Here is a 131,338-nt window from a genome sequence, read left to right as displayed (position 1 = left end):
AACACTGAAATCTTTGTGTAAAGAATGAAAGAGCCATCAATCATAGGAGTGTTTGCTTTCTCTGGAAGTAAGCAGTGATAATAAGCATGACCGCGCCACCAAGATAACTGAAATTTTTACTTTCTACCCAAATGTTTTGGCATTATATAGACATAGCCTGAATATAAAAAGAATTTAATACAAATGTTAGGTCAAAATAATTGTAAGCCAGGCCAATAGCTAGCAACGCAAAAGGTCCGTCTGTCCGAAAAGCCAGGGATCACTGGGTTAATCAGTCACAAAACACCATTACCTAAGCTTATCGGCTTATCAGGCATTCAGTTTCCCTATTTGTAAAAAGAGACTGGAAATTATTTATGCCCTGGTTCATGTGCTACATTTTACATAAATACAAAAGATACAACTGAATTTTTGAGATAACTGTTTGATAGGAAATAAGGGTAAGAAAACTCAATTAATAAAGCAAGAGATGAGATTAGCACACACAAGCTTGTTTACCTTCTCACCTTGAAGAGGTGCTGGAGAAGAGGAGCAAATCTGGCTTTATGTTTCTGAGGAACAAAGCAAAGAGGAAACCTGCTTAATTATAAGATTTATCCATAAGATTAAAGGCAAACTGTAAATCAAATACTTTTTGATCCTAAAACCTGTGAACTATTTCTCCTATAGATTCTCATAAAGAGGACATGGTATGATATAGTGAAAAATGTCCTTGGCAACATTGCTACAATAGACACAAAAAAAGCTTTCATGTCTGTGGCTCTTTGATATCTTTCAGTAAAGGCCAATGGCATAACACTAAGGCACATTCTGTAAGGGGTCACTGAGAATCTGTTCTGAAGTCCTAATTTCACACGTGGGAAAAAAATAATGGAAATACAATACAATTTGAGCTCAAACTCTATTTCAAAACATGTCTAAAATGCTTAAAACTTTCATTATCAAATCCCAAGTGTATGTAGGCTAAATACTGAGGGGTAGGAGAAATAGTGGGCAATGGAGGAAGAGGTGTTAACCTTTCCACTAACATAATGGGTGGGCTGTTCCTGTGGCCAGGTGTAGCCTGAGGCAGATATAGTCTAGGGAAAAAGGTAATAATGGGTTGGATGGCAGTAGAATTTGTTGGATAACTTAGCAGATAAAATATTAATGTCACTAGATGATGAATTGATATCAAAGTAGAGGGAGATTTTTAATGTCCTTTCTCAGGGCTCTGACCAGGACTCATTAATCCCTTTATGAAATCAAGACTTGTTTGAAGGTACAGAATTTGTGATTGGTGGCTCTATCACATTAGATCTAAGTGTTAACAAAGAATTCTAGACAGATTGGAGTGATGAGCTAATTCTAGTGAGATCAAAATCAACAGGGGTGAAAGGTTGTGTGTTTTTGAAATAGCAGGAGGGGAAACACTGTCTTGATGTTTTTCCCAGCCTTGCTATGTCATGTTTCCAACTAAGCAAACACTGAGTGCCTGTTGTGTGCCAGGCACTAGAAATGCAGTGGTAAATCAGGCACAGAGCCTGGTATGGAAGACGTGTGCAGGAAGTGCCAGACAGTGTTACAATGAAGACGTGATTTCAGTACAGTGGTGGCATGGAGCGTGGGGAGTGTTCAGTTCCTCGAAGGTTGAAGATTAGGGAAGGTTCCAATGGGAAGAACTCAAGTTAGAGAATAGACCTTCACTCAGCGTGGGACTGGAGGAGTGGGAAGGGGAATCCACACAGGGAACAACAGAGGATAGGTGTATCCAGGCAGCTGTGAGTGATTTCATATGAACGGAGATGTTTATGTGTGGGGAGGAGAAACGGTAGGCAGTGACGGCAGGGTAGGTACATAAGATCAGATCATAGGGGAAACTGAGGTTGCACTCTGGCAGTGGAAGTCACCATCAGTAAATTTTTATTTTATTGTTTTAGACACAGGGTCTTGTTTTGTCACCCAGGCTCGAGGGCAGTGGCAGGATCATAGCTCACTGCAACCTTGAACTCCTGGGCTCAAGTGATCATCCTGCCTCAGCCTCCCAAATAGCTAGGAAAACAGGCTTGTACCACCACACCTGGCTCATTTTTTATTTTTCTGTAGAGACAGGGTCTCACTATGTTGCCCAGGCTGGTCTCAAACTTCTGGCTTCAAGTTATCCTCCCACAATGACCTTCCAAAGTGCTGTAATTATAGGTGTGAGCCATCATGCCTGACATTCTTTTCTTAAGGACAAAAATGTGATCAAAGCGGCATTTTTATAAAAGTCACTCTGGAATAGTGCTTAAATAGTGCATCCCCACATGGCACTAGGGTGATGACGGAGGAGGAGGAGACCAGTTTGGAGATTGTATTACTCTGCGGTGGGCTGCCATAACAAAATGTTACAGTCTGGGGAGCTTAAACAATAGAACATTTATTTTCTCACAATTCCGGAGGCTAGAAGTCCAAGATCAAGGTCTGGCAGAGTCAGCTTGTGGTGAGGACTCTCTTGCAGATGGCCACCTTCTCCCTGTGTCCTCAAGTGGCCTTTCCTCTGTGCGTGCTCATGGGGGGAGGAAGGCGGGAAAGAGAGAGAGAGAGGAGGGGAGAGCACAAGCTCTCTGATGCCTCTTGTCTCTTCTTATACAGGTGCTAATCCTATGGGAGAGGGGTTCCACCCTTCTGACCCCATTCAACTTTAATTACTTCCTTAGAGATCCCATCTCCAAATATAGCCACACTGGGGCTTAGGGCTTCAACACATGAATTTGGAGGGGACACTGGCATTCAGTCCACAACTATTACAATTGTTGAGGTGAAAGGTGATGAGGGCCTGAAATGAGTGGTAGTCATGGGATAGGAGGGGAAGGATGTCAGAGATGCTAAGGAAATGAAATGGATAATTCTCTGTGACCGGGTAGGAAATGGGGGCAGGGGACAAGCGTAGGGGAACTCCCATGTGTGTTGTCGTTGTCTTTTATGGGTTCAATGTAGTATCTCCAATAAGAATACGGATTGTGGGGGAGAGTTTCTGATTTCAAGAAGAAGCTGGCAAGATCAGTTTAGGATACGATAAGTTAAGGTATCTGTGGAGCACGTGGCAGGAAAGGTCCAGTGAGTGGGTGGATTTATAGGTGTTTGGTTCAAGAAAGAATAATCCGGGCTGGAGGTACAGGGATGGGGAGTCGTTGGCACTCAGGGCCTGAGTGGGGACAATTGCTGGAATATGCAGGTGCAGAGTTAGAAGAGAGAAAAGGACCAAGGGTTGATTCTTGGGGAGAAACTGGGCATGGAGGCATCAACGACCCTTGTTAAACTTCATTTTAAAGTGAGGAGAAAAACAGGCCGGGCGCGGTGGCTCATGCCTGTAATCCTAGCACTCTGGGAGGCCGAGGCGGGTGGATCGCTCAAGGTCAGGAGTTCCAGACCAGCCTGAGCAAGAGTGAGACCCCGTCTCTACTAAAAATAGAAAGAAATTATCCGGCCAACTAAAATATATGTAGAAAAAATTAGCCGGGCATGGTGGCGCATGCTTGTAGTCCCAGCTACCCGGGAGGCCGAGGCAGGAGGATTGCTTAAGCCCAGGAGTTTGAGGTTGCTGTGAGCTAGGCTGATGCCACGGCACTCACTGTAGCCCAGGCAACAGAGTGAGACTCTGTCTCAAATAAATAAATAAATAAATAAAGTGAGGAGAAAAACATATTAAAATACTTTGAGTTTAATAATTTATATTTTTCACACTCAGGCTCTCACCCTCATTCTGAATCATTTTGTCTGGGCACATCCTCACTTTTATGGCTGACTCAAAGTGATATTTTTGCTAATAAATGAGAGAATCTTCTGGAAGCTGCTGTAACAAGTAAAGGATTATACTTAGCTGCAAATTTAACCTCTGTAACTCCAGCTGCAGAGTGAAGTCATTTATTACAAGGAAAAATTGCTGGCTCTGAAGTAGAAGACGAATGGTCGCCTCTCTGCCTTAGTTTAAATAGTATCATGGCCTTAGCACAGTCCCCTAAGACATGAGGGACTGGACACCTGTGATCCAGGCTGGGAAGGTCGTGCTCCGGATCAAGGGATCCTTCTCCAGCTCTTTTTCTGAGGGGTAAGCTTGCCAGCAAGTAAAAAACAAACTAAACAAATAATGAGAGAAGAAAATACTACAAAACTGAAGGAAATTTCTTATGAGATTAACATATACCAACGGGAAAAGTGAATATTGAAACTGAATGTATGGAACCCGCTGTCTGAGAGCAGGTGATGACCCCTGCAAAGGTAGAAGATTGCCTGTTCCAAATCATGGTAGAGAAGTGGAATCAGTGCTACTATTGATACACAGGGCGATATATTAGAAAGCATGGGATAGAAAGCAGGTGGCTGGGAAAAAAGCCACCTTGTTTAACCTTTATGCTTCTGTGATTTTTTTTTTTTTTTTGTTGTTGTTGTTGTTTTTGTTTTTAGAGACAGGGTCTTGCTCTGTTGCCCAGGCAGTGGTGTGATCATGGCTCTCTGCACCCTTGAACTCCTGGGCTCAAGAGATGCCCCCGAGTAACTGGAACTACAAGTGTGTGTCACTACACCCAGCTAATTCTTTTTATTTTTTGTGGAGGGGGGATGTCTCACTCTGTTGCCCAGGCTGGTCTCAAACTCCTGGGCTCAAGCCGTCCTCCTGCCTTGGCCTCCCAAAGTGCTGGGATTACAGATGCGAGCAACTGTGCCCAGACCTTATCTTCTTAATTGTGTCTCTTGGAGGTAGCCTTCCTGGATTGAGTAAGTCAAAACTATAATAAAAATGCCTCTGAGAAACTGCTGTGACTAGGATGACCTTGAGCTTTTTGTGCTTTGTTTTGTTTTTAGCCTAGAGGAGAGAGTCTAATAATATCTTTCACCACAAAACAAAATATTCATCAGGTCTAAGGCTGTTATCATCTCAAATAAGTATTTCCACAGGAAATAAAAAGCCATGGCAAAGTTACATGAATTTTGGAGCACAAAAATATTACAAAATTGAAAAACACCAGGTAAGGCCATTTCTGTTCACTTGTACTGCTTTTGGGTTAAAGATTTTTATCTAAGATAGAAGGGATAAATAAATGTTCTAAAACAGAAAACCAGGTCTTAAATCCCAAAATTATGCCATTTAACTTAGAACAGGATCAGGTTTTCTTCTTCCCCCAGGATGTTAAAGATATTGCTGCTACATAATCATGTTAGCCTGAAGGACTGCTCTATATATACACAGGCTGATCATCCAAGAATGTAAGTTGCAGTCAGAAGTTGTGATGTCCATTTTACTATAAAAGATACTGCCCATTCATCTAATTAATGCAGAAGTTTCAGAGAAAGCTCTATAGTAGATGGAAACCTGATTCCACAGGAAGTGTATATTATAACAGCACAAATGGAGGGAGAGTTATCTGGTAGGAACTAGCAGAGCAAAAGCAGAACGTGCAAAAGTGCTGGGGAGAAAAGGAAATAAACGTCTACTGAGGGAAATATCTAAATTTGTACTTAAAAGATATGTTGTTTTAGGGTCTTTGAGGATAATGACATGGGATTCAGATGGGAATCTGAACTGAATCTTGATTCAGTAAGGGTTGCATCAGGAAATGCTGGCAGAGGCTGATGGATTGTCTTGGAGAGACGGGGGTGGAATTTGTCAGGCAGGACCTGTCTTGCACTACTATGGAAAAGTGCTAGATGTGACCCATGTGGGAATTCAGTGACAAGACGGAGTTCATCAATGTATTCCTAAATGTAAAGTATTCCCCCCAAAATTATCCTTCAGAAAAGGAATTTACCTTACATAAAAGTCTTTATGGTATAACCTCTTAATGACTTTATTTCAAACAACAAATTAAACTTGGGGAAGCCATATTAGCCTCAATCTTTGTACCTCAAGCTACTTTTTGATGTTTATAAAGGGCACCTAACTGAACTAGAAATAAAGGAGGCTAAAATATTTTTTATAGGCTTTTGAAAAAAATTTGTTCCTAGGGATATGATCTCATAATCATCAAGTTTTGCTGTCTTTGTAAACAAATCTCTTAAAGTAAAGCAAGTGTTACCTTTGATTATCTCAGCTATATACCTGTAAGAGGAATGAATGATATTGCTAATGTTATGTGAACGGTTATCTGTGTGTTGGGATAAACTTTCCAATGTTAGTATAGTGTGCTCAAAAAGAGCAGGGTTTTAGACAATTTAAATGGAAATAAATATGATGGGCTCTGATAAAGGAAGATAAATGAATCATAGATGGCAAAGATGTGTGTGAAGAGAAAATAAAATTGTGCAATAAACTGGGAGTGGCCAAAAAAAAGAGAATTATTTCTAAATTATTATATAATAGTATTTGTAAATTTATTAGTGTGATTAAAATATGTGACCATAGTGAATATATAGACATATGATCTACAGGTGTGTATATTTGAGTTGGCCAAAAAACTTTTTAAACAATCTTCTTATTGGGAAAATGAGGAATCACCTTATATTATTCAGTCACATGCAGTGCATAGAACAGAGAGAATTCCTCAAACTCCACTGTACCCTGGATGAGATACTCTTCAGTTTAATACATTGGATGGAATACATTTGATTTCTTGGCTTTTTGAACCTTCTCATGGTCTACTGTTGCCTGTATATTTTGATATAAAATACTGAACAGGAAATCGAGTTTCTGGTATAACTTTTATAGAACAGCAGTGTCTTGAGAGTTTGGGCAGCTTTGGTTTTCAATGCTTATCATCCTTAAGGAAGATTATTTACTGAAGTTCCAGACCTTTATAGCCGAGAAGAAAAGCTGTGAATCAAAATGAAATTTACCGTCTACTATTTTACTACTTTAACTTTCTTTTCATGTGCTAGAAATAATACGACTCAATGAATGACAGCTGTTTTTATTTGTCAGGCTTGCATGCTGAACGCTTTACATTTTGGATGACATTTTATCTTTACAATCCAATGATGCAGGTAGCGTTATGTCATTTCACACATGCTAACAGAGGTTAGAAAAGGTGAAGTAATCTGATCACAGACACGCAGCTACTTAGTGGCAGAGCCAGGTGCTACACAACAAGCTGGTGGTGCTACACAACAAGCTGACCAGTCCAAAATTCACGTTCTTAATAAAAAATTCTACTACCTCCTGAAAGGACAGAGACATGCAATGGGACCACTGAGGAGGGACACTTAGTCCAGGCTAGGGGTTCTGGAAAGACTTCCCACAGGAGATGATGGCTTAAAGGATCTGAAAGGTGAGTGAGAATTAGAAATAGGAAAAAGGTTGGATAAATGCCTTCAGGGAGAATAATGTGAGTAAAAGCACATAGACCTGCTATAGCATTACTGCAGGCAGCGTAGCATTAGCAGAGTGTAGTGTGAATCAGAGATTGATGGAAAACAAAGACAGAGAAGAAGAGAGGGAGGGCTTTATGTGGGGGGCCCCTTATGCTACAGAGCTTGGATTTTACCCTAGGAAATGGGAATAATTAGAAACAATACATTTATTTTTTTATTTATTTTTTTTTTGAGACAGAGTCTCACTCTGTTGCCCAGGCTAGAGTGAGTGCCGTGGCGTCAGCCTAGCTCACAGCAACCTCAAACTCCTGAGCTCAAGCGATCCTCCTGTCTCAGCCTCCTGAGTAGCTGGGACTACAGGCATGCGCCACCATGCCTGGCTAATTTTTTCTATATGTATTTTTAGCTGTCCATATAATTTCTTTCTATTTTTAGTAGAGGTGGGGTCTCGCTCTTGCTCAGGCTGGTCTCGAACTCCTGAGCTGAAACGATCCGCCCACCTCGGCCTCCCAGAGTGCTAGGATTACAGGCGTGAGCCACCGCACCCGGCCTACAATACATTTATTTATTTTTGTTGCTACTGTGATTGCTTTGGGGGTCTTCATAAATTCTTTGCCTAGGCTGATGTCTATAAGAGTTTTCCCAACATTTTCTCCTAGAATTCTTAAAGTTTCACGCCTTAGGTTTAAGTCTGTTTGTACCCCCATAATATTCTGAAATAAAAAAAATAAAATAAAATGCATGCCTGTGTAATATAAAAAAATACAGTGATAAGAGGAAAAGTAAAAACCAACAATCTGTAGGGCTTAGAAATAAAACAGAATTTCAGTCTTCTGGATAACTTTTGGGAAAGGAAAAAGATGTATTGTTCATTCTTCTGAAAAATATTTTTTGCAATAGAGTGATTGTTGCTTGGAGCTAAGAAAATTAAGAACATTTCAGAACGGGCAACTCTCCTTTGTAATGTTTCCGACTGCAGGGAAATTGCTAGTCAGGCCATGGAGTATTGAAATCAAATGGTAGCTATTTTTAAATGTAGCCCCTAGATTAAGCACTTTAATTTAGTATCTTATTTAATCCTTACAACAACCCCATGAAGTAGGTAATGACTTCTCAGTTTTATGAGGTAAATAAAACCAAAGACTGTCTAAAGAAATCTAGTTTGAAATATGGTGAGATAAAGCCTCACTGAGCTCACAGTATTGGTCAAAAAGGCCCTGAAAGTTGGTAAGCCAACAACAAAGATTGAGGAGAGTTGACTATTTCTGTGGACAGGTGCAAAAATGAACTGTATGAGACTGCAAAATCCTACTCCTTTGTTAGTAATTGGTTGGTAGTCTTTTTTTTTTTCAACGAGATAAACTAATATTTCATAAAGAAAACAATTTGCCCAGCACAGTACCATTAAACTTGAAGTCCAGCTAGAATATACCATGGGAAGTTCACATGAGCTTCTATATAGACTTTCCAAGATCTAAAACCCATAAGGAAACCATAGGTATAACTTGGCAAAGATCGATGACTGAGAGTATCTGAACAAGTAAGAATCAACTAGGTTATGCTGTGATTACGAACATCCCTAAAATTTCAGTTGCTTATGACAAGAAAGGTTTATTTTTTGTTCACACTAAATAACCGGTGAAGGTTGGCTTGAGGATGGGGGCTCACTTTGGCACCCAGGCTAAGTCAGGGTCTCCATTCAGCACTGTAGCAGATGGAAAACTAGCATGTAAAAATCACAAACTAGCTCTTAAAGCTCCTACCTGGAAGAGACACACACAAATGCTCACATTTCACTGACCAGAACAAATCACATGGCCACAGCTGACTCAAGTAGGGTAGGGAATTGCATCCCTACAGTGTACCTGGAAAGAGAGCAAGGGAAATCTGGGGAATAGCAGTAATGCCTACCACAGTGAGAACTTCAGAAAAATAGAAGTGAAAGCAACCTAAGAAAGAGAAAAATTCTGGAACTAGGGATGGCAGTAGGGACCTATAATTGTGTGGACAATTGATGACTTATTCATAATGGTGGCTAAGAGGATAATAAGATTTAATACATCATTTCATTAAAAAAAAGTTGTGGTAGTTGGCCAATTTATGCTGTGAGAAGTTTGCAGAAAGACACCTTAGGATCTCTTCCTGGTCACATAGCATGGGACGTATGTATCATCCTCCTTCACTCCCATCGGAGGTTCAATCAAAAGTCCTCTACATTACTTATAACTAATTTTTCAAAACAGGCTATTCTAACAGTATTTCTTGTTGAATCGCTGGTCGCTGGCATTAGACTTACAGAACTCCTTTATGTTTATATTGTGACTCTATCTACAAAACTTTCACGCATGACATACGATTCTACTTATTGCTACTTCTGTGTTTTTCATTCAGTACGATATCTAATTTTAAACTATTACACAGAAAATGAACTAGATAACTCAAAACATTTCTCATTACTGAAATAACCTCTTTTCCAGGGAAGATCTGATCTTGTAACTTCATTCTCCAAATAGAATGGAGAAAGGCTATATATAAGAGATTTCTTAGGTTCTGTTACCCCAGAAGCTGATCCTGAGAGTAGATTTGAAGGCAAATACTATAGTCTATTTGGGATGTGATCCCAGAAAACACTCGCAGGGAAGAGAGAGAGGGAGGGGGGAAGGAAGGGAGGGAGGGAGGCAACAGTGTTCCCTAAAGAGCAGGTTACTGCTGTGGGTCACTGAAACTCAAACTTGGGGACCTCTGGGAGACTAGAATACAACTTAATCCAACCTCCTCAGGATGGGGAAGCTGAACTTTTTTTTTATAGGAAACTCCTGTCCTTAATTGGTTGAGAGCTGCTCTGAGGGGCATTGACTGCCCAGCATTTCTGGCCTGCCCCTCTGCACTGGCAAAGTGGGGTCTGGCAGCCAGAGGAAGCCCTGGAAGAGAAGCAGAGAGGAGAGAGACTAGCAGTAAGACGCTATGGGCCTTACATATGGGTGGAGCCCCAACACTGTTGTACAGAGGGGATACCTGGGTTTATAAGCTCATCTGCTCTGCTATATCCATCTTTGAGCCTAGATGATGTCAATTAACTTTAATATATATATATCTTAAAACTGTGGTGGCATCTGAGAAAAGATGGCATATTTTTAAAAGGCAGCAGAGAATAAGGTCATGCATTGGTCCAGGCGTGGGCTTTATTATAGAGACGGGGAGCTCTGGCCAGCTAAGGCCCACCATTCCGGGAAGAAATCACTTCCTTCACAAGCAGGTTGGGAAAGGCAGATACTTCAAACAGCGCTGGCAGGAGTATTTCATGAAGACAGGCAGCGGGGAGAAAGTCTTCTTAAGGCCATATTGACTTTTTGAACTAGCAAGTGATCCTTACTCTTCATTCCTTGAAAAAAGAGAGAAACAAACAGTAAACATTTTCAAAGGATCGGTAATGTTTTAATAGATTCGATTATCGCCCGGTAACACTAAGTGGAGTATTGGGTGTTATTTAGAAGTCAGAAACTCTTAGTTGATTTGCCCTATAAACCCCAAGTGTTTTCGAGAGGCAGCAGAATAGAATTGTCTCGAAGTACTGACTTTTCATTATTTTCCACGCAGATCCCTGAGGATAGCAGAAGGGAAGGTTTTTGTCTGGGGGAGGGTAGACTTCTAAAAAGAGAATTCTGGAAGTCAACATAATTAAACAAAGAGGAAAGTGTGCCAGACAGGAGTGGGTGGGGGCTGTGTTCTCTTTGTGGTTGGCTGTGGTGCGTTCAAGATTCCCAGCCCAAGATGAGGCTTCCGAGCTTCCAGTAGGCGAGTGGCTGCCCAAGAGACCCGGGGCCCCGCGAGGAGACCGCGCAGGTGTCCCGGCTCCCCGCAGGTGAGGAGGTGGATGCTCCAGGAGGCCCGCCCGGGCGGCTGCCTCGTCCTGACTCCGTGGCCCTGCGGCTCCTCGCTGTGATCCGAGGGACGCGCAGGAACTCGGCCCGACGGGCGCGGCTCACACTCGTGCTCCTCCTGCGCCCTCGGCCTCACGCAGTGGCCGCAGCCGCCGCCCTCCGCCTTCCCGGCGGCCACTTTTTTTTTTTTCTTTTTATCTCTTGGCCACCTCTTCCCTCCGACCCCACAGCCCAGCCCTGCAGGCGTCCAAACTAAAGAAACTGGTTCTCTTAAGGGAGCCGGGAAAAGCGCTAGGTCCTCTCGCCCTTGCACTGTGGGTCGCCCCGCTCGCGGGCTGGGACCCGCGGCGCGGGAGGTGGTGCTCCTGATCCGGGAGGGGACGGGGAAGAGGGCATCTCTGGTGTTGGGATGCGATTGTCCGCGTTCCTTCTTCTGGCCCCCGCGCCGCGCGCGCTAACTCCGGGGGAAGTTGCTTGTAAAGTTTCCGAGAGCGTCGTGGGCTCGTGTGAGCGCGGCGCAGGGCGGGGTGCGGACGCGAGGAGGCGAGGGCAGAAGCGCCGCTCGCGGCGTCTTTGTTCTGCTCCGGGGGAGAGACCTTGGCTAGGAGTCGTAGGGCGAGTTCAGGGACCTGCAGCCACGACATTCCGGACCCAGCAGGGGCCCTTTGCCCCCCCGCCCCCCGCCTTCCACCCCCAGCTCAACCTAGGATGCAGCTTCCAAGTTCCCAAGCTTCCTTCCACCCCATCCCTCTACCCCCAAACTTCACCAACCCGCCAAGATCCCAAATCTGGGATGCGAAAAGGAAAGAGGGTGGAGGCAAAGGTGCGCGTCGGGCAGGATACCAACTGGAGGGTGGGTGTTCACTTTGGACTGTTTTTTCCCTTTGCCTAGGAACTGCTTCCCCACGCGGGCCCCCACTCTCTCCCATTTCCCCTACCTCCCTGCTTTCCTTTTCTTCAATTCTAGTGAGTTCTAGAGGGAAAATTAGCGCTGTTCTGAGTCACTCAGCGAGCCAACGCTGTGGCCCGAAGCTGGGACCAGGGTCGAGGGGTGGAGGATGATGAGGATGGGGTCCCCCGTTCTAGAAGTAGGGGACGACTGGTAAAGGACCCGAGGAAGGGTCAGGAGCTGTTCCAGGTCCCAGGCACCTGATTTGCCCAGGGCAAGGCAGTGGGGGAGGGGACAAAGAGGGGATGCTCGGCTGGGACGTGCCGCGCCAGGGGGTAGAGGATGAGGAGGCGGCTGGGGACCCCGAGCCAGATCTCTGGGACGACACAAGGCTGTGGTGTAGAGAAGGGAACCAGCGAGGAGCGCTTGGCTCCAGGGTCAGAGGAAGCGCGGGCATCCTAAGAGCCTTGCCTTGGTAGTTTGAGATTAGGGGGAGTTCGGGGTCTGAGAAGGTGGGCGCGACGCTGGAGCTGGGAGTCCGCCCTCGGAGCCCCGGGACGGAGTTGCGCAGCGCCTGCTGCAACAGGTAGCCCCGAGGGGTGGGTGGAGGCCCTGGCGGAGCCCCGAGCTGGCCTTTGTCCTGCTGATTAGAGGGCTCTTCTAAGGGACTGCGTAGGTGGAGGTGGGTGGGGGACGGCGGGGGAGGGGAGTTTTCTGACACTTGGAGCCCCTTTGAGTTGTTCGGGTGTGTCGGGTGCAGGAGGGTGAATCCGAGTGGAGGAACAAGGATGGAGAGCCTAGAGTGCGCCCTAACCTCTGATTGTGTAAGCGCCTTTATCTCGGGTTGACCCCTTACCCTTCGCATTTTGTCTCTTGGGATGATGAAAAACTGACAGAAACTCGATGCCAAAGTGGAGTGTTCACACTGATTGGCAGGGAAAGTACAAACAAAGAGGTGCATCTCCCGGAAACAATGATTTTGGAGATTTCCCCCCGGCGGACTGTAGCGCTTAGGGGAGGGGGGCGGTAAAAGGGTGGGTGGGTGGGTGGGGAGGACGCCAGGACAGGCATCTCCCGGGGAAAGTTCCGAGCGAGGTAGTGGGAGGGAGGAGGGGGTCGGGGCAGAGTGGAGATGAACTGGGGACTGCGCAGCCCGGGCTCGCCACGGAGGTTCCCGAGCCGGGCGGGAGATGCGGGGAGAGGGAGGGGGCGGGGAGGGAGGGGAGGGAGAGAGGAAGAAGGGGTGAGAGGGAGAAACCTGCCGCCGCTCGCCGCCTCTTTGTCTGCTCCGGGACTTGGAACAAAAGGGGGAACTCTGATGAACTCTCTTCCCTCCCTTCTCCCCCGGACGCTCGGGTATCTCCCTCTCGCAACTTTGCTGCCGCGACTTTCTCTGCTGTCAGGCCACGAAAAAGTGTCCCAGCGCCTCGCGGACTGCAACAAGGGAAATGTCTCTTAAAAGTGCGACGAAGTGGGGAAGAAGGTGAGTGGGGATTGTTGCCCTGTTTCCCTCTCTGCCCCGTAACTCTCCCTGCTCCCCGCCCTTCGGAGGGCAGAGGAGAAGCCCAATGGCAAAGTTTGGCTGGTAAATTGCCTCTCCTTTCCCTGGTTCCCTTCTCTTTTGTTCTTTAAAGAACTTGCGCACATTGTTTTATTCTTTTATTTTTAATAGACAGAAGCCAAGCAGGCATTTCTCTCATGTGCCTCTTTATATTAGGGGCTGGGGGGATGGGGAGGAGGGTATCAAAGTTGGGGGGGAGGTTGCCTCACTTTCTCCCAGCAGGGCGCAGATGAGATGAAAATATGCTGAAACTGATGGGACAGATCTAGTCTCACCCCCATCCCAGCCCTGACTTTGGTCATGTAAAAGAAAGAGATGTAGAGGTGGGGGTCGTTTCGTCGCTGTTTTATAACTTAACCGTCTACAGAGCGCTTTGTAGATCCAACACACAATACAAAAAGCTGCAACAATAGAATGCAGAAGAGGTTTGGGTTGTAGGGGACTGGACCCTGGTGTTTGTGGTCAGGGGGGTTACAGCTAACAGATAAGAAGTGTTCAGAAAGTTTTCTTTGGGGCTGAGGTGGGGTGCAGGAAGCCACAGGTTCCAGACTGTCAGAGATGCAAGGATGGAGGGAATGGGGCCTGGACCACTAGTCAGAGCCATCCCGTCCGCCCCTTTCAGTTTCCGAACCAACCGGGAATAACCTATACTGTCCTTGGGGTCCGTCCTCGCCTCCCTCACTTTGCATCGCCCCCTCCTATTTCAGTGTGTCTGAATAGAAAGGGGAACGTGAGCCCCAGAAGCTCCGCTGACCTAGCCGTCCGCCCCGCCTTTTGTGTTTTAACCTTTTGTTTCTGTCTGCCACGCCCGCCCCAAAGAGGGATGGCTGCTACTGCTTGTGCGGGGTGGAGAGGCAGCGCAGTTCTCTCCGTGTTTATAGGCTAAAGGAGACTCCCCAACTTTGTTTCCTAAGAAGCTTAACTTTGGAATGTTTCTAGATTGGTTCATGCTCACATGAAGGGAACACTCAACAACTAGTACACCTCTCCACTTTATCTAAAATTCTTCCCCGCGCTTTTCCACTTTACTACAAAGTTGTTCATCCCGTCCTGTCACTTGGTTAATAGAAACGACGTTTTGGAGACCGATGTTGGGGGCATGTTGCAAGTGAGCAAATGTACGGTCTACCTGTTATGATGTTTTTAAATATTAGGAGTGTGTGGAATAGGATTCTTGAATTCTACATGCAAAGTCAGGTCATTATCTTCTGCTAAGTTGTGTGGAATCATTCCAAATACCAAGGTAATTTATCACCTCTCCACTTTTTCTTGTATTCCCAAGTGCTAGAGGCTTTCCTCACCCCCTTCTACCTATTCACTATTCACAGGACAAATGAAACAGCAAAGTGAATGCACTGCTCATAACTCCAGGAAACACTCAAACACAGTCTTTTAACTTTTTAAACTTTTGCTTTTGTATAGTGGTATCTATTATTTAAAACTTGCATCTAGAAATGATTCAGGTGCTAGGACTATGGAGTTTTGAATTTTCATGTCAAAGACTGAACTGTATTAATGTGACAGTTACTTTCTTTCAGAAAGTGAGTGTGTAGAGTGACTTGGAAGCTAACTTTAATTAGTTTCAATTGTATAAGTGTAATTATTATTGTCAGCATCTAAAAAGTACCATGTAGTTGCTGGAGTATTCCCTAGCACTGACCTTCCTCTTTCTGCATTGTTCTTACTAGATCTTTTATCGGCCAACAATATGGAAGTCCCAGTATAACATCAAATCATTCCTGGGTGGAAAGCCATCAAACTTCTTCATTTGGAGTTACTTAAAAGTTAAATTGTTGGGATTTTTGATGATGCCTCCCCTATGTGGATTACTATAATTTGATCTCTGGGAATTCTCCACCTTAAAGAAGGTACGTTTCTTTTTAGATACTATACTCTTTAAGGACTTCATTTTGGGGCTGGTGCTTATGCCATTAGAGATTTGTCTAGTTATTTTGAGCAATTACCTGATCAAAGTAATTTATGACTTCGGATTTCCTTGATTTGAACTGTTTTTTGTAGATCCTTTCTCATTTGGAATGATGATTTGAGTACTTCTGATGGAATTCTATTAATTTCACAATGGTTCTTCAACATCAGCACACATAATGAATGTAGATTATGTGGCCACTAAGGAAATTTTGGAACAATGATAAGTCCAGTAGGCAAATGTCCTATTTTATTTATGATTGATTTTCTTCTTAAGTATCGCAGGTGTTTCTATGTTAGCAGGACTTACATGGTTTACATTCTTCTTCTTCATTTTGCTAGGGAAAATCCAAAAGTGGCCCAAAAGAAATAAATTTCTAATGACTGGGAACTTTTTGATATAAAATACAATAAATTCTATCCAAATGAAAACCTTGACTATGTAATAACAGAGCCTATAAATTTGTTTAGTCTTTATGGTATACATAAAGTTTTTATAGTGGTCATAAGAGTCTTATACTCCTTTTAAGTCTTACAATTCATTTGTGTTCATCTCTGTGAAAAAGCAGTTAAAAATTCACTTAACTACTGTTGGTAATATAGAAAGTTAATTTTGTTACGGTATTTACTGTTGTTGTTTAGCAGTTGTTTGCCATGGAAAGTAAGAGCTTTCTGTGGTCTGGTCAAAAAAGTTAATTGGGAATTGGAAATATTTTTATCCTGTTATAAGTAAAAAAAGTAGTATTACTATTATCTTTTTTCTAGTTGTGTAAACGTAAACAAGCTATTTAACTTTCCTGGGCTTCAGTTTTTTACCTATAAAATGAAGATTAAGTTAAACAAACTTTGAAAAATCTTTTGGCTTTGAGATTCTATGATTTGTTCGTTGCTCCTATAAATAAAATAATCCTCTCTTGTGACGTTCATTTTTAAATTGTCGAACACTGAACGATAGCATTACCAACATGGAAAACTTAATATTGCTTAGCTCAGGTAATATTAGTTCAGGAAATATGCTTTAAATTTTCTGTAAAGTATACTTTTAGCAAAGTGTACTGTATGGAAATTTCAGATTTTTAAAAATATTCTCAATAAAAGAGCATTGAGAGGTGAAGAGTGCAATATTATTTCCTAGTAAGTGTTTTACCTACAAATGTCTAAAGTGAATATGTTTGAACTTGTTCTAATGGCCACCCAGAGATTTAGAAACAGACTTTGAAGTGAAACAGACCTGAGTTTGAATCCCAGCCCAGGCAATTACTAACCACTGTGCCCTGGCCAGGTTACTTTATTTCCTTGGGTCCCAGTTTCCTCATTTGTAATGTGGGGACCCTGACACTTATAGGATTGTTGTAGAGAATATTTTTTAAAAAGCTTATATGTAAGAAAAAAACAGAGGTATAAACATTTGTAAATATATAACAAAAGGTATTATTATTAGCTTTCACAATGACTTAGTGATGTTTTAATACTTCAGACTTTCTTTGTTGACTGCCTTATAAGTTTCAAGCCATAATAACCAAAAATATTCATTGAAATATTCTAAGTCAATTTATACAGAAGTTTGTACCTCTTTAAATATGTTTTGCTCTAAAAATATATTCTATTCAATTTTTTTTTATCCAGCCAAATGCATTCAATAAGCAATTATTAAGTCTTACTATGCATAAGCATATTGCTGAAGGTCATGGCTTCACCTTGGAATATGTGGCCCTTCCATTTTCTTACAGAGATAACTGTAGGTTGAGATAATAGTGACTTTCTATAATTGACTTAATCAGATTCTCTATTTTCAATGCTATCAATGATGAATGGACTTAGATATGTTTTTAAGCATTTTGTTTATTCACTTTACAACTAAAATATAGTGATGACTAAGTGGTTTCTTGATGAGGAAATCAAGAACTGTAGCACATTTTCTGATATTGATTTTATAGAATGGTCTTTATTTAAATAAAAAACTTACAGTTAATATAAATAGCACTTAGAAGAATAGCATTTCATTTTGTTCTTTTTTTGTTTTTAAAAAAATTTAAATAGATTTAGGGGTTACAAGTGGTTTTTTGTTACATGGTTGAATTGCATAGTGGAGAAGTCTAGGCTTTTAATATCCATGTCACCTGAATAGTGTACATTGTACCCCACAGGTAATTTTTCATCCCACACCCACTTCCCCTTTTTGAAGCATTTCATTTTGAAATGAAGCTTCAAGTTCTGGATTTCATTTTCTAGATCTGTAATATAGTAAGAGGCATTGCCTTCTCCAAGTGATTATTTAGTTTGAGGAAGATTATATTCATTTTACATTTAGGAAGTTTCTGATAGGAATGTTAAGGTATTGCTTCTTCTTATTCGTGATTAGATGTCTAGAAATAATAATGTTTAGAAGAAAAATATGGAATTAATCAATATTAGAATAGGAAAAGATCTTTTTAAAAGGATGGATCCAAACCTTTCTGTTAGTTGAAAACATTTGTTTTAATAAGCAGATTATATATCATTAATATAGCAACTACTAATATAATTATAACAGTTAAAAATGATAAATTCATTAAAAATATCTTTATGTTGTTAATTTTGAAACTATAGCCAAATATACTTAATAACTTCTCTATACATACCAACTTTTATGGCTTTTCTTATTTAGAACTGCTCGACACGGGTTACTTTGAATTACTGAAACTAGAACAGTCTACCATGACACTCACAATAAATTCACATAGGTAGAAAATCTAAATATTCAACTTTGCCTACTAAAAATGAAGAATATAATACATGCTAACCATCTTATAAGTAAATAAAAAGCACTTGTTTAACTTTGGAGTTGATTACCTGAATATTTTGTTATATTCTGTGTACCATTTCTACTTATATATTTGCTTTGAGTTTCTTTAAGTGCTTGCTTGTGTTCCAAAACTTACTTTGATTTCTCCTTTATGGCCTCAGATTTGCTGGTTTTTAAATGCCAGCCATCTCTAGGAACTTTGGTGGTATTTCTGCCTATTGTTGTTAAAGATACAGGTATTTAGAAGTATATTTTTCAGGAATCTAGGAAGCCTACTTGGTTCATTCATTCTTTCTATTTAGTGCTTTCTATGTGCTGGGCATTGTTCTAAGCATTGAGGACACAGATGTGACCAAAATAAATAAAAATCCCTGCACTCTTGGAGAATTTTACTAGTGACATAAAATATATGATAAAATGTGACAACTACTATTGAGTAAAATAAAGCAGGAATGGGGAATAGGGAGTAAGAGGGGAGGGGGTTGCAGTTTTCAGTGGATAGCCAGGGATGACCTCATGGACAAGGTGACATTTGAGGATTCATGTGAAGGAAGTGAAGGAATGAGCTCCCTGATACTGGGGAGAAGAACATTCAGGCAGGGGGACTGACAGTGCCTGACATATCAAAGGAAAGGAAGGAGGGTGCAGTGGCTGCATGGAGTGAGCAAAGGAGACAGTGGTAGGAGATAAGGGCAGATCCTAAGGATCCTTGAAGGCCATTGTAAGGACTTAGGATTTCATGTTCAGGGAGATGGTATGTCATTGAAGGTTTTGAAGAGTGAATGCCCTCTTGCTACAAGATGATCCTGGCTGGTGAGTTGGGACAAGGCCAAAGGTGGGCCAGGGCAGAAATGGGGACAATTTAGAAGCTATTTTAGTTATCCTAATAAGAAGTGATGGTGGCTCAGACGATGGTAAAGGTAGCATGGAGGTAGTGAGGAGCTGAATTCTGAATGTATTTGGGCTTTAAAGTTGGACGGTTTTCTGGTGGATTGGATGGGAAGTATGAGAGAATGAGAAGAGTCAAGTAGGATTCTGAGACATGTATCCCAAGCTCCTGGAAGGAACGAATAGCCATTAACTGAGATGAGAATTGGACTTGGGATAGGGGAGACCAGGGGTTCAGTTGGGACACATTAAGATTAAGGTGCTTTTTAAACATCTGGACAGTTGGAAACAAGTCTGATTTTCAGGGAAGAAATCTAGAAATACAAATTTGTGATTTGTAAGAAATTAAATGCTATTTAAAACCATGAGACTGGCTGAGATCAGCAAGGGAGTAAGTATAGAAAGACAAGAGGTTTAGGTACTGAGCTTTAAGGCCCCCCAGATTTGGAAGTGGGGAGGATGAGGAGGGATGAGTCATGAATAATGAGAAGGGGATGCTATGGGGATGGGGGCCCAGTGAAGACAGTGTTTCTGGGAGGAAGGCAAGAGGTCTGTGTGAAGTGCTGCTGATGGATTCTGTAAGACGAGAAGTAAGAATAGACCTTTGGGTTTAGGCACTTTAGAGGTCAGTGCTTTCTGGGAGTCTTTGCTAGAGCAATTTTGGTGGAATAGTGAGAGATCATATCTTTTTCCTAAATTGTGTGGTCCATTACATACCTTAAAAAAACTCACCTATTCTAACTAAAATTTGTCAGTACTTTATAGTAGATAAAAATGTTTTCACATATATTATCTTAGTTAAGTCTCACAGTAGCCTAAGAGAGATGGGGTGATAATATCTATGTCTATCTTACAGAAGAAGAAACTGAAATTCAAAAGTAAAGTGATTTGTCCAAAGTCACCCAAATATAAGGTAGAGCTGTCTTTTAACTTCAAAGCCTTTGCCATTCATTGTAGGGGAGATAGTAATAAAACCAATTCCAACATTGTGTGATAGAGGTGGTAATAGTGGCATATATACAAAGTATAGAACTTTTAAAGCAGGGGAGGGAGTGATTGTCTGTTGGGTCAGGGAAGACTTTTTCCAGTTGGGACTTAAAAGATGCATAGCATTTTAAGATGTAGTCAAAGAAAGGAAGAATATTTTAAGCTTGGAAAAGTGATGTGCAAAAACATGGAGGCATGAAACAACATGGGGTGATAACTGGAATGCATTTGAGATGAGTAAGCCATTTGATTTATGCTGAATATGAAGGGGAATAGGTGGAAGATAGGCTGAGTGACACATACTAGTTCAAGCTTAGATTGAAATATGGTTTTAGCAGAAGAACTACTGGGTGCCATTTTAAATATACCTCAGATACCGTAAGAGAGTTATGCTCAACCTAATTAAAAATGCCTGAACATATGTACATTACCACAAATGCATATTTTCAAAACTCCATTTTTCCTCCAAAATTAAATGTATGTCTGAATTGTATACCACTGAAGAGGCTCTGGTAATTATATTTCTAGTCTGTAGCAATCAGAATGCATTTGGTCTCAAGTAAGAAAATATTCGAAAGCTTACAAAGTAAGGATTTTTATCTCATTTTATTTTTTGCTTTCACATTAAAGAAATTCAGAGTAGGGCTATTCTAGGACTGGCCAATTTAGCAGATCAATAATGTCATGGTTTCTGGGTCAGCTGGCAACTTAAGATAGGAAGGGCGAATCCTTGTCTTTAATAAATATTCTTAAGCATACAATTCAATGATTTTGGGGGGTGGGTGGATGTACAGAATTGTGCAAGTATCACCATTTCCAGAATTTTCTGTCACCCCATTAAGATCTCCTATGCCCATTTGTAGTTGATTTCTGTTCCAACCCACTGGTCCCAGGCAACCACTATTCTACTTTCTGTCTCTATACATTTGCCTTTTCAGGACAGTTCATGTAATTGGAATCATATAATTCGTGATCTTTTTGTCTGGCTTTATTTTTTCCCCATAAAGTTTATGAGGTCCATCCATCCTGTAGCATGTGTCAGTAGTTTATTACTTTTTATTGCTGAGTGATGTCCCATTGTGTGGACATACCACATTTTGTTTAGCTATTCACCAGATGATGGATACGTGTTGTTTCCATTTGTTTTAGCTATCGTGAGTAATACCGCTATGCACATTTGTGCATAAGTCTTTGTGTGGACATATGTTTTCATTTCTCTTGGGTAGATACCTAGGAGTTGAATTGCTGTATCATATGGCAATTTATATTCAACTTTTTAAGAAACTGCCAAACTGTTTTCCAAAGTGGCGATACCACATTACAGATTTGAGGTTTCTACCAGCAAGGTATGAAGTTTTCAGCTTCTCCCCATCCCTGCCTTTTATATATGTTTTTAAGAATGAGGAAAACTTTAACAGAAGTCCACAGGAAGACTTCCCAGGTTGACTACAGTAGTCTATGGCAAACGCTAGTCGCTGGCAAGGAGACACTCTGAGAGCTCAGGCTGATAGACTCACGCCCTGGGCTGGGGAGGGGCCCTTCGTGCCGCTCGGTGCCCTGTGTCAGCACAGAACTGAAGGGCGATGGCCTTGGCAGATACCCAGCAGAGCCATCCCCATGTCCACACGTGTCAAGGCAAGGATGTATTTTTGCTTTAAACGCACAAAACAGAGTCAAGGGCTGTGTGTACGTAACAATCATGATTTAAACAGTTAACCACAAACTTGAACAGAAACAATCCATTCCATTGGAACTCAGGTTATGAAGGTATTCTCTGCTTTTCACAGTAAGAATTTCTGAAACTTCTAACTAATGGCAGAAGAAGCACAGTGAGTCTGTGGACAGCTGCTAAGCCCCAGCATTCCTTTCCTGTGAGGCAGCATGTAACATTTTGGCATCCCAGTAATGCTTTTTCATAATCTTGGTTAAATGTGATTTAACAGCCACCCAATCCTTGGTTTAAGATATAGACAGATATTTAGTGGTTCATGCCTGTAATCCCAGGGACTCAGGAGGGTGAGGTGGGAGGATGGTTTGAGCACAAGAGTTTAAGACCAGCCTAGAAAGTATAGCAAGACCCTGCCTCTAAAAAGGGGAAAAAATTAGCCTGGCGTGATGGTGCACACCTGTTGTCCCAGCTACTCTGGAGGCTGAGGTGGGAGGATCTCTTGAGCCTAGGAGTTTGAGGCTATAGTGAGCTATGATTGCACCAGACTGCAGCACTGTACTCCAGTCTGGGTGACAGAGCAAGACTGCATCTCTAACAAAAAAAAAAAAAGAAAGAAACAAAGATATTTAGACTAGGTTAAGTGTTGGGCAACTTGGCAGCAACTTGAGAAAAATTATTTGAGCTTGGATAAAAAAGGAAGACTATTTTTCAAAGTCCTTAACTTATTCTTTTAAAAATATATTTATTGTGAGGTATAACATACATAAGGGTAGGTAAATCGACCACATGTGGAGAATATGATATGGGTGCTCCGTTGTTTGCACTGTTAGAAAATCCAGAATGTCGGTCGACACGTTTGTGATCAGTGGAATGATGTAGCCTCAAGTGATTCATGCTTGGAAGTCCCTGAAAATCCTAAGCAAAAATGTTTATAATTAGAATGCATCAATAAATAATTCTGATAATTTAGGCATAGCTTCCGATCATGGTGGCTCGAACTGATGCTTGAAATAGATTTCTGTGACATTCCTTTTAAACTTAGGGGATTACTTTCTGTTGTTTTCCTTCGAATCTTAGAATAGATACTAATACAGCCTACGAAACTTAGAATTTTGTAACTGTAGTTTTAATACTAATATTGTGATTTATACAGTGAGGTTTATTTTTTATCCAAACAACTCCAGTAGTTCTCTCTTTGTAGGTAAATTTCATTTTAGAGATGGAGAAAGCCAAGAAGAGAAATTTAAGTTACTTAACCATTGGTCTTTGTGAAAGACTTAAGATGTCTTTTATACATCTTAAAATTTACAATTCAGTGTTCTATTTTTCGGAGAAGTAATAATCATTACAGAAACCTCAGATATTTGTGCAATGTCTTATACACTGTCTTATTTAATCCTCATTCAAATCTCTTGAGTTGGTGTTAGTAACATTCTCTTTTTACAGGTGAAGAAATTGGGGTTCAGAGAAATGTCCAGTTTAAGTAATGAAACTAGTAAATAGTACAATACAAATCTATTGACTTCGTGCTAGAAATTAGGGACCAGCAGAGTAAACCAGGAAGAGAAAGAACGTCCGCTTGAGAGCTCCTACTCATCCTATTAAGTTTTCTAGTTTCACAATGTGATTTACTCTTATTCTGCAAATACTGCGAAGATATTTTGAGACCTAAACATTTAATCAGGTTTAAAAAGAGGAGGGTCTACTCTGCTGGTGTTTGTGGATTCCGGAGAGAGAGATTGTGTTGCAAGCAGTAGCTGAGAACCCAGCAAGATGGTGAAACTCGTTTATATTCAAGAGTTTTACTTGTTAGATTTTAATAGGGTGGCGCCATTGTAAGGAATTCCCAAAGGTGATACATAACAACATGCATAGAATCACCATTCTGTAGAAAAAGAAAAATGATTTTTGGATCATCCTTTCATCTCCTTTCTTCTTTAAGTCAGATGTGCAAGGAAGAGCTTTGTGCAGGGCTCACAATTCCTCAATTGAAACCCGTTGCTTAGTCCACTGGATTATGATTCTCTCTCTCCCTCTCTCTGTATATATGAGAAAAGGGACTCTGTGCAGAGATGCACTCTTTGTTCATAGCTCTAGCTCCCATTCTGGCCCATCCACTATGGTGAGCAGCTGCTCTGGACTGTGATGAGCCTCTGGAAACTCTTCTTGCCCCTTTCGACCAGCCGAGGCCAGGCCGGTGGCAGGCCTGAGTGACCTGGCTCATGCCTGCCTCCTCTCATCCCAGGATTGGTTCCAACTCCCCTTTTGGGTCTTACTACTCCAGTAGGAAGAACAGAACCTCTTTTCTAAAGGCCTACAGCAGAACCGGGCCAGCCTGTACGTGCTTTGCTTCCTTTCCCTTGGGTCTGGGCATACCCTGTTGGAACTCAGCCTACCTTCCGATGGTGTGGGTTTCTTGGCATTGGGAGACTTCTTGAGCCACTATTTTTCAATACCGGCCTGGAAGGAAGATGAGAACTTAAACCTTTCTCAATATTCCACACATCAGAAGTTCCACAGCCTATGCAGGTGCCTCATTTTGTGTCCCTGAGGTTCATGCTGGCTTGGACCTGCATCTGCATAGCTTCTGTGCAGCTTGCAGAGTGAACCCTAGATGTTACAGGGAAAGAGCGAGGCTGTTAGAATGTGTCATTGAGACCCTTTCGGAGTTTTTCGTTGGGATGCAAATAAGGGAAGAAAGAAGTATAAAAACTCAGAGCACACAAAGGTGAGCAGTTCTTTGCTTTCAGGCTTTGTGTGGTGCCCCCCAAGTGTCCACTTCCCGTTCTATTTAGTCCCCATCACAAGTTGACATTGTGGAGGGCTGTCCCTTCCTGTCTGTACCCTCCTTATGGAAAAATACTACACTGCATTAGCACGGCCAGGATGCTGGCTCCTCGTGGCTGATTGGTGCGGAATGGAGAGGCCAATAGGAGTTGGCACGATTGGTTATGTGAGAACCCTGCTGAAATACTACCTACTATATTTGGTCTCAAGAATTAGAATATTAAAATAAAAGAGATGATAATGGAACAAAAATTACCAGCATATGTTTTTAGCTTTTTTTCATTTTTGCAGATTAGCATAGTTCAAAAGAATAGACAGAATTCACGTACTGTCATTCTAACTTTAGGATAAGTCAATCTTGGTGCTATCGTAATACATTTTTAGCATTTATCTCAGTGTGGGAATTTGGGTGAAAGTTCATAGAGTGTTTTTACGTTGATTTCTGCCTGACTCCTCAGAAAATTCTCACTTGACTGTAATGATTAAACTGCTGTACTTTAATAGATTGCATAGGTTTCTAGCCAAATGGCTGTAACTGTACATTTGAGAGGTAAGGAAACCAACAAGAGCAACAAGCATCATGTTGTCATTATCCTAACGCCAAGTCTTCGCTCTGATATGGCCTGCTGAGTTCCTGGAGTTTGTTTGTGCTGAGCCTTCCGGAAGCCAAGGGTGGGTCTGGCTAACTCACCCCCCACCAAGTGACAGCTCCATCTTATTTTCTGACTCCTGTCTCTGCATCAATTTAGGTTCCTGTTTACCTACTGATTCTAATTTAGTTATGCAAATTCCCTGACTTGGTCTGCAGATTCAAATGCTTTGTCTTTGCATATCCTGGCTTTTATTTTTCCTAGGCCTCACCTCTGCCTGGTCCTACCATGGTACTGCTTCTCCTTGGTTTTCATTTTCTTCAGACCACAATCCTCAGGGCTGGCCGATTTCAGTGGGGTCTGGCCTGTCCCAGTGGTCTCAGGTTCTGCCTTCTATTCCTATGGATTAATCTTGAATCCTAACCTGTTGTTAAAAAAAAAAGGCATCCAACATATTTCCAAAACATATCTCCTCTTCTCCATTTGCAATCACTTCTCCAGGGCATTGCATCCATTCCAGTGCCATAAATAACACCCCTGAAATATGGGGAAGCAGAGCAGAGCCTCTCGATCATCTAAAAAGTAGTAAGCTACGCTGAGTACCGTTTTTGTGTCAAGTGTATTTTAGTGTAACTATTCTTTGGAAATGTGATGGATGAATAATGCATGTGGGGTTCTTTATTAAGTAAACTATTTGACGAACCACATAAGAGATCATAACAAACTAGCTGAAGCAGGTTAGCCCTGCCCAGAGACCTGGAGTGAGTGAATAATACTAGGGCATTTGGTTTTGATCTACTTAAATCCAGAATAAACACTATTTTATCAGAGCCTAATTTACAAGCAGCTGTTGATTGAAACCCTGTTGCTAGTAAAATTGGATGGGAACTGGATGCCTGGGTCCAATGGAAGGAGGGAGAATTTTCACGGTATACTCTCGTGTATCTTTTGAACTTTGTACTGTCTGACTGTATTTTATCTAGTTGATACGGGAGGATGAAAAGAAAGAAGGAAGGAAGGGGGGAGGGAAGAAGGAAAGAAATTATTAATTATGGGGAACAATACATCAATTAAGTAGTATTTCCAAGTGACATGCTCTTTGCAAAGCTCTTGGGCGATAACCATTTAGAGTAAAAGGGGCTTTTCAGAGATTCCTGTATGCTAGTCTTTAGGGCACTAATCTCTAAACTTATCAACAACCCCATAAACTAGGCATTGTTATCCTCATTTTGCAAGTGAGAAAATGGAAGCTGTTAATGATAGAACTGGGAGCTGAACTCAGATGTGTCTGATTCCAAACACTGGGCCATGCTGTGTCTCCAATGAAGATATAGTATAAAGAAAGATCTATAAATATTCTCTAGGATCAACTAACTGATTAGAATAGGCCTTGAGCCAAATTGTCACATGGGGGAAATTTGACTGCTACTATCTAGGGTTCCTAACTGCTTAATCCCATTTCCCTTTGCCTTGCTTTCTCCTTCCCTTTGTCCTCTTTTCTTTTCTTGGTTATCTGGATTAGTTGTCTCTTGAGATACTGTTCCTTCCTTCCATCCGTTCATCCGTCCATCCAGCCATCTTTCCCTCCACCATCCCTCCATTCCTTCGATATCATCTAGTACCTAATATGTGTTAGGACTGGACTAGATGCTGGGGATACAAAGTTGAGCAAAACTGGACATGGTTCCAGCCCTGACATAGCTTAAGAGGAAAAGAGGCTTTGGTGTATATAAATAAGCTTGGGGAACTCTGCAGACTATATGCATATATCCCTTTTGGAGCTTCACTGGGCCCTCTAAAGTGGGCCCTGATGTGTCTGGTGGTTAAAGTTTAACTTTTTAAAAATAACTTCTTGAATATGGAATCATGGTCCCCTCTATTTTAATTTTATTTGCTTTTGTTTTTTAAAACCCACAGAACGCTCTTTAACAAAACTCAATAGAACTAATCTTTTAACAAAGATATATTTTGGAAATAATGACTCTGAAGTTTTCTTTCCCCAAAATACAGTAACTCCATGATTTAATGTTCAAGCCACTACAAAATAATATTTGAATTTAAATTGTGGGCTTTAGTCCAAAGAAGAAAGGTGAGGATTTTAGGCACTTTGACATGTCCTGTAGTGTAATCATTTGGGGCAGCAGAAACCTTTCTGTGTCTCTCGGGTCTTATAACTTTGTTGCTTATGATAGCTGTGTAAAGTTTGGCCCTGAGATAACAACGATAACAAAAAAAAAAAAACAACAACAAAAAAACTGGACAAGAGCATAATGGAGTAGAACAGAAATGGGAAGGAGTTGTAGTAAAGTAAAGATGATATAAGAAGGATGGCTGGGCGCAGTGTCTCAGGCCTGTAATCCTAGCACTCTGGAAGGCCAAGACAGGAGGATCCCTTGAGATTGGGAGTTCGAGACCACCCTGAGCAAGAGTGAGACCCCATCTCTACTAAAAATAGAAATATTTGCCAGGCATGGTGGCTCAAGCCTGTAGTCCCAGTTACTCAGGAGGCTGAAGCAAGGGGATCGCTTGAGCCCAGCAGTTTGAGGTTGCAGTGAGCTATGATCACTGCACTCTAGCTGGGGTGACAAAGCGAGACTCTATCTCAAAAAAAAAAAAAAAAAAAGATGATGGAAACAGGAGATTGTTAAAAGCAGCTGGGATGATAAATGCTGTAGGGCTGAGAAGGACCTTTCAGAAGCTCACACAGTCATTTGAGAACATCTGAGAGAAGGTAAGCAGAGCCTCATCCAGTCCCAGGAGGGCCTGTCCTGCTTGGACCACATTCTCTAAGGTCAGGCAGAAGGATTTTTGATACGGTACAGTTTAGCACCTACTTATGTGCTGCTTTGCTTGGCTCTTAGTCATTTCAGTTTCATGGCTGGGAGCCTTGATTCCCCATAGAGGCTGGGGAGCTGTGGGCTGGTTAATTCCCCTCCAAAAGATCAGGTCCTAATATCTGGAACCTATATATGTTACCGTAAAGGAAAATAGTCTTGGCAGTTGTGATTAAGTTAAGGATATTGATGTGGAGGGATTATCCTAGGTTTTCTGCGTGGACCCTAAATCCAATCACAAGTGTCCTTAGATCGTCCCCACAGAGCAGATATGAAGACAGAGGCACAGATTGGAGTGATGTGGCCAAAAACCAAGGAATGCCAAGGAATGCTTGTGGCCACGACAAGCTCAAAGAGGCAAGGGACAGATTCCCCCTCTGAGCCTTCGAAGGGATGGCCGTGTAGACAGCATGACAGAATAAATTTGTTGTTTTAAACCACAGAGTCTGTGATAATTTGTCACAGAAGCCCTGAGAAACTAATACAGTTGTAAACTTTATAAGGGATCGAGCCATGTCTTCTCTGTACTTGGCTTCTACATAGTACGCGAGCTTTTGCACATAATAGGCCCGTCAGATAGCCGAGTGCTTGAATTGACTTCTTCACTGGTTCAGAGATATTGGAAGAGAAGTGAGACCAGCAAGATCTGAGCATTCATTTGCAAAAGAAGAAATTAATTCCCCTAAGGCTTTGTCCCTTATGAGTTTATTGCATTTTGAAGCTTGGATTTACACCACGTTTTAATGTAGCAATTCCTTTGCTATGCTGGAATATTAATATTAATAATACCACCAAGAAAACTTCATCTAGCAGAACCAGAAAAGCAAGTCATTTGAGGCAGTGGTTTGATGTCTTAATTAGATACTACCTTGGTGCTTACTTTCTCTTCTTTTGCACTGACAGTTTCTAAATGACAGTGTTCTGGGATTTCTGGATCAAACACAAAATGTCTTCTGCTCAAATCTTCCATGAAATGTAATTTTGAAACTATGAACTTAGTTCTTAACTCTAGCAGAACCCTTAGTGTATTTACTGGAACTTCAGCTGAATGGGAACTATGGGATCATGTTCTTTGGGAAATATGAACAGTTTTTTTTTTTTTTTTTACGTATAAGGAAGCCACAGAAAAGTATCTGGAATTTTGGCTCAGTAGTCTGGTGGTGAACATTATTCTTTCCAATATTATGGCATTTCTTATAAGCATTTTGCTTTTCTCCTGTAGGGAGACAAGTTCTCCTCTAGACCATTCATCTAGGAAGCTCAGTTACATTGCAAAGCCAAGTAGGAATTAAAATAAATTGCTAGAACATTTTACCAATATTGTTAAACTAACAGCAAAGGAAAGGGAAGTTACACACCATGCAGCTCTGTGGTTAATGTACTGATGATTTTGGTTTTGTTGTTATAGAGAGCATAGGTGGGGGTTTCTTTGTAGGTCTACTGCAAGGTTTATTTTTTAAGCACTTACATTATTGCCTCATGCCCCATAGAAATATCAATATACTACTAGAGTTTGCAAGATTTAGTCACTTTCACTGTTTTTAGTGAGAAACTCTGGCCAGTATTTACAATACTATGGCTAAAATAAAATCACTGTTAATATCCACTTTGGCTTGTTAGGTGAGTGTGGATTTGATTTGAAAGAACCCCACCCCCTGCCATTGAATTGAACGCCTATGTGACCTTATAGTCTGATTAAGGCTGAAATTGACATTAGGTAGTGGGTTTAAGTCAATCCACCTCAATGCCCAATTCATGAAATCCTTGGACCGCGTTAGCACCATTGCCTTCTCTCTCTACCATATTTAAAATATGCCCCAATGCCATTTAGTTTTTACTACCAATAGCTACCAGAATATTGAGTGGTATGATCGGAGCATTGTTTAAAAGATTGCTTATGAAATTCTCTAGAGACAGGCCCATGTACCAGACATTTTTGCCTGGAACATAGCAGTTGCTCAATAAATAATTATGTATTGACTGAATGAATTCATGATCTAATGATTAAAATACAGGTTTTGATGTCAGCAGAGTCTTAACTAGTAATTTTGGGGTCCTGAGTGATTATCAGCCTAATAACTCATCTTCAGGTACACGGGAGAGTGTTCTTAAACAGTTTATTTAGTGGTGTCCAAGAGAGCTATAATATGAACCACAGATGTGAGCCACATATGTAATTTTAAGTTTTCTAGTAGCTACATTAAAAAAAGGAAAAAGAAACAGGTGAAATTATTTTTAGTAATGTACTTTAACTCAATATATTGAAAATATAATTACAATATGTAATCAAAATAAATGTATATTTATCAAAATAAATGTATATTTACATATGTACTTTATACTGTGTACATTTTATACTTATAATACATCTCAATTTGGCCTGGCCTTATTTCAAATGCTCAAAAGCCACATATGGCTAGTGGCTACTGTATCAGACGGCCCACATTTATACCATCTGGAGGCTCCTATTTTAAGTAACTATTTTTGCTAACTAGATGTAAAACTCAGATTTTTATAAGCTATTGAGTGTGATACATGTGTTGTCCTATTAACCAAAACAAAAATTGCACAATTTAAAAAATTTATCATCTTGAGATTGTGTAAAAAATACAATGTCCTCTAAATTTTACAGGCTGTGGCAAAACTTCCATTGCGCTCAGATTAAGATTTTCTTTTGTGTTATTGTGGGGGAAGTTACTTATCCTCTCTTAAGGCTCAGCTTCCTCTTCTGTCACATGGGGATTATGTTTGTCTCAGGGAGTAGAGATAACCGGTCTTAACTCTGAAACACTGAATATTCATTGTTAGCTGTAATTAGTTCCTAGTTAATATTTTCTTTTGCACACAAAACTCCAAAAAAAAAAGGGGTGATTTTTTTCCCCCTATAGATGCTAGTCTTATTTTCATAATATTTTTTTCCCAAAGGCAGCTTCCCATTGTGGCAAGAACTTGCTGTGATTATTTGATGGAAGTAAGATAATTGACATTTTGTTTAAACCAGTTCACCATGGGCTGCTTCAGGAAGCTTCTGCCCAATGGGGTTGTGTATGATGCCAAGGAAATAGAAGAAGGAAAACTTGGTGGCCCATAGTTAACTTTTGTGAGATTTCGAACTGAATTTGGAGACTCCATTAATGCATTTCCATGAAACATATGTTACTATTAAGCCACAATCTGTTATCTAGCTGGGAAAGGTGATCATCTTTGAGAAATACTTACAGATTTATCTAGACTGTTTTTTCTGTATAAGGTCTATCCTGCTCTCTGCTCTTTTTTGATTTCATAAATTTTGGGAACATGAAATTTATGGTAGCAATATATTTTTAGCCAATGTTTGTTTACCTTGCTTTGAATAAGGGTGAGACAAATAAGAAATCACTGGAGATATTTAGCTAAAACTTCTCACAGTATTCCACCAAAGCTCACCTAGGCGAGGGCAAAGACTTGTTTTTTTGTTTTTAGATGATGCTAATATGTTTGAGTATAGGATTTCCTCTGGTGCTTCCTAAGAATTTTTGCATAACTAGAAAGACCTTTTCTTTTACTAGTAAGTTGTTGATTCTAATTCTAAGTAAGATGATCTTCATGACAAAGAGCAGGTGACGTGAGAGGTCAGTTCTTGGAAACTTAGAATCAGTTTTCTGTTGTTTTTTTTCTCCTTTAATTGCTTGTGGAAAAACACTTATCAAGGGAAGAATTAATAATTCCAACAATACTTGACAAACTCCTGACTGACTCAGGGAGAAAATTTTGATTATTTGAGGTTGGTGCTGATTAAATCTCTTTTATTGTTAATTTTTTTAAAAAACCTTCATCTGGTAGTATTGACCCATACACAATTGGATTTTGGAAAACAATTGTTAACTCCTTGGTTGAAAACAGAGCTCTAAAATGTTTTTGTAAAAGCAAAGTACCTTTTGCTGAATATTGTATTTTCCAATAAATTAAGCATAATGCCTTTTTGCTTTTCATTTTTATATGAATTGGAAAAAACACTCCTAAAATGCGCAAAACTGGCCCTTATATGTTTTATGTTGCACAATGTGGATAACTGTTTAGTTGAAATAGACATTCATTTAAATGGAGAAAATGGAGAAACTTAGTCTTTTTTTAGAAAAATGTTGCCGTTAAAATATTTGGATACTTGACGGTGAGTCAAGACCACTCTGCATGGAGATGGTTCCCCTTTCTCTTAATCATTGGTTGTACAAATCAAACATGTGGCTTGTTTTTGAATAGGGGGAAGTTGGCAAGCCTAGTGTGTTTTCTTTGGGGAAGATTCGTCTGAGGGGGGCTCTCTTTTGCTGTGATGTCGAGAGCGTTTGACATCTTTTCCAATCTTTTCTTGGCATAGCTCACCTTAATGGAAATGTTTGAAACTTTTCCCTGAGAAAGAATACATTCTGGGTCTGATTTTGCTTTGCGTTTCGTCCTGTGTAGAATGCTCATGGGAAGGGAACCATCTCTCTAGAACTTCTAGAACAAGTTTATCCTGTGGTACCGAAGGGGATGGATTGGATGGGTGCATATTTTTCCGTCTGTGGAAAATAAGATAATCAGTCTGCAGGGTTTTTGTGAGTCCGGAAGGTGTTATAGCCCGCTTAAAAGGGATGAGGTACCTGTAGTTTATTTGGGGGAAGAAGAAGGAAAAGAAAAGAGCTGGTGACTTGAAAATAGAAAGATTTGCTTTTTGTGTATCTACATACAAATCTGTGTTTTCCTTTATTTTGTTTGTAAAGAAACCTAATAGATAGGAACCATTTCTTCATCTTGTGGTTGTGCTTTTTAAACCTTTGTTTTAGCTTTGTTGTGACAATGGTTAGGAATAGAATACTTTCCCTCCTTGGGACTGGAGCCCTGTTAAGCATTTGGTAAAAAAAGTCTCATCTCAAAGAATCCAAGAGGCAGGTCTAGTTGATATTTGTGAGCCTAGGAAATGTTCATTATGCGAAATACTGTTCGTAGGATGGTTAGCAGGAAATCCTGGGATCAGATAATTTCCTTCATGACAAATGAGGAGCTGTATCTTAATTACTTTTCTAGAGGGTTTTTTTGTTTTTGTTTTCTGATTTCTTATCATGGATTTGAGATTCATTTTTTTAAACTAGATGATGATGATGATGCTTAATACCAATGTTTTCTTTTTAGGTTGGAGATACTTGGTTTATTTAATACGTTAACAGGGTTCCATTCTCAATAACAGCTGTGAGTATAGAGCACGGGGCAGCAGCCTTTATCAAGCCAATAAAGCTTTATTTGCCTGCTCTTAAAAGCTTGATTCGAAAGCCCTGACAGTGGGATGGACAAAGATATTTAACACAGAATTTCAAATATCTTTCTTTGAAATGATGCAAAGCCCAGTTTACTTATTGGCTATGAGCTGTAAAAGCATTTCTGTTGATGTTCACGTTGCTTGACACTCTCAGAGATGTTCATTCCAGAACAGGTTCTTGAATTGTGAGAGAGGAGAGGGTGGTTCTTTCCACCAAATCTGAATGACTTTCCCTATGGGTAAATAAATTACAGGGCCTGGTAAATTACAGGGCCTGTATAGAGCCTTACCCTAGTATACAGACAGTGGCCCTTTACTTGCCTTTCTGATTTGGGTGGCCATTCAAGGGAAAGTGAGATCAGTTTTAAGGAATATTTCAATTGAGTAAAATTGAAATGTTCCTGAAAGGCTTGGTTCTTCTACATTTTATCATGAAGAACTGGTCAGGTATCTACATTTTTGAGCACCAGAAACTTGCAATAGGATGTCTTACAAATGTTGAATACTCTATAAATATTATATGTATTCTGATATGCTAAGGATTTTGTAGTTACCACTGCATGCAGTGTAAGTGTGCAAACTCCATGAATTATTAGGTTTTACTGGACACGTAGAAGAGATGCCACAAGGCACACTATTGCCTTCAGGAAGATCCTGGCTTCCTGAAGACAACTCTGCACAGTAATGCTGCTGTCATCTGGCTTAGACAGTCTGTGTTCCCGGAATAGAAATTCCGTAGCAGGAGCACTGCATTAATTTTGATTAATGTTTGCTTATACATAATGGAACTTACAAAACACATTGGTGAAGTTAAGTCTATGCAAATTTTTAGAATAACATTTTTTAAAATTTTGTTTTGTTTTGTTTTGTTTTACCCCACTCCTCTGTTTCAAGAAAGGACAGCATGGGTGTGGGCTCTTGGCCAGTGTTTGAAGTAATGGAGTGTGCATTAACTGCTTCCAACATTGAAAGCTTTTTATCTTGGAGGCAATTTGGATTCTTCTGTGTTGTACTGGATGGTGTCTGGGAATGTCTGATGCCCTCTAATTCTGCACTGTTGAATATTAAAAACATATGTCTGCAAACATTTTAAAATGCTGCTGCATAGACTCCTCCTTTGTCATCCCAGTACAGGGTGTGTGGACCTGTGAGGGTCTCTGGTTAGTTACAGGGCCTGCCATTTCTGGGACTAACCAAGGAAGATGCAGTTGGCTGTGAATCACTTCTCCCCATGCAGAAAGGGCAAGCTTCTGTTTTATAGCACTGAAGACTCAGTCCCGCAGAGCAGTCGCTGTTCTCCGCATCAGTATTTTTGGCCTCCATCAACTTGCTGATACAGCATTTGTGTAATAAAAATGGACCTCTGTACCTCTTTAAAGTGCTTTAGATTTAGACAAATTTATGTTTTATCGAAAGGTTAATCCTGACAAATTATTGTAAATGATTTCTGGAAGATCTGCTACAGGTGCCGTTGAATTAATTCTATACAGTGCCTAGGTGGATGTATATTTTAGGAGAGATTTACTGCACTTTCTGTGGTTAAAGGTAGAACTAGATGACTAGGCATGCTCAGTAAAACCACAGTGGGACCAGGATCTTGGCCCTACTATGCAGATAAATGATACTCATAAAAGGTTAAGTTAGAGCTTTAATATTCCTCATTGCAGCACTCTACCTCTAGCAAAGAGAGACAATGAAAGGGAGAGAAAAGTCACAAAGACAGAAAAAAAAAAGGTAACACTAGAGTAGTATCTTGTGGCTCCCTCTCCCGCCCCTTTTTCATTTTCTCTTTTTGATGGGAAGGTGAAACCTCTATTCATTTATCTTCTGGAAAGAAATATTCTTTGTGTTTCATGACAGGCACTTCTACCCATTGTTTCTAGAAGCAGGAGGACCTTTCCATTTCTCTAGTTCCTGGGTCACATAGATGCAAAAAGAGTATGAAACAAAGAGGTCCTTGAGAGAGAAATATAAATTAGTGTTTCAGATGAACCCCCCAAAATATTAAGCATATACCTGCAAGAGATGGCTTGATAAATGCAACAGATAAATTAGCAGATGCACCCCACAGCAAATCGTGATCAAGTGCACTGAAGTTTCCTATCTTTCCACAGCCAATACTGCCTTAGTTTGCTAGGGCTGCCATAACAAAAAACCACAGCTTGGAGGGCTTAAACAACATAAATTAATTTTCTCACAGTTCTAGGAGCTGGAAGTCCAAGATCAAGGTGTCATCAGGGTTGGTTTCTTCTGAGGGCCACGAGGGCTCTCTCCTTGGTGTGTGGATGGCCATCTCTGTCTTCACATTGTCTTTATTCCATACGTCTGCGTCCACATGTCCTCTTCTTATAAAGATACCTGTCATATGGTGTTAGCAACTACCCCGAAGACCTCATTTTAACTTAATTACCTCTTTAAAGTCTCTCCAGATACAGTCACATTCTGAGGTATTGGGAATTAAGACTTCAACACATGAACTTGGAGGGATGGGCGGACACAGTTCAGCCCAAATAACAAATGGCTGCACTTGTCCCTTGATACAAACATTCATATCTCTTTTTTCATTTCCTTGAACTGTTCTAACTATCCAAGAAGCCAGAATTTTCAATGTTTTGATGTTTATCTTAGATGTTCTATGCTAATGATCTGGAAATTGTTTTTAGGGTTTCACAAATTTTGAAGTTCTATGATAGCTCTCACCAATGGGTCAAATTTGGCCACATCACTTCTTGTTTTCTGGTAGTTTTTATTGGTTTGATATGGAACAGAACAGTGAGTAAAAACAGGAAAAAGAAAATATTGAAGTAGGAAATGTTGGATCAGTCCTTATAAAGAGCATCATCATCCTCAAACATTTACGGATTACTTGCCATGTCAGCTGTTGCAGATGGTTCTGAGGGATCAATGGAGTGAGTTTTTTCAGTGTGTCTGCTGAGCTAATAATTCCTGGGTGAAAAAGAAAGCATGAGAATATCATCTCTTGGGTATATTTTCTCATAAACTTTTTATTAGGTATCATATACATAAAGAAAAGTGTATTAATCTTAAGCGTACAATTCAGTGAATTATCACAGAGTGAACTCTTTAGATCTAGAATGTTGATAGCTCCCCCTCTACTCCTTTCATTTACTGTTCCTCCCAAGGGTAACTCCTATCAAGACTTTTATCATCATAGATAGAAGTTTTATACTGTTTTCAATTTATATAAATGGAATCATACACTATGGACTTCATTGTGTTTGGCTTCTTTTGCTCAACATTTTGTTTGTGAGATTCAGGGATGTAGCTAAGTGTAGCAATAGTTTATTCTCATTGCTGTATGGTTTTCAACTGTTTGACTATGCCACACTGTGTTTATTCATTCTACCATTGGCGGACGTTTGGATTGTTTCCCGTTTTTGACTGTTAGAAAGAGTGCAGCTAGGAACATTATTTTTTTCTCAAACTTTAAAATAGTTAATTGACAAATAAAAATTGCATATATTTAAAGTGTTCAGTGTGATCATTTGATATATGTATGCATTGTGTAATGATTATGAACATTCTTATAAATATTTCTCATTGAACATGTGTATACATTTCTATTGTGGGATAGGACTGGTGAGTCACAGGACATATGTTCAGCTTTAGTAGATATTTCCAAAGAATCTTGCAAAAGTACCTGAAGCAATTTACATTTCTATTGGCAATGTATGAGTGTTCTCTGGTTGTTACCACAGTTGTGCTAATACTTGATAGTATCAATTTTTAAATGGGGTAAGTAGTGGAATCTCATTGTGATTGTATTTTATATTTCTCTGAAGACAAATGAATTCGAGTATCTTATCTGTTTTGATCATTCAAATGTCCTCATTTGTGAAGTTGTTTAAAGTCATCAGGGCCACCGACTCATCCCTTATGTCCTTCAAACGTCTTCTAAGTCTTAAGCAAATAAATAATATATTGATCTTTATGCACCTTAATGCTAGGATGAAGGGTTGGTTTGTTTTGGACAGTCTAGGTTTATGCTTATTAATAGAATGCTTGTTCACTCTCAGAAGTGTCCCAGTTTGGATGATTAATTTATGGTCACTCTATTTATTAATATATCCATCATCTTTTCTGCATTATTTAAAGCTTCTCTATTTGAAATCACTCATTCATTTGTTCTATCATTGCTGAGTTCTTATTCTGTGCCAGGTAGTGGGATAAGCACTATGGATATAAAGGTATATAAGGCATCCCTACCCTTAACATTTTAAGTATTGTGGAAGAAACAGATTATAGAAGAACTGTTTTACCTGATTTAATCATAGCTCTACAATCATAATTCTGAATCCCAGTGGAGCTGGATTTCTGCAAGAAGAACATCTATGTTAATAAAATGATTTGTTTTACCCAATAGCTTATGTTGATGATTTACGATATGTTTTATGCTACTAATAGTTACTTAGCAATTCTGTTTGGTCTGAATCACTGAGAGAGTTTGTTGAATGTTTTCCTCTAGCTTTGTGAAGGCAGTAGCTTAAAATATATCCCTTTTGGCACTCTATTTGTCTCAAGATCTTAATCTGTGTTTTATATATATGGCTCAAGAATTCAGTCATCAACAGGTTTTCAGAACTCACATTTTGGGCACAAGTTTTAAACCTTTGAATTATGGGATGGGAAACTTGCCTTGAGTTGAACTGAATGTCTTTTTAAAAAATATCTCTCTGGTCTTTATGACTTCATTCAGTTGAATCCAGCTGTGTTAAAAAGGCCATCTAATACTGTCTCTTACCCAGCAGAGAATATTGCTTTAATTTAAATGTGCCCTGTTGTCACATCTGTCCAGGTGGTTAGGTATCACTGTGCTCTGTTGTGTGATGGAACCATAAGCATTGTCTTGGAATTGTCTGTTGACTTGTTCAACAACGAGATCAGATTGTCATCAACTCAAAATCTTCAGCCCCTGGCATGATGCCCAACAGAGGTTAGCTGTTCTAGTCAGTCAATGCCTTTCTATTACCATTCAAAAGAATTGTATGTTATTTTATTGTAAAGAGTTATATGCTGGAGGTAAATTCTCATTGTGGCATATAGAATTAAAATATTCCATTACCTATAAAGAATTATACAGAGTTAAATATCTTCTAAGAAAATAAATGTTTATACCATGTTGTAGTTGGCTTCTACTAAAAAAAGAAAAAAAAAAGAAAAAAAAAGTGTGTGATATTTTGATAAATGGAGTCTTAATTCTCACCCTAAATTTTGCAGAGGTTTTCTTAAATAATGTCATAGAGTGTTTTGTAGAGTCGTTTAAAGCGTTATTAGAAAATAAAGTGCAGAGCATCACATATGTGTTTGTTGTTATTTGAATTTTAAGTTGACTTTACATGTGAACTTCATTATTTAAGTATTTTCAGCAAAGAGAGTGAGAATAAGCACGTGTTAGAACCCAAACACACTCTCGCTCATTCATTCTTTCTTTCCACGTGTAATTTCCAAGAAACTATAATGTGCCTGGCCCAGAGCTCGCTGCTGGGGCTGGGTCAGTGTAGTCCAAAGCAAACACGGCAGCTGCTCCAACAGGCGTCCACGTGGGGAGTGAGGAACAGATGATAATTAAGGCATCACACAAAGTAGTGTTCAGTTACAGACTGAGACAAGTGCTTTGAAGCAAAAGGGCACAGGACAACTAAGCCTGACCAAGATTTGGGGGACTGGGAAGGCTTCACAAAGAAAGTGCCATTTAAGATAGGACCTGCAGGATGAACAGGAATTAACTAGAGGCAGGAGGTGGGGGATCTGGGAAATCATATCAGGCTGAAGGAGCTGCCGTGCAAAGGCTCTGTGGTGGCAGAGAGCATGGGGTGCTGGACCACGGAGATTTTTAGAAAAGAAACCTTGGGAGACAGGCCAGGGGCAGACTAGTTGTGGCCTGGTAAAGCTCACTGAAAATGCTGTGCTTTATCTGAAGAGCAATGGCTTGCCTTGTAAAGGTTGTAGAGGAAAGTATATGAGTGTGAGGATCAGATTTGCACTTTGTAAGGATTACCCTGTACTAGGAACCAGCTTATTATCTTGCAAATGTAAATAAAGAGAAAGAATCACACATTTATTCTTACTTTGCTGTCTAACTTATATTGTAAAGTAACCAAATGTCACATGAAAAGAAGTTTCTCTAAAGAAGCTAATACGTGAAAAGGAGTGACAGGATCCCACCATTTTTTCAATCCTTAATAAGTTATATATCTAGGCAATAATTATCAATAGATATTAACTGTTCAAAAAGAGACAAGCAGACAAGACTCCTGGAAGTAGATAATATCACTATTTGGTAGACTTGTCAAAAAAAAAAAAAAAATCAAACCTGATTCTGACGAAGCTTCTAGACCTGACTAGCATATTTTCAGGAAATAAGAGGTGAGAGGAAAGTGTACCCACAATCAAATCCATCCAGATCCTGGGAAACTCTAAGGGACAAATGACTTGGATTAGGTCAACGAAGAAATTACAAGGAGGGAAAAAAGGGATGGAGGGGAACCTATAAATTAAAAGAGATTTACATAAATGTGTGGACCCTAATTGGATTCCAATTTGGATGTATTAACTGTAAACTAAAACAGAACATTTTTGAGACACTTAGGATAATTTAAACACTGCCTGGATATTTGATGATATCAAGGGATTACATATTGTGATTTAGTCTTAAATGTGATAGTGTTATTTTGCTTATGTTTAAATAACAGCAAAAGGATTCCCTATCTTTTTAGAGATACATACTAAAATATTTATGAATACAATGATGTGATGTCTGGGGTTTGCTTCCAAGTTGGTGAATGTTGAAGCTAGATGATGGGTCAATGGAAGTTCATTTCACTTTCCTTTCTACTTTTGTTTACGATTGACATTTTCCATTATAAAGAGTTTTGAAAAGTTATGGGAGAAAAAAAGAAAAAAAAGAGCACCTTTGGTTTGACTTTTCTTCTTACCTCCAAAATCCTTAGTATGTTTCAGTTGACATTTTATCAGCTGGTCACATTTTAATGTATTAATATATTAAAGGATTTTAATTTTATTTTCTTAATATATTAGTATATTTTAATCCCATTAGACTGATTATTTTTTTTAAAAAATTAATACATGATAATTATGGAAAATGTGGATATTTAGGAGAAACCTAATGAAGACAATTAATAGCACTGATAATCCCACCATCCTGGAGAGAGATAGAGTTAATATTTCTGGGTGCTCAATATCATTAGGGATATATACAAATTAAAATATAATTTAAATTATAAACCAGCGAGTTCCCTACTTCTTTTTTTTAGCAGTTCATTGTGACCATTTTCCCAAAGCATCGGGGGTTTTTCTATAAACAAATTGTAGTTGCTGTTTAATTCCCTCTTGTTAAACATTAAGTTTTTTTTTTTTTTTAAATTTTTACTCTGTAAGTGATGCTCTAATGAATAGCCTTATAAAAATATATCTTTTGTCATCCTAATTATTTCTTTAGGGTAAATTCCTATAGTTAAATTGGTGGGTCAATGAGCATGTATTTTTATAGCAATTTTACAGCCCTTCAAAAGGTTGACACTGATTTGCACTTCCATCAGCTGTTTATGAGCATGCTTATTTACTCTGTGCCCTCACCAATTCTGGATATGATCTGTAAAAATTTTTTGGCCAGTTCATTGATAACAATGTTATTAAATTGTTTTAATTAGCATTTTTCTGATTACCACTGCACTTGAACATTTTTTCCTATTTATTGCTCATTAGTCTTTCAATTACCAGACATATTCTTTGTACATTTTTCTATTTGTACGTTCTTTTTATTCTTAATTATACATAGTCTTTGTATACTAAGGACTGTACCATTTTGTTAGTCATGTTGCAACAATTTATTACACAACTACATTCAGGGGATATGTAATTAAAAATTTTCTGACATGGATTTTTAAATTTTTGTGTAGTCAGGTTGATTAATCTTTTTGTTCGTGGATTCTCTGTTTGGTCTTATAAAGTCCTTTTCCATCAAAATTATTGTGTGCCCATTTTTCCCCCTATTGTTTTATTTCTTTTACATTTGGCTCTTTGATTTACATAGATCTTATTTTGCTACGTTGTTTAGAGTAGAGAGCTAACATTATTTTTCTAGCGGTGACCAACTGTTCCAGAAATTGAACAGCTCTTCCCTCTGTGATTTGACTGACTACCTGTCTCCTATATTAAGATTTTCTATACGTGGGGTTTCTATACTCTTTCTATGATCTGCTTCCTAATCTTGTGCTAGTACAGCAGTATTTTAAGCCTTGCAAATTCACAGATTATTTTAATATATAGTGTCAATACTTTTTTAAACATTTCTTTATTCCATAAAAAAATTTCTTGGCTTTTCCCCCTTCAATCTTCCACATGGCTTTCTCACTCTTGTTAATATCATTGATGTTAAGGTTCAAAAAGAATTTTCTTGTGATTTTGAATGAGATGACATTAGACCTATTTGGGATATTTGGTATTTTTACGTTATTCATTCTTATCATCCATTAATGAATAATGTCATTCTTTAGTGATGTTCTTTTGTGTTCTTCAGATAAAGTTTTGTATATAGGCTTTGCATCTATCTTGTTAATTACTAGATATTTTGTACTCGGTGATGTTATTGTGAGTGGGATCGCAAACATGTTATACTTTTATTGAGATATAATTTACATACCATTTTGGGGGCTTATTTTCAAAGCTAATGTCTAGGCACAAAGCATACATCCTACCTTAACACCACATTTAATTTTTTTCTTTTTCTTTTTCTTTTTCTTTTTCTTTTTCTTTTTCTTTGAGACAGGGTTTCACTGTGTCACCCAGGCTGGGGTGTAGTGGGTGATCATAGTTCACTGCAGCCTTGAACTCCTGGGCTCAAGTGATCCTCCCACCTCAGCCTCCCCAGTAGCTGGGACTATATGTGTGCCACCACACCCAGCTAGATTTTCTTATTTTTTGTAGAGACAAGGGATCCTCCAGCCTTGGTCTCTCAAACTGCTGGGATTATAGATGTGAACCACTGCGCCTGGGCTGGCACCACATTTAGTTTTCTATTTCTTCTTTTTAAGGGTGATTCTGACCTCCTGTTGTTGCATATTGTTTTTTAAGACAGAAAGCGGGGTTATATAATGTGGAGATCTCTTAACCAGGCAAATGGAAACATATATTCTGGTCTCTACTTTGTCATTAACTGGCTGTGTGATCTTAGGCAAATCATTTAACTTTGCTGGACTTTGGTTTTCTCTAAGGTTCTTTCCAGCTGTTTATTTCTAAATATATAATAGGCCCTCAAAATATATGAGCCTCTTAAGTTATGTTCTAGAGAGAGGGGAATCAGAATTTAAATGGTAGCCTAGCAAATAAAATGTTACAGAAGTGAAATTCTGCAATACGTTTTGTGTTTCCTTCTCTTTCTATTAATGTTTACCTGGTGTAGGCTCAACCTGGCATCTTAATTGTTCAGAACATTGGCTTTGTATTCTAAGTCTGTCAAGCATGATTAAGAATAAAGCATGACCTCAGCCTGTAAGGATGTGTCACCCTCTATTTTAGATGTTAGTTTTAACACTTCTGAGGGGGAAAGCACATTTTTATTTTAAGGCTTATTTTTATAACAGATGACCTAACTGTAGTATTTTGAACCTGGAGCACTTTCATATGTGCTGTCTCCTTTGTACTGGTATAAGAAGAGAGTTCACTTCAATCTGAAATGAGATCTGAAACATAATTTGAGATCTGAAATGCTTATTGATTATGGGACAGAATGGAAAATTGATAACTTTGAGAATCTATGCCAGAGTCAGATTGAGCAGAGAATATGCTCCTGGTGGGGTACTTGGGACTCTGAACTTCTATTAGTTGGTTTTCATTTCTACCACTGAATGTCTGACAACACTGTTCAGAAGTAACTGAACTTGCAGAAATAGCTCATGAAGTCATTTTCTATTTAAATGGTTTGCACTTTTTAGAATAAATACTCTTTAACTAGGATGATATTAATATATGTCTTTGACAGCAACTGCATTGAGAAGACAGCCTTTGCAAAACACTTTTGTCCCCCGTCCAAGCGTGGGTCTTTTATGACAGATTGTTGTGTATCTGAAGGACTATTGTGTCAACAATGAGCACCATAATGAGTCTAAAAATCTGACTCAATGGAACAAATGCATTTTAATGGCATGCATTTTACTTTAAAAGGATGTACCAAAATAGAGCAAGAGTCTGAAAGCAGGGCATTATTTTATAATGAAAGACTAATATATGGGTAGTTCTGGCTAAAGTAAGATTGTAACTGGGAATGAAAATTGACTTAGGGTGGATAAAATCACTCCCATCAGCAAACCACAAATGCTGTAGGAGCGTTATCTGAAGTTGTACGGGAGGGGAAACTAAAATGGGTACAGACACCCGGGAATGTCCCTTACAGCAATAAGAGATGCAACAATAAGTAAGCTTAAGACTTACTTCCTATGACACTCAACATAGCTTGTTCTGGCATTGCAAGATCACATTTACTAACTTTACTAAAATGTCACAGAAGGAATTCCGGAATAACCTGTTTTGTTCAATGTTTAAATACTACTTTATCTAGTGTGCTGTAATATTGAGGGAGAAAGGAGTAAGTTTGGAGAGTGAGATAAATTTCTAACGTGTTTAAAATAGTGCTTACAGGGCATATTTTTAGAACTAGGGACCCAACTTTTCATATAAAAGGTGGAAGTTGTATAATATTTAATAATAATTTTGTTTGGTATTGACATCATTGTACTTCTGGAATTGATTTTTAAGGACTGTATATTAGTTGTATTTTTTGTAAGAGAAATTGTAATTTGTGGAAATACTGTAGAGTAATATGTTTTCTGCATTTATATTATTCTATTTATTAGAATGCCTATTTCACTGTATTGGAAACCTTGCACATGTACACTGATATACTAAAAAAATTAGGCATGTGATGTCAACCTGGGTATTATTTTTTTTATTACTGTCTGTGGTGATCCATATAGTTTTTTGTATTAAATCTGCTGGCTAATACCAGCAACAGCTCTATTCCATCAAAGGCCTCTTAGGAGGCTGAACCCCTTGGGCAAGATAGAATAGAGAAAATCGTAAGAGAATATGAGTACTTGATTGTCACATAAAATATTTTATTTTCTGGGCAGGGTTTCCTGTTGACCCCAAGTCACCATTATGTCTCTTTACTATCTCCTCTTTCCTGCTTCTTCGATGGCTACAGTGTTGCAGGTTTCTTTTATTTTTTATTTTTTTTTTTGAGACAACGTTTCCTTCTGTCCACCAGGCTAGAGTGCAACGGTGTGATCATAGTTCACTGTAACCTCGAACTCCTGGGTTGAAGGGATCCTCCCACCTCAGCCTCCTGAGTAGCTAAGACTACAGGTGTGCACCATTATATCTGGCTAATTTTTAAAAATTTTTTGTAGAGATTGCAACGGGCCGGGGGGTGGGGCAGGGGTGGTCTCTGTATGTTGCTGAGGCTGGTCTCGAACTCCTGGCCTCAAGTGATCCTCCTACATAGGCCTCTCAAAGTGCTGGGATTACAGATGGCAGCTGCCACACTAGGCTTGTTTCAGGATTCTTTTGCAAATTGCATACTTCATAAATGCATGGTGCAGTTCTTTCCTCTTTCCCTCAGATGCCTCCTTTTGGCTATTGGCAGTCTTGCGCAAGGCAGGGACACTTTTTAGAAATACCATGTGATTTGCAACTTTTTGAGATGGACGTCTGAGAAGAGATATGTAAGCACAAGAATTAGAAGAAGCACTGCTAATTGAGCACAGCCAAGGTGGATAGGTAGATTTGTATGTATAGTGGTCTCCTGAGCAAGGAGTCTTACCCTGAAATTGCAGGATGCACTTTGGTGTGAAGCATGTGCACGGTTTGCACATTTAATGTAGAACAGGAGCACTATGATCTGGAGCTGAAGAGTGGTAAAGCTGTGTATACATTTCCCAGTCTTCTAGGCTGAGGGGAATATAACCTACCTTTGAGAAAGTAATATGCACCAGCTACTTTGGTGCAAGAGGTGCATGTTGCATGCTGTCATTCCAACCAGGTTATAAACTATTTAGGAAAATGGACTGTTTCCTGTTTCCCTCTGCATTATCTGTGAAACGGTTGCCTTCCATGGAAGCACAGATGATTGTGGCTGAATGACTCGAGCAGAGACTCAAATGCTTGTTGAATGTGAGAGAAAAAAAATTAAAGAACAATTCCCTGTCCTTTCCAAAGTTCTTGAACTCTCTGCTCGTCTGTGTTCTGTTATTTCCCCCCACTGAAAAGAACCATGGAATGGAGAATGACACAAAGAAGACATTCTTGTCAATTGGCATGCGAGAAGGAAGGGCAGAGGTCAAAGAGAGAACAGGGAAAGTCCGGCTTTGGGGCTGAGGAGGAGTCCCCAGGCTGGTAAGGTGGATGGGGAGCTCTGGGGGCTGGGGAGGTGGCGGGGGGGGGGGGGGGGGGGGAGGGGGGGCAGTGCCACCGGCAGTGTGGGGGCTGCTCTGGGAGGTCATGTCTAGTTCTATGTAAAGCCCCAGAAGCGAGCTTCTCTTCACAGCATTTCAGACTGTATTTCAGTGAAGAGAAAGGAGTCTTTTGTTCTTTGGCAAACTGCACATTCCAGAGTCTAATTTGGAGAGGCCAGATTTGTGAGTGATGGCAGGGTCCGTTTAAGGAAAAGGCAGCTTTGTTGGAAACGGAATAGGGCAAGGGTGAAAAGGTGAGGGGAGGCAGATGTCAGTTGTGTGCCTTGTGGTATCCCATTATCTAAAACAGTGCAGGCATATAGTGAGCGCTTAATACTAGCTGTTGAATGGATGCTGGCTGACAGTCTTTGACGTATCACTTGTTATATGTGTTTCGGTAAAGGAATATTAAAGAAGTCTTAAAACTTCTCTGCACTCTCTGGAGCGTCTCACTGAAGACTGTCAATTCTCTCTCAAGAGTGAAGCTTATCACCAGAAAAGTCTGTCCTATTGGAAACGCACCAGAGTCCGTTTGCATAGTTTGTGTTTCCCTTTTGTGTGTAAAGGAGATTTCAGAGTGCCCTTCCAATATGCTGGTGAAGAGGAACTCTTGCAAGGTGACCAGAATGGCAGGGCTGCCCATGTCTAGGGTAGATAAAGATAGAAAAGTGCTTCTGGCCATAGCCACTCCCTCCTAGGCTAAAAGTACTCATTGGCACCGGAGAGCTTTTCCTGTATTTTAAAATATATGGTAGCCTATAATTTTGCATACTAAATTTGCCTGTGTTGACATTGGCAGCAACCAACTTAATGCTTTTGCCAAAGCATTGTGCACCCACCCATGTGTCATCCAGGATGGTGGCACCGGAAATATTTCCAGCTCAAAGACACGATAAAGAGAGGATGTGCTTCTTCAGGAAGACAAGTGGAAACGCCTGTTGTAGCAGTTCCTTAGTGCTCTTCTGGACCTTCAGTTGAGCTGTTCAACCTTAAGTGCATTTGCTCAGCAAGAGACATCTGCGCACCTTACTGGGCACATTGTGGGAAAATTGGTGCGGGACGGGGGGTGGGGGGGACAGGACATTTGGGAAACATTTATTCACAATTCAGCAAATACGGATTGAACCCCAGTTGTGTGTCAGGTGCTGTCCTGGGTGTGGGGGCTGTGAGTATGAATAAGATACCCCCCTAGGATGCTCACAGAATTGACTTACTCTTCTCCAAGGGAAGTAAGCTCACAATAAGAAACTAAATTTACGAATTGCTTATTTTTTTGCTAGGCTCTGTGCAAAGGTTCTTTACATACCTTATTTCACTTACTACTGAGGAAAACCCCGTGAGAAAAATTTTATAGATGTGGAAAGTCAGCCTTTGAGGATTTGAGTACCCTGCCCAAGGACACGACTTTGACTCTAATAGCTGCTCTTTGGGCCAATCCGAGTTGCCTCCCACTATTACGCACCCCACACTCCTAGAAGATGCTGCTGGAATCAATCACGACATGCTCTAGGAGAGAGGAAGTGCTCACCTAGAATTTTAAAATCCTCTGAACCCAAGCCCATCTCTATTATCGTTTCCTGCTGCTTACTTCAATGTTTGGTTTCATACTTGACTGGGCCGTAATGCTCTCTCTTCCCATAGGGCTTGCTTGGAAAAATCTTTGTTTTCTTGAGTCCCTGGTCAACCATCAGTCATTTTTCCTAGATATGAACGAATTAGCCTGATGTCAAGAAACGATTCTTATTTTATTCCAGAAAGAAAACCTTGGGACTTAAATCCAAATTTTCTTTAAACTATTAAACATGAATGAGATCATTTTCATACTTAAGTAAATGTATTGTTTTTCTTTTTCACAATTTGAAGTTTGATATTATCTCAATTTGTTACATTTCTCTAAAGTAAGCTCAGGCATGAATAGCTGTAAGTTTGTTAAATTGCATGTTTTGACCAACTAATAAAATGGCAAGAATTGCTAGCAGTAATTCTTACTAAGAGAGTATTTCCTACTTCCATTCTACTGTACAGGCATCTCTCTCTTTTTTAGAAACTTTATTTTATTGTGGTCAGAACACTTAACATGAGAGCTACCTTCTTAATGATTTTTTATGTGAACAATATAGTATTGTTGACTGTAGGTGCAATGTTGTATGGCAGATCCTTAGAACTTATTTATCTTGCTTAACTGAAACTTTATACCCATTGATTAGTAACTCCCAATTTCCCCTTGTCACAGCCCCTGGAAACCACCATTCTACTCTTCGATTCTATGAATTTGAGTATTTTAGATACCACATGTAAGTGGAATTATGCAGTGTTTGTCATTGTGTGATGGGCTTATTTAACTTAGCATAATGTCCTCAAGTTTTATCTATGTTTTCTCATATTACAGAATTTTGTTCTTTTTAAAGGCTCAATAATACTCCACTGTGTATAAACATACAAAATTTTTTTTAATCCATTCATCTGTCAATGGACACTTAGTTGTTTCCACATCTGGGCTGCTGTGAATAATGCTGCACTGAACATGAGAGTGCTAATATCTCTTTGAGATCCTGATTTCAGATCTTTTGGATAAATACCAGTGGGTTTGCTAGATCATATGGTAGTCCTATTTTTAATTTTTTGAGGACCTGCCATACTGTTTCCCATAGCATTTGTAACATTTTGCATTCATACTACCAGTGTGCAAGGGTTTCAATTTCTCCACATCTTTCTTAACGCTTGTCTTTTGAATTTTGGATAATAGCCATCCTAACAGGTGTGAGATGGTACCTCATTGTGATTTTGATTTGTGTTTCCTTGATGATTAGTGACTTCAAACTAGAAAGCTTCTACACTGTCAAAGAAACAATCAACAGAGTGAAAAGGCAACACCAAATTTGGAGAAAATGTTAGCAAACCACATATCTGATAAGGTGTTAATATCCAAAATTTATAAGGAACTCCCACAATGCAATAGCAAAAAACCCTAATAACCTGATATAAAAATATTTTAAGGACTTGAATAATCATTTTTCCAAACAAGACATACAAATGGCCAATAGGTATATGAAAAAATGCTTAATGTCTCTACAGGTATCATTAAAATCTTCATTTCTATTCTTTAGGTGCAAAATCACAGAATAGGGAGAAGCTTTATTCAAAATCAAGTTATACGTGCATGACTTCCTCTTGAGGGCATGGCATGCCACATTTGATATTAGTTACCCCTTTAAAATGTAAGGTCTTATTTGGGTATTTTTAAAATGGTAGCCTCATTGTTCACTTTGTTTCATTGGAAGTAAAAAGTAAATTGTCTTGCTCGCACACAATTGACAAACAGTTGTGTCTGGGTGTTATTTCCAAACAGAATGGATCCAGCACGTAAGTTTTAGCTGCGATGTACTCTACAATGTGGAATTCCCTTATGATTGAAAGGGTATGGAGTATTCTTTCGAGGACTGCCACACATATTTAATGTATATCTTGTTTTGTCTGGGGACTGCTGCTCAGAACTCTGCCATCTGTAGTGGGTGGCAACCAAATCTCAGCCTTGAAGAATTCATCTGTTAATTTTCTTTCTTTCTCTGACTTGATGACACCATTGTGGTTACTTCTCCTCCCTCTCCAATCAATAACATCTCATTTTCCATTATTACATCTTAAGTATATTGCAATGGTTGCAAGCTGTTACATTTTCATTTTGGAAATGTGATGGCTGGAAAAATCTGTCTGGAAGAAGTAGTAGGAGTTAAGTCCTGCAAAGATGGGCCGTCTCTTCCAGATGAATTAGTGCTTAGATGAAAGACCAACTCTACCTGCCTACGTTTTGCAGCACAAGCTCACCCAGCCTGTGCCACCACTTTATAGATGAAGACCCAGGAGCTTCAGGTGAAGTCTCCTGTCCACATGGGAGCTTACATCTGCCCTGTGTGGACAGGAATACAGGGGCCTGACTCCACTCTACCTACTGCTTTTTAAAGCTTTACATTTGAAAGAAGATCAGGAGATTTTAGAAGCAGTGTCTTATTTCTCTTTGGATATCAGGAAAGATGTGTTTGACCATTAATAAAAACCACCCAGAATTATCTGTGTGGCCCTTCTTTACTCACACGTTGGAGTAGAAGGCCTCACACAATTGGACTTGGATCGCAAATTGGTCTTTTGGCAAATGGAAGAAATCTCTCAAAAGAAATTTTCTGTAAGTCTCTTTGTGTTTGTGTTTTTAATGCTTTGGTTGATCTCTAATGGAAACATTTTTTTTTTTGTTGGTGGTGGTCGGGGGGAGAAGGGGGTGGTTCTTATCTTTTACCAACACATTTTAAATTTAGGAAAAATAAAATAGTCCATGTTTGAAAAGTTGTGTGGGAATATATCTTGGAAATAAGCTTAGATGTTTAGGGAATGTGTTCTAAATTGGAGGAAGAGTGTGATTTAGGATTGCTTGGCCCGGTGGAGCTGTGCAATGTTGAGACTGGGGTAGGCTAAATCTAGGTTGAGATTACTGATGGGTAAGCCCTCCATGGGGCCACTTTCTCCATCATGGTTTGGGCTCAGGGGTGTCAGTGGGAAGTTGGGGCTGGGGTGTGCTGAGCTTGCCCTTCCTCCCATCTGCACTGACTTCTGCTTTGGGGCCAGTGTAAGGCCGTGGTGGTTCAGGCTGCTGAACACAGTGGGAGGAACGGCAAAAATTCAGCACTTGGGACACTGAACCACATTCTTGTTCAGGGAAGTGTGTCTGTGCAGTTTGAGTAAAAATGCAAATGAGAGTTTATTTCCTTTTGCAAGGTGCAATATTGGACTCCTTTTCACAGCAAAGAAAAATCCTTAGGTGGAGGTTATGCTGCAAAGGAATGGACTGATCTGATTTCAGTAGTAAGAGTGGGGCCAATTTTGTAAACAGTCATTACTTTTTTCTCTCTCTCTGCCTGCCTTCTCCCCCCCACTCTCACCCTCTTCAAATCTATTCTGTTAATCCATTGATTTTGCCTTCATAATATGTGTGTATGTGTATTTGTATACATTTTAACATAAGAGGTATCATGTGTACCTGTATTAATTTCCTATGGCTGCTGTAACAAAGTGCCATGAACTTGGTGGCTTAAAACAACAGAAATGTATTGGAGGGCGGAAGTCCAGAATCAGTACCTCTGGGCTGAAAACAAGGTGTCAGCAGGGCCAAGTTCCCTCTGAAGGCTCCGTAGAAGAATCTGTTCTTGCCTTTTCCAGCCTCTGGTGGTTGCTCGCATTCCTTGGCTTGTGACGGCCTCACTCCTGTCTTCAAGTCTGGCACCTTCAGATCTCTCTCTGTTGCGTCTTCACTTTGCCTTCTCTTTTGTGTGTCTGCGTCAAATCCCCCTCTATCCTCTCTGACATTGGTACTTGTGACTATAGTTAGGGACCACCCGGATGGCCCAAGATAATCTCCCCATCTAAAAATCCTTAATTTAATCACACCTGCAAAAGATGCTTTTCCTAAATAAGGTGATATTTGCTGACCCCAAGGATCAAGACTTGGTATCTTTGGAATCATTATTCAATTTCTTATAGCACCTATGATACAACTTGCTTCTTTAAAAGTCCACGATAACTCTTAGAGACTTTTTTTTTCCATATTAGTTAACATAGACCTTTCTCATTCGAGGTCTTTATATGCCCAGGATGGGTATTTTCTATTTTGCTTTTAGGTTTCTAAATTGATGGCCAGTGTTTTTATTTTTTACCCATTATAGACATGAGACACTGATTGGCTAAGGGGCTCAGGTGACACACTGATTGATAAACTTTGTTACATCTCGGGTAGGAGATGAGTCTTAAACCATGTTTTCCTAGGGCTTTCTCCTTCTATAGCCCCAAACCACTCTCCTCGCCCTTCCAGCTCATCCTTGACAGCTGCTGCTGAAATAGCCTAAGATGCTCCCCAGCTGTTTGACCTTTGGCATTTATCTCATCTCTCAGTGCCTCAGGTGTCCCCTTTGTAAAATAGGCATAATCATAGTACCTACCTTTTGGGTTCCTAGGGGTTTTGAATGAGCTAATATATAATGAATGTACATAAAACACTCAAAACATACCAGGCACACAGTAGGCACTTTACCAGTGTCAGCTGTTTTTTGTTATTATTGTTAACTGCTCATTTCCCAACCCATTCCCAAGGAAAAACCCTCAAATAGCTGGCATTGATTATGGGGTCATGTCCAACTTGCCTTCTCCATGGGTACTGGTCCATCCCAGTAGCCTGCCTGGCTGCCTCTCTCTTTGAACTGCTTGGTCCTACTCACCTGGGCTTCTTGCCTCTCACCTTCCATCCCCTGCTGAAGTCTCTCTTCCCTGGAATTGATCCATGGACCATTTTCTGATTTTGGACAAGCCCATCTCTCCCTCTGTTGCCTCTTGTTCCTTATCTCTTTCCTCCCTCTCTCCTTCTACCTTTTTCTTTCACCTTCTCTCCCTCCCCCAAACTTCTTTTTTTAGACAGGGCTTCCCTCTGTTGGCCTAGGCTGGAGTGCAGTTGCATTATTATAGCTCACTGCTGCAACCTCAAATTCCTGACCTCAAGCAATTCTCCCGCCTCTCAGAGTTTTAGGGGATTACAGGGATGAGCCACCATGCCTGGCCATTCCTCTTATTTTTAAAGCCCCAAATAATCAATTCTTATTACTGCTTTTGGTTTTGTTGTCAATGCCTATTTACATTTCTCAAGGCAGAGCAACTGCTTTGTTTACTCTTGCTAGGTAAGCGTATTTCCTTCTTGCTAAAAGTTGGTAAACGGCAGTGTTTACTACATCTTTGTAGGTTTGTAATGTCTTTCTGCTGGCCTCATTCTTGAATGATAGTTAAACTGGGTATAGAATTCTATGTTGTTTTCCCTGAGCATGTTCGTGATGTTATTGTATCACCTTTTTGTCTGTATTGTTGCTAATGAGAAGTTTACTGCTCTTATTATCATTCCCTTTTGCGTATGTGTATATATTTCTGTCACTCCCTCTGGTTGCTTTAAAAGTTTTGTTTTGCTTTTTCCAGTTTCACTGTGTTGTGTCTGTACTTATTTTTATTTATCTTGAGGATTTGATTCTTTAATCTGTTGATTCATGTCTTCCATCAAAACTAAATTCTCAGGAATTTCTAAATATATACTTATGTATTTATTTATGTAAATGTATAATTATAAAATTATATATAAGATATATTTATAAATGTACCATATATATACACAAGGATGTAAATTGCCTCTTTCCTTTTTTCCCTGTATTTTCTTCCTGAAAATTATTTAATGTATGGTTGTCCTTCTCATTCTAGCCTGTAAATCTTTTAATTTCTGTTTCATGCATTTTACCTTTATGTCTGTTTCATTCTGGGATATTTCCTTTGGCCCCAGCCAGAACTTTTTTGTATTAAAACAGCTTGAAACAATGGTAGAAAGGTCACATTGTATTGTATGCTTAGAGGGCTGGCACCTAGCTAGATAAACGCTGGAAAGAGTGAAAATTTACTCCCCAAGAATAGCAGCCTGAGAGGATCCTCAAGGTACTTCACCCTGAAGTCTGTGTAAAGTAGAGGGTGAAAAATTCATGAAAACCAAGCTGCTTTAGTACAGTTAACTAGTGAAGAAGGCAATAGTTACGGCAAGAGCACAAACGGAGTTGTTTAGGGTGAAAATCTACAACACTTACATTTTGTTTAATGATGTCAAAGAAATTTCTTCTTTGTTTTATGAAAAAACTATATTACCAATTCTAGAAAATTCTACCCGTGCATGTATGTGTATGAGCATGCACAGAGGCACATTTGTGTTTTAAAATAATTTACTATGAACTTGCTAAATGTAGAGTGTATTTTGTTCATCTTAGGGAAATATTTTAATACCACATATTTAAATGTTCTTGTGAAACACAATATATCATTTTTTGAATAAAATCTTTCCTTTTTTTCTAATCCACTTTGCTCCCAATTTCCCTGTAAATTTTACTGCTAATAAAATGGGAGTTAAATAAGGCTCTGGCATTCTGAAATACCTGTTCAAGATCTGGTTCACAGCTTTTGTTTTCAACTTTTGTGTGATAAAGTCCTGCATGGTTAAAAAAAATTTTTTAATCATCTAATAATTGGCGAGACACTGAGGTTTTTGGAATTATGTAATATCCAGAATTGAAAATTTAAAAAATAAAGCCACAGTAGCATTCTCTTTTAAAATGACAGTTGGGTAATAATCCTTTCTTTTGGAAGCAAGTGGAGGTCTCTCCAAGAAGCGTAGGATATTTCTCTGTGAGGCCAGGAGGCTGTTGCTTGGGTCCAGAAACAAATGCTTAGAGATGAGCCTCTTGTCCTCCCAGAGCACTGGGGCAGAGTTCAGGGCAAACACTTGTCTTTCCTCTTTTCTGTCACCTCCCTTTCTCCCTACAAGGCCTATTTAATGGCAAGCTGGTGAGAGTGGATAAATAATTCATATCGTGGTATCAGCCTCCTCAGAAACTCATAAAGATTTCTATAAGGGTTTGGATCCAAAATCCTCTTTCTAAATTAAGCCCTAAAATTATTATGAATGTGAAACTAGGGTATATTTCTTGCCTGTGGTGTATGTGCCACTAATATTTTGAAGCAGGATGATTTGTGGATCTTTTCACTAGTGGTTCCTCTTTTGGGGTCTTAATGCACATGGCATGGAGGAAATGGAAAGCTCTAGGCATCTTTACAACCGCACCTAGATGTCTCTTAGGGACTGGATAAATTCAGTAGACAAAATAAGCAGTTAGTCTTTTGGACCTCAGTTTTCTAATCCGTAAAATCAGGAGATGCATTGAAGTTTCTTTCTAGCTTTAAGTTCTGGAATTCTTTCTTTGAGAACTAGGTATAATTTATAATATTTATGGGAACCAAAGTTTAAGATGCTAAAAAGAAGTAGAAATCAGGTTATCAGTCGCAGGGTGTTTTTTCAGCCTAGACTCTGCCAATCCAAACCTCGTTATAACTACAGTGTGGCAAGATATGATGTCCCATTATTATTTCTTTCACTCAGGAATGCTTCAGCTGTATAGATCTATCAAAGCAGTTGTTACACTGCTGAGTTTCCCCATATCCATCAGAAGTAGAAAATCTATCACACTTTTGACTACGTTTTCCTCTCCAAGAAAATGATCTTTGAGAGAATGACATGTAATATAGACTTTACTATTCTTAAGGCATTGGAGAAACTGCATCTGAAATAAAATCAATACATGATACAGTAGTTTATGTGCATTTAATATATTGAATGGCAAAGCACGGGGAGTAAATACACGTCCCAGACTTACATAAAGTAGGAGGATAGAATGCAATAGAAATACTGGTGTAGCTACTCTGTATAATACCCAGGTGTGCTTCAGTTACCCCATAGGTTTCAACTACTCTAACAGAATGAGGTGGACTCATAAGAGGTTCAGAAATGTAGATATTAGGGCCAGTATGTTTAGAGATTTGGGTTTTTTTGTTTTTTTTTTTAGGTTCCATCCTACAATCTCAATTTAAGTTATAATGATGGTTAGCAGGCAGTTCAGAGGAACAAAAGCACCGTCTTACCTTTCATATTTCTAGTTGATGAATGCCGACAAATAAAAGAGAATTCTGTCTCAACTATGCACTGGATGTGTGACATGTGACCTTCATTAAATCTCTTAGCTTTTCTGGGCTTTATCGCCCCTTACTCCCCAACTCTATGCAAAAGTGAGGTTTGGCTGTGCTTTCATTTTGCACTCTGGACTAGAATTCCTGGGCTCAATTGATCCTCCTGCCTTGGCTTCCCAAGTAGCTGGGACTACAGGTGTGGCCACTGTGAGCTCAGCTTACCTTACACTCTGTTTTATAGGTGTAGGCATAAATTATGTGTTGTGTTTGCATCTTTTTTAGAGATTTCCTTTTAAAAAAAAAGGTTCTTTAGCAGTTTATACAGCGTGAAAATTACTGGTCCTTGAAATTTAAAATAAATGGCCACTAAAACCAAATGGGCACTGAGTCTTTTTGTTGGTGTAAATTCCTTTATACATTTCTTAATTCCTTCTATGGTGTCAGTTTGCTTTTGAGAATTGAAACCTATACAGAAAACCATCAGTTTGATTAAGAGTTTAAAATCTTACCCTGAAATTATCTATTCATCTTAATTTACTTAATACAAGTTTAAGTACATTGTTCTTTCTAATTTTATTTGTGTTCGCTGTATTTTTAAAATTAAGACTGGGTATTCTTCCCCTACCAAATCCAGCTCTTGGATTCATTTACGTGTTCTAATACTTTTCGGTTTTCTGCTTCCTTTTCAGTGTGCTCTTTTAATCTTTTCATTCTCCTCCAGCTTTCCTTTTATATTGCAGTGGCCACCCCGCTTTCTGATGGAAGGTGGGATCACATTCACAGGTTGACCTTAAATCCACCGGCTGGCAGCCCTGCCACGGGGACAGAAGACCGTCAGGCTCCTCTGTAGTTCTTTTTCTCCTTCATTCTCCTGGGGAAGGATGTAAGAACTCACTGGCGGCTTTTATGTCTGTCAGGCTGTTTCCTGCTCATCTGCTGTCCCCTGCCTTCAATTCCAGGGCCATTGCTGCTCCTGGTCTCAGGGTTTACAGCCACAATCACTGTGTTGGCTTCAAAAGAGGCTGCTCACCCCTTATCACTATAGTCCTAGCCTGGACGTAAACCCTTCCTCAAAGATTTTTAAATTAAGAACATAACATTTAACATAACTTTATTAAAGGTATAGAGTGACAGGAGAGAATTATAGCACAGAGAAAACCTTACAACCAGCTGTGAGATATGATTGTTTTTGGACTCCATAGGCCCAGGCCATCTGCGAAGTTTCCATCCCTGGGGGTGGAAGTCAGTATCCCCCGCCATTTACGAGCACCTTTAAATTAATCTAGACTCCTTAGAGAGGCCAAAGTCTCACTAGACTCAGAGAAAAAAGGGAGTTTCTTCCTCAGTCTAACAACTTTTTTCCTTTCGGAATCTACCTCTTCCCAGGACGACTGAAGGAAAGAATACTCATTTCCATCAAAGGAAACTTTACAGCTTACCTAGAGTGCTATCAGCTTAATTTATAGCTCCAGCCAGGCACACTCACAGTGGTCCATATGTTTTTGGCTTTGAGTCTATACTCCCAAGGTATACAGACTTTGAGTAATCCATGGACCCCAAGAAGCTGTGTGCAAAATTTTGTGGGTGTATGCCTTTTTCTGGGGAGCAGATCCATAGCCTTCGTCAGATTATTAAAATGGGTTAGCATCTCCCCAGAAGGTTAAGAACCATTTCAATTGTCCAACATTGGGTCATTGCCTTAGGTCTGGATTTCTCATGTACAGCATCCGTGCTTTCATCTAGGTGGGGCTTCACTTACAGACTTTCCTCCATTCCTACATAAAAATGGGGCTTTTATGTCTCCTCACACATCTGTGTCTCTGCGTCTGATCTACAAACAATTGCTCAAATGCAGGTATCTCCGCAGAGTAGTTTGTTGGAACCATATGTTCCAAATCCATTCTTGGACAGAAAGCATTTCCCTGGAGTTGACAGTCTGCAGAGATGTAATTTGCCTAGGCTTTACGGCCATGGCCTTGTAACATCTTCATTTCATGAGGTCTTTGCATAATTAAACTGCCTGTTTGGCTAGTCTTCCTAAGACCAGGAAATAGTCTCTACCAAGGGGTATTCACCTGACTGCAGTTTTAAATCTGCTCCCATCAGTATTTTAGAGATCTTAAAGCCAAGATTTATCTAGGTCTAAATTCTTTTTGTTTGTTTGTTTGTTTGTTTTTGTTTGAGACCGAGTTTTGTTCTCTCACCCTGGATAGAGTGCAGTGGCGTTGTCATCATAGCTCACAGCAACCTCAAATTCCTGGGCTCAAGCAATCCTCCTGCCTCGGCCTCCAAGTAGCTGGGACTGTAGGCGCACATCACCATGCACACCTCATTTTTGTATTTTTAGTAGAGACGGGGTCTTGCTTCTGCTCAGGCTGGTCTCAAACTCCTGAGCTCAAGTGATCCTCCTCCCTCAGCCTCCCCAAGTGCTAGGATTACAGACATGAGGCATTGTGCCTGGCCTAGGTCTAAATTCTTATAATCACATCTACTCCTTTTTCTTAAAAGCCTTTGCTAGATGGAAACTTCCCTGAGACACCTGCCTCAGGACTTGGAGCCCAGGGGAGGGATGATGGCAGTGAAAGTTTTCCTTTCTCTTGTCACATCTTGCTCTAGACTTCTCCTCTGGTTTCCTGTTACACTTGGAACTCAGTCATCTATCCCAGCTTGATGTTGGATTTGCAATAGGATTGCAGCTTTGGAAATTGGGGACCAAGGCAAATAGTCCTGAGCCCTATTGCGATAAAAAGAATGTTCAAGGAAGGCTTTTTACTGGGCCTCTTATCCTGCCTCTGTCGTCCGCCTCTCAGTGGAATGTTTTAGTTTGAAATGGGATTGCTCTTTTGCCTTCGTCAACGGATTTTCTATCTCCTGTAGCCTTCCTTTTAAGAGGTGGGTACCGGGGCTTCGAAAAACCAACTGCTGAATGGTTTCTAATGCCACTGTTAGGCATGGAGAAAGGAAATCTGAGGGATGCCAATTTGGGTCACTGACCTGGCAGACTGTCCCATTTTCTTAGGGTGACGTAGTTTCTTGCTCAGGTGTCATCAGTGAAGGTTAGGGAAGACCTCTCACTTACATCTGTCGTGATATAACTCAGGAGGTGATTATAAAATGGGGTCTTCGAATCTAAACACAGTCCGTGCAAGGGCAGACAATGTCTCCAGATGTCTCCAACGTCTGCTTCCTCTCTGCTTCCCATGGTAATATTTCCCCTCTATTGCTGAGTTTTCATGAGTATTTTATAGGAAGCTGGGACAGAAGAGTTTCAGGCACTGTACTATTGTACCATTTCACCCCAAATTTTGAAAATTTTTTTAAATGATGATTTTACAAATTGGCAACTTTTGACCATTTAGCCATCAATAGGAAATTCCAACCAATTTAAAATAATGTCTTTCCTAATGACTTTTAGAGTTTGAAATTTCACATAAAATATAGAATTAGGAAGTGTCTAATGGGCAAGATGAAAGTGTCTTTTAGTGTAGCATCAGCTTTTAAGTGTATCAGTTAATTATTTTATCATAGAGGATTTTGATAGTCCTCTTTAGTACTATGAAATGTCCACTTTGAACAGGATTAAAATAATTATTTTACAACCTTATTAATACTTTAGTTTAAAACACAGAGTCTGTAAAGAATTGTGTTATGATAAACCGTTTTGTAATTTGGACCTTCACTAAGTTACACCATCTTCCCTAACTTGGCCACCTTGACTTGGTACCATGGTAATGTATGTTCCAACAAAGGAGACAGTTTGCAGAGTTTTCAGGGCTGGGTGACAGTTCTGGCTCAGGTTCTTCCGACTGCTGAGATCTTACATTGACTTCTGAGATCACAGGGGGTTGTGGGTAGTGGTGGTAGGACCAATGCTGTGTCCTGCTCTGTGTCCTGCCCTGCTGTCAGAAGCTGAGCTGATGTTGTCTTAGCACTTCCCTTACAGGACCTGTGCTTTGTGTCTTCATTGCAGGTGCTTTTTTCCTGGTATTTGTTTGAGTATTGGTGCCCAGCCTTGGTCATTTAGATTCTTCTCTACTCTCTCTCTCTGGCACCCTGGGGTATTTAGTTGTTTTGTTTTTCCATATTCTTTCTTTTCCTCCCAGCTGCACTTTAATGCACAGGGGACTGGTTAATACATTGTGTTATCAGACCTCCCTGATAAAACTTAGATTGGAGCAAAAGAGAGCTAGACGTGTTAGACAGGGGTCTAGAAAGTTTTGGTGATTTGCTCATGGTAACCCAGGAGGTGGTCGCAACAAGGTCCAGCACTTGTTGCAGCACATGCTGAGAGTCTGTGGAATATTTTCAAATGTAAACTATTGAATTATTTCAAGTATTTATATTAATTACTACTCGCAGTGCAAGTGCCATTCCTGTCCCTTAAAGTGTGCAAAGCATGGGAGTTTGAGTGCTTGGTAACCAACATGCGGGTACCTCTAATTTTGAAATCTGTTTTGTTTGCAATTAACAAAGGTTAACAAAAACCAGCCCTTTCTGAAAGTTTGGCTAAAGTCCTAGAATTTGTACATGCCTTTGCAGTTTGCTCATACTATGTGGCATATCTAGTACCCTCCGCTCCCTGCTCTTGGCTTCTTCAGCTGAGCAAGTTAAAAATTAAAGGAAGAGTATTTCTTTCCTGCTATCATCAGATTTTATCATGGTAAAAGACTTTTTAACATAATTTGAAAAGTTGTGGCAAAATACGCATGAAATAAAATTTATCATTGTCACCATTTTTAAGTGTATAATTCAGTGACATTATGAGCATTTACATCGCATGCAACCATCACCACCATCCATCTCTAGAACTCTTTTCATCTTGCAAAATGGAGACTCTGCAGGGTAAAATACTTTGTATGTACAAACAAATCGCTAAAGCTGAAACAGTAAAATTCTCATGGTAGAAGGTGCCATAGGGACATAGCAATAATGCAACTTCTATTCTCCATTTCTTCAACATTTCAGCTTCTTTGAGTAACATTTAGATGGTGTTTTATTATAACTATTCTCATTGAATATTCAAAACTCATGTGAGGCAGGCATTAATATTCCTACTTTATAAATGAAGAAATTGAAGTAGTAATAGAAAAAGGTAATGAACAAGTCAGGACTCCAGCTTAGTGCTGTTGACTTTAAATCCTGTTCTGTGTCTATTATATTGCGCTTCAAAAAACTAATGTTTTCTTTGTCGATCTATCTATGTACTAATCTATCTATCTATCTATCTGATCTCTTCATTTTGGGGTGTGGGGTAGGCATCAAGAGGGAGGATTTCTGGAGTTTTGTTTTAAATTACGGGTAGTGCCCTGACAGCAGACAGTCTTGTTCATAACCTTGGGCATCTCATCAGATCAGGGATTATTGTGCTTCGCCTAAACACTTAGTAGATGCAGCAGATGTCTATTCAAATATTACTTTAAAAAATGCCTGGAATTGTATTTAAATTGCTTCAATTATTCACTAATTAAATTTGCAGATTGTTTCTCTTGGGGATTTTGCACTAGGCTGAGTTTCTTCAATTATTTGTGTTGGACAATGACAAAATAAATCTTTTGCATTGTAGCTTAGAAAAAAATCCTGCTGAATAGGCTAAGTCCACAGTCATACCACAAGAGACTTATTTTTTAAAAAACAATCTTTTTTTTTTTTTTGGCAAGACCAGGCATGGAAAGATAGTGGGCTTTTGTTTGTTTTTATTTCTGTATTTTGTTTGTGGTGCTTAAAATACCTGGAGGGGTCATAGACACAGTGGAGGTCCATGTGTTCTAGTCAGTGTGTCAGTTTCCTTGGTCTGCATGGATTTTACCAAAAACAGCACAATGGGATTCAGATGTTTTAAAACCACATGTGTGTTTCTCACATGGCTGCCACACTTGAAATCTTTCATCAGTCTTTTCAAGATGAAAAGTGGCTCGGTGTAGTAACCAGTCAGCACTAAGATTTCATCTAGAGTCCTGATCAGTTGTTGTCTTGCTATAGCATTTCCAAAACTTTTCTGTACATGCTATTTTCCTTTAGAGAGAGAGGAGGAAGAAAAAAGAAAATTGAGAGAAGGAAAGAGCCAGAGGAGTTCAGTGTCCCTGCAGAGCAGGGGCTTGTCACAATATGCCCTTGATATTTTTAAACAGGAATGCTTGCTTGTTCTTAACATGTAAATTATTTCCATTCCCCTAAAAAATGCACCACAATTTCATGCTAATGTTCACCCCTATCCACAGATAATTAAGACTTTGCTCTCAGAATAAATAAGTGCTTAACACTTATGAGCACTGGTTTTGGGGCAGCCAGTGTCTGTGCTGAGCCTTTCACATGCGTGATCACATTTAATGCTCACAAGCTGGTGAGGAAGGTGGTATTCTCCCCATCTTACAGACAAGGAAAGGAGGGTTTAGGGAGGTTAAGACACTTGCTCAAATGGCATACCGATAATAAATGTCACACCTATAATATTAATAAATGGCAGATCTGGGATTGTGTCCTTTCTGTGAAAAAAGTGTTCCGCCTTTTAAAAAACAACAGTTTTTTTTTAGGGTTGTTGCTGATATTAATAATCTTTAGACATAAGAACCAGTGTGGAAGCAAGTCAGTGTGTGGATGTTATAGACAATCTCAGATAACATGGAAGAATTCGGTTCTGCTCAACAGTGTGCTAACTCTGGCAGAGCTGAAGTGGGGAGCTGGAGAGGTACCAGAAAATTGGATGGGAAACTGAACGCTTTTTCAAATCAAGTGCCTCTGAGTGACCCTAGACAGTTGGTGAGAAAGAGTTTGTCACCAACATAAATAATTGGAAAGAAGTGTGAGATACATTTGAAGCAACCCAGAGACTCCCACATGAAGCTGTTGAGAAAAGACCAGAGTGTGAAGAAATGGAGGTTGTTTGGTGTCCAAGATAAAATAAGGGATGGATCTTAGCACCACAGATGGGAACCACAGCAGCAAATAACGGAACCAGAAGAGATACATTTCCATCTGGATTCATGCAGAAGAGGATGTTGGATAACTAACAAAGCAAGCAAATAAATCACCGGTAGTTATATTGGATCAAAATGAAGGACAAATTTAAAATGGGCTTTCCATATATATAATATATTCTTGTTTTGAGACACACCCTGTACCATGTAAATTCTGTTATAGGTGAAGACCTATTTTAGCTTTATATATTTAAAGTATTTAAAACAAATAAACACTTCTTTGTACAAGATCTCACATCGTGCCTATTGTTAGACATAAATTCTTGTTAATTTTTAGTGTAGCTATTTTGTTCTTAAAATTGTTTCCCAATGTTAGTTTTAGAAGAGTATATAGCAGATGCCATCCTGTTGTTCTCTAGCTTTTGTAGCGTTTGAGAAATGCTGAGGTAGTTCGGTAACCTTTTGTAGGGGAGTGATGAAATTTCAGAACTGGAGGGTGACTTACAGGTCAGTGAGAATAAAATGTTGCTGCTTATTTCTGAATGTCAAGTCACAATGACCTTTTTTTTTGCTTATCTTTTTCATGATTTAAGTTTTCAGGCATAAATTATTTGGAGGTATGTTTTTTTTTGCTGCTTCTCCTCATAGGGTCTTCGTGTTCTGTCACTGGCCTGTTAAAGTGGATCTTTTACTCATATTTTAAGTTAAATGGTAAAAGATTTTGACCTGTTTCATTAGACAAATGGAAATTGTGTCATATTTGTGTGCAAAAGTGTTTCTTTCACTTAGGTCTTGGGGGTGTGTGTGTGTATGCGTGCGTGTGTGTGTGTCACAGGGCCTTTCGAAAATTTCTTGAAAGCAATGGAACATTGCCCCAAGAAAAAAAATCCATATATTCACATGCACATATGGTTTTTTCATACAATTCCAAATGGTGGATTCATCCTTGAACTCCTGATTATGAATCTTTTGCTTGGAAATATCAAGTCATTTTGGATATACTTGGCTTTGGGTTCTGGCTATTGGTGTGGTCCCCAGAGAAATGTGGACTCTTGAACTGTATGACTTAGTAAGAAATGTCTAGATTTCAGGTGTAAGGCAAAAGAAATCTTTTGCATATTATGGGCCACACCCTGTATAAGGGAGAGAGACAACTTGAGTTTGATGGTGTGTATCATGGGCATGTTGAACTGGTGTGAAACGGGACTAGAGAAATATTGGAAAGCATAATTAATGGCTTTAGTGTTTTTTTTTTTTTTTTTAACTTGGAAGCTGAGGATTGTTATTGTAAACCTGAGGATTTACAATAACAAATGCAAGGAAGACAAATAAAGGTAAATATTTGTAGCTACATTAGATCTTGAGATTGAAGGATGTAGATCCTTAAAGGCACGGACCACATCTTAGTGATATATGATCTGAGAGCTCATATATGTGAATAAATAATTAGCTCTGGGAGTGGAGAGGCCAGTCCTCATTAGATATCTTCTGGGAGGAATGAGCTTTGGGGCAAAGTTTCATCTTGAAGCTTATTGGATTTAAACTACCGGCCCCATCCCGCAAGGCACCTCACAGATAAACCACCTGGGAGGAAAACCTGGAAGAGTGTCAGGCCTCCTGGCCCTCTTTTGTCCATCATGATAGAGGCATCTGAACTCTCCGGCTCCCGAATTGCTTGTAATAGAACTGCAGGTAAACAAACTCTGTGCAAACCTTGGCCTAAAAGAAGTCACAATTGTCACCTTAGACTAGAGCTAGCATCCTATTAGCAATGTGTTGTAAAAGACCACCTGCCTTCATCCTCTTGTAAATCCTGATAATCCCCTGTTTCTACCACTCACATGACATCCATTAAGTAATTGCCTTCATTCCTTTACTAGGCCGAAGAGGCCCTTCAATTAAGGTTGGGGATCTTTTCTAACACAACTGGGTAGTCCTTTTACCACCAAGGCAAGCTGCACATATTGCTGGTATTCAGCAAATAGTTGCTGAGCAAATGTTTAAAAGGCCAGATAACTGATGTCCCTTGGGGGTGGGGAATCTGAGGCTTCAAGACCACATGTGGCTCTCCAGATCCTCGGTGTGGCCCTCGACCAAATGCAAACTTTACAGAACAGATCCTTTTAATAAAAGGGCTGGGAATCTGAGTAAAACTAATGGGACAATCAGTGCTCTCCTTTCTAAACTTTTTTTTTTTTTTTTTTTTGAGACAGAGTCTCACTCTGTTGCCCAGGCCAGAGTGCCGTGGCGTCAGCCTTGCTCACAGCAACCTCAAACTCCTGGGCTCAAGCGATCCTCCTGCCTCAGCCTCCCGAGTAGCTGGGACTACAGGCAGGCACCACCATGCCTGGCTAATTTTTTCTATATATTTTTAGTTGTCCAGCTAATTTCTTTCTATTTTTTTTAGTAGAGACAGGGTCTCGCTCTTGCTCAGGTTGGTCCTGAACTCCTGAGCTCAAACGATCCATCTGCCTGGGCCTCCCAAGTGCTAGGATTACAGGCGTGATCCGCCGCGCCCAACCTAAACTTTTAATAAAAGGATCTGTTCTGTAAAATTTGGATTCAGTCAAAAGTCTGTACTCAAGGATCCAGAAGGCCCTTGGCCCCCGGGATGCATGTTCCCCCTCTACTGGCGGGGGGGTTGGGGGGAGGTGGGGGAATGTTCTCTTTTGGATTGTTTTTAACTCCTGATCTAGCTGGAACAACAGTTCCCAGTTATGCTCTCAGAGGCTGAGCCATTTGCCTTTCATTATGACAGTCAGTTTTGTGACTTACCCTGTCTACACAGCAAGTAAATTATGGTACTCACATTTTTTGTTTTCTGCTGTTTCTATGATGTATAGAAGAACCATGACAAATGGAATTATAGTCAGACTCTGATAATTTTAATGGATGGCCTCAGTTGTGGGCAGGGATGAAGCAGATTCATTCATTAAATACCATGTGCTAGGTATGATTTTATGCACTGAGGACATAAATATGAATAAGATGTGTTATCTGCTTTTAAAGGAGTTCTCAGCTTGGTAGGGGAGATAGATACAAGAGAAGTAACTGCAGTCTCTAATGTGTTAAGTGAGAGGGGGGAAGGAGTGGAGGGACAAAAAAGGAACTAATTGCTTTGGCTTGGGGGAGAGCAAGGTGAGGTCTTAAGTATGAGTTAAGGGTGCTAGGCACAGGGACAGGCTGAGGCCCGAGACCGGAGGGGCAGCATTCCAAGCAGAGGCAAGAGCCTGTGCACTGCAGAGGAAGGTATGGAGGTCTCTGAGCAGAAGACCTGGGGCATAGCACACAAGGGCCAGGGTGCAACCGAGACTAAGGATGGAGAGCGGGTGGGTAGAGAATCTATAGGGGCTTTCAACCTTCACACTGAGTAGTTTGGATTTTCTCTTGTAGGTGCTGGATGCTTTTAAATGGATGAAAGCAGGTTCTGACTACTGGTTTGTTGTATGGTACATATCTAAACCCAGATCTCAGGTCTTGCTGAGGCAGGAGCCAGGGGCAAGAGTAAATGAGGACTGCAGTTGGCTACAGAAGCTGTGTCATCACCCTCGCTCTTCAAGTTATCAAGGAAGCTTAAACACACAGAATTCAGTGTGGGGCAGGGGTGACTGTTAGCGCAGATTCATTGTACAAAGTGGCAAGATCTTCTTGAATATCAGTTTATTTATTTGCTTAGAATTAAGAGAAATAAGGGTGAGCTTGAAGTTTTCCTTGTTTTAGCATTTTGACATGGGAATCTGAGTTAAACTAATGGGACAATCAGTGCTCTCCTCTCTCAACGGCTTTCTGTGGGGCCGACGTCAGGAGAGTTGTGGCTGGTAGTGTCAATAAAATAGGAGCAACAGTAAACAATTAACATACTGGATCTAGGTCGCCTTGGTGGGGTAAGAGCTACTTAGACCCAGCGCTTGTGTAACCTGTATAACTGGATTGACATGTTCCGGCCCCCTATTCAGTGTCCGACAGGTTTTTTGAATTAAAAAAAAAAAAAAAAACTCTACTTTTTTATATACCTAGTAGCATTGTGGCCCTGTTTGCTCTTTTATTCAATAACAAATTGTGTGTGTGAGTGTGTGTGAGTGTGTGTTTTGGCAGGAGATTAAAAGCCTCTTAGCCTGGCTGTGGCGTGGAGCATCAGGTGGGAGCGGAGAAATCCGGCTGGAGCATCGTGCAGAGCCTGATCATACTTTGAGCTCTGTACAGGTATTGGGAATTTGTCCCAATGCCAATGGGAGATTTGCTTCCTAGAAAGATCAGGGTAACTGCTGTGTGAAGAATGGGTGGGGTGAGGCAAACTTGAAGACAGAGCAGTTAGGAAGATTCTGCGGTAATCTGGTCGGGAGATAACAGCAGCCCTAATTAGGGGAGAGGCTGTAGGAATGCGGAAAAGTGGCCAGAGTCCAAAGCTCTTTAAGGAGGTGGATTCCAACTAGGACTTGGTGACTGACCGGAGGCAGGGGGTGGGGGAGGTCTTGGGGAACCGTGAGGCCTTGAGTAAGCACAATACTTATCTACGGAGGTGGGCATTATTTTCAGTTTAACTCGAAAACTATTAGAATGAACTATTTAAGCTAAGAAACCTTTAAATTCTCTGCTAGCTCAGCCAGTATACAGGTGCATTGGGGGTAGGAAAGAAATAGATTCAGAAGAGTGAATGCACTCCAATTTCAATTTTTTTTTCTTTCTCCTTTCAAATTTCAAGGCCAGTTGCATATGCCTCATTAGCTCCAGGGAGACTGTGATCCTATAATCTTTTCCATTTTTCAGAAAATCAGAGAGATGTTAAACTTCCTTAGAGAAGGTGATTATTTGCAGCCTTTGAATAAAAGCACTTCCAGTCTACCTTTAGTTGAAATTCCGTGGTGTCTGATGTTTATCAGAAGTCACCCAAGACTCTTGTGTCCAGGCCACCGGTACTTATATTTTATGCCTGTTACCTTGAGCCATACAATCTCCAATGGTCCTCAACTGCTAGCATCTCAAACTCCTATTCTCTTGGATTTTTAAATTTTTTAATTTAAAAAAATCTCTTTTAGAAAAGTACATGTGATTTATTGCTGAATTAACAAGTTTTTTTTTCCTTCTGAACCTGTCACCCAGGTCATTAATGGAAAAATGTAGTCTATGATGCTGCAGAGCTTTGTCCTTTTATTTTAATACATTTTCAATACAGAATGTCAAAATTATCTGTATGCTGTTAAAAGAATGTAGAGCCGGAATTTTAATTTGATTATCATTCTCAGTTTTCCCAGGCTTTCCTAGGCAAGTACTTTGTTTGAACAGCTGTACTCTGGTAAATCTCAGTAACAAATGAATCAGGAATGACTTTGTGTAGCAAGTCACACGAAAGGAACTTCCCCAGAAAGACAGGTCATTAAAAGAATAAAGAAAGAAAAAGTAGCAAAAATATGAGCAATTTAGCGTTTAAAAAAAAATAAAGCAATTTGTTCTAACAATTCTTTCCTAATCATTCTCAAATATGCTGTCATTAATAGCAGGGAAACCTCCTTGTTTCCTTTTAGATTTTAATACTGGGTGGAAATATAATTTATAATGAAAGTCAGCAGGAAAAGAAAAATGCTAAAAACCAGGAAGCATAAAAAATGGAAATAGAACAGTGCAGTCAATTTTCTACCATCTATAATTTTCTATCATCTATGTGTGCCTTATCCGTTTGCCGGGGAGGGGTGGGGGCGGGGGAGAGGGAGGAGCTGTGAATGTGTCTGCCTCCAATCACAAAAAGATCAAATTAACATGTGAAAAGATATTCCGGAGAGCTGTGGGAGAGAAAGGCTTTTGGCTTTCACCATCTTACCTACTGGATGAGTTGGAAAGCATAAAATAAAACTTAACTAAATCCAGGGAAACATTGATTCACCCAACTGAATAAACAACTTACTGCATTTGCTAATATAATTAATCAAACTCTGCTTCTCCTTTCCAAAGGAGATTCACAGGCAGTAAAATAAATTAAATCAACATTTTTTTCCCCCCCACTTACTAAAAATAAGCTTTTTTTCCCTGGGTAAATCAGTCATTTAAATTCCTAAGGCTGTAGTCCCATAGTCAGCTAGCAGGAAGCAATTTTGTATGGGTATAAAATCATTTCCATGCAGATTGCAGAGTTTGGGGTCTGAACATCATGTCTTAGCTCAACCACCTAAATTGATGAGTAAAATACATTTTAACTGAAGTTAGTTTTAGAAACAAATGGCCTATGGATGATGTTGATTTCCAGATAACAGAGCCTGTGTAAAGGTGGATCTTTCATGAAACTTAAAACTATATGGACTAGTTGGCAGGAAATAATGACTTTGGATCAAAATTCTGGAAAATTAAGGATATTTAAAATTGGGAAACAATTGTAATTGTGAAAATGGCGACACATAAGTAGTAAAAAGATTTCAGTTCAGTAGTTTGCAGATCTTGTCCTTAATGTTGAGTTTCCCCAACTTTAAACATTAGATTAAGATTCAGTTTTAGACTGCATGTATAGACATATACTATAATAATTTTATACACATGTACAATCACATAAATACAATTTACAAGGAAAAGTAAAGGACAGAGCAAACAGAAAAGAAAACATATCAAAAGATTACCAAGTGGTGAGTGACAGGCTTTGTGTACGTAAGGCAAAATATAACATAGGGATACCCTGGATAGTAAGTTAAGTATGCGTCAAGACTATATCACTAGGTTTTTCATTTTTTAAAGGGTGGATACCAGGATGTGGACATAGGAGGCCTGCGTGCGGTTCAGAACTGAGAAAGAGCTCACTGTTTATATTAAGTTCTGCTCACACTCACTGCATTGCATTTCCTTGCCTTTGCCATGAATTGTCACACTTCCAGGGAAGAGCCTAGATGGAAAGTGTTTCCAGCTGAGTTCTTAATGCTGTACCCTTCCTTCCTTCCTCATCTGTCTGCTGCCCTCACCTTGAGGGTCAAAGGATCCCCAAGAATTGCCTTTCCCTCCATTTCCTCCTCTGATGGACTTATTCTCATTCTCTTTAGTTTTGTTCACCCTAGGATATGATGCTCAAAACTCATTTACATGCTCAGCTCATCTTAATTAAAATGTAAAGGAAGATCAGGGCATGATCAAATTCAGTTCTGAATATACTCAGATAGTTGGGCATCAGTTTAATGGATTAAACAGTTCCTGGACTTGCTTCTCTTTCCTGACAGTAAGTCTTATACTGCTGTTATTTCTTAATAGTCTCTTTCATTCCACTTTCAAGCCTTGACTGAACATTCTCTTTTGACTTACAGACTGTTTTGCTATCTGGAAACTCATGCCCACCTCTGACTTCCCGCACAGTGTGACGGCGAGAGGAGAGTCAAAATTGCTTCCCCCACAGTGTGACTTCCAGAGTTGTTAGACACTGGGATGTCCTTCTGAGGTGGGCTGTGGAATGTCATGTAAGTTATTACTGTTTTTTCCGAATGTGATGGATTTTCAGGGGCAGTAGGATGGCGTAGGCAAATCAGCAAATCCTTCTAAGCCGGGTGAGTCTCAGTTGTTGTTGGGGTTTGCAGCATGGTCTGCCTCAATCAGTGGAGACATGGAGGGCAAAGAAGCAGTTTCTTTTTCTTTTTTTTTTTTTGAGACAGGGTCTTGCTCTGTCACCTGGGCTAGAGTGCAGTGGCATCATCATAGCTCACTGCAACCTCACACTCCTGGGCTCAAGTGATCCTTCTGCCTTAGCCTCCCGAGTAGCTGGGACTACAAGGGTGTGCCACCACTCCTGGCTAATTTTTCTATTTTTTGTAGAGATGGGGTCTTGCTCTTGCTCAGGCTGGTCTTGAACTCTTGTCCTCAAGTGGTCCTCCTGCCTGTGCCTCCCAGAATGCTAGGATTGCAGGCATGAGCCACTGCGCCTGGCCCCAGTTTCCTTTCAATGTTTTAAATTCACTTTTTCCACACAGTTCTGTGGTCAGATATGCTCAAAATCAAATGAAAGCTTTCAAACTTGGTTATCATGGATTTGGTTGCATGGTTGACCAAATTAGATTGATTTCTACGATTTAAGTTATCCTTAACATTCAAATTAGGGAATGATTTAACTAGTTGCAGATGAAGACAATGTCTTGCTTACTGTGGTTTAGGTGCTGGCAGATTCTAGAGATACAAAGATGAATATGACAAAGTCTCTGTCATTCTGAAAATTATGGTTTACCTGTTATTATAATTTATTAGGCTGCAATATACTTATGTCTTCTAGATTGTGAGTTCATTTGAGGTCAAAATCATGGGAGCCAAAAAAGTCACAACTTCTCCTGAAATAGTTTAGAACTAAAAAGATAAATCATCCCAAAGTAATTTGCATTTGGTCAAACTACTTCTAAAATCTTCTGTTTGGTCCTGGGCATATTTAGGAACGTTGATTGCTAGAACATACTGACATTCCCTAATAATTATCACCACAATTACTCCCTATGAATAACCTAATACATAGAGCTTGCGCATCTCTTGGCTCATTTGAGTCTTACAGTAATTCTATGAGGTATGGAGGGCAGTGGATTCTTCTGTATTTTACAGATTTGGGCAACCTGCTGAGATAATTTAAGTAATTTCTCTAGGATTACGGGTCTAGTACATTTTGTATAAGTGTTCAGATCCAGGTTTCCTCAATTCAAATCTCTTGTACTCACCAATAGACTATTAAGGCTTCTATGTTGTGTGGCCAGTCGAAGAACCTGGGAATGTTCCTGAGTGGAAAAGAACAAATATGTGGGAAACACCATCACTGTCTTTACATGTTTGAAGCCCTCCCCTGTAGTTGAGATATTAGTCTTAGTCTGAAAATTCTCAGGGCTAAACTCTGAATGTGTGTGGCTATGTCTACTTTTATTTTGGCTTAATAAAGAAATTCTCTGCCAACATGCAGGTGTAGGGGTGGAATGTGCCCGACTATACCTTGTGTGCTGGCCTCTGCCCACCTGTTTGCCTCATTTCATTACGTTCTTCCCCACCCCATTCACTACACTCATGACTGGTGGGTCTTCTTTTCTATCACAGGGTCTTTGCACTGCTCGGCCCTCTGCCTGGAATACCGTTCTCCCTTCCCCGCAGTTTTGCTCCGTTGAGTCTTAGGCATCCTTTAGGGCTCAGCCTAAACGTTGCTTGCCCAGAGAAGACTTCCCAAAGAGAATGAGCAGTATTTTGCAACAGCCTCACTAAATGTTTGAGTTAGGGTCCCAAGTTACAAGCAATGGAAACGGACTCTGATTAAGCAGAAATGGAATTTATTGAGATGATCTTGGGCAGTTTGCAGTCTCCTTGGGAGGTCTGAATGCAGAACTAGGCACATAGCTAAAATTTTCAGGAACAACGTCCAGAACCATGGCACAGAACTGGCCTGTAGAGGAAACTGCCACCACCTGTGCTGCCCCCTTGAGCACTGGAAGTGTTGGTTTGCTCTGCTGGCAGGAAATTAGCTTTATTGCAGCTGCTGCCAGCAGCCCTGCTCCTTCTGCTCCTGGAACGCAGCCTTGCACACATTGTCGGCCCTCTGAGCTGGCCGTCTTGGTTGCCGTCCCTACCAGTAAAATTAAATCAAATCCATACTCGTGTGTAGTTTGCCCAGATGAGAATCCACGTTGTGCAAGGGTGAATGTGATTGGTGGTGTCGAAGTCACCCTAGCTGCAAAGAGGCTGGGGAACTGAGTTTTCTAAGTTCTATCCTGCTAAAGTGGGCTGAAAATTACCCAACTACATCAAGGGTTTTCAAAAGGCACTAGCCAGTGGGAAGACATGACAAACACCGTCCACGCTGAGACCCAGGGTTCTCATCTACATGAGGGACCAGTCTTACCTCACAGTGTTGTCCTAAGGATTAAGTAAGATAAATTATGTGAAACTGCCTAATAAACTGTACAGAGAGATATAAGGTTTCTTCTAGTATGATTTATGTCTTTGACCAAAGCATGAAATCGAGTGCTTAATAAGTTGACAAATCTCCAACTCGCTTTATATGTTTTTAAAATATGAAGGGTATTCTACTCCCCCAAAAGGCATTTTAAATATTCTAGAGAAATTGAAAAAAGAAAAAAAAAGAAAAGTACTTCTTATGTCAAAGTGCTGCCCTCGTCCATTTCTATCGTCTCCACATTGTTATTTTGTAATGGAAATATACAAAATGATGCCAAGCATAGAAATTGAAGTTTAAAAACTTTGAGTGGGTTTTCAGCTACTTTTGACTCGATTCTGAATTTTAAGGCTTTGTTCTAATCTACTTTTTACTCTGGTTTCATCCTGAATACAGCCCGCTTGTTTGGAAACAGACAATGGGCTTATTCACCCCTCAAGGCCCTCTCCAGCGGGTTTTTCTGCCGTGGCCTATGGTGGCTCTACCGCAGAGGTTCTGCTATCTCGGAACAAAAATATAGCTGTGACAGTCGGGTTTTTAGCACAAGTCATAGCAGTTGTGTAAAAGGGTGGTAAATGGTCGCACCAGTGGCATTGAAGCTAAGACAGTGGGAATTAGTCCAATATTCAGTGAATATAATTCTGGTCTTCAGTGGTAAAGTTCCTCTAGAGAAGAGAAGTCAACACCAATGTAATTTCTGAGGAGAAACAGCCACGTGCGGAGCGATTTTTCTATTTGACAGTTATTTTCCAGTTTAACATGTTGGAATTTTGAGTCATGCTGCTTAACTGTCCTTTCTTGTAAATATTCAATTAAAATGATATATCGTTAGGAAAAGTAAAACATGACGCAGCTTTGCAAAGCTGGGTTATAATTTTCAGTGTGTTTGATTTCTGCCATCTTGGAGTTATGTTTTATTAAAGAATAGAGGGAATTCTAACTTAAGCATTTTCACACACCTTCTTACTTAAGTGATAATCCAGACTAGATTGAACTGTCCTGAATTTCCAGAGATCTCATGTTGAATTCGGAGGAATTTCCTCTCCATATCCTCTGCTTCCTCTTCAACCTCTTGTCAACCCTTTTCTCCCCCCTCTGCACACCAGGGTGCACACACAGGCACACACTCGCTCCTTTACGCCTAACCTAAATAGGACATTCATTTCAGGACATTGGAAGTCTGGAATCCTTATGTTGTGTTTTAGTAAAGGCCTGTGCCTGGAAGTACAGACTGCCTTAAAAATAGCACTGTAGTAAATAGAGCTTACTTGGAATAAACAGATCACCCTAGTAGATAGTAAATTTTGGTGATTCAAAATTTATTTCAATTATCTGCTATATGTAAGTATTTACGTGATCTGTAAATATTTTCCAGCTGTAAAATTTCTAATTTCATCTCGCAAGATACATAGCTCATGCAGGACCGTGTCTTAGGAAGCTGTTGGTTGGAGAGGGGTTGAGGTCGATGAAAGTGTCAATGGGAAAATTCAATGCAGAAGCTCTTGCTTTAATTGGTGATGTTGAAAGTAACTTGAAACCACCCCTTAGTCCTCCAGGGAGTTCTCAGGTGACTGCGTGGGTGTATTGTGATTGCCTTTTATTTTATTGACTCACTAAATTCTTAGATTACTCTCTACCATTTGATATTGACAAACCATAAAATTCTTATGGAACTTGCTCAGTAGTGACTTATAAAGAATTATCTTGTTAATAAACTCAGCATCATTTTGAATTCAAGTTTAATTAAAATGGAGAAGTAAATGATTATGTAAAGATTTTTCCTCATTTAAGCTTATATCCTTTTATTGCCTCTTTGCCTTTCCTCTAAATTCAAAGATAGATTTTATTTTAAGCCCATTTTTTGCAAGGTGAATTTTACAGAATCTGTTGTAGCGCCTGCTCTGTTATTGGCGTTTGATTTAAAGATTTCTTTTTCTTTTTTTTTAATTTGGAAGGTTGAGAAGGAGTTCTGAGGTAGAGTCTGAGGGAGGTATAAATGAAAAATCCATGTTATCCAGGGATTTTAGTTCTTGGGATGCTGTTTAAAGATAATGATTGTTTATGGACTCTTTAAAGATGTTTTCTCATAAGAGTTGCCAGGTAACAGATTAGTTATCTGAGGGTGGTTTGAAAGGCCTTTTGAAATTGCCTGGGTGACAATACTACTTTATGGCACTTATAAAGCTCTTTTGAAGTTGGCTTTTCATATTAGAAAACCAGAAAATATTTTTCTTTTCTTTTATTGAACAGAAAATAATACATGGACCGGAGGTTTAGTAAAATGCTGTAGAAGAAATACACTGCTTATTTTTGTGATTGACTCTGATTTTTCATCTTTCAGCCTTTGTGGGTTACAGGATTTTTCTGAATTAAGATTCTTAGGATAATGTGTATGCTACTCTGGTGAATTATGTGTAGTTACCAAGTTACACACTGTTATGCCTCAAGATTCGAGGGCCTCTTCCCTTTTCTCTTCTCTCTCAGATACTCTGGTGTAAAGCCCACGTCCCCAAGCTTGGTTGTTAAGAGAATTCTGGATTGAAATCAATGTTGTAGAGCACGTGACATTCCTGCACCACCTTTGTCATACACAGTCACGCTAAAGGAACAGGGTAAATGGAAGGGGCTGTCAGGGGCCAAGTCTAGAAACTGCAGAGGCAGATACTGCAGTTGGGTAAGCAGGAGTTTATGGGAGTTCTCTTCAGTCCAAGCCTGTCTGAGCTCACAAAGGAGATTCACGGTCCGTTGCTCTGCAAAAGCTATTTGGGCAGGCACTTTTCTTCCCAACTAGCTTTTAAGTGCTCCTGGGGCCCTCAAGCCTATTCACTTAGGCCTCTCAGATTATGAATACATAAACCTTAATGATTTTGGAGTCCCAAAGGAAGACATACTAACTAGTGCATCATCAAAACATGATTCTGCTAATAGAATGGACAAATGCATTTTAGGATATCACAAATTTGCCCGCTTCTAGTAGTGAATACAATAATAAGTTTTTGCAACCCTTAAAGAGCATTTATTCTGTTCTAGCATTGATAAGGTGGTGGTTATTGATTATAAATTTACATTCAAATTGTGGAACCAGGAGTGTGATAGATGGAACCTCTGAGAGCAGCAGCGATGATTTTAGTTGTTAATGGTTTGATAAAATATACAAGACGTTTGATGAATGCACAAATTGCTTATTTCAGGCACGTTGGAGTTTCCATCTTCCCATTTTTAGCAGTTGGGTAGATTATGCAGTTTGTTCCCCTTTTCAGGTATAATTTATCTTTCGAAGTAAAAATTGCTATTGTGATTATTATAAGCACATTGGGTCTCTTAATATATTTTAAATACTTCAGTTGTTTCAGGCGATGTTTGGTATAACCTGAATTCAACTCAAAATCCCTTCATGAGAGAATAGAAACAGCCAAACGGAATTTATTGTAATAGGATTGAACCTATAGAGTTCTGATTCTCTCTTCCCTTCAATTTTTATCAAGTATTTAATTGCCCACCGGATGATTTATTTTAGAATTGGCCTAGTTTTTTTTTTGGCTCCAATGCCTGTGGGCAAATGTAAATTTGCAGCTGAATTAGCAAACCAGGGATCTCTGTATAAGTTAATAACCACAACAGGGAATCAAGTAACTGTTTGATTTGCCTCTTTTTCCAGATTGGCTATGTGTGTAAGGTGGTAGAGCTAGGGTAGGGAGATAAGGGGGGTTTATGAGGACATGATTAGCATCAACGTGTTTTATTAATGTAAGAGGAATGTATGTTTGTTGTAGAAAATGCAGAAAAGTAAAAAGAAGAAAAGAAAATCCATTATTCTTCCACTCAGTGATAGTTTTGTGAATATTTTATCTTTTATTTTAGTCCTTTAGTTTTTGAAATATTTTGTGCATAGAAAGTGTACATATATTTCTGAAATAAAGAGCAATAATGTGCCTGCCCATGGACCTGCCATCCAGCTCAGCAGAACAGTCCCAGCTCTGTTTTATCCTCCACTCATGCCTCCTCACTTGTGCCCCAGATGCAATTTTTCCCCATTTTCAGTTAAGATTTGTCTTTCAAAATTAAAAAAAAAAAATCTTATTTTGATTACTCTAAACACATTAAATCTCTTAGTATATTTTACATAAATTAGTATCCTGGCTTTTGTTTTTCATTTTCCTGTGTTCATACATAATTTCACCACACATGTGTGTCCCTGACTAATAATTGTTTTATTTTGCATGTTTTAAAACTTTAAATGAATGGAATTGTTCTGGGTCCCTTGTATTGCCTTTTTTTGATTAACATTGTATGTTTTGTCGTGTGTGCAGCTTAATACATTTATTTTCACTACTGTGTAGTATTACTTTGTATGAATGTACCTCAGTTTACCTGTTTCCTGTCAGTGGATATTTGGGTTTTAGTTGTGCAGTAGATTCTGTCAGCACCTCACACAGGCCTCTTGGATCTTTCTTGATGCTTTCACCAACTTCCAGATGCTGTTATCTGCATCTGTGCCTGAGGGCTCTTCTCCCATCCCAGGAGCAGGCAGAAGTGCCCCTGGGGGTGGCTCTCAGCCAATGGCTCTGGGGAGTTGGGGTGTAAATACCACGGCTCCCTCAGAAAGTTGCAGTTCCCATAGTTTCTCCAGAAGATGATACTCTAGTCACCCACATAGTGGTTGGTTTAATAGTGAACTCTTTTTTTTTTTTCTTTTCTTTCTTCTTTCTTTCTTTCTTTCTTTCTCTCTCTCTCTCTCTTTTTTTTTTGGTAGGGTTTTGCTCCATTGCCAGAGGCTAGAGTGCAGTGGATCATCATAGCTCACTGTAACCTCAAACTCCTGAGCTCAAGTGATCCTCCCTCAGCCTCCCAAGTAGCTGGGACTGCAGGTGCACACCAGCACCATCATGCCTGGCTAATTATTTTTATTTTTTGTAGAGTCAGAATCTCCCTGTGTTGCTCAGGCAGGTCTCAAACTCCTGGCCTCAAGCGGTCCTCCCACCTTGGCCTCCCAGAGTGCTAGGATTACAGGTGTCAGCCACCACACCTGGCCTCCTGAACTCTTTATTAGCTGCCTTTTCTGCCCTGTATTACTTTCCCACACCTCTGCCAGTTTTTTTCGGTTTATGTATTTATTTTTTTAAGAGGCAGGGTCTTACTATGTTGCCCAGGCTGATCTTGAACTCTTGAGTTCCAGGGATTCTTTCACTTCAGCCTCCCAAGTAGCTGGGACTACAGGCTCGCACCACTGTGCCCTGCTCTTATGGTTTGAATTTGCCTTCCTTGATGCTTAATAAGATTGTACATCTTTACATGTATTATTGGCCATTTGTATCTTTCTTCTGTAAAATACATATTTATATCTTTTATTACTTCTTCTATTGGCCTGTAATTTGTTTTTTATAGGAGCGCCTCATATATTCTAGGTACTGGTATCCTATGTGCTGTATAGACATTCTCTCTCAGTTTGTGGCTTGTCAGCTCACCCTATGGACACTTTTGATGAACAAACATTAATTTAAAGTAAATGAATTAAAATTAAAGCGTTCATTCTTGTACCATTAAGTGTAATGTTACTTGTAAGTTTTTTGTAGATGTCCTTTTAACTATAATGTTTAGATCATTTGCATTTAATGCAATTATCCATATGGTTGTGTTTTAAATCTACCATCTTATTATTTCTTTTTTCCTCTCCTCCTCCTCTTCCTCTTGTTGCATTTAATACTTCATACACAGAAGCAGAAATCCAATACATTGGAATTTTAACAGTGTTTTTATCATGTGGACAAGTAGGGGATTCTTTTCTATATTGGAGTTGCCAGCTGTGTAGCAGATATCTGGAATAAAGTGCTTGTGACAGAATGGGTTTGGCCACCACTCACAGAGTGAGAAGTATGGGAGTGTGGGTTTGTAATAGTGAGCCACATTCAGTGGGTGACATTACTTGCTAATAATGTGGTCCTTGAAATGCCACAGAACTGGACATCTATGTTAGAAAGTCCCAAATATTTGAACATGATACCTACCTTTGGAGACCAAGTGTGGCAACTGACGGCCAGTGTGTCACTATGTCAAGATGATAGGGGAACGTCTGCGGTAGCTCTGTAGGCCCGAGATCACATTGTTCACACATCAAAAGTCCCATGCAAGAGATGAGAAGCCATGGCTCACTTCATTTCTCAAATGAAGGGCGACTCGTTGCTCAACTTTCCTACATTCATCTGCCAGTAAGTTCAGCAGAACTCACTTTGTTTTTTTAAAAAAGTAATTGAAATTACATGAGAAAGCTTTGTCAGTCAACCTAAATCTTGCCGTTTTAAACAGCTCAATGTAAAAGGAGTTTTCAGAATGGTTACAAAATGAGGTTGTGTGAGGTCACTGAAATGGTGTTGGTATGTTGTGCAGCTATTTCAGTGGCAGTTATTTTATTTATTTATTTATTTTTGAGACAGAGTCTTGCTTTGTTGCCTGGGCTAGAGTGAGTGCCGTGGCATCAGCCTAGCTCACAGCAACCTCAAACTCCTGGGCTCTAGTGATCCTCCTGCCTCAGCCTCCCGAGTAGCTGGGACTACAGGCATGCGCCACCATGCCTGGCTAATTTTTTCTATTATATATTTTAGTTGGCCAGATAATTTCTTTCTATTTTTAGTAGAGATGAGGTCTCGCTCTTGCTCAGGCTGGTCTCAAACTCCTGATCTTGAGCGATCCACCCGCCTCGGCCTCCCAGAGTGCTAGGATTACAGGCGTGAGCCACCGCACCCGGCCTCAGTGGCAGTTATTATACTGCCTGATATGCCTTGTTTGGGAATGTGTGATACCATAAGCATGCAATTTTTTGGTCTGTACTTCCTGAAGCAACATTTTACTCTGTGTGTAGATGGTGTGGTGTATAATAGTTCCTGAGATTTTAATAATAGAATTATAATACGTGAGATCTCAAATGAGTGTTAGATATTATCTAACTCCCTCACTATAGAAAAAGAAGTAGGCACAGAGAAATTAAAAAACTCATTTCAGTCGTGCTGGCTAGGAAATTTTGGTAGGTCAAGTAAAATAGGGATTCACCCATAAAATGTCTTAGTAAAGCTTTATGAATGAGAATGACAGGCTACGTTTTAGGAGAATGTCTATTTCTCAAGTGAGGCATTCAGCAGAAAGTGGTGGAAAGGGGATCATAAATCGAAGTTTAGGAGCATTTTATCCCATCTCATAATATTTTGAAGGCCAAATCTCATGCATGTTTTTATGCAGCCCCTGTCAGAGACTGCATTTAAGAAAGAGAAGACATTTAAACATGGTAAAATGGTCAATTTTATGTTATGTATTTTACTACACTACAAAAAAAATGCAAATAAAAACAAAAGAGGAAGCTGTGGATTCATAGCATATCTCCCAGTTCTTTGGGTAAAGGGGAAGATACATTCTAATGGGTGTAAATTTTATGAATTTCCCGAGGGGGGTTACCAGCTCTTGAGGACAGGCCTGTCTTTTCAAGGTAAGGCTGAGGGGATTGTCAACCAAGTTGTGAAAATACAGATTGGCTTGCCTGCTGGAGACTACCTGACCCTCTTCTTGTTTCTGCCTTATCAAGCGAGGACTTCCTCCTGTTCACTCCGGCCATGCTGCTCTGTGTGACTCATGATTCCCATAAGCTTGAAGGGATGGTCTTCATTCAGTGCCTGTTAAGTGTTGAGGCAGTGGACTGGAAATTGTATATACGTTATCACATTTGTCTATCGCAATCATGTGCTGGAGATGGTATTATCTCTAATTTTAATATAAGAAAAGTGAGGTTCTGAGAGGTAAAGTGTACTCTCTAAGCTCACATAGGTAGCAATTAAGAGAATTCAAACCCAGGTCTCTGTTTTTGAAGTCCTTGATCTTTTCATTGCAACATAGTTGCTACAAATTTTATATCCCATGCAAGGTAAATGGGGAGAAGAATTTAGTACTTCAGACTTGATACATACTTGATACATAGTTTTGCAGGAGAAATTAAGTATAAGAAATAGGATTTTGTTTGGTGTGGAGTATTTCATTCGTTCATTAGATTTTTAATGGGAACTCACTTTGTGCTAGGCATTTTGTTCTAGGCACCATAGCCTTAAAGAAGACAGGTGTAGTTGTCCTTGCTCTCAGGGAATGACAAATTATGTCATAGCTGCATAAACCTACTTCATCTGAATGTAGAAATTCATTTTTTTTTTTTTTCTTTTTGGTAGAGATGGGGTCTCACTCTTGCTCAGGCCAATTCTCCCAGCTTGGCCTCCCAGAGTGCTAGGACTACAGGCGTAACCACCCAGCCTGGTCACGAATGCAGACATTCATCTGAAACCTAACTAAGGACACAAGTGGAGTTTTTAACCATTTCTCTGTGAGTTTTGTTGCCACTAGCTGTGGTCTGGTTTAGCAGGAGAAAAATAGACTAACTCAGTAAATTGTCTTCCTTTGGAGAACTCCAAAAATGCACATATTAAAAATAAATACAATTGAGTCTCATTATCTGAGGTAGTTATGTTTTATAAAGTTGCTGTGAGCGCTGAATTAGCAAATACTGAGCCATTGCTCCTAGGGGAAATACAGGGTTAGGTTCCTGCAAGCCTCTGGTTACAAGATTTTCATCAACCAGTCAATACGTAACCTTGTTTTATGTGTGTTTTATTTAACATGCATGTTTTATTTAATATGTATTTTATTTGCATTTAAAATATAATTATATTTAAAATTAATATATGTCTTTCATTTAATATATATTGTTGGTTTATTCACATTGAACTCATGGCCAACAGCATTATAATTTATGCCTGAACGAAGCTTCTCAAACACATGCATTTTCTCTGTAAGGCACATCACAGTCTCCTTGCACTTAGGAACACTAGACAGCATTTCAGCACTACACTGGAGGGCCATTTTAAACAGTGAAATCACCAACAAAAAGCATAAAAATACAAAGAACACGGCGCTAAAAAGGACACTTGTTCACACTATCAGCTGAAACTAGAAGGCAGAGTGTTGCCTTGTTTAACCTCAATTGGGAATATGTGTGTCGGGCAACTCAAAATTTTCACTGCTCCGTGCATGTTTGTGAAAGTAGCGCAAAAGCTCTATGTGTGTTGATTTTGGGGGTTATGAATAACTTTTGGTGAGTTAGGTGAATTTACAAATACAGATTGTGGACAGTATTCATTTCAATAATAAAAAATAATAATCAAGGAAAACAGCAGATGTTGCAATGCAGCGAATTAAAGTAGGGCCATGGGAACGTGCTGCTGATTGGGAGGTCAGGCACGGTGTGTCTGAGGAAGACAAGAAGAAGCCTGTCCTATGAAGATGGGGCAAGGGCATTTGAAATGGGGGCAACAAGCAAGGACCCTGGGGATGGGGGGGATTTGGTGTGAAGACCCCAATAAAGGCAGTGTGGCTGCTCGGGATGGGAGAAGGGGAGAGCTGGAGAGGCAGAGGCAGGCCTGGCCACGAGGGCCTTGTAGGCCAAGGTGCTGGGTGGGGACTTGATTCTAAGTGCACTGGGGACACAGATGGATGATCATGATGTCAGTGCTACCGAAGGTCAGTTTTGGGGCTACCTGTGAAGCTTGAAGGAGCCACAGTAGTATCCTGGTTACATGAGCTGCTTATGGGCACGTCATGGAAAACTCAGCTTTTCCCAGTCCTGCCCTTGCACGAGTCTCTCCTTACTCTGTGAGTGTCCTTCCTCACTTTCAGGTCCCTGGCCAGGGAATCCCCCGGCTAGAAGCACTTCACCCTGACGGTGGTGGTTGCTGCATTCCGCATTTCCTGAGCACTTCTGCTCATTCCGCTTGTACTCCAGGAGGGATTCTTGATATATGTCTCTGTGCATCTTGTGCCACTTTTTCCTTTTCCCAGCCACACTTCCTAAGTGGAGAGGCTGTTTTTACTTCCTTATTTTTTGGTGGGTGTCCTAGACACAGTAGCCTCTATATGTGTTGGATGACACCAAGCTTTTGTATTCCGGTGCCTTAACCTTTTCTTCCTCCTGTGACAAATATGATTGGGGATGAAATATGAATGGGTGATGTTTGGGCTGAGGGCTGGGGAAGGGGGAAGAGGCTATACCTACAGGAGTGAGAGATATTTAACTTCTCCAGGTCTGAGTTTTCTCTAACCTAGGAATAGCAATGTCTATGAAGAAACAAAAGGCTAGACCAGAAGAACTGTTAAGGTCTTTGATAACTCTTAATATGTATGGTTTTATGGTGGTTATGGAGCTGTGTAGCCAGCTCAAACCCTTCAGGAATGTCGCAAGGTAAACATAAAGGTAGTGGGCTTTGCTACCTCTTGGCATGTCTGTAACTTGAAACTGCTGCTTTGAGCATTTGATGCCTCATTAACCAAATAGTTTGTTTCCCCTAGTTATTTATATTCCTTTTAATTCCTGTCCAGGTAACCTTTTAGTGAATGGATTTCATTCCACTGCTTGCTTGAGTTAAGAAACAGAGACTGAGGGTGATAGAAGTTGCGAATTTTTAAATTTAATAGGACACAGTTTGTATGTTGTATTTATCAAATGTCCTTCAGCATATTTGGTGAAGGAGGGCAGATTAAATCTGCCTTTTCCAATATCCTCTGAATTTTTAATGAGCTGCTATATGTCTTGTCACTTTTTTCTGCCCATAGCTATTGTTTTCAGCGTAACTGTGTTTTATAATTCTTTTTTTTCTACGAAAGTAATTTATTTCTTTTACTTTCCAAGATGGCTTCCATTTGTATGCAAGTTTTAGATTTAGTACAATATAGGTTGTATAAGACATCTTTTTTTTTAAACTGAAAAGCTATGGAATCTAGTATATCCAGTGATATAGCTGTGACGTATTTATCTAAGAAGGAACATGTTACCACAAAGACAGAGTTTCTTTCCTTGGGAGATATTTTTCAAATGCATCAGCGCTTTAAAAATCGCCATTGTGTTAGCCAAATGTGAAGATGAGTGATTTTTCAGAAAGAAAAAACAATGTGTTCCAAATAGATTTCAGTTGATTTCTTTAATCATAAATTTAATATTATGAGCTTTTTAAAAAAATAAACGAGCTGAATGTTTTTACTAAACACTATGAAAATACAATTACAAGCTATTGCGTCAATTAAGAATTAGAGGTTCTTAGACCAGTGGATTATTCCATAGCTCTGTGAGCACACTAAGTCTGCATGCTAAAATTTATTTTAAACATAATTAAGGACAGAAGTAGAGCTTTTAACCACTTCATTGCTAGCTTTTGACATCATCAGCTATGCTTGAGTTTAGCAAGATCAGATAAAAGACTAATTTAACAAAAGATTTTTTTTTTCAAAACTCTAGAAGTACAGATCCTAAGAAATATTTCACTCTAGTCAAAATTTTCTTCTTTTACACAACAGTATAATTTGGGTCTGGAAAACACCTTGATTGATTTGTACTTTGGTTTTAAACCTCAAAAGAAAAAGTCCAGAACCTGCTAAAACAAGAATGAGCAAGTTGATGAGCTGGTTGTCTTTGTAAACAACTCCACATTTTCAAGCAGGTTAAGAAAACAGCAGTCTCAGTTGTCTGGTGAGCATAACTTGGAACCATGGACTACATGGGAGATTTTGGCTCTATCTTTGCCTGGGTGTCTTCCACACGCTACCCACTAAACAGAACACAACAGTTTATGTTGAGAAAATGTGCATATAGCTCCAACAACTGGAAATACATCTCAAAATGTGTAGGTCACGAATAGTAACCTATATGTACATGAGAGGTCCAAATTGATACATTGTCTCTACATGCATGAGAGCTTCCCATGTTATCAGTTTATCAAAGATTATATCTTTGCCAAACACAAATAAGTATATATTTGTCAGTATGGTAGTAGACATGCAAACTGAACAGTATGTTTTTTTTTTTTTTTTTTTCTCAATAGAACTCTGATGGTCAGGGTCTGAGTGATTTATGACCTTATAGCATATGCACAAAGAAAAGTCCCATCTGGCCTTTAGGATTTTTCAATTTGGGGACCTAAAGGATCCTACTTAAAAGATGGTTGCATGAAGCTAAATTAATCCTCGTTTTTATAATATGCGTATTTATGATAGGGACATCTGCCTTTATGTCATCAACTACATTTCTCCCTGCACATACATTTCCATCGGTGTCTTTATCTGTCATTCTATACCTCCCAGAATATGGCTGTTGACCCCTCTCTTAAGATTTGGCTGAGATTTCCTCATATCCTCCTTCCATAGATTTTAAAAGTTTAAACCTGCTTCCCTCACCGCCCCTGTCAAGATTACTTTGAATTTCCATTTCTTGTTCTGAGCTCCTTTTCCTACTGAACTCTTAATCTCCTCCACATCTCACCCTGCCCAGCCGCTCTCTTCTCCCTCTGCTGTACACACTTGAACCTCAGCCTCCTTTCCATGATTTCACAGAAAAAAGAAATCACAAAAAATGCATTACGAATGTAGAGATTTTAACCAGAGTTTGATGAGACTGAGGGGGTTTAGAATCAAGTGATACCAATAATTTAAAACTTTGTAGTAAACATTTCTGCTCTTCAATGTCTCTCTTGCACAGACCTGGCTTTGCAAATTGCCTAATCCTTTTCTCTCTCCATTTTTTTCTCATCTCTCTCTCTTCTCAAATTTCCATAATATTTTTACATGGAGAGGTTTAGCTACAAAGGTTGTGTCCTTTCTCCTCCTGCCTCCCCTTGCTCTCAAGTGGCTCATAAAGGTATTTTTCTAAATTAAGACACTTCCTTCCCCAAGAGAGATTCTGATACCTGCTGTCTCAAATAATACTTATTTTCTCCACAGTAAATAGACTTGTAATGCAGAATACTCTTCAATTCTAAACCCATTAGCTGTGCTTCCCTCTTGTAGCATATCTGTGGATTCTTGTTTGTTTCATATTACAACAGCCTGCGATTACTTAGACCATCTATGCCTTGGGAGCGGGGTTGGGGTTGAGAGGAGACACAGGTACTCACTGACCCAGCTGCAAAGACAGAGGGTCATTCTAGTTGCTTCTCATGGTTTTCTGCATTATAACACACATAAAATATTTGCAAGGGACACATGCAGGGGCAAATGGATAAGGTTGCATGCAGCCAAAGGTGACTGGTCCAGGTGCTCTCTTCAGTTATTCCCAGGGCTCTGGCCGCCCAGACACCATCCAGCCAGCTGAGGGCTGAATGGGTTAATAACGAAGCACACCTGGAAATGAATTGGGACGCTCTGGCATGTGGTAGCCTCGTTCAAATCAAGGAAAATCAAAGCAGCTCCTCATTCACTTAGGCCAAAAGTCCTTGTTTGGGACTTGTGATACTTTAAAGAGAGTGACAGCTATATCTATTTATATCTATCTGTGGGTCCTCTATCTGTATTGTCTTATTACCTCCAAGAATGGAACCCTGAAAATAACAAAACCGAAAGCCTACCCTACAATATTTAGTATACCCAGATTGTATTTGATTAAGTCACATTTCTAAATATATTATAAGATGCACTATGTAAGGATCTTTTGTATTTGTTGTTATCTTCACATCCTGGTCTTACTCCTTTTAATTAGCCAGATAATTCAGGGAGGGCTTTGGAATATCTGTGGGAAAATCACCTTCCTTAACACATGGGTGGTTAATTCGAAAGCTCATTTTCCAACAGCATGGTGTGTGAGCGTTCATTTTCTTCATTCCCTCATTCATTCAAGAAATTTTGGCCGAGTGTCTGGTATGTGGTAAGGAGAGAAAGGAAAAAAAAGCAAGTCATAGCTGACCCCCCCTAGGAACTATGGAACCTAATGTAGAATAGGGAGACAGCTCTTGGATATTTGAAGCATTAACATTACGGATAAAAGAGTTGATGGTTCAGTGCCAAAATAATAGATAACCATTAATGAGGCAGGAATTCTTCAAAAGGGGTGCTCAGGGTGAGGGAGCATTGTTGGGGCATGAGGTATAAATTAAACTGCTCCTGGAAAGATGAGTAGGATTCAGGATAGCTGGAAGTGAGGTAGAACTAAAACTGTGGATTCTGGCAGAGTGCGGTGTAGTATAAGAAAAGGTTTGTTTTAAAAATAAAATAACCTCCCAGAAGAATGGTAAACATTAGACTTAACATTTTTTCTAAATAAAATTTTATATTTTTTTTAATGAAAGAGAAAGAGAAATAGGGAAGAAATGATCAATGATGTTGGCATAATTCTAGTGTAAAACAATCCAGCACAATTTATCCACTAAATATTGGCAAAGGATTGCGTGTTAGCTGTTCAGATGGGTGGTTATTGTTCCGATAATGAAGAATAAGTGTCTCAAAATTGTTGCCTACTAAGAGAGTAAAAATAGGAGTAATATGCATTTTTAAGACTCTGTAAATATTTTATTTGCTCATAGCCAACACCTTGACTGAAGGGAAACACTTTTGCTACTTTTGTGACAATTTATCTTGTGTCTTGTTAGGCGTGCTGCAAGTTCTGATTGACAAGGGTTGTTTATTTCCCTTCTGACTCCAACTCAAGAGATTTTCCTTTTCTCCTCCGAATTTCTTCAGGGCCTGCGATAGAAATGATATATAACTGTGATTTTTGGGTTCCTTTGGGCTAGGGGGTAAATACTGTTTTAAATTCCTAGAAAGAAGTATGACTGCATTCTTGTTGGTGGTTCATTTGTGAATATGCTGGTCAGAATAAATTCTTCTCATGAGTTTTGAAAATTAGTTCCTATGGGAAAGCTGCCCAAGAATTATAGTGTCACAGGGCCAGAAAGGGAAAAGAGGAAAAAGAAACAGCTATTCTATTTTTGGCATTGTAATCAGTAGAATAAGTCAAAAATGGGGAATACTCTTTTACCATTTGTGAAGAAATGGACTCCCACCTGCTCAGCAGGGCAAGCTTGTGTGCGAAAGCTTACAATGCAATTTGCAGTATTTTTTTCCTCCTACTATTGACTAGAGCCAAAACTTTAAATTGTTCACACAGGAACCAGGTCTTCACTTTATGCAGCAGCTGTTTAAAACATTTACTACTCATTCATCATTCTTTCATTCATTCATTCTGTGAATGTTGCATGCTTATGTACCAGGTAAGGCATGCTGGGTGTACACGTAAGGGTGGCAATACCTTTTCCTCAAGAGAGTGTAGGGTGCAATTGTGAAAACAAAGCATCTACACAAACATATGCAACCATTATATATTATTAATAGTTACCTGCTATTAGCTAGCATGGATTTTACTTGGCAGATAATGGAGTTGGTGTGATTTGCACTGTATCACCTCTCTGTGACACCACTGTCCACAGACTGTTGTGTGTCCTTCTATACGTACCTTCTTACATTCATAAACTTATTTATTTATCTCCTTTAACAAAAATGGGGTCAGGGTACACTGTATATCATATTATTCTGCCCCTTGCTTTTTGCTCCCCATGTTCAGGTACTGTGATCATCTTTCCAAGCCCAAACATCTAGTTCTTCGCTGTTCTTATGAATGACAGCATTAGTATTTGACGGAACAGAATGGATGTATCATAATTTTTTTAAAAGAAGTTTCCTTTTAAAAAATGCAGCAACACTCATCTGTTCTCATAATTAAATTAAAGTTAGAGAAGGCATTTGATATTTGATTTATTTATTTAAAAAATTCCACAAGCCTTTAAGGGATCTTGTGTGTGTGCAAATTAGATATGGCATGTAACATTTCTCAGATAGAAAATCTGAAGCTCAAATCACCCCTAAAGGACAAATACATTCTACCCTTTCAGGGTCACAAGATAAGGCGTTCTATGGGCAGCGCTAAAATCTACTGCAGCTGGGTCTGGACATTCTCCCAAGGAGGGACCTGACTTTGATTGCCCTTCACCTCTGAGCACATCCAGTCATTTCTGGCCTTTTGCTCCCTCACTTCTCTCCATACTCACGGAGGGACCACCTCCCTACCCGGCCTGCAGCTCAGAGTTCCTTGCATGTGCTTGGGTGCCCTGGAGATGAGAGGAAGCCTGCCCACCAGGGCATCTTCTATTCAAGATATATTTGCTGTTTTATTGTAAGCAGAAGGGAGCCACTCCTCCAGTAAGAAGATTTGGTATAAGATGTGGTCCTGTTTTTAGAGAATATTCATTTTTTTTCTTTCTTCTACTATGAAGACTTTAGTATTTTGGTCTGCCTAAATATAATGATATTTATTTTTAAAAATTTTGCCTATGTGGATCAAAAATTTCAAAATTATCTGTTCAAATCTATGTAAACATCATTATGTAAGAGTAATTTCAAGATTGTATTTCATCCAACCAGAATGACATATCTTTATTTTCAGTCTCAAAGTTGAAATGAATGAGAAACACTTTAACAAAAAGAATTTATTGGGAATTCAGATGTGAGCATTGTCGAGTAGGAAATGTGATGTGTTTACCTATTTAGGAGTTTATGAAAGGGAGGCACTTTTGTGGTCTAGGAAGTAAAGCCTTCCAGAGATATACAGAATTGCTCTGACCTTTTGGATTATTTTAGTGGGAAAGGGTCCTTTTTGTTTAAGATTTTCAGGTGAAGTCTGATACTTTTGTCTTAAGTCCACTTGGTTTCATTTTGTTTGACAGCATTAGACAGCACAATGCAACCTTATACAGCATGACTCCCATTTCTTTAAAAAAAAAAAAATTAAAATGGGTCAGTGAGAAGATAAAAATTTAATTTCTCTTAAGTAGAGGGTAGAGGAACTTGAGGAAACTATGAAGTGCTTACCTAAACTGAGATATTTCCATGGATTTGCAGCTAAGTAATTTAGAATAGACTTTATTTCTAAATGTAAAATGATATTGGCACCAAGATATACTTGGGAAATAGGAAGTCTCCAGAAAATATTGAAAAATTATAAACCATGCCCATAGACAATGGTTAGCAAAAACAGATGTGGAAAGACAAGAAGATGAGCTGATCCTAGTTATGGTAGGGAGTGGAGTAAATTCGAGAATTATGTGCACTCAGAAAAACTCTGTGGACAGCAGTTCATCATGAGGCAGCCCTATTGAAATATTTCTCTTTCTATTATCTTACAGTACTTAAATCCACCTGCACACTGTCTCAAAAGAACTTTAGCTCCACAACAATTTTGGTTTAACTCACAATGTTCTTTTCTTTCTCTGAGCCATATTCATTTCACAGGGATGGTACAATTGATTATAGAATTGGTTGATTTGAAAGAGTGCAGCATAAGTATTTTGAATCATGAAATGTTTCTGTTGCTTGTTTCAGACTCTCATTTCCTTTGGTCATGGTCTTGTGGGAGATTTAAGTAGTAATATTTTCATTTCTCTTTGCTACATTCCTTATCCATGAGAAGGCAGTCTTTATTATTTTTACTTAGTAAATTCTGACTTTTTAGGAAATCAGTCATTTATTGAGCATGATTTATTGAGCACCTACTAAGTGTCCAGCACAGAATTAGTTGTTAATCTGACATTATTTTCATTTCTTTCAAATTGTCTTATTTAATTTTTAAAATTGGATATGAATATACACTAGAATGGAGATTTTTGTTTCCTTTACCAGTTGTTTGAGGCTTATATTAATGTGGATTAAACAATTAGTTTTTCTTATCTCCACACCATCCACCCTTCAGACTTTTAAAGGTGCTACCGTAGACTTAAAATTAATAGATCCCTTGGTACTGACCAAACTCATGGATCGGTTGACACTTCAGAATAATGTTGGCTTCTAATGAACAGAATAGATTTGCATGGAAATGCCAGTTTCAGGGATAGAATCAGAGTGGGATTTATTTTTCCCCTGAAGATCTGCTTTGAGTATTTGCCCCAGGCCTGTGCTGTCCTTCTCCCAGGGTAACTGCAGAATTTATCACTTTTTTCTGCTTGGGATTCATGAAGTTAAGAAGGACAAACTTAGTCTGTTTTGTGGTGGAATTATTTTCACCTTATTTTTAATCTTCTTTGTAAAATAACTTTTCCCTTTTATTTCAACAACTCTGCACAGACAGAGCAGGCGGAGTGAGTGGTAAGATGAATTAAGGGTAGCACTAAAGTCCTCAGCCTGCCCTTAGCTACAAGATTTTTTCTTTCTTTCTTTCTTTTTTGCATGAAATTACAAGTTTATATTAACTGCTTAACTTTCAAACGTCAATGGAGAAGCCAGTGTTTATTCTTCAGGGGTATGATCAGTGAGTTAAGTTTGTATCGTGCATGCTGTCTTAATATTTCCCCTCTCTTAGCTTCTCCCTAACCCTAGAGATCAGTTTCTCTGCATGTGTCAAACTTCCTTTTCTCTCCTCATATTTCATTCTTCCAGGATCTGTAAAATGTCCAAGTTCTCATAGCTCACTTAAAAATGGATGGAGTCCAGAGGGACCAGCGCCGACTTTTAATTATCAGAGTTTCAAATTTACTGGCTTGCACCAGAGAGGTGGGAGAGGAGGAAAAAGAGTAAGGTCTCAACCTCCAGGAAAGGAAGGTGCTGCTTCTATTTCTGTGGTAGGGATGTCCGCTTAAAGCTTGCTCTCTCCAAGGTGGATTCTGAGCTGAGTGCTGCGGAGATAAATCAGCTTGAATCTGGAGGAGTGAGAGAAGAGTTTGGCTGGGGCCCTGTGACAGCTCTGTGGTCAAGGAAGAATATGTAAATTCACTGAATTCCCAGGCATTTCAGCCCTAGAGGGAAAGGATTAGGGGAATCCAAGAGTCTTGACCTTACTGTGAGACTGAATTATAACTAGAGCCTGTTTTAACTAACACAGCTTGAGTTTCATACTTGAAATAATGCTTAAATCAAAATACTCTCCACTGTTACCGTATTCTGATGGGAAATTTATTAAATGTTAAAGTCTAATCTGAAAGCAAACATAGCTTTAAATAAAACTATGCAATGTCATTTAGTAGTGTTTATAACTTGAGTGACGAGTGTCTGGGCTTAATAACCCAGATAGGAGAAGGAATTCCACGGTCCTCCTTCCCAATCTGGACCTGTCTGGAAGCATTTATTTGTACTAAGTTTTCCAGTCTGAAAGTCTGTGTCATTGTTTAGACTCTGCCTGAATAAACAGACAGAGCGATAAACTTCCTCTTCAGGTGAGGTTTATGTCTTTTAAACTAGACCCTAGCCTCTAAGCCCTGGCTTTCCTGCAGAGAGGCTGCAGGATTCAGTTCTGCAAGTGTTTCGGGAGGCCCTACTCTGAGCCCACCCTGCACTGTGTTCTTTTAGGCATAATGATAATTACAAAGAAACATGGCCCCTAACCAAATTGTAGTCATTTTTGGGAAGGTGAATTAAGATGGTCTTTTAAGAACACCCTAAAATATCTATAATCAAATATCATGATGCCAGGTATCAAATTCAGCTCAAGCACGTATGTGCTTCCTAGTCAGGAAGAGGAAAAAATGAATGTTTGCTTTAGTTATTGGGGGAAGGGTTGATGAAATAAATTGGATTTGAGATGTTCTGTGCAGAATGTGTTCAACTTGGGGGGCCAGGTTTTAAGAGAGTAACAAGTAAAATTAGCATGGAGCTTCCCATTTGGGTGCTGTGCCTGACTTACATTGGTCTCCTCTTTATGTCTGGGCCAGGCTCTGGCCTAAAGACCTCAGGCTGGTCAGCCTTGCCCAGATCCCTTGTCTGTTTTCCCAATATGCTGTACAAATATTATTATTTTCTCTGTGTGCATGACATGAATAACAGGTAGCACTGAATTAGAGGTTTTTCGTGGAAGTCAAAGGGTCTAGAAACCAGGTCCCATAAGGAGTAAAGGACCTTGGCATATGAGCTTAAATCTGCAAAGATTAAGAACAAATATAATAGTCATTTTCAAATATTGCAGAAACCATTTTGTCACAGAACAAGTTTTATTTGCTATAGATCAATCTAGGGTGCAGAATTGGGCATGCTGGGTAGTTATATAGTACTAATGAGCACACAAGAATCCAGCTCAGTTAAGAGTTTTCTCACAATTAAAATGCTTGACACAGCACTGCTTTTCAGAGTAGTGACTTCTTTATCCCAGAGAGTGTTTAAAGAGAAGTTGGATGTTCATACGGCCAGCTGTATGGATGAGGTGACAGGGTTGGACTAAGTGGGCTCCAGGGTTGTTTTCAAATATAATATCATTTTTTAAATTTAAATTAAAAAAAAATTTTTTAAGAGACAAGGTTTTGCTCTGTTGCCCAGGCTGGAGTGCAGTGGGGCATTCATAACTCATTGCAACCTCCAACTTCTGGGCTCAAGTCATCCTCCCGCCTCAGCCTCCTAAGTAGCTAGGACTACAGTCACACATGCCATCATGCCCAGCTAATTTTCTTTCTCTCTCTCAATCTCTCTCTCTCTCTTCTTCTGGTAGAGATGGGATCTCACTATGTTGCCCAGGCTGGTCTCAAACTCCTGGCCTCAAGTGATCTTCCCGTCTCAGCTTCCCAAAGTGTTGGGATTACAGGTGTGAGCCACTGTGCCTGGCCTCAACTCTGATCTTGATAACTGAGTAAGTATTTAGGGAACTCAGACAAGTAGAAATTATGGAGATTTAAAGAGGCAATTACAGCATGAACAGACGTGCCAGGGGACAATGAGAAGAGGAGATATTTGTGTGCGGGAGAGTGTTGAAGAATGACAAAAGCCTGAGATCGATGATGGAGAACTTCACATGTTCTGATAGGCAATGAATGGACAGCCATCTTGCTTCCTGTCTTGGGCAGGATATGATCAAACCAGTATTGGAGGAAGCTTTATTTCCCATCTTGTGCCAGAGGAATGTAGAAGAGAGAGAAAGAAATATTTTAAGGCAGGGAGACCACTTTAGAACTTTCCCCAATTATCCTATTTCTTGACTGTGCTGTGTAGGAGCTGGGTAATGGAAACAAAGAACAAGAAGCAAAATCAGAATTTATTGGAAGAGCTAATGTGGGTTTTCTTGAAAATTGCCCTGAAATAGAATTCTCCAAATTATTAATTGAAATTTATGTGGTCAGTTCGTTAGATCAGCAGACCACAATCAGTATTTACATCTTGTTGTGCCGCTCGGCTGGAGCTGACCAGTGGCCTGAGATAAGTCATTAAAATTCCTTATATTCTAATTCTCTAGCAGTATTATCCCAGCATGAGAGAATGTTTGCAAAACATTCTGAGTCCTGGAGGAAAGGTACCTTGTTGTAATAATGTCATACTGTAATTGTTCTTGTTATTGGGGTTATTGTTCTCGGTTGCAGCATTGATACAATTTAAAATTTCCTACCTTAGGGATATTTTTGTCTTACAGCAAGATTCTAAAAGTGGCTTTGCTGGGAGATGTTCTTTGAAAGATGGGCAAATCTTTCCAATATTTGTTTTAATATTGGTCCATTGAGGGGATGTGAAAAATATGTAATATTCAGGATTATCATTCCTATTTCCTCCCTCAATCTAATATCTAGAATAAATTGAAAATACTTTGGCCTCATCTATTTACAAGGAACCAGAATGGTTTAGGTTGGTGCTTTCCTGGCGTACTGATGTTTTTTTCTGTGGAATTCTCTGAACAGGGCTTTCCTGAAAAGAATATATTAAGACTGTCAGAATGATTCTTTTCAGCAGATTAAGCCTTGCAGATGCCCTTTGTTGAAGGAAAAACGCATTATTCTGAAAGTCCTTCTGATCTTCAGGAAAACTGAAAATATCAAATGTTCTTTTACCATTTGAACTTCCCTACAAGGAAATCCCAGATATTTTTATTTTCCGGACCACAATAATTCAGAGCTTTTTGTAATTTAAAACACAAGGATATAGACATGTTTTAAAGAAGAATTAACTTTTTACATATTCAGTTACTGAAAGGCAGACCCCCCTTCCCCCACCCCTGCTAAGCAAAAATCATAGTTTTCCATTTTTATTTTTCATTTAATATTTTTTGCACCTGGACGTTTCCCGGGATGAAGTGATGTGTATGGCATAATTATCCTGGGATATAATTATTTCATGTTTGTCGGTAAGACATGGTTCAGATATTTATTGAGCTCTAGTTGGCTGTGTGCTAAATAAGACTCTGCTATTTCAGGTTTGCAAAAACAGCTCCAATGTATTGGAAAAGGAAGAAAAGAGGACATTCCTCAAAGTGAGTTGGTTTCTTGGTTTAGAAATCCATTTCTTGTTTGCACTGGCAGACTATGCTTGAGTGTGAGAGGACTCACTTTGATTTATAGGGGCTTATAAAATGTGCTGCTCTTTGTACCCAAAGCCACAGACCTGCTGTGAATAGGGCATGTGCCTTGGGTTTTTCTGGTGGTCAAATTTATAAAGCCAAACAATAACCTCTTTGGGAAGCACCTCAAAGATGAGCCCGAGTCTGTTAACTGGGGTCTGTACAATGTCTAGCATAGGGCCACACGTTGACAAGCCCTCATAAATGTCTTTGTTGCTGTTGATGAATGAGGGATTGAATCCGGGACCAGCACGAGGAGCGCAGGGGTTTGTTTTCCGTGATAGATGGGAGGAGAGCTCGTAGATGGGGAGGAACAAGATAGATGGGTGGGCCAAGGACATATTTTGGCAGATGCTCCTGCTATTCTATAAGAAAAAGGAAAAACGACTCAAATTGTCTTCCTGTAGTGTTCTAGTCCTTTGCTAGGAAACTTGTTTATGATTTGAAGGTGTCTGAGACATTCACTGTGATTAGAGTGCAAAGGTCGTCGGTGGCGGAAGTCTGTCTCAGCTTGGCTGTCTGCCACCCTGCCTAATCTTTTATTTCAATCCCTCTCCTTTTCCTTTCCTCCCTCACTCCCCAGTTCTTTTCCTCCCTCTCTTCCTTTCTTCCTTCCTCAACTACTTATTTATTATCTGTTTCTCTGCTAGGCCGTAAAGATTCCGTTCATTTCCTTTCTGTAGCTGGAGACCATTCAGGAAAGGTGGATGTATGCCCCTGTAGTACCACCTATTTGGGTGGCTGAGGTGGGAGGATTGCCTGAGCCCAGATGTTTGAGACCAGCCTGGGCAACATAGCAAGACCCCACCCAACTAAAAAAAAAAGTCAGAATTTTCATATGTGGGCAAAGTTAAGGCTTGCTAATGTCCAGGGGGAGGAAAAGCTACAACATTTTTAAATATGCATGTTATATTTTCTTACATGTATAATGGACTATCATATAAATAAAACATCCTGTCTATAGGATGAACATAACCTTCAGAGGTATTGCAGTTTATTATGATTACTTAAAATATATTTATTTAAAGCCTGTTTGTTGAGAAAATTTCTCAGTTTGGGGGAAAAGATAGAGAGTAGAATCCAGTATGCAATAGTTATATTGTCGAAGGATTCTTGAAGTGGCAAGAAAAAGGAAGTATTTCTCTCAGACGGCATTTTGCAAGTGAACTAAAATTCCACTCTGCATAAATGTGCCTGTGAAAAGTTAAAGTAATTTATGATTGAAAAACCTTTATGTTGTTAAGCTCATAGTTAACCTAATTCCAGTTTTTATAGAAAAGATGATTTATAATAGGAGAAGGAAAAGATAATACTTTGTGATACTTTTTTAAAAGGTGTGATTTTAGGTATCTTTGTTGTAAAAACATTTTTCTTTTTTCTTTGCTTTGTAGAGCTCCATTCAGTGAGAATTTTTCATTCTACCTAGTAATCAGCACACATGTTCCATGCCTATCTTCTTCTAAAGTGAAGGCCTCCAACCTGAATTTCATCCCCGTCCCCAGTGTAGTCTTTCTTAGGGCAATGTTAACTTTGTCCTACACCGTGGATGGCAGTGGGGCCACAGGTAGAAATTGTCACCCCTCGAAGCCTCCTCACTGCCATAGCTTCAGTTCCAGGACCGTTTGTTCCCAGCCACAGGTTGTGTCCTTTGTGTTTGAACTTGTTCAGTGACCATAGTCAATGCCGTCCCTCCTCAAGTCTGGTTTTGCTTTGTGGTTAGAGTGGCTCCACAGTTCGTCTCGCTCAGGACATTGCCACTGTCCCCCTGTTGCCCCAGCATAATTATTTAAAGCACCCCCTTTCATTCTCTGGGTTTATTTCTGAGTTATCGTCAGGTATGAGTGGAGAGAGAGGCCAGGTTCAGCTTGGGTGTTACTTTAAACCCACTAATGTTGTACCGGGGAAGGGAAACCATTGTCTTTAGTAACTTTTAGTAACAATGGGCCTACATTAATAGGGTTCTGATCTGGAGAGTGGATATCAATTATTCATTTCATAGATAATCATTCACCATCTATTTTGTGTACAGTTCTAGGTCCTGGGAATATGGAAATATGGAAGGGAAGAAAACAGAGCCAGTGCCCTAAGGAAGCACGTTTTGGCAAGACAGACTGGCAATAATAATAATGATAAAAAGATATAATTTAATGTTAGGTGATAATGAATGCCATAAAGAAATAAAGCAGAGCATGGAGCTAGAGACATTGCTGGAAGGACTGTTTTAGATGGGGAGGCCGGGGATGGCTTCTGACGAAGGGACATTTGCACCATCGACATAGTCATCTAGATAGATCCCGTACAACAGGGAAGGCCTCCTCGAATTCCCTCTCATGCTCATGGAAGATCCTGATACAAGTGAAGAACCTGTAGAAACTTACTAGGGAAAGGACAGTAATTAGCACAATGCAGTGGCAATTTGTCTTGTATGTATTATCTTCAATTGCTGTGAACTTAGCTTTCTGTATCTTATCTCCGTAAATTTTCTCCACCATACAGAATCCTACAACATATATTTTCTATACCCCGATCATGTTTTCAGTCGGTTTAAAAGTTCCAAGAGGTATGGAGAGAGGTGGGCATTTGTGAACATGGTACATGGAACACAGCTACACAATGTTTCCTGGGACTGTTCCCTGTCAGTCATGTGGCTCTGCAGGGAGATATTCTGGGAAATTCTTCCTGTGATCCAGGTCCTAGTTTGGAGCTTCCCTCCATCTGAGAGGTTTGCAACATTTCCTGAACCTTAGAGAGTAAAGGGAAATGAGCTCCTATATCCAAAACCTTCAGATGTAAGTGTTTGCCAAGTGCTTTGCAATCTGCCTTTCCATAATTTCTCTCATTATCTCTGTGATGGGATTTATCATGCTGGTGCTGCACTTTACAGAATAAATGTAGGGACAGATGGAGGTGGCAGACTGGAGGAGAAGAGCAAGAGATGACATTGAGCCGGGAGCTCTTCACAGGAATGGTCTGTCTGTGGGCTTCTTGGGCGGGGGACAAGCATGTGATTGGCACATGGATTGCCACTTAGTAACACCTGTGGCATGAATAAGCTACACAAGGCGAAGGGAAGCTGCTGTTTATATGAAAAGTTTTGAATACAATTATATTTTAAATTAATTAAGAGACCCTGCTACTGAAGAGGAATACTATTTCAAATGCTTTTGCATGGTGGATTTCCCCCATCTGGATTTTCTAAAGAATTAAAAAAAAATGGCATTTAAAAATTTTTAGGAAGAAGGCATGAGTAGTGAGGTGGCCATTATATGGCAGGTCAGTCAGTACCCTATCTTCTAGGGTTTGAGTTGCTGACAATGTCTTGGATGCTCTAACTGACTGCTGGGTGATCTGTCTCTGTCTTTTTGTCCATCCATTCAACCGTCCACCCATTGATCCATACACTCATTCAAACACTTAAGTTTATCATGTAGGAAAAGGTTCTATTACCTACCAGTAGTGTGATTATTTTCTTCATCTCACTTGGACTCAGTTTTCTTTATAGAATGATGAGTTTCGTCTAGGTTATTTAAAGAGTCCTGTTAATTCTAGAATCCTGAGATTCTTATAGTTTGATTACAGTTTGTGCAAGGCTTTGGAAAGAATACAAACAAAAATTAAATGTGGGTCCTGCCCCCAAAAGCACGCAATCTGGTAGATGTGCTGACATGTAGAGACAGGGTAATAATGCAGGTAGAGTGTGACCAGGAACCACAGTTTTGTGCAGTTTAATGCAGTCAGAGTGCAATGGGAATTTCAAGAAGGGGGAGATTATTTTTGGCTGCAGATGTTCAGGGGGAAGGCGGCATATATGTTTGAGTGGAGCACACTAGCACTTATTAGTGTGTTCAGTTGATTAGCATCCTCATTTCATTTAATGCCCACAATAGTGGACAGTGTTCACTTTCTTGTCCCTATGTAGCAGATGAAGAAGCTGAGGCTGGAAATGAGATTAAGTAACTGACTCAAAGCCACCCAGCTCTTTAGTGGCAGAGCAGTGATCAGGCAGAGGTCTGTCAACCCCATTTCATCGTTCTGTCTTAAAAACAGAGTCAGTAGGGAGATGAGGATGGCAGGATATTTCAGGCGAATGAGAGACGCTCAGTGCACAGGCATGACTGGCTGCAAGGGCCCTGCAGATCTGAGAAACAGCAGGGGCTTCAGTGGGGCTGGAGCATGGTGTCCCCAAACAGTAGCAGTGGAAACTGAGCCTGGGAAGACAATCTGGGGTTAGATAGAAGAGGCACCTTATTGTCTGGCTACAGGGTCTGGTCTTTATTTGGCCCAAATGGAGATTTTGTGCAGAGACGTGACATGATCAGAGGAGTACATTTCAGGATGTTTATGACTCTTAGACCTTCTTAGGATTCTATTGTACTTTCATGCTGCTAAGCCCTTCCATGTGATACCCAGGAAACTCTCCTCCCCAGCTGTCTCCTGCAGTCTAAGCCCTTGAGCATTTTCATCTCCGGGTTTCTGCACTAAGGAACACGGGGGCCCTGGCTCCCCCGAGCATTGGCACCTTTAAATACCCCTGCTCAATTCTTGGGATTCTGAGAAGAAAACTCCTTCATCTTCCCCCTCTCTGCTATTTCCTAGATTTTAACCTACTTTCTGCTATTTCAAAACTGCTTATATTCAATAAATGAGTAATTAGATCTTCTTGTGCTTTGCTAGTGAAAAATATACCATAATGTTTAGATTAAAACAGTGCAATAGGGACATTAGCAAAATACATCCCGGTTACATGATGAATTCCTCTTTTTCCTTTTTATTTGTGGTATCCCGGGGTGGCTTACTGGAGAAAAAAATACTATTTGATTCTCCTTGGGTGGTCAGACAGGACTTGTAAAGACTCTTGTTTGTTTTGTGTTGAGGCTTCAAAGGCACGCAGGCTTTCCTACATAAGGATGTTCTAAGAAAATAGGGATTTTTTTTGAAGTTGCTATGTATAAAGGGAAATTCAGAGCAACCATCTTCCTTTAGAACTACCAGCTAATGTGATTAGAGGGTCTCTTTCACCAGGCATCTTTGTTGCTGCTGTCTCTGGTCATTACCATGAGTCTTAGGGGGAGATGTGTGCTTATAGAAACCATCTCCACCTGGCTTTTTTAAGAAAATGCAATCACACACAAACATGTACTTTAGTTTTATTTATTTTTGGTTCTTTAATTTTAAAAACTACATTTATTGTGTATATTTAGACTTTGTTTTAAAAACTAAGAAATCTTGAGTGTAGAGGGTGTGTGTCTGTGTGTGTGTGTGTGTGTGTGTGTGTGTGTGGTTCAGGATGTAGTAGAGGTGTGTGCGGCAGCAACAAATTTGAGGCCACTTGTTCTGCAGATTCCAATTAGCAAGGCCCTCCTGCTGCAGTGTGGGAGGAAAGTTCGGATTGGGGTTAGAGCTGGCTAAGTGTAGGATGCTTTTTAATGCAATCTTTGCAGAACTCCCTCATTAGCACCTTGAGGTCAGTGGGAACCCGGGGAAGCTAGTATCATGTGCACAGTTGGTATTTTCTGCTGTGCATGGTGTGTGTCAGTCATTTTATTTACCCGTGCTTATTTTCTCCATTTCATAAAATTAATTGTACTTAATGGGGGAGGTTGATAATGCTGAATTATTTTAAGCCTGGAGGGAGCCGAGCAGCTGTGTCCTAGATCAAACCACTGATCTATCTAATAGGTTGTCTTGCCACCTGATCCACTGGACAAATGTGCTTCGCCAATTAGATGAATCCCTATATGGAGAGAGAAATGACCTTGAGCCCCAGAGAGCCAGACAGTTGCTTTATGCAATGTGTTCTCCTACTGAAGCTGCTTCACCTCCTTGGCCTAATAGGAATGTAGTATATTTCTAATCCCTAGACAATTATTTCTCCCTTAAAAAAAATAGTCACTCTGTGTGAAATAGTAAAAATCTTTCAAGACTTGCCAAGAAATTTGCTTTTGTAACCAGGTGCTTGGAAAATAAGTACTTTGGGGTATAGCCTCTAAAATGTTTAAGGGAGAACAAAATTTTCAACCTTTCTTCTTGTATCAAGATATAACCTGCTGTTATAAAATGTGTTGGTTTTTTAAAAGAGGAATATATTAGAGAAAAATACTAGTTTTCAAGTAAAAAGTTAGAAATGTTACAAGCTAATTTTGTTGGGTCTTCTTTCGGACAATGATTTTATAATCAAGTACATTTTCACAAAATGCCAGATTTTTTAAAAAAGGCAAATCTGGGCACAGAAAACAGACTTGACCTTTGATATAATCTTGCGCTTCTTTTTAAGTCCTGGAGTCAAAGTTCACTGGGGCTTCCATGTGACTCTATCAGCAACAGGATAGCACTCAGTATGTGGCCTGTGGTGTGGTGGAAAGAGCTTGTCCTTTGAGGCCAGCCAGCTCTGGGCTTTGATCTATGGCTCTGCCACTGCGAATTCTGTGACCTTGGGCAGGTTCCCGCACACTCTGAGCACCAGTCTCTTCACCTTCAACTTTCTGTTGCTATTGGTACTGGCTTTACAAAATTGTTTCAGAGGTTAAATAAAATAACCTAATAAAATAACTATCTAGGGTCTAGCTAGCGTGTATATATTCATGTTAGTTCCCTTTCTTTTCTTCTGATTATTTCGCAGGACTAGTGTAGTAATGTACTGTTCACTTTGGGAGTCACTCTGGAGAACATCTAAAACCCTTCATTTTCCAGGTAGTAAAGTCTAGGCCCAGCAAGGCTTCATGAGTCCTTTGCAGTGCCTTAGAGTAGGAGTAGCAGAGCTGGTGGCCAGCTGTGCCTCACCGAATGCCAGCAGCTTTTCTCCAGGTGTGAGGAGGACGTAGCACCCTGCACTGAGTCCCTGGCATGGCGCTAAAACTGCCAAGTGCAATGACAGTCTTCAGGGTAGAGTTCAATAAACAACCAGCTTTCCAAATGTTCCTCCAGGAACCTTCAGAGTACACAAAAAATGTGTACTTAGACTCTTGTGCTTCTGTGTCCACCTTCAGTCTACTTTTACAACTTTTGACTCTGTTTCTCTTTCTGTCCTAGTACTCTCAGGTGATTGCAGAAGCGTTAACACCCACCATATCCAGGTAAGAGATTTTCTGGATGAGGAAGGTTTCCAGATAAAGGATCATACTGGTTCCCTTTGTGGCTACAGCCTGTGGGTTACTCTTTCCTACACCTGCCACAAAGCTCCTGACAGCTACTGCCGCCTTTGTTCTTCTCCTTTTTGCATTTATTTATTTACTTTTTGGTTTCTTATCTGTACTATTTTTCTGTCACACTTTTGGTTTTATTTTTATCATCCATACATACACATTGTAATCATGTAAGACATGCATGGAGTGGTAAACCCTAATTCAGGATAAGAGTTACCTCTGAGGAGGGAGGCTGTGGCACATGGCCAATGTCATTTCTGTCTGCAATGTTTTTAACTTTTTTTTCACTATGTATCTCTTAAAGAGAAGAACTCCTTATTTTTTAAAACATAAATACAGTGCAACTTATGTACTTAAAACAGTAGTTAAGTCTGTCACATCAAATATCTAGCCGGTGCTTGATATTAGAAATGTAGAGAGAGATACTGTAAAAATAAATTTCTGTTTGGTATTTCAAATGTTTGGAGGTGCCAGAAGTTTAGTCCAGAGCAGTGGTTCTGTGATCCCGAGACCAGCGGCATCAACATTATCTGAGAACTTGTTAGAAATGCAAAGAATTAGACCCTATAGCAGACTGACTGGGTCCGGGATTCTGGGAGCATAGAGTTTTAACAAGGCTTCTGATTCTAATGCATGGTAGAGTTCTGAGAACCCCTGGTCTAGAGAAAATTAAAATTTTATGCTCTTTACACATCTGATTTTGCATTTGTCTGTAACATTGCAACATATCATGAGGCACTCAAAATCCATAAGATGATGTGTTTACACACCTGGATCACCAAGGTGGGGTCCAGCCTTGCATCGCCTTCTGAGTCTGCACCAAGCCAGCTTCCGTCTCCAACTTCCACACACTCGTGCATTAAGGAAGTGTGTACGAGAGCAGAGGGTGCAAATGGGGACCGTGATTTTCTGGGACAGGACAGACTGAGTGAAATTAGAGACCTGGGTGTATTTGATAGGGAAATCAGCTTCTTTTTTAAAGAGCACACTTCTAAAGCTGTGGTTCTCAAGTGTTGGCTGCACAGTCGAATCACCTGGGAGGGCTTTGAAAGACACTGGTGCCCTGGCCTGACCCCAGGCGATGCTGGTTTCAGTTGGGTTGTTGAAGGGAGGGGGGACGGTCCCAGCACCAGCAGGGTTTAAAGGCTCTTCAGGGGATTCTAACTGCAGTCATGGTTGAAAACCGCTGGTAAAGACTTGTGTTTGGTTTAGGATTCAGTTGGGAAATACCTTGCAAAAGTGCACTCTCAGGGGTCTTACTCTTCAAAAGAGTAAATGCTTTGCAAACTCTGGTTCTTAAGCCATTGGTGACCTGATTTGGAGGTTTTTTTGTTTTTTTTTTTTCCTGCCGCCTCTAGCTTTTTTTTGTTTGTTGTTTTGGTTTGAGCTGATGCTGACTCTTTTTTCAGTATTTCTGGTCAGTTTGTGTCTAGGTAAGGAGATTTTACTACAGTTTGTCTGCTTACCTTTAGGTGTCTTGGGCAGAATATACATTTCTTTAGCATACAAATGACACCCCCTTTCACCTCCCTCCTTCTCTTTCATGTAAGTGGATATAGCTCCAGGAAAGGAACTCAGAGAGACTGATATTACATTTTGCAGTGTGAGGCGTTTTAATTTTTCTAAGACTATCAATGAGACCAGAGCCTTCCTTGCTGTCTCCAAAGTTATGGAAAGGAAAGGTTGGGCTGTATTTGTTGGTCGAGTGTTGAAATAGTCTATGGAAAAAGGAAAGGGAAACGAATTCTACTACTGATTTTCTTGGCAGGATTTATCACCTTTTCCCCCCAAATTTCTGGCAAGTGTGGTTAGAAATTGACTTGCAGGATTTGCTCACACTGGCTTCCCAAGACAGTTTTTGCTGCTGACTAGCAGTAGTTAATTTGCTATCTCTCACACATGTTATCCAAAAATCACAGAACTCATTAGAAATAAACAGCATGAGTTTGGTCAGTCACATTTGGAGGATTAGCCAGATGTAAATCTGAGTTGCACTTGGGAGGTTTCTTGTGACTCATTTAAAAATAAATAGAACTCTAACCTTGAGTAGAAGCAGATTTTTTTTTTTTAAAAAAAATGAAATATCTTCCTGAAAAACAAATTTTTTTTCAATAAAAAATATAAAAAAATATGGGGAAGAGGTAAGTTTTTTTTTTTTTTTTTGATGCCAGTGCTTATTTTATTTTATGCCCTTTCCTTCTTGCTGATGGCAGATATGTGGCAGAAATTTATTTTCCAAAATGGGGAAAAATTTAATCAATTCAAACATTTATTTGTTCTTAATTGATAGCAGATGTTTAAACCTGATTGGTTACAGTCAGCTATTTAATGTGCCTCTTAGGAAAATAAACATACATTTATATATTTCCCAAACCATTTTGTGGCATCATCACTACACAACAGGTTATTGAAGAGGTGTTGGCCTTGAGGCTTTCTGATTCTTAAACCCATTAAAAAATGTTTCTCTCTAAGAGAAATTGAAAGAGGTATTTTTTTCATGCGATTACAATATACAATTTATGTGATTGGAAAATTTCTGTTTTCTGTTGATATGCAGACTTGCTGCCAGCTATACCAAATATTCATATGCCACCTGTTTCTGATTCCAGCAAAACCTGTAATCAGAACGAATAAAAATACCTTACCTTTGAAGAACCAGAAAAATAATTCAAATGTATTGAAACTTTTTGCATTTGTCCTTCTAGATCAGATGAATGCACAAATGCCAAGGGGTCGATTCTACAAAGTAGAGATTGTGTTTCCCATAGACACATGAATTGAGTTAAAAATGTGCAAGAGATTTCCCATGAGCTGATTTTGGTCATTCTGGGTTCTAGCACCCCCCAAATTTAATTATATATCATACTACCTTCTCTGTGTGTGTGTGTGTGTATTCATTTTACAAAAAAGACTACTTGTAACCTGCCATGGTAAAACAACTGCTTAATCAAGACCAGGACAGGACTCTCCATTGTCCTAGCTTTCTGCCCATGAAACCACTCATTTTCTGTTCCTCTTCAATATTGAGTTGAGATTTACAACGCATAATACTACCGTTTTCTAGGGACAAAGATAATTTGCCTGGTTAGCTTTTATTTAGTGTTTCAAACAAAATAGATGGTCAGATCGGGCAGCAGACTGACTTTTCAGGATTCATTGCCAAGGGGCTCCATTCTGTGAAGGCTTCTGTCGCTGCAGGTGCAAGGGACGTGATGATGATGGTAATGGAGAATATTTTACTGATCTTCTTTACTTCCGAAGGTCTACCCTCCCCTTGCAAGATCTTTGGTGGCAAGGTACTATAAAGCTTCAATAAATATGGCAGCAAGGAAGGGTGAAGAGAAAGAAAGAGGCAAAATAAAGTTCCAGAATCCAATAGTCCTTTCCGTATTCGTATCACGTCCATAGGACCTGAGAAACGGATCTTGAAGTGACAGAACCAGACTGTCTCTTCGTTCCTGGGATCTGATTAAATGTATTTTCACTTAAAAAGTATAATGATGTTAGATCTTAATGGGATTAACATGGGATTAACCTAACTGAAATTTATTAGGCTTTGCTTTGACAGTGAAGATTATGGATGGGCCCATGTTCCATTTTGAGGGTGTAGCCTCACATCTGTATTTTTGGGCTACATCCCATTCCTTTTGCTGCTCCACTGAAGACACCAAAGTTATCAAACAAAGCTTGTGTGTTGTATGACTGAGGCTTCCACCTTTTGGCTGTTGTGAATAGTACTGCTATGATCAAGGATATATCTGTTCAAGTCCCTCGATAGTATTTTTTTTTTTTTTTTGAGACAGGGTCTTGCTCTGTCACTCGGGCTAGAGTGTAGTGGCGTCATCATAGCTCATTTCAACCTCCAACTCCTGGACTAAAGTGATCCTCCTGCCTCAGCCTCCGAGTAGGCACACGTGGCTAATTTTTCTATTATTTGTAGACAGAATCTTGCTGTTGCTCAGGCTGGTCTCGAACTCCTGGCCTCAAGCAATTCTCTCCTCCTTGGCTTCCCAAAGTGCTGGGATTACAGGTGTGAGCCACTGTACACTGCCCTTTGATAGTATTTTTGAATTACTTTCCCATGAAAAGTGTCTTTGTGACTATTTAACACACCCTGATGCTGATTTAGATACTGATTTAGTGACTTAAAATATTATGATAATATTGATAATAGTTAATTAGTAAGGAAAGCCTTTTATGTAGCATAATTGTGATAAGTATGTTGGTTATGAGTTACAAAAAGCCTCCAGAAGCATATGGGGACAGGTAAACACATGGCAGTGAAAACCCTTTTAGAACACACCTGACCAGATATCATGACCCACTTTCAGTATAAAGATTTGTGTTTTGGAATCCTTGTTAAAAAGAAATGTTGCTGCATGACATCTGTAAAAGTTAAACTGTAAAATGACTTGCAAAACTGACATCTTTCTGGTTAACCCAAATCCTCAAAGCAGAGGGTGATCTGGCATTTGGATGTGTGTTCCCTTTTCTAGAGAGTCAGGCTTGTGTCTTGGAAAGTAGCATAGCCACTCACAATGCTAACGCACACTGCCCGAGATACGCATCCCATCCACGCTCTTGGTGTTTTCAACGTTTCATCTCCCTTTAGAACAACCTTGAAGTTCTAATTCTTTCAAATACCTTAAGCTTAACTAGACAGAGACTAGTTGCTTCTTGTAGGTGATACTGTTTATTGAGCAGGTACTGTATGTCTGATCTATATGGTAGTGCAGCTGGTTGATGTGTATTGGATACGGGGCATGTTAGACACTGTTCTAAGCCCTTAATATGTGTCATAACTTTAATCGTGGAATTCCCAACACCTCAATGTGTTTGATACCGGCATACCTTCGTTTTGTAAGTGATTACGATGGGTCACAGAGATGTTAACTTGTCCAAGGACTCAGGAATTGGCAGAGCCAGAACTTAAACCCAGGAGTCCAACTTCAGACCCTGTGTCTTTGCCTGCCGTGCCGTGCTGACACAGCACTTTAACGCTGATCCAACGTGTGAACCGTGTGGGCAACGTTCTCTAGAGGAGGAATTCTTTTTGAGGAAAGTAACAGAGCTTTTAAGCTCAGAAGTTCTCTGTGTCTATCTAGGAACTCACACTGTATTAAATGGTCACAAAGTAGTTTGGAAGTTCGGCACCAAAGGACCAATTTTTCTTCTGAACACAGTGCCCTTTATTCTACCTTTAAAGATAAATACTCTTCATAGGAAAGGAAATTCAAACAGCCACGCTTAGGAGTTTTTGAAGAATTTAATATATTTTTATAAAAGGTGTTATTACTTCTTTATGAATTCATATTTGGCAAAGGATTTACTAGAAGTATTAGGAATTGGCCTCACTCAGAAATTTGGTATTAAAGAGTTGTAAATATCTACTTATGTCCATTTATACTGTAATTAAGAGGGATTTTTTTTTTTAAGGTTTAAAAATTTTTTCTTTCTAATTATTTCAGCTTTATTCAGGTTGAATAGGTGTTTTCTAGGCAGACGAAGTAAGGTAAGCAAGAGGGGTTTCAGGCAGAGAAAAACCACGTAAAAGGCGCTGAGATACAGGGTGGTATGGTCAGCCACTTTTAAATAGGAAAGAGTTGAGTATAGCGGAAAGAGCACAGGCCAGGGGAACAGTTCTAAAAATTACCCTGAATCTTGGTTCTCCCCTCTGTAAAAAGAGATAATAGCCGCTTTGGTCTCTGTTTTGAGGATTAGAAGTAATGTCTCTAAGTTGTTCAGTAAAGGACCTGACACACAGATTGCTACATTGATATCATTATGCGGCTGTCATTTTTTCTTCCTGTCTTTTATTTTTCTGAATAATATTGCATTTATATGGTTCAAAACCCACAACATAGGGAAATCTCCCTTCCATCTTTGTGCCTCATCTACCAAGCCCTTCCTGTTTGCCCTTCACAGTCCTCCACAGTCCTCCACAGTCCTCCACAGTCCTCCACAGTCCTCCGCACGGCAGGAATGTGAGGGTCACTGCTGCACTTCCTGCTTTGACAGAAAAGGTGGCATTTGATTCACTCTCTTCAGTCCTTGCCTTTGGTTTTTCACTTAACTGTGCATGTTAGAAATCTTTCCCTATCGATTTATAAGGACCTTCCTTATCCCTTTTTAAAGTACAACTTTTAATTTTTTGTCTAGCTTAAGACTCGCAAGAACTTGCAGTAACAGTACAGAGAGTTCCCATGTGCCCTTCGCACAGTGTCCGCCAGTGACAATATCTCTCATAACCTTCGTACATAGTCAAAACTGGGAAACTGATGTTGGCATCATACTGTCCACCCCTTTTTTGGATTTCACCAATTTTTATATGCTTTCTTTTGGGGAGGGGATGTGCACTTCCAAGAACTTTTATCTATCCTTGTAGATTCAAGCAGCCATCACCACAGTCAGGATACAGAAGATCTTCATCACCACAAAGGGACTCCCTTTTGTTGCTTTTTATAGTCACACCCTTCCCACTCCTGGCAATTACTGATTAATGCATACCCTTCATGCGTGCCAATTTTAAGAGAACCCAGCCATATGTTATACCCTTCTAAGGGCAAACATCCTATTTTCAACTTTTTTGTTTTGTTTTGTTCCCTGTAAGCCTGAGCACTTAATGGGTACTTAATAATGGCTCTTTGAATTACAGGAGTAAAAAGTAAAACAAAACTCAGAATTGGAAAACCGATGAATCAGCATAATTTACAAAGTAACCAAAATGTTCAGGCTTCTTCAAATATGAACCCTTCAGTGCGAATAAATGATAATTTATAATTTCTCTTCAGGGATTCTGTAAGCTAAAAAATGCTAATAATCAAAATGCAGGTTCCCTAAAACATAATTTTTCAGTTTTCAAAGCATTTCCATTTTAATACTATTTTCCTTTTCAGGACCTCTGTGGTATTAGTGTGCTAAAGTTTGTTGTCAGTAGCTGACAGAGTAGGAAACTGCAGCTATGAAAGGGAAGAAAGCTAACAGTTATTGAGTATCTCAGATGTTATTTCATTTTTTAAAATTTATTTTTATAGATTTAGATGGTGCAAGTGAAGTTTTATTACATAGATATATTGTGTAGTGGTGGAGTCTGGACTTTTAGTGTACCCGTCACCTGAATAGTGTACCTTGTACCCAACAGGTAATTTTTCATCCATTGTCCCTCTCTCACCCTCCCACCTTTTGGAGTCTCCAGTGTCTATTATTCCACTCTGCATGGCCATGTGTACTAAGATGTTATTTTCTTTAGTCCTCCTAACAACCGTATGAGGTGGATATGGTTATTCTCATTGGATGGGAGAGAATGTGGACTCCCTGAGGTTTAGCAACTTGCCTGTGGTCAGACAGTTCATATCAGAGACAAAACCCCACAGTCTCACCTTACTCCACAATGAATGCTTTCCTTAAGGTTAAAGTCAAATAATTCTGAGAAAAAAAAAAAAGTCGAATGAGTATTCAGGTTCCCTGTGCCCCTCCCCCCCCTTTAAAAAACGGCGGTGAGAGTGGTGTTTCAGTACATTGCAACTCATAAAAGATAAATAATAGTTTATAGAAATGGCTGAGGGCCTTGGAGTCAGCCAGACTGCTGTCCAAATCCCAGCTCAGCCAGCCTCTAGCTTTGTGGACCATGGACATGTTGTTTTATTTATCGAAGCCTCACGTACTCATCTATAAAATGGAGATCCCGGTATTTCCTTCATGAAGTTGTGGAAATTAAATGGAATAAATCATGGAAAGCACTTAGCACAGTGCTAGATGGGTACATACCAATCATTCAATAAACACCAGCTATTATTATATGTGACTCATTTTATGGACTTTCCACTGCTAATATCAAAAGGTAAGCAGATAAATATTTAGATCATGTTATGGGCAAAACCACACACTATTGATGGACTAAATGGAGTTACATGGTGATTTAAGTTTTTAAACTTCAGAGACCTGCAGACATTTAGAATGCCATCTTGTCTATAAACGTTTTTTTTATTTACAGGTTAAGTTGCTGTATTTTTAAATCTTAAGGCTGTCACTTTTTTTCAAAGTTCCTGATTTTTGGTCTGTGAGTGAATAGATTTTCCAGAAATGGAGAATTTGTACTAGATCTTACTAAGGTTCTGGCGACCTTATCCTATGGATCCCCAGACGTACTCATGGCCTGAGAAATGGTCGGGTGGAGAGGTGGGCGGCTCTCATTAATGCTAACAGATAATCGAGTACACTCAACAGGCATTGCAGTTGCAGTCACATCCCCCTGATTGCTCAGCTTGGCCTGGCTCTGCCTAGCGGGATGTTTGTTTGTTTAGGGTGAGACTGACGGGTGAGGTATCTGTATCGCAGTGACAGACAGCAGAGCACTCTTTCCTGTGTTACAGATTGCTAGGAAATTGGATAGGACCTCTTGAGATAGTCTATCCCATGCCTTCTCTCAAGACAAGCCTGTGACATACATTAAGACGGTGGTGGGGGTTGGAGGGACAGCCACAGGCCCTGTGGGAGTGAGCTGTGTTTCCCATGCCGTGTGTAATGTCCTCTATTCTTGGGGGCAGTCTGAACATAGCAATATAGAGCATCTTTGGCACAGCCTGGAAAATGGACTGATATTCTCTTGGGGGCCTCTTTGAATTCTCAAAATAACTAAAGAAAGGAAGAAAGAGGAAGAAAGATGGATAGATTTGCCTGATAGTTCTCATCAAAGCCTAAATGATATAGTTTAGTGCTAAAAATTTCATGCTGAGTCAGTGAAGTTGGAGTCCAGTGGGGATAGAACAGTGATTCTCAACTCTAGGTGCACACTAGAATCTTCTGGATACCTGTTGCAAAGTATCATTTTTAAATTCCCTGATGACTCTACTATACACCGGGGGTTAAGAGCCACTGGGAGGGCTGGTTGTGGTGGCTCATGCCTGTAAGTCCAGCACTTGGGGAGGCTGAAGCTAAAGGACTGCTTGAGGCCAAGAGTTTGAGACTAGCCTGGGCAACATAGCAAGACCCTGTCTCTACCAAAAATAAGAAAAATTGGCCAGATATGGTGGTGCACACCTGTAATCCCAGCTATTTGGGAGGCTGAGGTGGGAAGATCAATTGAGCCCAGGAGTTTGAACTTGCAATGAGCTATGGTGACACCACTGCACTCTAAGCCTGGGTGACACAGCAAGATCCTGTCTCAAAAAAAAAAGTAAAATAAAATAAAGAGCCACTGGGATAACTAGAAAGCACGATGACAAGAAAGCAGAAGAAATCACCAAGAACAAAAACAATCAAAGCCCCCCAAAACCCACATTGAGTAGATGGGTCCCATTTCTTTTTCTAAATTATTTATTTATTTATTTATTTATTTATTTTTGGGTCCCATATCTTCTAGTGAGGCCACTGGTCTTTTCAGTTGCCTGAAATTTCTCTCTTCACATTCTGAATATGGCTCTGTTGAGCAAATGTCCTGTTGACCGCTGAATCCATGCGACTGCATTGTCTAGTGTGTGGGCTATTGCTGCTCTATTTGTCTCCAGAGTAAGGAGTGCCAAGTTCCCCTTGGAATCATTATTTAAAGCCTCCCCTGGGCCTCAGGCTTTAAACAGAAATGCATGGTACATTCTAAGGGGTATTGTGTTTAAATCTTAATAATTCTCCCTTTCACATAAGAGAAATAGCTGTGTAGGGTGGACAAAAACCCTCTGAGAAAATCATGTGTTTCACATTTGCTACAAATAAGTCATTCCCTTTCAAAAATAATAATGTGGAAATCATTCTTTTCCTGTGAAAACCAGAAAGTTTTTTCCCCCCTCCATCCTGTTCCTTTGATAGGTGCTGTAATAAGAGTTCCTGTAGGTGAGAGCTTTTGTTTTGATGTGATGCAGTGGCCGTCTTTCTAGGGAAAGCCCTGGAAAATGCATTGCTGCATTTTTTTCTCAATTGCATGTGTCTTTTCTCCTCTGAGCTTCATATCCAAGCATGATATTACTCACATGTCATCCACGCGTCCCAGGTCTTTTTGCAGATGGAAACTACAGAGGAAACAAAAATTGGTTGACGGTATATTTTAGAAACCTCCTAAAGGGTCTGTTTCAGACGCACTAAATTCCAAAGTTGTCGCTGACATTCATCTTCCTGCTTCAAATTAATAAATGTATTTCTGATCACATGATGCCATGTTTTGCATAGTGTGACATATCTGTCCTTTTTGAAATGCATAGGAATTGGCAACAATCTCATTTCACTGTGGGTTTGCTGAAGCATTAGCACAAGACAGGCAGAATGATGGATGAATGCTCCTCAGGTAGGGAAACGCTGCCAGCCTGGTTTGTATTTTGTCTTACCTAGAGTTTTGCTCCTTAATTTTCTGTTTCAGTTAAGAATAATCCCTTTTCATGTTAGTAGCTATAATCACATTATAGGGGATTTAAAATTTGTCATTTCCCGGTAGCATTTCTTACAGTGTAAGCATTTTTATTTAATGTAAGATTGCTCTCCTTTTATTTTATTTTATTTTTGAACACTGTGAGAAATATCATAAGTCAATATTAAGATGCCTTAATTTTAATATTAAGAACTGGTCAAGTAGGGAAATTAAAGAGTGACCGGACTCTATCTGAAGTGGTAGCAACATGAGACATGGTGTATTGTCATGTACCTTGACACAGTTTTTAAAAAGCAACATTAAAATTATAGCTGAGAATCTGATGACTTTAGTTAATATGTGATCTAGTGAGCCAATATCCATTTCTCTCTCTCCCCTAGATTCCTCCAGTCATATGTTTCTGTCTTCTGAAATTTAGAGACAGCCTTTTTTAAAAAATATATATATAAACACACACATATATAGAGAAAGAGAGAGAGAGAGAGAGAGAGAGAGAGAGAAATGGGGTCTCACTATGTTGCACAGGCTCGAGTGCAGTGGCTGTTCACAGGCACGATCATGTGCACCACAGCCTCGCACTCTTGGGCTCAAGCCATCCTCCCACCCCAGCCTCTGGAGTAGCTGGGACTACAGGCATGTGACTCCGTGCCTGGCTTTTTTTTTTTTTAAAGACCACTCATCCTTTCCTGAACAGTCCCAGAGATGCAGATCAGCCAGCCCTCCATAGATACCTGTTTCAAGTCCTTTCATGCCAGAAGGCCAAGGGAGTGGGGACAACTCTATGTGGAAAGTGAAAATGTGTAGCTGAACTTTTTTTGCAAACGAAAAACTACATTTGAACATAGTAAATTCTTAGGTAACTGAGCCTCTCAAGGGCGCAGAGTACACAAGGAGCATGTGCTCTGTGGTCCTTTAATGATCACATTTAACTTTGTAGCTCTAGATCTTGTGTTTCATTTCACCTTTCCCTCCCAAAGTATTCTGAGTGGTATGTTGTTCACAGAAAAACTTGTATCTCTTCTGGGTTTAGGATATACATTTCATTATCCTTCTAGATATATAAGAGGTTCTCTGCGTGTTGGTAGAATATGTGATATTACTCAATTGATGAATTGTATGGTTGTTGGAGTTTGGATTTATAGATATTGCAGATACTGTAAATGGTTTTGTTGTCAGATAGGCAGAGTGAGCCATTATTTTAAACTAGCAAGAATATTAACTTTAAATGGAGCTTTCTGATAGGCAGCTAAGGCTATTACAGCTATGCCAATAATTTTTAGAAAAGATGAACTGGAAGTATTACTCATTTATATTTATGAATCTAATCCTATGGATAAGCCATGTTGGGCATTGCAAGCAGTAATGCTCTGGGGCTTGGCACATACAGGCCATGAGACTCTAACTCCATAGTAAGACCTGGAAACACATGATACTCATCTCTTTTTTTTTTTTTTTTTTTTTTTTTTTTTGAGACAGAGTCTCACTCTGTTGCCCAGGCTAGAGTGAGTGCCGTGGCGTCAGCCTAGCTCACAGCAACCTCAAACTCCTGAGCTCAAGCGATCCTCCTGTCTCAGCCTCCCGAGTAGCTGGGACTACAGGCATGCACCACCATGCCCGGCTAATTTTTTCTATATATATTTTTTAGCTGTCCATATAATTTCTTTCTATTTTTAGTAGAGGTGGGGTCTCGCTCTTGCTCAGGCTGGTCTCGAACTCCTGAGCTGAAACGATCCGCCCACCTCGGCCTCCCAGAGTGCTAGGATTACAGGCGTGAGCCACCGCGCCCGGCCTTCATCTCTTTTTGAATCTTTTTTTTTTTTTTCCTTTTTGGGGGGCTTCATTTCTCCTGGTGGTTCTGGGGGGCTCGTTGAGATACAAGAGTTTCAGATTCTGGTTTCTTTGCAGAAAGACAGCAAGCAGAGTTCAAATTAGGCTCATAAATATTCTTGCCTGGTTGCAAATAATTCCTTACAGGGTAATGATGGAGGTGAGAGAACACTGAGCAAGCCATGGGCAGGGAGGGGAGGAGAGCGATCTGGAAGAATTCGAGGCAATTAATGTAGACACATTTCCTGTTTCCCACAACTTGGTTAAGTTCTAGCTTCAAAAGAAGTTAATCGTTTTTCCTTCTGGCATGGCCCATTTGATTGACAAGCCTTCACCTCAGTTGTTAAATCCCACTGCCTAGGTCTTAAATAGGGAAATTAAAGTCCGCACAGATGGATTTTTTCCTGCCCCCATCCTCCTTTTATGCTTAGATAATCCTGCAAATGGAGAGAGAAGAATCAGAAGAAAGAAATCAGATTCCCAATTTAGATTTCACTGATTTGGAATTGGGAGTTGGTTGAATTGGATCTTACCTTCTTTTCTCTTAATTTGAAGACAAACAGGGTGTGCATGGGAATGACCAAAAAAAGAGAAAGAAACAAAATTAGTGGGACCTAAATTGTAGTAAGGGTATGTGGCATCTATTTGAGACTAGATATATTTTAGATATACCATTTTTATGCTAACGATTGTTACGTTAATTACATATTTTTACTAGGCTAAAACTGTAAACATCTTTTGGTTCTTTATGCCTTTGAAAACAATTCAACTTTTTTGGTTTAAATCATGGAATTCAGATGAGCCTCCAAGGCAATTAAAGTGAATTAGGACATATTGAGCCTGCATTTAGAGATAAATAATGACTTCAGATAGTGCCCACCATGTGCCAACTCATATTTCCATTTTTAAATGGTCTTAAATGATGAATGCCACCACAACCTGGATTTTTTTTTTTTTTTTAACAGTTAACCAAACTGGGACATCAACATCTATTCACATTCTTTGGTCACAGAGTTCAGTCATTTGAGAAAGGTTTGAGAGGCTTTTTAAAAAAAATTCATGCATATGCACAGCCCTAACACTGAACCATTTCACACCAAGTTTTGAAGTTAAATGATCACCCCCCGGTAATTATAATTAAGACCAGGACATTAAAAAGAATCAGTTTACCAAGAAGAACTAAAAAACCCTGAAGAACTAGAAAAAAAAGGCCAGCTGGGGACTGAGGAGCAATTTGGGGTTATGTTGATCCTGTGGGGCTGGCAGAGTCTCTGGGCAGCAGAGTTCCTGCAGCTGGATCAAGGTTGCACCCTGTAGTTTCTCTTTCCACTTGGACAGAAATGGAGGTGTTGGGCCTATAATCTGGTCCTTGCCCAAAGCCAAGTTAGTGTTATGCAGTATTTCTGTTTTGAACACATTTGTCCTTATTTTCCCTTTTCTCTCCTTGCCCACTGGTAGGGAAAAAAATAATCAGAGGTACTGCTTGGGTGGAGCCACTCTTTGATTGCAATGCCCCAGGGTTTTCTAGGTTAACAAATTGGAGCTTTGCAGCCGGCTGAGCAGGGGTGGGCTGCAGCTGCTCTGTCCTGCCTTCTCATGTTCCCTTCCTTCCTTCCCCCTCCAGAGGAGAAAGCAGAGGCCCATTTGCTGGGTTTGGAGGACATGCTGGTTTGGGGGAGTCCAGGGACTGTTGACAACAGCTGTGTCTCTTTGTGCAGAGGAGTTCCGGCATATTCTTGGAAGGTGTGGGATGCAAAACATACACCTTTCAGTTTACTACTTTTGTAACCTAGCCCTGTGTGCCTCAGAGCTCAGACATGCCGGGGTGGGAGGATGGTGCGATGAATACGAGGGTGAGGATGGATGGGGAGGAGGAGGTGTAAGCCTCATGGGCTCCATCAGAGAGAGGATCAACATCCAAGGAAGCAGAGACAAACCCTTTGGCTTCTGTCCTCATGATCCATGGGTGAATCAGAAAGGACCGTGGTCGGTTGTGTGGGAGTGCAGTTGGCACGCTAGCCAGCCCGATGGGCCTTGGAGGAGTTAGACTTCTCATGCTGCCGGCTCCTGCTTCTCTGCTGGGGGTGTGGAAGAAACAGTGCGGACGTGGGAGGTTTTCTGCTGCAGTTAGTTGAAAAAACAGCTGCCCTCCTCCATTTTCCTCTCTCCCCTACCCCCAGCCCACCCCATCCTTCTTGCTGGGGCAGGATATAACTGTGCTGTAAACTTTGGCAGGGGTGAAGCATGTTAATACTTTTTGAAACAGCAACTTAAAAAAAAATTTTTTTTGGCATGAAACAGTTTAAAGCTGGGGGGAAAAAAGATAAATAAAATTTGATATAGTCATTCTAGAAATGATTTGTATTGGTCCAGAAAAGGGTCAGAGTTCAGTGGTTTGAATCTGAAAGAGCCAAACTAGGCGGAGGAACCCAGCCAGTTTTCCAAACTGGCAAAGCACATGCCAGAACTTGAAAGCATGTTTGCTGCTCTTCCTTTATTTTCATAACCTCTTGAACAGAATTCGCCATTTGAAACGACAGTAAATGCTTCTCGGTGGATAAGTTTATGACCTAGTTTCTGACCAAGAGCACTTAGGGGATTGAACAGCGTGGGGAAGAGCAAAGGCGCTTGGACGTCACTGGCCACAAGTTCTGTGCAGATCAGAAGCTCGGGGCTCATTAGAAGCCTGAGACATTAAGCAGCAGCTGTTTTATGGTGTGAACTTTTGCACAGAGGATTTCAAGAGGCGAATTCGCCTTGGAAGTCTGTTTGCAAAGTGGTTCTTTCCTGGCTGTTGCTTCATCCTTCTTCGGAGGCCTATTTCACTCAGAGTGTGAGCGTTTTGTGCCAAGCCCAGCCATGACCTTGTGGCTGCAGAGCTGCCAGCACATGGGCAGATCCGAACCTGGACCGAGGGTCTTTTTAAGCTCTGCTGGCTCTGGGGTTGGTCTCACGCTGCAAACTTGGAGTTGAGGAACAGAAACGCAGGGGAATGCGACTGAGGGAAAATGTTCCTTCTGTCCTTTTCCTCTCTCTTAAACTGCCTGCTTGGCCTGGATCCTGTCCCCAGCCTTTCTGTGAACTCTTGGACCCACTCTCAGCCTTCCCTCTGCACTCTATTAAATCTCAACTCGATTTCTTCTTCCACCTAATGTGTCAGAATATATTTTTCAGGGAAAATTATGAGAAATGAATTAAAATGTATTTAAAGTTCACAAATGGCATGAGCCTTAGAGTACGGTTAACAAATTCTTTTCTTCCTTCCTCCTTGTCTTTCCTTCCTACCTTCCTTCCTTCCTTCCTTTGAAATTTTCTTTCTTTTTATCCTCCCTCTTATATTTGCTTTTACAGTGGAACTACTAAACAAAGCATACCCAGACATGTTTTAGGAGGTAAAACCACTGTCTCTGAAGAGTACCCTTGAAGGCATGTTGCAGAGTCTGGGATCTATGTGAAATTGCAGAATTAAAAGGGACAAAGTTCACATCAATTATTCACTAATTGATTATTAATAAGTTACTTAAATGATTAAGATTGCAGAATGAACTTCATTTCTCATACATTTCTTTTTTTAGGAATTCACATCTTGTATTTCTCAAAAAATACACACACTTATTTCTATCTTTTTATCATCAATAGACCCATGAAATCACTATGCAAAAAGCTCTTTAAAATGGGGGGAGGACAGCATCCCTATCATCCACCAATAGAGAAATCATTATGTAATAAAGTGAAAGTGTATGAGAAAGCATTCAACATTAAAACTGCTTAGGCAGTGTTTTACATTTATATTTAAATTTAATTTACGTTGGAAAACGTAAAAGGCAAATATAAGACTGTATGTGCAATATTATCTATGCAAAAAATGCACTGTGGAGTGTTTAGGAGGAACTGTACCAGAGAGTGAACAGTAGTTGAATATGGATTATGAGCATTTAAAATTGTTTTCTTTTCACATTCTCTTTCCTCACTTTTCCACAGCGAGCAAGCAAATCTTTTATAACTAGAACATCTAGCCCTTATTAAAATACTTTAATAAGTCTGAGAATAGTTTTTCTCTTCGTTCTACTTTATTTTTCTGACATGGTTCAGATGTGTATAGGAATTATAAAACTTCAAAAAGTATCTCTTGTTTTATGTCTATTCATATTTGCAAGACTTTCAATCTTATGTGTAACTCACCCACTTTGGGATCCCGCCTGGTAGTTTTCCTCGAACATCTCCCCTAAGAGAATGGGACATTTCTTGACTCCAGTTCTAGACTCCTCCATTCCCTTCCTTTTAAATAATTATCTCCATCTTTCTCCTCACTGCTCAGTGATTCCCTTTCTTTGACTTCAAGGACATGCTCTTTTGCCTGTTCACATTATGCTTCGGTTTTTTTCCCTTCTGGGATCTTGCCCTCCCTGGCTAGTTTGTTGCTGCTGCTGTGTGTTTCCTTTCTACCACCGAGGAGACTGTCCCTGGATTGCTTTATTGAGGATGACTCATAATCAGGGAGCAACAAGTCACCATTAAAGTTAATAGTACTTCTTAGGGACCCCATTTGTGGCAATAAAATTTGCAGCTAGGCATGAGGAATTTCAATTTGCAATACAGGGTTTTAATTGTTCAGAGATGTCTATAAAATACAGTATGGCAAATTAAAATCGCTTATGAACTGCTGAGATTTTTCTTACCAAAAAAGGTGCTCCCTAGAAAGCACTCTTCTCTCCAGCAGTGACACTCGGTTGTTGGCTCAAGCATTTGCAATCTGGAATGATCAGACTGCACCGGATGGTGCAAAGGTGCCTGTGTCTTCCGCATCTCGTTGGAGAGAACATTTGAGCTAGGAGTCGTCCCACCCAGGTTGGTGAGTGGAATCACACCTGCAGGTACTGATGCATTTCAGCCCTGGATCCACCTCTGGATGTGCCATGTAAGGAAAATGGAATGAAAGCTATTTGATTTAACTCTTCCTGGCTCCTCACTTTTCAAAAAATCCTAAAAGCACACATATTAGAAATTAAAATCTTATGATGGAAATCTCTCCCTCTTTTCTGTTTTCCCGGTTTCCAAAGGTTATCTCATTTCATGCTTTCTGTAATGAGAACATGTGGTGTAGTATATGTTTCATGTATATTTTTTTGTTTCTTGGCTATATTTGCACTTCTTACCACGTTCTTCGTCTTTCTTGGTAATATACTCTCCCCTTCCCCACATCATCCCTGAATCCTTTTAAGGGCACATATCAGTAAGTTTCTGAGATTATAGCCTATTTGTAATGTCCTTCATTTTCAGTAATGCTTTGTAAGGCCAAATTCTCCAACAGTGGGTGACCATCACTAGTTAAACTTGGTCATATCAATTATACTCAAAGTATTCTTTTCTTTTCTTTTTTTTGAGACAGTCTCACTCTGTTGCCTGGGCTACAGTGCTGTGGCGTCAGCCTAGCTCACAGCAACCTCAAATTCCTGAGCTTAAGTGATCCTTTTGCCCCAGCCTCCCAAGTAGCTGGGACTACAGGCATGCACTACCATGCTCGGCTAATTTTTTTCTATATATATAATTTTAGCTGTCCAGATCATTTCTTTCTATTTTTAGTAGAGAGGGGGCCTCACTCTTGCTCAGGCTGGTCGCGAACCCCTGACCTCGAGTGATCCTCCTGCCTCGGCCTCCCAGAGTGCTAGGATTACAGGTGTGAGCCACTGCGCCCGGCCTCAGAATATTCTTTAGTGGATCGTCATTGAATGTTTTGGGCTGCATAAAGATATTCTGGGTAGAAACCACAGTACTTTATACCTAGAAGGGAATTTAAGGAACACTGAATTGTTAACCAGATGAATTGTATAGCTAAACAGCCTCTGAAACCTCCTCACAGAAGTAGCTGATTTGGGGAGTGAGTTTTAGAGAGTCACTCTGCCTCCTTTCTGTAGATGGTTGGTGGCAAATAAACATGATATAGTACATGTTTCTTGTTTCTTTGGTGCATATGGGGTTGTAATACTATCTATCCAAAATGAAAATGTAAAACGAGCAGGAGACCTTTTAAAGACCAATAAGGAGCTTCCTTTGTTATCGCTAGCAATTCTCCCATAATACAGCTTAGAGAATCTCTGGTGAGAACACTGTGACCTCCCCAGCCACCGAGCAGGTAGGGAAGTCCACACACTCTGAGGTTCAGCCCTTGTCCTCAGGAGTCACTGAACTTTCTGGACCTTAGTTGCCCACAATGGTGATACCGCCCAGGGGGATTGTAAATTCTGGACTCTGAATGTGATCCAGGTAAGCCCTGCCTGACTGAGCTCGTGAATTTTAGCACTGACCTGTCCAGCTGGAGGAAGCCCATGGAGACTGTTCCTCTATCCAAATTTTGGCCTTGCTATTGGCTGTCTTGGGCAAGTCATATTAACCTCTCTGACATCAGTGACTTCCCTTGTGAAATGAGATAATGGTGCTATGTGATCCTTTCCCTTAAACCTTGGGCCAAACCCATAGATCAAACTCAAGTCCCCCTTTCTACAGGCACCTGTTGGATGAGTGAGGGTGAGAGACAGGGACACTCCGCGCATCTTCTCTGCACGTAGTGTGAAGTGCTTGGCCTTCTCGCCGCTGTGAGCCAGACAGAAGCGGGCAGTACACTAAGTTTCTTGGTTCCAATCACCTCCTTCTTACACCCTACCTATGTGATTTTATTACTTGCCAAAAGCACAGGAGATTTCTGGAGGAAAAACACTCCATTGTAACAGTAAAAAGAAAAGAAAATACTCCAGGTGGCTATTTGTGCTTGTTTTACAGCAGGAAAATCTAGCTGCCTTCCCTGGTTGTCCTCTCTAGTCTCCTGTGGGGCCCTTGGAACTTTCTCTTTCCTTCAGATTCCCCCAGGTGGGACTTAATCATGAACACCAGCGTTGGCAGTTCTCATTGGGTCTGTAAACTGGCCGAGACCAAAGCTCAGTCTGTCCCTCATTCTGAGCCTGAAGGGCAGGCCTGTAGCAATGCACCTTTCATCTGAGCTTGTGAGCTGCACTTAGGTTTTAAGGAAGGTCACTGTGCATAAACACAGAAAAGAGCAGAACAATTCTTATTTCGTGGCTGCCAAGTTGGTCTTGATCATTCCATTCATGTCATTCTCATGTAACTCCTTGACTTGCCAGTGACAAGGTAGTTAAAGAACTTGAGTGGGGAGGGGGGATTTCCTCAATCCACCCAAATTCTATCAGATTTTCTAATTTAAAGAATTAAAAACCTGTCTCCAAAACAATGTTGCAATAAAAAAAACAATTGAAAACCTCTGTTGTGGTGGTTGGGAAAGAATTATAACGACATCATTTATGTTCAGAATCTTCTTGTTTCAACCAACTCTTTATTCAAGGGCTGGTTTCACTTTGAAAAGGAAGATCCTGTGTTTTTTCTCAATTTCTTTTTGTCCAGCACCTTAGAACAGTGACATGTGCAGAGTCGATGTTCAATAAATGGGTCAAATCAATTAAGGAATAATGAACACTTCCTCAAACCTGGTCTCCTCCTCTGTTATGATCATTGCTATCACCATAGTTCTTGAAACTCTCTGCTAAAGCCAAGTGAACCTATTTGCTATTGTTTGTACACAACGTATTTGTTTTCACTTTGCACAAATTCTTCCTTTTGCCCAGGTTGTCCTCCTTCCCTGTCCGGTCATTCACATTTGCTATTGTTGACAAAATCTGGCTCCAAACCCAAACCTTCCCATCGTGTTCAGTGAGTGGCCCCATCTACCTAGACTCCTCCTCACTCGACCCCCTCCATTCTTACTCCATCGCCAGCAGGCACTGCACTGACTGGCTGTGTTTGGAGCATGCAGAAGCCAGGGTGTATCCTGGATACTGAGTGTCCTTTTTCTATGAGGGAAGAGTTGGGAGTGTGGAATTTGAGTGTGTGCTAGAAGGGACAGTTCATCCTCTTGGACAGAGCGCCCTGGCAGACAGATGACAGTAGGCTGATGCTCTGTTGATGGCAATCCTGACTCCTTGCTTGCCTATATGGGCACACATGTGTCTGAGATTAAGCTTATTTCAAGATGACTCTTTAACAGGCCTTCTCCTTTCTCTGACACCAGTCATTAAGAGATTAGATTTCTTGAAATATCAGCATTTGTTGGCCTCCTGGCTGAATAAAGCTTGGTAGCCTAAGGAGGAAGGGATTTCTGAATAGATTTTCAGCACTAAAAAAAAAATGCTGAGTTTTAAAGATAAACATTCATGGTGTAATGTACTCTTTTACCTCCCGTGAACGGGCATATGCTTTTCAGAAATGTAGTTTCAGTCAAGGGCATTTAGAGATGTTAGTTAAAGGGCAAGGGGGGAGAGAGAGAGAGAGAGATTCCTTTGTTTCTCATCCTAGTTTGTTGACCACACAATATTATTTGAATATCCCAATTCTTATCACATATAAACCTTTTATTTGGAAGGAATTGATCAATTGCTCCAAGACTTATACAGATTTTTTAAAAAATAAATCAATGTTTATAGGAGAAGAGTTTAAAGCCTTCTTCATGAATAAAGTTATGCTTTGACCCATTGTTTAGCAACAAGGAGTGCTAGATTTTATGAAAAATGGCTTGTGGTACTGAAGTACTTACTAATGTCAGGAGAAGGAAGGAACATGGGCGAAGATTCAATCTGGTAGTAACATCTAGAAGCAAATTGGGAGAAAATAACAAAAGGAGAGAAGAGACCGCTTCTGTCTCCCAGGTGAGCTCTAGTCACCAATCTGAGCATATTTAACCTAAAAAAGAACTGGAGATGGAGGCCGGGTCATGAGCACAGTTTAAGACCAAAATGAGCAGTAGGCACTAGAAATTTGTAACATTGTTGTTGTCTTCTCTATGAATTGTTGGTAGGGTCAAGGAATAATTTTCATCAAGGTCTTGACTTGTCCGGCCAATTAAGCAGACATGTCTTTGCAGGGTAAGCCTATTAAGTGGGAAGGGTTGGGTCCTACTGGCTATAATCATAATTAAGAACAGCCCACCATCCCTCTTTTAATTTTACCAAAATAAATAAAAATCTTAAGTAGCACAAAATCATGGTTAAGCAAAGAAAACATGTAACTGTTACTACAGGCCGAATGATGTTACATCTATATCAATATGTAGATTTCATAGGATCTGAGAGTTATTTGAAGTAACCTTGGCATTAGAACATGCACTACTCAGACCTATAAAGGATATTTTGAGCCGGAATATAAAAAGCACATGCAATAATTAATATAACAGCAGCTAAAAGTGCCTGAGGTCAGTAGTTGCTACATCTATATTGCATGTAAACAAAGTATTAGCCAAAATTACTTTCAGAGGGCCCTAATTACATCTGCTTTAATTTAATTTAGTCTGATTTAATGATACTTTTTATATGAATTTGCTTCATGGTTACTCTGTTGATTGCAATTTCCTTTCCCTGAGAAGAATGTATAAGAGATGGGATAATTGTAAACTTTGTTTTCAAACTATTTAGTTTGGTGACTCTGGATGTAGCCAGAGCATGGTATCTTATTGCATAGCATCTTCAGCTGGAAGAATATAACAGATAGAAAGTCAGTCATTTAAACATAATTTTAATTTTGTTTACAGTTTTTAAATGTAAAATTTGCATACAATGAAGTACACAAATCTTAGTGGTGCATTCTTCAAGTTTTGACAAATACACACGCTTATGGGGGACTCCTATCAAGATATTAACATTGCCACCACTCCAGCTCGTTCTTTCTTGCTGTTGCCCATTAATCTCTGCCTCACTGTGTCCACCGGCAACCACTGTTCTGTTTTGTTTTGTTTTGTTTTGTTTGTTCCCTGTCATAGCGTAGATTTGCCTGTCCTAGAGCTTCATGCAAATGAAGTCTCATAATATGTACTCTTTTGGTTAAGGCTGCTTTCACGTCTAAGCTTAATTTTAATAGTTTTCCCAGTACATATAACAGAAACTATATGACAAGCAGTCATATAGGAGAAAACCAGAGGGGTCCTGTTTCAAAGAAGAAAGAAGGCAAAATTAATCAATTATTTTGAAATGGCTAAACTAGCAAACAGTTGTTACTGATCTCTTTACTAGTTAAAATTTTACTTTTCTTTTTTTTTTTTGAAACAGGGTCTGGCTCTGTCATCCAGGCTGCGGTACAGTGGTGTTTCGTACCTCACTGCAGCCCCAAACTCCTAGGCTCAAGCAATCCTCCTATCTCAGCCTCCCAAGTAGCTAGGACTATAGGCGTGCACCACCATGCCTGGCTAATTTTTCTTATTTTTTGTAGAGACAGGGGTCTCACTACACTGCCCAGGCTGGTTTTGAACTCTTGGCCTCAAGCAATCCTCCCATCTCAGCCTCTCAAAGTGCAGGGATTATAGGTGAAAGCCACCATGCCCAGTCAAAATTTTAATTGTGATACTTGTAGATTCACATGCTATTGTAAGAAATAATACAACCTTTACCTAGTTTCCCCCATGGTGACATTTTGCAAAACTGTAGTATAATATCATAACCAGAATATTGACATTTATGTAATCTACCGATCTTATTCAGATTTTCACAGCTTTACCTGTACTTGTGTGTGTGTGTGTGTGTGTGTGTGTGTTCATTCAGTTCTATGTAATTTTATCATGTGTAGGATTTTTAAATCTACTATCACAGTAAAGATTCTGAGCTGTTCCAGAAACACAAAGATCCCCCCTGTAGCTTTTTTGTAGCTATCCTCATTTCCCTCCCACCACCCTCCTTCTACCTCTAGCCCCCAGAAACCACTAGTTGGGTCTCCATTTCTAATAAGCTTTATGTACTTAAATGGTATCATATAGTTCATAGTCTTTTGGAATTGGCTTTCTGAACTCACCCTAATTCCCTGGAGATTCATCCAAGTTGTCGATTGCACCAATAGTTCATGTCTTTTTATTGTGGAGTAATAGTCCATGGTTTGTATGTACCACAGTTTGTTGAACCATTCACCTGTTGAAGGATATCAGAACTGTCTCCAGTCTTTGCTATTGTGACTAAAGCTGCTTTGAACATTTCCATATAGGTTTTTGTGTGAACATAAGTTTTCATTTCCCTGGGATAAATGCCAAAGTGTGAAACTGCTGGATTGTATGGCAGTTGCATGTTTAGTTTTATAGGAAATTGCCAAACTATTTTCTAGAGTAGCTGTACCATTTTACACTCCCACCAGCAATGTATGAGTGATCCATTGTCTCTGCCTCTTTGCCAGCATTTGATGTCGTCACTATTTTTTATCTTAACCATTTTGATAGGTGTGAAGGAATATCTCATTATAGATTTAATTTATGTTTCCCCCATAGCTAATGATATTGATGAATACATGAACCATCTTTTCACATGTTTATTTGCCATCCATATAGCCTCTTTGGTGAAATATTTGTTAATGTCTTTTCCCTGTTTTCTAATTGAAATTTTTAAATCTATGTTTATAAGACAGATTATACAAAGCACAACCCAAATAGCTATCAAGAACATTTAAGAAAAATATCCCAAGAAAGATCTCCCTAGACTTGAGAAATACTATTAGATAAATAAATTGAGTCAACTGATGGATGTAGATGGATGTTTTGCAACAACTGAGTAAAAGGAGGAATTTTCAGCTTTTTGTGGTTCCGATTCTCTTGTCAATAGCTTGGGCTTCAAAGTCTTTCATGTTGGCCTGGATTTGCACTTGGCTACTGTGTCAATTCTGCCTAATCTAGCATATGTCTGCTGTGTGACAGGTGTGTTCCAAACCCCCTTCTCCTGTGACAAGACTTTCCTGTGGCTTCAAAGTGATTCCACTCTTACTTAGCTTGTACATCTGATTTTACTATTACTTCTTATAGTCCTTTTCCTCTTAAAATTTTGCCTTGTATTTTGCAACAAAATTTCTTCTGTGTGTATTTTATAGACTATACTTAAATGGCCAAATCTCTTTCATACTATGGAAGTTTAATAAAATATAAATAATTGACATAAAAAATAGCTTTGGAGCCACTTTCCCAGGTTCTGTGCTCTTTCCTCTTCTGTCCACTCCCTTGATGAGTTTAATTCTGAAGCGTATCAATGGGTTCCTTAAACAGGTCTTGTGGACCAAATTATTTTGTTTTTCTGTAGAGCTTGGGAATTTGAGATAATCTGTCTGCACGATTCTATAGTGCTTGCCTCTGTCACTCCAGGAGTAAGACTAAGTGTCAGAGTTATCTTAATGGAAGGATAAGAAAGAAACAGTCTAGAGACAGAGCAGAAAACCTTTCTAGTAGGTAATGAAGTTGCTTCAGACCGCAAGGGGTCATCCGAACATTTCCTTAGAGGATGCATTTCTGACCACGTGATAGGGTAGACCAAAGCCCAAGGCCTAAAGACAAAAGGACCTGAATTTGTGCCCTTGTTCTGCCATTACTAACTTAGTAGAATGAGGCAGATTACTTAACCTCTCTGAGCCTCCACTTAATTATTTGTGAAAATGAGGTCATAATTCCCATATTACCTTCCAGAATGGGTTGTTGCAAGGATCAAATAGGATAATGTAATGCGTTTGTCAGTGATAAAGCTCTACACAAATGTAAGCTGCTAGTATGTTTATAATAATTATACTCCTCTTCCCCACAACTAAAGCAAACACAACCTGGAAGAGAAACAGTCATTTTCATAGAATGAGGTCAAATGATCGCTATAAGTTTCCCAAAGGAGAGAACAACCCCTAAGCATTATTGTTTTCTTAGATGTGATTTTAATTTTGTTTGGTGGGCAAGACACTGCTGAAAGAATGTATCAACAAGCAATAATTGCACTTCAGTTAGGCTGCAATATGGCCACTGAGCAAAGCTTCTCAGAGACTTAAAATTGAGTTGCTTTAGTAGTATTCCAGTCTTACCCATTTAAATTCTAGTTTTAAAGATGTGTTATGAATCAACTTGCCAGTCAAAGCCTTGCCGGGGGTCATGTTTGTCCCCACTCTTGTCTTTAATCATCAGCTAGATTAGCCTCCTGGTCTAGTATAGAAGCCAGACAGACCTAGGTTTGTACAGGGGGTGCTATTAACTGTGTGTGACCTTGGACCAAAGAGTGGATCCCTCTTTTTGTGTGTAGTATAGATTCAAATGCAATTGTTAATTTACCACTTAACAAATAACCTTCCAATCATTTGGATTTCTGTTTTAAACCATAACTTTATAGTATACAGTAGACACAGGATAATTGGTATCTCTGTAAATCGAGAAGTTCACAGAAAAGGTCGATGAGGGTCTGCTCAGCAGTCAAATTATTTTGTTCTAAAATAGGTCATTGGTAACAGCCAGTTTAGGTTTGCATGAAATTAAAAGCCAGTTTGCATGCGTGCAGTTCTTTACCCTAGAACTTAGTTTGGGCAATGTACTTTTGTGATTTAGGATAATTACAAAGTCTCAAGGCTGCTGTGAGGATCAGATGAGATTAATGTATGAGAAAATGCTTTAGAAATTGTTATGCGCGATGCAAACTTTGTTGTCAGTTTTACAGGTGATAGTGGAGGAGGAGGTGGTAACAGAAGGGAGAGGATGTGTTTGTTAAGCTTGAAAACTTGTCTTTAGGAATATTTCCTGTTAGTCACTGGACAGTGTTAGAAAACAGATTTTTTAAAACTTTCATTCTAGACTCCATATGTATCACCACCCTACTCTTGGAACACACAGCCTTGAATTGAAACACTGTGTACCTTACATTCTAGCAATTCAGTTGTATATGGTGACATTGATAAAATTGTCCCTTAAATCTGGGAGAACCAATGCAATGACTTCAGCCAGCATAATGGGGAGAATCTTAACTTAATGGAAACCTAGCCAATGATTAGATTAGGTGACAGGAAGAAGGTCAGATGGATTATGGAAAAATGAGGAAGGAAGTGAATTGAGTCATTATGCTTTTAGTTACAGTATATTTTTACAATTGATTCTGTGGGTGGTATGTTGTTTAATTCATTACAGCTTTCAAGGACCAGTTTCAGAGTAAAAGGCATGAATGATTGAAGCTCTAACCAAACTCTAATCCCAGCTACTAGAAAGTGATGACTTTCTTATGTCTTTTAATCTGAAATAGATTATGGCTTTCCTGTAGCTTTGGGCTCCTCAAACGTTTATTACCTTTAAAATACCAATGGCTTATTTCACTCTCTTTGCAAACTTCTAAAGTGGTTGCTTCCTGCCCTTTAATATAAGTTATTGGTGTTTTTAAAAATGTGCATATGTTTTAAATGAGAATTACATTAGAAAATTTGATGTTGGAAGCTTGTCCCTCTTTTATGAAGAATAAAAAATTGAATCTGATCATAATTACAATATATAACCTTTGGAAAACCTTATTACTTTTGTTTATCTTACTTGTATCTGATGGTATTATCAATTACTGTATACAGTCATTGCCCTGAAAAAGAGAACGCTAAGGAATTTATTAAGTAAGATACCGTATTTTTCCTTTTGTGATTGATATCCTGTAGTTTCTACCTGAAGTCAGGCTTGTGAACGATCTTTGCTGGCTGGTGAGTGCGGCTGGGTGAAGAGCACATCTCTCTTTCTTTCCTCTGCTTGCTGGGCAGCTAGTTTTGCCTCACGAATTTCTTCCTTTCTTTCCCTATAATTCCTAGATAGTCATTAATTCACGGGTGTATAAGCAGCCTACAGCTTTTTAAAAGAGACCAGTGAGTGTTGGTTACTCTGGGGTGTGGAGTTAATATTATTCTCATTTTTGGATTTAGTCTATAGTTTGACTGAAAAGCTTCCAAGTAGCTTTCTCTGTCCACCCTATTTAAAACAGCAACATTTCCACTCCCCTTTCTCCCCTGCTGCATTTTTCTTCGTGGCACTTAAAACTATCTGACGTTACACTAAATACTTATTTGCTGACTTTATACTAGAAAATAAGCATTGTATGGCAAGGACTTTGGCTCCATCCATTCAGATGAGCACTGTGCCTGCCATATACATATTTGTTGGATTAATTAATTTATGTAATCCTATGAAACACAACCAGCCAATGAGATGGTTTTCCAAATAGTTAGGCTAAATCATCAAGCCTAGTTCAGGTTCTAAACTTGGTATATTTGCAACCACGCTCCTTTGTCTCTGGCCTCAGTATCACTATCTTTTGTTGCATGGGAGAAGAAACTCCCAAAGAACATTATTTTGGGAGGAAGAGAGGCAAATGAGTCTGGGTGTCAGGTTATCAAGTAAATATTGGAACAATTTATAGCCTATGATTTGGAATGTTTATTTTGTTTAAATGTGTATTTGGTCTGACCTTGCAGTTAGAATTACTTAGGAAGTTGCCTAAGTGTTAATGAATGTTTATAATTTAGACTGTAAGCTGAAAGCACTTAAAATATAAATATTTAAGCCATATGTTAAAAAATAACTAGAGCTTTTGCAGCTATTTTGGATTGTGGAGGGAAATTGCCTGATTTATTGACAAGAGCTGAAAGTTTAGAGTCCTGGGTTCTATTTCCATTCCTGCTTTTGACAGCACTTCACAAAATGCCTATGTTTAATAAATGTTTAATAGTACAGTATTAATGCTTTTAAAAATAATGCCTTTATATTGCTTAGACTTTTTTGTGCTCCCGTCCAGCTTTGTTGATATTTTGTTAGCATTTTCTTCAAGATTTTCTTTCTTTTTTTTAAAAACCTATTAAGCACATGCGTGCATGCGTGGTGTGTGCATATGGGTGTGCACGTGTGTATTGGTGGGGAGTTTGATTCCACCTTCTCATCAGTGCCACCTTAGTTCATTTTTCTACTTCACATTTGTATAAGGTTCACCTGAAAAAACAAACTAATGTGGTACTTAAAATATTAAATAGTATAACTGGACCTAATGTAGCCAGTGTAATTTACAAAGAACAAAAATAAAGACCAACTAGACAGATTTTGAAGGGGAATGTTGTTTCAAATGAAAGTAACCAAAGATGAGAGGCTCCTCGAAAACAGAGAAGCTGGACCCCGATAAATCTTGAAAGAAGGCAACTAGGCACAAACAAGGTGCCTATTTAAAGAAACTCCATTTACCACCATTAGTGTTATCAGGGCTTTTATGTGAGACTTCTTTCTGTCTGTGGTGTGTTTGGTGAATTTTTAACTGAACAGGCTTTACAATTGGAGCAATGGAATAGACTATAAACAACAGCTAAAACCACTTCCGAATTCCAAAGGCCTGACTCAACTCCATCTCCCTGGGCTCTTTCTCTGCTCTCAACTCTCTGCTGGGCTTTCTTGAGGTGTGGTCCTGGGACCACCAGCATCCGATCACTCTTGGCACTTGATAAAACTGCTAATTCCTGGCTTCAGCTGTAGACCTGCTGAATCAGAAACCATTGGGGAAGAGTTTTGAAATCTTTATTTCTAACAAGCACCTTTCAGGTGATGCTTAGGCACATTAAAGTTTGAGAACCTCTGGCATATTCCTAGTTTAGAATTGTCCCATCTTTTAAGGTAGCAGCTGATTTTGTATCTTTTTCTGGACCATGTTATACTGTGAGTGGAGGGAAGAAAACCAAAATATGGAGAAAGATTGCCCTTTTTTTTTCTTCTGGCTCCAGTTACTTAATCAAGGTTTTAGGAGGAACAGAGAACCCACACACTCATTTCTTCAACGTGCCTGCTCTTTAGTGGAATATCCAAAACTACTAGATTTTTAACGTATTGATGTACATTAACAAGGAAAACCTCTATAGACATTAATGAGAAGTTCTGTGAGCTCAGCAAGATCAAGCCACTGGTTCACATTACCACTTGGGTGAGGGTGTTCTCTGGGTGACCAAGCCAGATGCATTTAATATTCAGGGTGAGTTGGGGCCGAATTTCAGTGTTGGGTGAGATTGAGGGCTTTTTAAAGTAATTGACTGATGTGGAATCTTCTCCCACATAGACGTATATGGCGGATCTCGGAAGAAAGTTGAGTGGAAATACTGCTAAAGGTTCTCATATGGAATATATGTGGTTAAACCTTTGTGATAGTTGTTTAATGAAAAATCACAAGGGTCTCAGTCTTCCAATGTGTGAGATGCATGCAGTAATGCAAGAGTATGATCTGCTTGAGCCTTTCAGGGATAGGGTCAGGGGAAATACTTATAAACCCCTCAGTAAGGAATTCTGGAGGCTTCAACTAATCATGGAAAAACTGAGTTTTTGTTGTGTTGCATTGGGCACCTGTGATGAAAGAAAAAAAAGCAGTTTCATTGGTTTATTTAAGTCAAAAGAGAAGGTTCATGTGCACAGCTTCCATTGCATCATTCATAGAGTGTGTGGGAACTTTGCAAATCAGGTTGCCTGCATGATGTGATGGAGAGAGTGATTAAGTTCACACAGCGAACTTTCTCTGTGTTCCTGCCCTTAACCATTGCCAGTTTTTGGGAGATTACAAAGTCAATGCACAGTATGGAGAATTAATTTATTTTGATAGAGACAGATGGCTAGGTCATGAAAATTTGTGGAAGTGCTTATTCCTCGTAAACCAAGAAACAAAAAGCCATGTTTATAACCTCAGACATTTTAACAGAACAGACCCATGGTTTTTTCACCCCCTTGCTCTGTGGTTTGTTGTTTTTTGTTTCCAGGATGGGTAAAGAACCAGGTTGTAGAGGTTTTCTGGAACACCTAGGTGAGGATCTACCTGGGTCCTGGGTGTTGGAGAACTAGCTCCTGCTCAGCTAGAAGAATGGTTAGACAGCTGCATATTGAT

The 131,338-nt window shown here is 39.8% G+C and overlaps 1 pseudogene; it reads left to right on the top strand.

The window, feature by feature from the left end:
• Positions 1-13,481: 13,481 nt before the first annotated feature.
• On the top strand, positions 13,482-71,988 carry LOC138398805 (uncharacterized; annotated as a pseudogene).
• The last annotated feature ends 59,350 nt before the right edge of the window (positions 71,989-131,338 follow it).

Source organism: Eulemur rufifrons, chromosome 18 (genome assembly GCF_041146395.1).
Source record: "Eulemur rufifrons isolate Redbay chromosome 18, OSU_ERuf_1, whole genome shotgun sequence".
Classification (NCBI taxonomy): Eukaryota; Metazoa; Chordata; class Mammalia; order Primates; family Lemuridae; genus Eulemur; species Eulemur rufifrons.
Note: the sequence above shows the minus strand (reverse complement) of the source record. Positions and strands in the feature narration are given on the sequence as shown.